The 144,179-nt window shown below is 42.5% G+C and overlaps 2 protein-coding genes across 2 annotated transcripts; both read right to left on the bottom strand.

The window, feature by feature from the left end:
- Positions 1-3,370: 3,370 nt before the first annotated feature.
- Positions 3,371-72,671, bottom strand: LOC137322639 (copper-transporting ATPase 2-like). The gene is given in 26 exon segments (XM_067985546.1): positions 3,371-3,515; positions 5,634-5,736; positions 10,172-10,289; positions 10,476-10,679; positions 11,399-11,541; positions 17,796-17,942; positions 18,440-18,647; positions 19,712-19,894; positions 21,614-21,808; positions 24,472-24,606; positions 33,000-33,154; positions 43,417-43,544; positions 53,324-53,415; positions 54,861-55,094; positions 58,816-58,990; positions 59,081-59,157; positions 60,817-60,978; positions 61,807-61,970; positions 68,320-68,604; positions 69,732-69,866; positions 69,869-70,330; positions 70,333-70,679; positions 70,681-70,775; positions 70,777-70,916; positions 70,919-70,934; positions 72,585-72,671. Coding segments are annotated over 26 exon segments (4,335 nt in total).
- Positions 72,672-85,583: 12,912 nt separating this feature from the next.
- LOC137322800 (copper-transporting ATPase 2-like) lies at positions 85,584-141,556 on the bottom strand. The gene is made up of 20 exons (XM_067985871.1): positions 140,434-141,556; positions 139,178-139,462; positions 134,272-134,435; positions 133,302-133,463; positions 130,686-130,762; positions 130,420-130,594; positions 127,735-127,968; positions 126,616-126,707; positions 109,733-109,860; positions 106,788-106,942; positions 103,397-103,531; positions 101,540-101,734; positions 100,573-100,755; positions 99,315-99,522; positions 98,678-98,824; positions 96,449-96,591; positions 95,504-95,707; positions 95,199-95,316; positions 88,374-88,476; positions 85,584-86,203 (listed from the first exon to the last, which is right to left on the bottom strand). Exons 1-20 carry the CDS (start codon positions 141,512-141,514, stop codon positions 85,930-85,932), a joined length of 4,263 nt encoding a protein of 1,420 aa, XP_067841972.1. The 5' UTR covers positions 141,515-141,556; the 3' UTR covers positions 85,584-85,929.
- Between the last annotated feature and the right edge of the window lie 2,623 nt (positions 141,557-144,179).

Genomic DNA, 144,179 nt, shown 5'->3' on the forward strand with positions numbered 1-144,179 from the left:
AAAGCAGGTAAAATGAGTAAGCGATGTCCCAGAGCCAAGCCAGCAGCCAAGGTCTCAGAAGCCACCCTAGAGACATTACTTGGCGCTGAGAAACAGGAGGGAGGTCCTATATCTACTGGACAGGAAGAAGAAACCTGGTTCTGTCACATTCTCTGGTGAACATTACACCCCTCACACTGCTCTGCGAAACCTACTCCACCACATTACTCCTCACACCCACATAAGGCTCAGTGTCAAGTTGCCTTCACTTTCTGTGCACTTCTTCACCCCACCATTTGTACACCCACCTCTCCCACTCACCCCAATCCTGATGCAATGTGATCAATCTGTCTGATAGTCACCCTCTGATGCATTTGCTTCATTGTCATCCTGACCCAAAGCAATGCATCCATCGGGTGACCATGTCACCCTCACTCACTCACACGTCTGTGCTTTCTCCCCTTGTAGGAGAAGAGAGCGCAAAAGGCAGGGAGAAGGCGAGGATTGGAGGGGAGCCTCCACGAATAGTGGCCCTCACAGAGGCGGAGGAGGAGGCCTTGGAGATAAGTCATACAGTGGAGTGCCTGGCCATCGGGGATGCCGAGACTGGCATCCCACAAACATCTGGTGACAGAACTTTAACATCCCTCATACACAACATGGATTGATGTTATCAATGACTGACCTGTTGCACACCTCAGTATTCTCATCGCAACATTACTTCTGCGATGATTCTTAATATTGCTGTATGCTCCCTTTCAGGGGTGTCACGGACTGAAGAAATGGACGAGAACGATTCCTCAGAGGAGCTCCCTGAGGGCGCATCATCACATCTCAGTGAGCCGTGCACCAGCACAGATACTCGCACCTCGGTGGGTCCTATTAGAGAGGTAGTTGGTTGTTACCTGGTGAGTCACTACACACTAGTGAGCACGAGCAGACACTGGAGGCAGGGGCAGCAGTGGAAAGTCCGTGTCGATGGGCGTACTCCTCTCCAAGCTCTGCTCAGCATGGCACGGATGCTGAACCCCGGGGGCCAACTTTGAAAAGTAGAATGACAGAGGTACGGATGCAACTTTGCGACATACTGGAAGACGTGCCACGCTCAGTCTCCACATTGACGCAGAGACTGGAGGAGTCCACTTCCAGCATTAGTGGACTGGCGGCGCAGATAAGTGCGGGAATATCTGCAATGGAGGGAATGGGAGCCTCCATTAAGCTTCAAGCACGGCTCACAAATGAGTCCGTTCAGCCCTGACAACGGCCGCGTGGACTCTGGGTGCCAACATCTCTGCCGCCTTAAACAGGCAGACAGATATTTTAGCTTAGAAAAGCATCACAGATCTGCTCCAAGTTGTTGTCCAGCAGAGTGGCAGTGGCCCAGGAGAGGGATGATGGCGAAAAGAGATATGGAAGTGGGGACAGCACTCAAAGCGCTCCCACTTCTCACCCGTTGCCCCCCCTCCTCAACCAGTACCCACAATGTTGCCTCCTTTCCAGATGGTCGAGTCTGCCCCTGCACAGGTGCAGGTGGAGCAGTCACGAGCTCCAAAACCCAGAGGTTGTAGGCCGAAAGCATCTAAGCAGTCCGGATATGAATCTGAGCAACTTGCCAGTACCTCTGCTGCAGGCACAGGGGATGCATCACGTAGAAGCGGTGGGAAGAGGAAGTCTATGGTTTTGTAATCACAAGGGTGACTGACTGACTGTCATTTATATTTGTTTTTTTATTAAATTCACATTAAAGTTTATAATTCTCTGCCATGTCATGCCCATTCTTGAGTCCCTTTTGTGAAAGCACTCTTTCATGTGCTTCAACATAAATGGTAAGACTTGATGCCACCCATTGGGTGTGTTTACAATGGGTGTAAGTGTAGTTGTAGGACTGTTTTGTGCAACCTGGGGTGGGGGGTGGTTGGTGGTGATGATGGTCATTACCGGTGGTCTGAGTACTTCATTATCGTCACTTTGCAGATCTCCCTATGAGAATCTATCAAATATGAGTGACTCCATGGACATCACGAGCAACCAGGTGAGATGTTGCTCTGCTGATGGTTCGTCCATCATCGTCCTCCTCCTCCTCCTCTTTGTCTTCTTCTTCACTGTTGATAGCAGGTGCGGCTGCTTCCTGACTGCATGGGACCTCATCCACCGGGAACCCTCTCTGTTGAGCGATGTTGTGCAGGGCGCAAAACACGATTATTATTCTACATACCCTCGTCAGTGCGTACTGAAGGGATCCCCCAGATCGATCCAGGCACCTGAAGCGCATCTTCAGCGTTCCTATGGCTTGTTCAGTGATAGTGGTGATGGTGATGTGACTGTCGTTGTACCACTGCTGTTCCTCGCTGGTGGGGTTTTTCATGTCAGCAGGAGGTATCCCTTGCCTCCAAGGAGCCAGCACTTAAGTCTGTTTTGTGCGGGGCAGAGGGCCGGGATGTTGGATTCACGCAGAATGAAGGAATCATGGCAGCTGCCAGGGAATTCGTCACACACCTGCAGAAACCTCTTCCGGTGGTCACAAACCAGCTGTGCATTGATGGAGTGATATCCCTTTCGGTTGATGAACATTCCTGCCTCATGTGGAGGTGCTCGATTGCTACGTGTGTGTAATTAATTGCGCCCTGTACCCGTGGGAAGCCAGCCAGAGAGTGGAAACCCACTGCCCTCTCAGTCTGGCTGATGTCGTCGATGGGGAAGTTGACGTAGTTGGATGCCTTGGCAAACAAATCATCTGTGACCTGTCGTATACACTTATGTGCACACGAGAATGATCCTGGTGATGTCGCTGGTGGCACCCTGGAAGGATCCGGAGGTGAAGAAATTGAGGGCAGTGGTGACTTTAACTGTGACGGGCAATGCGTAGCCACCAGGCCCATCCGGGAGCAGCTCTGCATGAAGGAGCCTGCAGATGTTTGCGACCATCTGGCGACTCAATCTGAGCCTTCGTCGGCATTGCTCCTCAGAGAGGTCCAGGAAGCTCAGCCTCTGTCTGTAGATCCTCTCACGAGGGTAGTGCCTCCTGTGACGTTGGCCCCTCTGATCTTCCCCTCTCTGCTCTTCTGCGGGTCCTTGTGGTGCACCTCTGTCTTGTGGAGCTGCAGCTCCCAGAACTGAACACCTTGCCTGCCGTGGATGGTGATGTGCCTCCTCCTCAGATGTATTGCTGAATAAAACCATTGCGCCCCCTATCCTCATGGTGTCAGTTTGAGGGGGTCCAAAATGTAGGTAAATATGTGTAAACACAAGAATTCTGAGTGTGAACAAAGAAATCCGAGTCTAAACACAAAGAACTCCCAGCCAAAGGTTTGCTACTGATATATTTATGGCATGAATAAGGCTTATTCATTCATTGGCTTGCATCTGTCCCTCATTTTATACCGTGTAGAATTCAATTACCTTGAATGGCACTGAGCCGAGGAGAATTTTGTCGCCTGCCATCCATTCCAATACGGATACTAATTTGCGATGGTGTAAATTGTTTCATGCGGCCCTGTGCTTGAGATTCAAGCTTTTCTATATCTGGCTTCTTGTAACTGAAATGGAGAACGGCAAGCAGATAGGATGTATGTAAATTAGATTTAGAATTCCGGATAGGCCAACATATAATTTTAATCACTAAGTAGGTGTGACAATTTCAATAGGGAAAATCAGTCTTCAAACACTGAGATTGCTCTCCGATTCTAAAGGAACACAAGTCACAGATCATAAATCACCTGATTCAAATGAATAGTGATAGGCACAGCACAACACCTTGGTTTTGTTTTCAATCGTATTATATTACACTATACCTGCCAACCTTTCTAATTCAAAAGTAGTGAAATGAAGGTAAGATCTGGAGATGTGAGGGGGCAGGCCAGACTAACAGTAAAAAAAAAGGGAAAAATGTTACTCTTTTCAATGATGATATCAAAACGCTACAGTTTTCTGGATTTTTACCCATAGCATTTATTACATCCACATTTAATAACTAGTAACTAAAAGGTGCAACTTCCACCTCTAACATTGCCCACCTTCTTCCCCGTTGATAACACAAAGCATGGAATGACTTCCATCAAACCCAATCCTTTCACAGAGCAGGGAACAGTCTGCATAAACCCAATCTCCCATCCCGATCTTCCAAGATAACCCGGGAAATTCCTGACTATTCATCCATCCCCAAATCTCCACTATTTAACTGCAGCCTATGCTCTCCACAAACAACATTTCCCACTCTATTGCAGCAAAAGAACCATCATATCCTGTCAGATATTTTATCATCTCAGTTTGCCTCCTTATAATAACAATAGCACCATTAACATAGAAAAACATCCCAAGGTGCTTTACAGACACGCAATCAGACAAAAATGAACAATGAGATTAAAAAAAGGCGATATCAGGAGGCATGACTAAAAGCTTGGTCAAAGAGGTGTGATTTGAGGAGGATCCTAAAAGATATGAGGGAGACGTAGAGGCGGAAAGGTTTAGGGAGGAAATTCCGAAGTTTAGCGCCTAGATAGCGGAAAAGAGATAGGGAAGGCCGAGGCCAGGAAGGGAGTAAAACACAAGGATGACAAGTTTAAATTGGAGGCATTGGGGGAACAGGAAGCAATGTTGGTCATCGAGCACAGGGGTGATGGGTAAGTGGGACTTGATGAGAGAAAGGATATGGGCAGCTGAGTTTTGGATGAGTTGGAGTTTATGGAGGTGGAGGATGGGAGGTCAGGCTGGCGAACATTAGAACAGTAACGTCTGGCGGCGAAAAAGGCATTGATAAGAGTTTCGGCAGCAGATTGGCTGAGGCGGGGGCACAGTTGGGCAATGTTATGGAGGTGGAAGTAGGCAGTCATTTTAATGGAGAGGATATGGGGTTGGAAGCTCAGCAGGGGTCCAAGAAGATGATGAGGTTGTGAACAGTCTGGTTCAATCTGAGACATTGGCTGGGGAGTGGGATGGATTAGATGTCGAGGGGACGGAGTTTGTGGGTGGGGGCCGAAGACCAGGGCTTCAGTCTTCCCAATGTTTAACTGGAGGTAATTGTGGCTCATCCAGGACTGGATGTCAGACAAGCAGTCTGACAACAAAGACGCAGTGGAAGGGTTGGTGGCATGGTGGAGGGGTAGATATGGGTGTCGTCAACATACATATGGGACCTGACCCCATGTCTTTGGATGGTGTTGCCAAGCAGCAGCAAGTAGATGAGGAATAGGAGGGTGCCAGAGTGCAGGGACAGGAGGGGAAGCCACTGCTAGAGATGCTCTGGCTATGATTGAATAGGTAATAGTGCCCAAGCGAGGGCAGTCTCATTGAGCTAGACAACGAAGGAGGCGGTGTGGTAGATCGTGTCAAAGACTGCAGAGAGGTCGAGAAGGACGAAGAGAGATGGTGCACCAGAGGATGTCATTTGTATTTTGATTAGGGCCATTTTAGTACTGTATCCTCCAATCCCATTTGTAACTACTTCTTATCGAAGGAGTTAATTCAAACAGCTTCACCCGTTCTGCTGTGAGTCAACATTGTTATCCACTATTTTTTCTTTCAAAATATAAAAACAAAATACATATTGGTATTTTAAATTGGTCAATTTGAATGGTCAACTTGTTTTTGAAATACTAGACTTAGATCCTACTATTCATGGATTCAACGTGTGAAAAATGTTATGTTCAGTTACTTACAGTCTCAGCAATAGTGATGAAACTACTACAGAAACAGAGGAAGCCGCCATTGCAGCAGAACCCATCCATGGCTGTAAAACTAGGCCAAATGGCAAAAACACCCCTAGAAAATTAGAAGCACATAGCATATTTAGAACATAAGAAAATTCAAGGACCATTAAAGAGGTTACTCCAAATTAGGATAGACAAATCACCTGAACCTGATAGTTTACATCTAAGAATCCTGAGGGAAAGTGCAAAACAATATTTTAATAGCAGAGGCTCTGACTGCAATTTTCGAAAATTCTTTGGAATGGAAAATATTGCCAGAGGACTGAATGATGGTAAAGTCAGACAAAGAAGACATGGATAAGCCAAGAAATTATAGGCCAGTTAGTCGTACTTCAGTTGTTGCTAAACTACTAGAATCTATAATAGATAATGAAACTACTAAGCACTTGGAGAAACACAACTTCAACAGAGACTTCAGCATGGACTTCTAAAAGGCAGGTTATGTTTTACCAACTTTATAGAATTCTTTAAAGAAATAACAGAGAAGATTGATAAAGGAAATGAAATGGACGTAGTTTAGATGGGTTTTCAAAAAGCATTTAATAATGTCACATGGCAAAGGTAATGAAAGGTACATGGAATTAAGTGGAATGTACCTTTCATTACCTTTGCTATGTGATAGAGACAGTTGATGTCAGAAAGCAAAGGGTAGGGTAGGGTTAAGACATTTTTCATATTGAAAATGTGAGTGGCATTCTACAAGTAGCTGTGTTTGGGGGCTGCCCTTATTTTTTGAATACATATAAAAGATCTAGACTTAGGAATTGATAGGTTGGGCAGATAGGTGGTAAATGCAGTTTAATGTAGAAAACCGTGAAGTAATATGTTTTGGAAGTAAGAATAATGTAGAAAAATATGAATACACTTTGGAAGTACAAAATGAAATACACCTTAAATGTTGAGAATTTAAATGGAATAGAGGAGCAGAGAAACCTTGATATTCAGATACACAGGTCATTAAAGGTGACACTGAAGTGGATAAGGCCATAAAAAGGCAAACAGAATCCTTGGTTTTGTACCTAGAAGCATACGATATAAAAACAAGGAACATAGAATGTACAGGACTGGAAAAAAACCATTACAGTCCAAAAGAATAACATTAAAGGGAATGGGGAACGAGCAGGACGGTGGGTTTAGACTGGGTGGTTCATCTGGAGAAGAACACTGGCACAGACTTAACGGGTCAAATGACCTACTTCTGTGCTGCATCATTCTACGACTCTAAGGACTAGAAAAGGCCATTTGAAATTTAAAGAGAAATATCAATGTTTTGGATCAAGCCTTATAGGCTGCTCATAACTTTATTTCTGGTTTAAATAGCTATCCAGTAACTCAAATTCCTCAGCCAAAGGCAAGCATGTATCTCTAAAAAAGCAGTATCTGTGCAGATTAAGAAAACTGTGATTCAACACTCAAAAAAGGAAATAGTTCCAGAGTTTCAAAAGCTGTATTGCATAGGAAACAATAGAAGTTTTCTCAAGAAAATGAAAAGTACAATTTTGTTACAATTTTACTTTCTTGCAGAATTATTGTATGATATTAGCAATATATTATTTACATATTTCCTCATGTTACTATCCCTCAAATTTACAGTCTGTGCAGGGTTTTCAAGAAGGAAGTCTTACTTTAACACTTCACATTGCAAATGCAATAGGATGTCTAGCTTATTTGCTACACAACGCACATAGTAAATAATATCATGCAGCATTTTAATGTAGTGATAAAGATATTTTATGACAATTAATGGGGTATGACACTATCTTATTCATTGGATTAGCACAGTATGTGAATAAAATGACTAATGTCTAGATGTGACTTTATTCCTTTTTCCTGGCTTTGGTTGCATTATAATTTTATAATACAGAGATACTTGCCTCCCTGTTGAAACTATCTTTAGAAGGCTTCCTCCCATGCACTTGAACTGCAAAGTAGTAGTGAAGCAATTTCTCGGTGCTTTTACGTCTGCTAGTGACACTGGGTCCCACAACTGGGGGTTTCATACAGCCAGCAAGACAAACAACACTGCTGGGATTCATTAATTGTAAACAATTTTACAACACCAAGTTATAGTCCAGCAATTTTATTTTAAATTCACAAGCTTTCGGAGGCTTCCTCCTTCCTCAGGTGAACGCTGTTGGAAATGAAATCCTCGAAATGAAATCGCATTTATACATCACAGAACAATGCTTGGTGATTACAGACAGTTTTTTCAACTGCCCGTTGCCAAGGCAATCAGTATGCAGACTGACAGGTGTTACCTGCAAGGTCTCCGAATATACAAATCACCAAAAAAAAACAAAAAAACAAAAAAAAACAGATAGAGAGGTAGAAACATAGAAAAGACAGCAACTGACCCGTTATATTAAAAACAGATAACATTCGTTCCTCCTCAGACGAGGAGGAACGCGATGGACACCTACAGACGCTGAAAGACGCCCTAGTAAGAACGGGATATGACGCTCGACTCATCGATCGACAGTTCCGACGGGCCACAGCGAAAAATCGCATAGACCTCCTCAGGAGACTAACACGGGACGCAACCAACAGAGTACCCTTTGTCGTCCAGTACTTCCCCGGAGCGGAGAAACTACGCAATGTTCTCCGCAGCCTTCAACATGTCATCAATGACGACGAACACCTCGCTATGGCCATCCCCACACCTCCACTACTCGCCTTTAAACAGCCACCCAACCTCAAACAGACCATCGTTCGCAGCAAATTACCTAGCCTTCAAGAGAACAACGTCCACGACACCACACAACCCTGCCACGGTAACCTCTGCAAGACATGCCAGATCATCGACACAGATACCACCATCACACGAGAGGACACCACCCACCAGGTGCATGGTTCAAACTCCTGTGACTCGGCCAACGTTGTCTACCTCATACGTTGCAGGAAAGGATGCCCCAGAGCATGGTACATTGGCGAGACCATGCAGACGCTGCGACAACGGATGAACGGACACCGCGCAACAATCACCAAACAGGAGGGTTCCCTCCCAGTCGGGGAACACTTCAGCAGTCAAGGACATTCAGCCACCGACCTTCGGGTAAGCGTACTCCAAGGCGGCCTTCGAGACACACGACAACGCAAAATCGTCGAGCAGAAATTGATAGCCAAGTTCCGCACCCATGAGGACGGCCTCAACCGGGATCTTGGGTTCATGTCACGCTACACGTTACCCCACCAGCGAACAAATGTTATCTGTTTTTAATATAACGGGTCAGTTGCTGTCTTTTCTATGTTTCTACCTCTCTATCTCTGTTTTTTTTTGTTTTTTTGTTTTTTTTTGGTGATTTGTATATTCGGAGACCTTGCAGGTAACACCTGTCTGTCTGCATACTGATTGCCTTGGCAACGGGCAGTTGAAAAAACTGTCTGTAATCACCAAGCATTGTTCTGTGATGTATAAATGCGATTTCATTTCGAGGATTTCATTTCCAACAACGTTCACCTGAGGAAGGAGGAAGCCTCCGAAAGCTTGTGAATTTAAAATAAAATTGCTGGACTATAACTTGGTGTTGTAAAATTGTTTACAATTGTCAACCCCAGTCCATCACCGGCATCTCCACATCAGGGATTCATTAAGACCAGGTTCCCAGAAGGCCCACAAAAACATCTTCCCTGAAGCCAGTCTTAGTGACTGCTGGCAGTTCTATATTTGACTTGCAACCAGCTGCACGAGACCCAAGCTCAGGAAATTCAACAGCACTGGCAGGGGTCTCACACAATATGAAAGAGTCTTTCTTGTAGAGGAGAGGGGTAAAGAGCATGCAGCGCCAGCATAAAGGTAAATATCGCCATGTAACATTGCAACATTCGCACCTTTTGCAACTTTTCATTCCGTTGGCCTGTTCAGGTCGAAGAATGTTGGCACGGAAACAGAATGGAGTCTAGATTCCATGCAATCTCTCTAAACTCATGGACCATAGTACGACATTAGTGCGTGCTAGTCCCAATTGAAGTGGAGTAACATAAGGACATATGACTAATAAGATAGGTGATTTGCAGCTTTGAGGACCCCCCCTGATGCGGCAATAATATTAACAAGTTATACTGTGACACAGGGAGGTAGCAAGAGAAAGTGCACTGAAAGACAAACACCTCTTAATGGGACTGCAGGAGGCCGCTGAAGAACGGGTAAGTTTTTCAGTTTTCACTTACCGTAATGTGGTAAGAGTGCTCCTCCTGGCTCCAGAGCAATACTGCGGGTCGCAGTTAGGAAAGGCCCGGAACGGCAAGGTGCATTTGATTGGCAGCTGCAGTTTGCCGGTATTATGGAGATGAGGCCCAATTTGGAACGAGCCTCAGGCCCCGTTTTCGATGCGTCGCTGATTTCGCACCTGCTCATGGCAAATCCCAATTCCTCCCCCTTCACATTTTAAACAGACTTTGAACTTACAGAACTTTACCCTTATTAATTGATTTTAAGGGAAAAAGACGGTGAAAATAAAGCACAGCAAATTTAAAAAGCTCCCACTCACCAGCAGCAATTGGGATTCCTACCAGGTTATAAATTAAAGCAAAGATAACATTTATTTGAATTCGACAAACGGTCTTTTTTGACAAGTCGATGCTTGCCACGACATCTAGTAGATCATTCTAGGGGCAAACAGAGAATGCATTACACCACAAAATATTTAAAAAATAAACAAGATATGTTTAAATAATAATTTCAAATGACTATTTTCATCCTTGCCATTCTTTATAAGAGAAATATAGATAATCTGAGAACACGAGAAAGAGCTTATTAAATATCTGAATGTTGCTTTATTAACATTGGCTTACTCTAATAAGCACAACATCTGCTGCTTCAATAGCCACGTCTGTGCCGGTTCCAATGGCAATTCCCACATCAGCTTTTGCCAGGGCTGGAGAATCATTGATACCATCTCCAACCATTGCTACAGTTTTTCCCTCATCCTGAAGCTCCTGCACTTTGGCTACTTTATGTGAGGGAAGAACTTCTGCAAACACCTTCTTGATGCCAACCTTAAAAAAAAATGGAAACACAAACATAAAAGAAGAGAGCATTTCTTGTAAATATTTGTACCAACAGTAAAATTGTTCCTTTTTAAATTTTTGAAGCCTGCATTTAAGAGCAGTAAATGGGACAGGTATCTTGCTAATTCGTATACATAAATTTCTAATGGATCTATGAAATTATCTTTTAAAGTTAGTACTTTTGAAAGATGAGGAACTTAAAACGTGAATGCTGATACCCCCATCTCCGAGGAGATGCCAGTGCATAGGGTGTTCTAAAGAATATATATACTTAATGGTCAGCTGGAATGCAGTAAGGAGATTGATGTACACATGGGCCCTGAAAGACCAGGATACTTATGCTGTAATTTCAGTGGGAGTCTTGGCTTGTGCCCTGGACTCCCAAAGATGACGTTGATATTTAAAAATGTTTTAAATGCGTCCCCTGTGGCAGAATTATAGACTCACATAAAACTGGTCCTACAATTGTACCACCAGGATAAAGGAGTAGGATTCAGTAGAGTAAATATGGCAGCTGGCTGTCTCCCAGAATCAGAACTAAACAAGTACCAAGGATGGTACTGACAGAGGCCAAGAAACAAGCTGGTTGCCTGTGCTCTCAGATGGGGAATAAAAGAGGGGGGGGTGGAAATGGGATTTTAAAAAGTAATAAACCAAATACAGTAGGTACTGTACATGGGGATCAATCAGATTTTATTGAAATCTACCTGGCTAGCAATTGCTCCTGCTGTTTTGCGGTTGTCACCCGTTATAAGCACCACATCCACTCCCATGTTGTTCAAGGTGTACACAGCCAGTGCAGCTTCAGGTTTGACTGTGTCTGCAATCACCATCAATCCACACAGTGTACCTTTGCAGAGCAAAACACATCATAAGAACATAAGAAAAAGGAGCAGGAGGAGGCCAAATGGCCCGTAGAGCCGGCTCCGCCATTCAATAAGATCATGGCTGATCGTCGACCTCGACTCCACTTTCCCGCCCGATCCCTAAATCTCTTGATTCCCTTAGTGTCCAAAAATCTATCGATCTCAATCTTGAATATACTCAATGACTGAGCATCCACAGGCTTCTGGGGTAGAGAATTCCAAAAATTCACAACCCTCTGAGTGTAGAAACATTTCCTCATCTCGGTCCTAAATGGCCGAGCTCTTATCCTGAGACTATGACCTCTAGTTCTAAACTCTCCAGCCAGGGGAAACAGCCTCTCCGCATATACCCTGTCAAACACTCTAAGAATTTTATATGTTTTAATGAGATCACCTCTCATTCTTCTAAACTCCAGAGAATATAGGCCCATTCTACTCAATCTTTCCTCATAGGACAACCCTCTCATCCGAGGAATCAATCTAGTGAACCTTTGTTGCACCGCCTCTAAGGCAAATTTATCCTTCCTTAGGTAAGGAGACCAAAACTATACACTGTACTCCATGTGTGGTCTCACCAGAGCCCAATATAATTGCAGCAAGACCTCTACTCTTGTACTCCAACCCACTTGCAATAAAGGCTAACATACCATTTGTCTTCCTAATTGCTTGTGGTACCTGCATGTTAACTTTCTGTGATTCGTGTACAAGGACACCCAAATCCCTCTGAATACCAACATTTCTTAGTCTCTCACCTTTTAAAAAATATTCTGCTTTTCTATTCTTCCTACCAAAGTGGATAATTTCACATTTACCCACATTATACTCCATCTACCACCTTCTCGCCCACTCACTTAACCTGTCTCTATCCCTTTGCAGCCTCTTTACATCCTCCTCACAGCTTACTTTCCCACCTAGCTTTTATAGTCAGCAAACTTGGATACATTACACTTGGTCCCCTCATCTAAATCATTGATATGGACTGTAAACAGATGAGGCCCAAGCACTGATCCTTGCGGCACCCCACTAGTTACAACCTGCCAACCCGAAAATGACCAGTTTATTCCTACTCTTTGTTTTCTGTCCATTAACCAATCCTCAATCCATGCTAATATATTACCCCCAATCCCATGGGCCTTAATCTTGTGTAACAACCTGTTGTGTGGCACCTTATCGAATGCCTTTTGAAAATCCAAATATACCACATTCATTGGTTCCCCCTTATCTACTAAGCTAGTTACACCCTCAATAATCACAAGTTTCTGAGAATGTCAGAAAGGACTTAAAAGCATATCAGGACACATTTGGGTATCTGACCCTGTTGCCTAAATACTTGAAAGTATTGCGAATGGAGATACGCCTCTCCCAGAAGGTTTATTATAACCTACAACAGGACAATAACAACATTAAGCATGACATTGACCAAATTAAAGTCACCACCTGGTGAAATGACCTCTGGAATTTGGGACTGAATATACAGATCCATCCTTGGATTAGATTAATTTCATATGTATTAGTCGTAGTGCAGTTTGTTGTAATGTGCTTCTTGATTTTCATTGCATGTAATAAATGTAAGCAGAGGATGAAGGGTTTGGCAAAGATAGTAAAACAGAGCCTGGGTGAGAATGTCCCCATTGTCTCTGTGGTTTCAACTAAGAACACATCTTAATGGTACCGGGAGTAGCACCCGCTGGGGTAAGGTGCATGTAAAAGGGAAGACAATTATAGTTTGATAGGATTATCAGATGCTCTGCCTCTCTTCCACCCGGACTGGTGGCCAACACGAAGGGAACCTGGTTAAGATGAGGTACAGCATCTAACGGGATATTGTAGGGAGAATTTGGATTAAGGGATATAATGGGGAGGGCACCAATTCACAGGTGTAAAATGGTCTGAAAGGTACCATTCAGTCTAGTTAGGCTGGAAACAAAATATAAAGCACCATGGGATATTTGATTATGTTAGCCTTTTCAAATTAACATGAATAGGTTTAGCTGACCAAGGACATTCGCAGCTTACTTGAGAGATGTTTAGAAGGAGTCTGTTCCTGAGAACAGATAAGAGTACAAAGGCGTATTGATGAAACATGTCTGTGTTCTATTGGGACTTCTCTAGTTCAAGGGCTAGTCATATTCATTGTGATAACTCTTATAGTTTATTGCTTACTTAAATGTTGCTGCGCTGCAGAACCAGTGAGCACCGTAATAATTGGTTATCATGAAATGATAAAAGGGGGGAATGAGAATCCCTACGTGGTCAGTTTTCGGTAAAATATTAAGATGCCTATGTGGCAAAGAAGCAGAATGCAAAATGGTTAGAAAGGGTTAATTAATTAGTAACTGAGATTGGTACAGGTGGCCTGGCCTCCTGCTGGGCCATATGTTTGCGTAGTCAGCAGGTTTGCATGGTCTTATCAATGTAGAGTCTTTGATGTGATTCAAGGACTGGTCTGAATGTCTCCATGTTTATGGCAGATCAATATAGGTAACGAGCTTAGCCAAAGTTGAAAGACATTCCAGGTTGGGAGATAAGGAACAGAAGGGACAGGGAAGAACATTCCAAGTTGGAAGGTGAAGAAGTATCCCCTTTGATGTCTAACAGCAACATGATCAGCACATGGACGATTTATGATTGGCCGGAAATAATGTAACCTCGCATGGCAACCTATGCCCGGCTTATGATTGGTGTTGACCCTCGTTAAGTATGTTCCAACCCTATTCATCTGTATAAAAACGTGTGGATTTCTGTATGTTTCTTGTTCTTGCTCTGCCAGCATAGAGGGACTCTATCAGGAGTCCAAATCAATGCTGCAGACTAAGAACCCTGCTATTAAAGTTGTGCTGAACTTTAAAATGTATTCGACTTCAGTTTTTACTGAACCAGACTGAGGGGAAAGAATCCGGATCGTCATTACTACGCCCTTAATAATAGATGCTAGCATTTTCCCTTCTACTGATGTCAGGCTAATGGGCCTATAGTTCCCCGTTTTCTCTCTCCCTCCTTCCTTGAATAGCGGGGTTACATTTGCTACCTTCCAATCCACGGTGACCATTCTAGAATCTAGGGAATTCTGGAAGATCAAAACCAATGCATACTAGGCTTGTCATCAAGATTGAAGCCCACAGAGTAAAGGAGGCAGTAGCAGCATGGATACAAAATTGGCTAAGTAACAGGAAGCAGAGAGTAGTGGTGAACAGTTGTTTTTCGGATGGGAGGGAGGTGTACAATGGTGCTCCCCAGGGATCGGCACTAGGATCACTGCTTTTCTTGATATATATTAATGACTGGACTTGGGTATACAGGGCACAATTTCCAAATTTGCAGATGACACAAAACTTGGAAGTGTAGTGAACAGTGAGGAGGATAGTGATAGACTTCAAGAGGATATAGACAGGCTGATGGCATGGGCAGACATGTGGCAGATGAATTTTAAAGCAGAAAAATGCAAAGTGATACATTTCAGTAGGAAGAATGAGGAGAGGCAATATAAACTAGAGGGCGCAATTCTAAAAGGGGTGTAGGAACAGAGAGATCTGGTGGTAAATGTGCACAAATCAGTGAAGATGGCGGGGCCGTTGAGAAAGCGGTTAAAAAAGCATACGTGATCCTGGGCTTTATAAATAGAGGCATAGAGTACAAACGTAAGGAAGTCATGATGAACCTTTATAAAACACTGGTTCGACCACAACTGGAGTATTGTGTCCAGTTCTGGACGCAACACTTTAGGAAAGATGTGCAAGCCCTAGAGAGGATGCAGAAAAGATTTACGAGAATGATTCGAGAGAAATGAGGGATTTAGTAACATGGATAGACTGGAGAAGCTGGGGTTGTTCTCCTTGGAACAGAGAAGATTGAGAGGAGATTTGTTGGAGGTATTCAAAATCATGAAGGGTCTAGAACCAAAGGTCAGAGATTTAAGGTGATTGGCAACAGAACCAAAGGTGACATGAGGAAAAACTTTTTTATGCAGCGAGTGGTTAGGATCTGGAATGCACTGCTGGGGGGTAGGGGTGGGGGGGGCGGGTGGAGGGCGGGTGGTGGAGGCAGATTTAATTGTGGCTTTCAAAAGGGAACTGGATAAGTACTTGAAAGGAAAAAATTTGCAAGGGTACGGGAAAAGGGTGGCGGAGTGGGACTAGCTGGATTGCTCTTGCATAGAGCCAGCACGGACTCAACGGGCTGAATGGCCTCCTTCCGTGCTATAACCTTTGAATGATTCTGTGCATCCACTACCTCTGCAGCTACCTCTTTTAAAACCCTAGGATGTAAGCCATCAGGTCCAGGGGATTTGTCGACTTTTATTCCCATTAATTTCTCTAGTACTTTTTCTTTACTAATCTTAATTACTTGAAGTTGCTCACTCTCATTAGACCCTTGGTTCCCCACTACTTCCAGTATGTTTTTTGTGTCTTCTACTGTGAAGACAGATACAAAATATTTATTTAACATCTCTGCCATTTTCCTATTCCCCATTATAATTTCTCCTGTCTCTGCCTCAAAGGGACCCACGTTTACTTTTGCTTAATCTCTTCCATTTTTACATACTTGTAAAAGCTCTTACAATTCAATTTTCTCCCTCTTTATCATTTAACAGAATATTAGGAAATATAACAGAATATAGCCCTCTCCTAAGGCAGAAATGTGCATGCATGATACTTGTATCAGCTGTGTTTTACATTCACACAAAGTAATTCATACTTGGCATAGATTCAGTATACTTGTCAATATTAATCATTATCATTGTCTAAATGTTTACTTATGTTAATTTTGAAGCAAAGCGGATATATATTTTATATAAGTTAATTGCAGTATGAGTTACTATTTAGAACAGCATGATTAACTATCAATAGTGTACTATCATAGTATATCGCCCCACCCCCCCGAAGTCCCTATAAAGTTCCAGCATTTACTGTTTATTTCAGATTTCCAATATTTTAACTTTTTTATCCCAAGTTCTAGCTTTTTTGTGTTTCTTCCTCATGGCTTTTCATGGTCTTACTTAGCTATTTTCACATCCTTTTATTCTTTTAATGAGATGATCTTTGCAATTTTCAGCTTTATCCAGCTCTTCAAAGTACCTTTTATTCTGACCATTTAACCCATTAACTGCTCTCTGCAACAGAGTCATCGTTCCTGGCACTTTTATCTGTTGTTCACTACTCCTCCCTTTCTTTTATTCAGTCCTATTAAGGGACTCACTTATCTTCACCCAAAACATTAACCTGACTTTTCCTTTTACAGATGCTGTGTGTTTTCATTCGTATCTGTTTTTATTTTGGGTATCCAGCACTTGCAGGTTTTTTTTTAGTAAAATAAGAGAAATCCAAGCATTACATAAATCACTATATTTAGAACAATTGGGGAAATACAGATTAATTCCAGGCACATATAGATCATGCAGGGTTAACTGCATAAGGCAAGAAAGCAGGACACGAAGGGGTTCACAAAACATTGAAAGTCCATGACCAGAGTCTGATGTATCTTTATGCTCATAGTTCTAGAAAAGTTCTCAATTTGCATTCCATCTTTAAAAAAAAAATTCAGAGCAGTATGTCCAAATAAACACTTGCAAAGAAAGACATTTTTTTTGGCCCCAAAAATGCTTAAAATCGAGCATGGCTGGGGGCTTTGTCCATTGGATCCCCGTTGGGACACTACCCCCGGACATCACTGGGGCTTTTGGGCTGGCCCCTGACCCCCTGCAAGTTTTGAAGAGGCTCGGGGGGGGGGGTGAAATTGGTCTTTGTTGGTAGCGCAAAATGAATTGGCAGGTCCGTTTTACACCCCATTGAAGTCAATGCAAAAGAAAATTGGCCAAGGTGTAAAACAGACTGTTGATTCTTTACCGCCTATTTTGCTTCCACCATCTCACTGATTTCAAGACTTAAAGGTTGACATCTCTCCAACAGATTACGTGATACAGGCATTTTTTTTGCATTACATGGGTTATGATCATGGTAAGAGTTTAGTTCACTCATGTGTGTTTATTGTTAGCAAAACTAGTGATCTGTTTATATTATGCACATTTCAGTTAAATCTTGTGGAATTAAGCAGAAAAAAATTGAATTAGATGATACAAGATTACGTGCAGTAAGTCCTTCCTACTGCTCCACTGAAGAGTTGGGGTTGCTGTCATTTACCTTGGATTACGACCAGTATTTACAATGGAGCACTGCCCTGGAGTAACGCCTAATCACATTATCACAATTCAGTGGAGGGACTTTAATTGCATGAACTTTACCATCAATGGCCACCAACACAGCCACCTGTCCTTTCATTTCATGATTAGTCATGGCCTCATCAACATCATTTCCAACATGTAAACCATTGCGTTTCATCCACTCACGGTTTCCAATTAATACAGAGTAAGCCTGAGAAGCCACTGCACCTATAAAGGGCAAAAGGTCTGCTGAATTAATTTATTAGTCATAAAATAATTTACTCATAATTATTTAAAAGCCATCTAGTTCAAGGGAGTGTCAACAAAGTGATACTAATGTCACAAGGAGTAACAAATTCAAGAATGCAGGGAAGACTTGAATTTTACACTTCTATTTCTCACTATTCCTATCCTTATCGACTTTTTGAGAGAGACTTCAGGACTTCAGCAACTTTGTGCATTTCAGTACCACTGTGGGTGATTTCATGTATCACACCATTTGTCGCCTTTTTGTGAGATAAATAATGGCAAAGATCTCTGTATTTATCATTAAGCAGTGCTTTCATTGATAAAAAAATTACTAAAGTTCAAAAAATTTGGAACCAACTCCTCACCATAATCAAATAAATTTAATTGGAGACATTATTATCCAATTGTTCATTCGTGTCACAAATCTAACTTTATTCAAATAGATTGCAGTGAAAATTTATAAGCAAAATATTTACCTTCTGGTTCAGTGGTCTGTGAGGGCACTATATTTTCAACGTGTGAGTCACTAATCTGCAACAAATCTGTGTTCTGTTCATGTTGTTTGTTGAGACTCGGTTCACTTTTCATCAGCATTGTTTCAATATTAGTAACTTTGCAGCTGATGCCACTGCCTGGCACAGACTGAAAATCGGTGCAGTATCCAAGAACATCTGTGCCAAGTTCCTGAAATAGACAGGAAAGCTTCACCTTAAGATAACTAACTCAACATAATACAGAATACTTAAACTTTCCTGAACTACTATGCCACTACCAATAAAACTTACATAGCACGTTTAAGGTAGAAAACCTCCCAGAGATGTTTCACAGGGCAGGAACAGATGGCAAGCAATAGCCGATGGTACAGGGGAGGTGACCAAAGGCATTGTTGAAGAGACAGGGTTTATAGTAGTAAACTGTGGGTAAAGAATAGTGAAAGTATGCTCTGAATGGTAAGAACCTTAACAAAGTGAAAGAATAGAGATGTAGGCTCAAAATATTATTTTGAGATGTAGTGCAGATCCATTGATCTTTAAAGATGAGCGCAGGTAGAAAGGGCTATACAAATGTAAATGTGATTCTGGGTTTAATACATATGGACATTGAATATAGGAGCAAGGAATTGATGTTGAATTTGTACAAGTTATTGTTTCAGTCACAATTGAAGTATTCCATGAATTGGGGCAACCCACTATAAGAAGATACTACAGTAGTGCCCACGAAGATTCATTAGTCTGATATCAGGAATGAGAGAATATAGTTATGAAAAAAGGCTTGAAAAATTGAAGTTCCTCACACATCACATAAGAGATGAGGATGGAGAAGTGGGGAGCTGGGGAGGTGGGGGATCAAAGGAGGCAATTGGTTGTCGAAAGGAAAGTCTGGGACTGTCCTTACCCTGCTGCAATAAATTGGAAGAAAACAGTTCAAAAGGTACAGGCATCTGGTCTGTACAAATAGACAATACTCAAAATAGTAACATTTATTTCACAACACAGTTCTTACAAAAGCACAAAAATACTTTAAAAATATTAGTCAATGATAGAATTAGTACAGATTACTATTCAGTGGTAATTTAAAATACAAGAATTTTAGCGTAAGTAGTAAAAATAGTATTTTATTGCCAAGATAAAAGATAATATTAAATATATTTGAATATAATGGTTATATCACTACATAATACATGTGATTTTAGTATGAAATATAGACTGGACTGAGAAACTGAGAGAAGTAGAATATCTGTGACTTACTTCTTTGCAATATTTGGCCACAGCATTTCCAAGAGGATGTTCACTACTGGCTTCTGCAGTACCAACAATTGCAAGCAGTTTCTTCAGTGGCAGTACAGCAACATCTACCAGTATTAGAACCCTCATCACCTTAGGAACACCATGTGTAATCGTTCCAGTCTTGTCAAACATCACTACTTTTATCTAGAGACACAGAAGTTCTTTTCACTACAGTGAAAGAATCAAAGCTGTCATCTAACTGTAGGTTATCATTTTCTAAATGTAATTTCCCATCAGTTGCCGGAGTGCGGGAAAGTTAAATCATTTAAGCAGATTTGATGATGAAATATGTAATTCCATTAACACAAATAGCCCACTAACCAACCACAACTAAATGCTGAATTCACTACTATGGTTGCTCAAAACACAAACAAACTGTATTTTTAAAAAAAATTTGTGCAGGAGTTCTGCAAATTGATCTTCTAACTAATTAATGAAGTAAAGTTATGTTGAATTAGGTGATCTGAGCTGGTCAGGCGATGGCAGTACTAGGAAATGCCTCAGTGTCTCTGGGATAGCGAGGCAGGAACAGATCAATCAGTTTCCACTTATGATCATGATCCAGTGAGACCTGCTTCAAAGTAAGCATGGAGAGCTTTTTGATATATATTAATGACAGGGTATAATTTCAAAGTTTGCAGATGACATGAAACTTGGAAATGTAGCAAACAATGTGGAGGATGGTAACAGACTTCAGGAGGACACAGACAGACTGGTGAAATGGGCAGACACGTGGCAGATGAAATTTAACGCAGAGAAGTGTGAAGTGATATATTTTGGTAGGAAGAATGAAGAGAGGCAATATAAACTAAATGGTACAATTTTAAAGGGAGTGCAGGAACAGACAGACTTGGGGGTGTATGTACACAAATCTTTGAAGGTGGCAGAACAAGTTGAAAAGGCTGTTAAAAAAGCATATGGCTTTAATAATAGAGGCATAAGAATACTAAAGCAAGGAAGTAATGCTAAACCTTTATAAAACACTGGTTAGGCCTCAGCTAGAGTATTATGTTCAATTCTGGGCACTACACTTTGAGAGAGAGTGCAGAAGAGATTTACTAGATTGGTACCAGGGATGAGGGACTTCAGTTATGTGGAGAGACTGGAGAAACTGGGGTTGTTCTCCTTAGAACAGAGGAGGTTAAGAGGAGATTTGATAGAGGTGTTCAAAATCATGAACAGTTTTGATAGAGTAAATAAGGAGAAACTGTTTCCAGTGGCAGATGGGTCCGTAACCAGAGGACACAGATTTAAGGTGATTGGCAAAAGCACAGAGGCAATATGAGGAAACATTTTTTTATGCAGTGAGTTATGATGATCTGGAATGCACTGCCTGAAAGGATGGTGGAAGCAGATTCAATAGTAACTTTCAACATGGAATTGGATAAATGCTTGACGGTGAACAATTTGCAGGGCTATGGGGAAATAGTAGAGGAGTGGGTCTAATTGGACAGCTCTTTAAAGAGCAGGCACGATGGGCCGATAGGCCACCTTCTATGCTGTACCATACTATGACTACTACTATGAGCGTCAGAGGAAAACAAAATTGGCTTGGTTTTGATGCCTCCTATAGTCAAATGGTCTGCGGACACACACTGCCCAGATTCACACATGATGAATAGACTCCTGGCTAAGAGTTGCCCCCACCCATGATTACTCGGAGGAAAATTATCATTGCGGTTGTTCTTTTTTTAAAGAAAGAAAACTTTAAAAAAAGATAATGCTGATAAATTTCATGATCTTTTGAATGGCTGTCCATCAAAATGCTAGTTCAGTGTAGCTAATTTCATCCGATCCTGCTGGTGAAAAATGTATCACTGCCCATGATGGTTTTTCTTACTGATTCTCTTTATAGCCACTAACCTTGTGTGCCATCTCCAGTGGTTCTCCACCCTTGATGAGGATACCATTTTGAGCACCAACTCCTGTACCCACCATCACAGCTGTGGGTGTTGCCAGTCCCAGGGAACAGGGGCATGCAATAGACAACACTGTAATGGAGGTCTGAAACGCGAATCTGACAATCAGCTTAGCTTTAGAAATATCTTTGCTGTAGCCCTAAGAAGAGAAGAGTCAAGAGTGTAACTTCATGAGTCGACATGAAAAATCAGCCAATTCTAAACACCTCGTGATAGCACAGTGGATCATAAAGTATTCCAGGCAACCAATATTATTGGGACATTATACTTTAACACAACATCACTTATGCAAAGGGAATATTAAACAGGTAATATTGCAGCTCTGCAGCTGAGTTTACTCAATTGACTATTGTTAGGCTCTGGCAGTTGTATAGAAGCATACTCATTTGGTAGAGACAAATTTTGTGTTTCACTCATTTTTTACTTCAAAAATGGACACCGAAGAGATCATATCAGTCTTTACATACTGGCCTTTTGATAGGCTGAGAAGAATGGTCGTTAAAGCCAATTATCCACAAACGAAACCCAGGTTTCTGAAAGTGGATCCTATCGCAAACATCAATGGTGGAAGCCAGGAGGAAAAAGGTAAGAAAGAAAGAAAGAACTTGCATGTATATAGCGTCTTTTACTATCTCAGGATGTCCCAATGTGCTTAATAGCCAATGTAATACTTTTGAAGTGCGGTCACTGTTGTAATGTAGGAAATGCGGCAGCCAATTTGCACACAGCAAGCGCCCACAAACAGCAATGAAATAAATGAACAGATCATTTGTTTTAGGTGTTGGTTGAGGGATAAATATTGGCCAGGACAACGGGAGAACTACCCTGCTCTTCTTCGAAAAGTGGCGTTGGATGTTTTATATCAACCTGAGAGGGCATATAGGGCCTCGGTATAATGTCTCATCTGAAAGATGGCACCTCCGACAGTATAGCATTCCCTCAGTACTGCACTTAAGTGTCAGCCTGGAATATGTAATCAAGTTGGATATGAATGTAAAAGGTATGATCAGTAAGTTCGCTGATGATACAAAAATTGGTCGGGTGGTAAATAGCGAGGAGGATAGCCTCAGTCTGCAGGATGATATAGATGGGTTGGTCAGATGGGCGGAACAGTGGCAAATGGTATTTAACCCGGAAAAGTGCGAGGTGATGCACTTTGGAGGAACTAACAAGGCAAGGGAATACACAACGTTTGGGAGGACCCTAGGCAAGACAGAGGGTCAGAGGGATCTTGGTGTGCAAGTTCACAGATCCCTGAAGGCGGCGGAACAGGTAGATAAGGTGGTAAAGAAGGCATATGGGATACTTGCCTTTATTAGCCGAGGCATAGAATATAAGAGCAAGGAGGTTATGATGGAGCTGTATAAAACACTGGTTAGGCCACAGCTGGAGTACTGTGTGCAGTTCTGGTCGCCACACTACAGGAAGGATGTGATCACTTTGGAGAGGGTGCAGAGGAGATTCACCAGGATGTTACCAGGGCTGGAGCGCTTCAGCTATGATGAGAGACTGGGAAGATTGGGTTTGTTTTCCTTGGAGCAGAGGAGGCTGAGGGGGGACATGATTGAGGTGTACAAAATTATGAGGGGCACAGATAGGATGGATACTAAGGAGCTTTTTCCCTTCGTTGAGGGTTCTATAACAAGGGGGCATAGATTCAAGGTAAAAGGCGGGAGGTTTAGAGGGGATTTGAGAAAGAACTTTTTCACCCAGAGGGTGGTTAGAGTCTGGAACTCACTGCCTGAAAGGGTTATGGAGGCAGGAACCCTCACAACATTCAAGAAGCATTTGGATGAGCACTTGAAATGCCATAGCATACAAGGCTACGGACCAAATGCTGGAATATGGGATTAGATTAGACAGGGCTTGATGGCAGGCGCGGACACGATGGGCCGAAGGGCCTCTATCCGTGCTGTATAACTCTATGACTCTATGACTCTAAGTCTGGAGTGGGGCAGGTAAAAAGTTTTCAAGTTAGTCTCTTTTAGAAAAAGTATACGGTGTAGAAAGGATAATTTGGGTTACATTAAATGTTAAACTAAATCTTAAAAAATCTATATTGTACAAGTGCTTAATTTACTTGTTTAATATTATAGTAATAAACTTACCCCATATATCCAAGTACCTTTATTACTGTAAGAACAGAATTTATTTCAGAATTGCAGGGCATGAATTGAAAACTTATAAAACAGGTCAGCACCAAGGAGACAGGAGTTCCCTTGGACCTGCCAGCAGGCCTAGGATTAAGTCACAACATGTGAATGGAAGTGGATAGTCACTCTTTCTCTCAGATGATTTCGGCCAGACTGCCAGTGAGAGGTGCCACTTAGAGACAAAAAGCTTCCCCACAGGGAGGAGGTAAAACTTCACTGAAAATCTGCTCACATTACTTTCTGGTAGCAAATGGCTGATTGCCAATCTGGCTGGATGCCTTCCAACCCTCTTCCCAGGGAAATGCTAAACTGTGCAGTGCAATTGAAGAGGAAGCAATTCTCTCTCCTTCCTTAAGTTAGTTGGGTGGTAAATACCTATATTTGTAAATTAAATTATTGAACAGTCTTGCTAAACAGAAATTGTTTTAAAAAAACTGTTTCCTGCCCCACACCTACCTGAAGCTAACTTCTTATTGGTTTCAATTGTAATTTTGGTTTTGCAAAAATAACCACTAACACAGACATTGTCTGGAAAATACACAAGTTAACAACATTTGCCTTGCAAAAGGACAACATAAAAAACACCACAAAGCCTCAGAGCCTAATACACCACACTGACAGATATTTCAAGCATTTCACCGCTACTTACTGACAAGTACTCTTTCATGATGTCAAAGTCTGCGAAACCAATGATGATCCAGACAATCAGTGTAACCACAGAAACACCAACAATAAACGGAACAAAATAGCCACTCAGTTTGTCCGCAAACTGTTGAATTGGAGCCTGTAAAAGTCAAAATGATTTCATTTAGATTTATAAAATGAAAAGCAAATTAAAAATTATATTACTACATTAAAAATTATATTAACCACAGATTTCTATGATTTTTTTCTTCGTTTTACCTTTCATTTCTCTCTCAACCCACTCGTCCAAATTAGTAATGGTGCATCAATTTACAGCACACTCGGATAGGGGATTTGAACAATTAATGCAGTACTGGAAACATTGAAATAATTTAAATGTATTTGCTGTAAACTGTAGCGTTGCTCCAATTTGCCTAAACTGCCCATTTCCTGTGTCAACATCTTAAGGAAATTCCTTAGTTAAAAAAGATAGCAGCCCTTGTGCCATTTTCATGCAGTGTTTTGTTTTTTGATAACCCAAACAGGTAGGAAGTGGCCTTTTGCATTTTCTGGGTTGTTTTACTTTCTTAGAAACCTATTATGATACTCCTGTACTATATAATATTTAAATATTAAAAATTAGTATGAATTTTGACCTACTATTTAAAACACATAGGTGAGTTATATTGGATAACCCCCGAATACGGATGCTGGGATCGTGGTGAGCGATTAACCTGCGCCCGGTTGTTGCGATGCAGGCAGCACGTAACATTCGCTATCTGCGCTGTTGATTGGCTGCACGCATCAGTAAGGGGCCCAGATATGGGGAGTGGCTAGCACGACTTAGAGGCAGCCTGCACCTCTTAAAGGGGTGGTGCACTGAAGCTGCAGGAAGTGCTGGAAGTCTGTTGGGAAGTAAATCTGCGCTGGAACCTAGCAAAGGATGGCTGCGCCTGCAAGAGAGGGTGCCCCGAGGTTCTCAGATGATGCACTAGAGGCCTTGGCGGAGGAGGTGGATAGAAGGAGGAGCATCCTATATCCACAGGGGGACAGGAAGCCCTCCAGACGAATGCTAAAGAGGAAGTGGGAGGAAGTAGTGGATGAGGTCAATGCTAGGAGCATAGCACCACGAACCAGGAAGAAGTTCAATGATTTGACACGAGTGGTCAAGGTGAGTGAGTTCAACTGTCAAGTGGCATATCCTACCAAGCCTCATCCACTGCTCCACACACTACACCCCCCATCACCCACCTACCAACAAACTCTTTCAATCAGTACGCAATTCTTCAAAGCAGAAGCATCATCTCACCCTCACACATTACCATTGTTTTATGCCGCAAACCCACAACTCACAGGTCATGTACACTGGCAGCTATTCAACCATGTCTCATCACCCAAACATCTTGCAGGACACTCACTGACACACTTACCTCTTTCTTGCAGGAGAAGGGAGCGCACGATAGTAGGCAGCAGGAGAGAACTGGGGGAGAACAGACATGTCTACACGTCCTCACCTCCATGGAGGAGACAGTGCTGTCCATCATTGGAACGGCCATCGCTGAGGCCGTGGCCACTGGCGGTGCTGGAGGTATCGATGATGAGGGGCTCTGCATACCTAATCCTCCTTCTCTCTTGCCACGTCTCCCTCATTCCACAATCTTTTCTGACCCACGTACTGCAGATGGTGTAAGCACGCATGTCTCACCTTTTCCTCTCTCCGCACCACAACTCAACCCGTGTCCCTTTGTCATTTCAGATACCTAAGAACTGGAACCTGCACAATCAGAGGAAGCAGAGGCAGACGACAGTGATGATGAAGACACACCATCACTCAATCTTACACTTGCAGCCACCAGCTCAAATACTGACACTGCGTGTAGTTTAGAGGCTAGAATAGAGGAGGGATCTGCATGTTGTGAGATACCGGGCACAAGTGCACAGGAACCGGGGTGGGGAGAACGGATACCGCAGATGCCAGCTCGCTGGAGGGTGAGGTCACACACTAGTTCTGCTGCCGATGATGACTTTGATGGGCCAGGCTACAGACGAAGGCTGATGGGCGTACACAACCAAATGATTGGTATACTGGAAAGCCTGCCAGAAAGCCTACGCACAATGTCAAGGGGCATGGAGGTGTCCAGCTCCAACTTGGCACAGGGCTTTGCGCAGAGCTTGAAGCCCATCCTTTCCCACTTGGGCGTCACCTCCATCAGCTCACCTGTGGAACCCACCATGATGCAGCGTCTGATAACCGATGTCACAGCTTCCATTGCAACACAAACAGCTGCCACCCAAGGTCTGACTCCTGCATTTGGAGCTCAGACTGCTGCTTTGGAGGCTCAGACTGCTGCTATTGTGTCTCTGGGTGCCACTGTTGAAAGGGACTTCCAGGGCGTCACAGCAGTCCAGCAATCCGTTCTCCAGCAGATCACCAAGATTGCTGAGGTGCCACCCGGGGAGAGGGGCAGTAACACCATGGAAGATGAACCTGCTTTCCTCTCTCAGGATGACAGCATTCATGTTCCGATCCCTGCCACTCCGCCAGTGCCCTTGCTGTTGCTTGTCAGCCAACCAGGCCAGACTGCTGCAGACCAGCCTGAGATGGCGCAGTCTGAAGCCGGGCCCTCCCAGCCCAGTGCTGCTTGAGGTTGTCCTCCAAGGCCATCTGCACTCTCCTCAATTGAAGGTCAGCAGCCTTCTACCACCCATGCTCCATCCACTGGGAATGCACCTCGTAGGAGCACGAGGAAAGGTAAAGGCACACGAACGACAGGCACTAAGGGAATGCACAAGGGTGAAAAGTATCAGTTTGTTTGAATCATTTCATGGGTAAATCTGTAAATGTGGTTTTGAACTTGTATTTGGTGTTGGTTTTCATTTCTGCGATGAGCTGATAGAGGACAAGCAATGTGTAATCATAAAGAGGATTATTTGATGGTCATGTGGGCGTAGAAAGGTAAGGAGTGTGGGACTGTTGGTGAATGGGGAGGTGTCGTTGAGGTTACTGGTATTGCTCATTAATAATCTGATCACGGAGAGCCCTGGCAGGCAGAGCCTAGCACCATGTTCCTGCCTCTTTCCTCCATCTCCTCCTCCTCCACTTCCTCCTCCATCTCTTCGTCTGCCTGTTGCTCAGGTTCTTGCCTGATAGGCGGTGGCAAGAGCTGCTCCCTCATAGTGACGAGAGTGTGCAGCATGCAGTATACAATGACAAATCGTGATACCCGCTCAGCTGAGTACTGCAGGGCTCCTCCAGCACGGTCCAGGCAGCAGAATTGTTGTTTGAGGACACATATGGTGTGCTCTATGATGTTCCATTTGGCAGCATGGCTCTCATTGTACGCCTGCTGTGCACGTGTATGTGCGTTGCAGAATGGAGTCAGTAGCTATTTCATGAGGAGATAACTATTGTCGTCCAATAGCCAGCCTTTGACTTGCCGTGCTGTTTGAAATATGGGTGGCACGTTGGACTGCCACAGAATGAAGGAATCATGACTGCTGCCAGGAGGGTGGGCATTGACCTGCATAGAATCACTGAAAAGTTACAGCATGGAAGGAGGCCATTTAGCCCATCGAGTCTGTGCCAGCTCTATGCAAGAGCAATCTAGCTAGTCCCACTTCCCTGCCCTATTCTTTTCCTTTCAAGTATTTATCCAGTTCCCTTTTGAAGGCCATGATTGAATCTGCCTCCACTACCCCCTCAGGCAGTGCATTCCAGATCCTAACCACTCGCTGTGTAAAAAAGTTTTTCCTCATGTCACTTTTGGTTCGTTTGCTAATCACCTTAAATCTATGTTTTAAAAAATTTGTTCATGGGATGTGGGCATCGCTGGCAAGGCCAGCATTATTGCCCATCCCTAATTGCCCTTGAGAAGGTGGTGGTGAGTCGCCTTCTTGAACCGCTGCAGTCCATGTGGTGAAGGTTCTCCCACAGTGCTGTTAATTAGGGAGTTCCAGGATTTTGACCCAGCGACGATGAAGGAATGGCAATATATTTCCAAATCAGGACGATGTGTGACTTGGAGGGGAACGTGCAGGTGGTGTTGTTCCCATGTGCCTGCTGCTCTTGTCCTTCTAGGTGGTAGTGGTCGCGGGTTTGGGAGGTGCTGTCGAAGACGCCTTGGCGAGTTGCTACAGTGCATCTTGTAGATGATACACACTGCAGCCATGGTGCGCTGGTGGTGAAGGGAGTGAATGTTTAGGGTGGTGGATGGGGTGCCAATCAAGCGGGCTGCTTTGTCTTGGATGGTGTCGAGCTTCTTGAGTGTTGTTGGAGCTGCACTCATCCAGGCAAGTGGAGAGTACTCCATCACACTCCTGACTTGTGCCTTGTAGATGGTGGAAAGGCTTTGGGGAGTCAGGAGGTGAGTCACTCGTCGCAGAATACCCAGCCTCTGACCTGCTCTTGTAGCCACAGTATTTATGTGGCTGGTCCAGTTAAGATTCTGGTCAATGGTGACCCTCAGGATGTTGATGGTGTGGGATTTGGTGATGGTAATGCTGCTAAATGTCAAGGGGAGGCGGTTAGACTTTCTCTTGTTGGAGATGGTCATTGCCTGGCACTTGTCTGGCGCAAATGTTACTTGCCACTTATCAGCCCAAGCCTGGATGTTGTCCAGGTCTTGCTGCATGCAGGCACGAACTGCTTCATTATTTGAGGGGTTGCGAATGGAACTGAACACTGTGCAATCATCAGCGAACATCCCCATTTCTGACCTTATGATGGAGGGTTAGGGTTCTTGGCCCTTCCGCCAAAGGGAACAGTTTCTCTCTATCTACTCTGTCTAAGCCCTTAATGATTTTGAATACCTCTATCAAATATCCTCTCAACCTTCTCTGTTCCAAGGAGAAAAACCCCAGCTTCTCCAATCTATCCATGTAACTAAATCCCTTATCCCTGGAACCATTCTATTAAAATCTCTTCTGCACCCTCTCTAAGGCCTTCACATCTTTCCTAAAGTACGGTGCCCAGAACGGGACACAATACTCCTGTTGTGGCTGAACCAGTGTTTTATAAAGGTTCATCATGACTTCCTTGCTTTTGTATTCTATGCCTCTATTTATAAAGCCCAGGTTCCTGTATGCTTTTTTAACCGCTTTCTCAACCTGCCCTGTCACTTTCAGCGATTTGTGTACATATACCCCCAGATCCCTCTGTTCCTGTATCCCTTTTAGAATTGTGCCATTAAGTTTATATTGCCTCGCCTCACTCTTCCTACCAAAATGTATCACCTCACATTTTTCTGCATTAAATTTCAACTGCCACGTGTCCGCCCTTGCCACCAGCTTGGCTATATCCTCTTGAAGTCTATCATTATCCTCCTCACTGTTCACTAGACTTCCAAGTTTTGTGTCATCTGCAGATTTGGAAATTGTGCCCTGTACACCCAAATCCGAATCATTAATATATATCAAGAAAAGCAGTGGTTCTAGTACCGACCCCTGGGGAACACCACTGTATACCTCCCTCCAGTCCGAAAAACAACCGTTCACCTCTACTCTCTGTTTCCTGTCACTTAGCCAATTCTGTATCCATGCTGCTACTGCCCCTTTTATTCCATGGGCTTCAATCTTGATGACAAGCCTATTAAGCAGCACTTTTTCAAACGCCTTTTGAAAGTCCATATACACATCAACTGCATTGCCCACATCTACCCTCTCTGTTACCTCATCAAAAAACTCTATCAAGTTAGCTAAACACGATTTACCTTTAACAAATTCGTGCTGGCTTTTCTGTAATCAATCTACACTCGTCCTAATGACTGCTAATTCTGTCCCAGATTATCATTTCTAAGTTTCCCCACCACCGAGGTTAAACTAACTGGCCTGTAGTTGCTGGGTTTATCTTTACACCCTTTTAGAACAAGGGTGTAACATTTGCAATTCTCTAGTCCTCTGGCACCAACCCCGTATCTAAGGATGTTTGGAAGATTACGGCCCGTCCCTCTGCAATTTCCACCGCATGATGCATTGCCTGCGGTCGCACACCAGCTGCACATTGAGGGAGTGGAATTCCTTTCTGTTCATGAATATGGACAAATTCTGATGTGGAGCACGCATGGCAATATGCAATGTGAGCAAACCCTCGTTCTCGCTTCCGCTGCTTGTCTCTGGCAAGAGGGAATGAGATGAACTTGTTTCATAGTGTGTAAAGAGCCTCAGTGACCTCCCTTATATAGCAGTGCACTGCAAATTGTGAGATGTTGCTTAAATCTCTGGCAGGAGCCTTAAAGGAGCCACAGCCATAAAAATTAAGCGCCATGGTTACCTTGACAGCCACAGGCAATGTTGTGCTTGCCCTGCCCTGCAGTTGTGACTGCAGCAGTTGACAAATTTCAGTCATGACCTCTTTAGTGAATCGCGGCCGTCTGATGCACTGGTCATCGCTGAAGTTGGGGTAAGAGAATTGGTCCCTGAAGACGCTCGTTCGATGCTAGAAACAACATCTACACCTTTGTCATCTGACACTAAAGTGACTGCTAGATTACCCTTTTACACTAATTGAATATTCTGTGCACAAACAAAATATACTTCTTGGACTGAGTGCATTGTGCCTTCTCCTCCTCCTCCTCCCTCTTCTGGCAGCTTGTCCTGCTCTGCATGGCCTCTCTGCATATTCCCAGTCATGTTCAATTCCCAGAGGAAGCCCTAGCAGGCCACCCATGTCTGGAAGCAATGTTGTTCAGCACACTATTTTAAATGCCACTTACAGTACTGCAACACCAGCCAAACCACTCCCTATAGAATGTTGAAACTTTATCCAAGTATAGGAAATGTCCAAAAACATGTACAATTGTACCAGCAGCCAGAATAACGAATCCAGTAACTAACCAGTAACTCCTGCACGCTCCCTTTAAATAGCGCTGGTGGGGGGGGGTCCTTCAAGCCACTTAAGTCCTGTTCAGCTGTCCGAGGTTAAGGCGAGCTTAAGAGCTGGAATGTGGAGGTCCAAAATGTCACCGGCCGCTTCAAATCAGCGTTGCACACTGATTCATGTCATAATCTCCCTAGTCTACATGCAGCCGGCATTCGTTAAGTGCACGTGCACAAACGCCCTTACCAAGATGGTGTCCTGCACACTTCACATCAGAAATGTGCGCGCGCATCTTGGATGCCATTTTTGGGGCTTAGGTGTCCGCATTGCGTCTACAAAACGAGCGCTACAGAGCCCAAATTAGCCCCCATCAAATCAGTTCTACCCACCTATATACGTCTGGATTCCAATAAATACATAATTATGATTTTATCACAATGATACTGAATTAGAATGGTGACATAAGTGTAATAGTAGCAGGTTTTTTGTGATAGAAAGAACATCTGCACCTTTGTCATCTGACAGTAAAGTGACTGATTGATTACCCTCATACACGAATTGAATATTCTGTGCACAAACAAAATATACTTCTTCAATTAAGATAAAAATAGATTATCTGCATGGGCCTAGAATTTGGATTGTGCCTGAATTGGGACGCAATCCATGTGCAACACATGCTGCGCATACCAAATGAGACCGACAGCAGGATCACGGCAAATTGGTCCGCTGGCCTGATTAGCGTAGTACCGGCGAGCTGCGGGTTCCAGTCGCAGCCCGAGGCAACTTTCGGGTCTCTGGGGGGTAGCAAGATTGGCCGGCTCAGACACCGGCCGAGAGCCTCTGGTGAGTCCGGGGGGAGGGGAGAGGCAATCGGAGGGGTGACGAGCAGTGGCCGGTAGGAGCCCACAGTTTTAATGAGGAGCCAGAAGGAGCACTACTCCTCCTCCTAGCTTTACATTACATTAAGACAAGTATTTTTTTTTAACAAACTTACCTGCTTGGTGGCAGCCTCCAGCAGTGCATTTAATGACTGCTGGTTAGGCCTCATCCAGACCAGGTGACCCTGAATGCAGCAGGCCCGATGCCCAAATTTCCATTTGGGGTCCAAAAACAGACATTAGACTCTTTATTAGCATATTCAAGGGGCCAAACGGCCGTTTTAGGTGGCTGCCAGGGGTACCTCTAGAATGTACGAATCAATATGGTGTTGGACATGTTTCCGACACTGTTCGGGCGTGGGAGGTTGGCCCCATAAATTGGATTTCTTTGCACTTGTTTTCTGTCAGGAAAATGAGCGCATCGAGGTCCAATTTTATGCTCCCTAACGATTGAAGGAATGACAAGGGTAATTTTCACCTTCACCACATGGATGGTAAACTGGTGGAGCAGATCACCCACCTGTTTTAGAACCCGCCTGTTTTAGAACTTGCCATTGGGAACGAAAATCGGACGGGTTCTATAATAAGTGGGCGATCCACTCCCAGAGTGAAAATTCTCCCCAATGATTCTATCAAGTTTGGTCACCCTTTGCCTCCATTTTGTGAAAATGATATTGCCAAACAGCAGGCATAAAAGTACTCATGAAAAGGTGCCTTGTTGTAAAATTACATTATAAATGTACAGTTCCATTACAAATTAATGGCACTCCATACCTATTAGGAGGCTACCAAAAACTATTGTTGATGTATGCACAAATCTAACTATTCTTTAATTGCACAATGCAAGGATGGCAGATCTACCTTTGATGTCTGTGCTTCTTCTACCAGCTTAACAATTTGTGACAATGTTGTGTCAGAACCAACATGGGTCGCTTGAATAAGCAGAGAACCCTGTGCATTAATAGAACCAGCTATCACCGTGCTTCCTGTTCTTTTTAGAACTGGCATAAGCTCTCCTGCAAAAACAAAATCAGAAAGTTATATATGTATAGTGTGAATCTGTATTCTTAATTCCATACTGCACAATCATACACTATACATATTTAAGAGCAGTATCAAGTCAAGATGATTATTATGAGCTGGGCAATTGTCAGTCCTTTCTAGTTCTGGTTGTCAAGGAACAAGAAATGTATTCAAGTGCTGGAGGCAGCTCAGAAGATCCATGATCCATAAGAGATACGAGGAAAGACTGGAGAAACTTGGGGGGGAATTTTAATCCCTAAGAACAGGTTGGGGGCGGGCGGGTAGTGCGACTGCAACCTGGCTCCAATGTGCCCACTTCCGAGTTTAACGCGGGCGAGTTTGAATGCGCGTGCGCGCAGCTGAAACCCGGAAGTCGCGTTCCCAATTACTGCCGGCGGGGGAGTACTTAGCGTGCCAATTAAGATTGTTGAAGTAATTCAGGTAGGTATTTTTTAATTGATTCTTAAACAGAAACAAATTTAACATCTCCTGCATGGGTTTCCCGGGGCTTCTGAATCTCGCCAGTGAAACGGAGGCAAGATTCAGCCGACGTTGATTTGGGCTTTTAAACCCGTGACTGACCCATCTCAATAACAGCTCAGGTATTGCAGCTGGTCTCAGTTCTCTCAGGCAAACGATTGGCTGAGAGCTGAGAGTTCTTGTGTTGAGGCTGAGAGTTCTTGTGTTGAGACATCTTTAGCAAAACTTTGGAGCCTCTCAAACTGACAAGATCAAGGTGTATTCCAGAGGACATCTAAGGAGGAGGAAAATGGCTATCCATGGTAGCCATGTTGTGATCTGCAGGTGCACGAGAGAGAGTTGAGCAAAAAGGATCTGGAGAACAGCAGAGAGGAGAGCAACAGAGGGGCTGAGGTCGCAGGAGGCACTACCCACGTGAGAGAGTATACAGGCAGAGGCTGAGCTTCCTGGACCTCTCTGAAGAGCAGTGCCTATGCATGCTCAGATTGAGCCGGCAGGTGGTCGATGACATCTGCAGCTTCCTTGAGGAAGAGCTGCTCCCTGGTGGCCATGCATTGCCCATCGCAGTAAAAGTCACCACTGCCCTCAATTTCTTTGCCTCTGGATCCTTCCAGGGCGTCACCGGTGACATCACCAGGGTGTGTCAATCATCTGCACACAAGTGTATAAGGCAGGTGACAGATGGGTTGTTTGCCAGGGCGTCTGATTACGTTAACTTCGCCCGTGACGACCAGAATGAGCAGGCAATGGGTTTTGCCTCTCTGGCTGGCTTTCCACGGGTGCAGGGCACAATTGATTCCCACATGTGGCAATCTGAGGACCACCACATGAGCCAGGAGTCTTCATAAACCGAAAGGGCTATCACTCCATCAATGCACAGCTGGTGTGCAACCACAAGGAACGATTTCTGCAGGTGTGTGCCAGATTCCCTGGCAGCTGTCATGATGTGTTCATTTTACGCCAATCCAACATTCCAGACCTCCTCCAAACAGGAGACAGACTTAAGGGCTGGCTCGTTGGAGACAGGGGAAACTCCCTGCAAACTTGGCTCATGACACCTGTGAAGAACGCCACCAATAAGGCACAAGAGCAATACAGCCAGAGCCATATGACCACCAGGTGTGTCAGTGAGCAAATCATAGGCATGTTGAAGATGCACTTCAGGTGCCTGGATAAGTCTGGAGGTGCCCTTCAGTACTCGCCAGCAAAGGTGTCCAGAATGATCGTGGTGTGCTGCATTCTGCACAACGTAGCGCAGCAGAGAGGTTTATAGATGGAGGAGGACAAAGGCGCCTGTCAATCATCCTCTGATGGTGACAACATTGAAGAAGTGGATGAGGACGAGGAGGAGGAATATTATGATGCGGCACTCATGTCTGCATGTTGCTGCCCGGGATGCCAGGGATGCCCTCATCTCTCACAGGTTCTTTTAATGGCTATCCATGGCAGCCATGTTGTACTGTGTTGGGATCTGCAGGTGCACAAGAGAGAGTTGAGCAAAAGGATCTGGAGAACAGCAAAGTGGAGAGCAACAGAGGGGCTGAGGTCGCAGGAGGCACTACCCACGTGAGAGAGTATACAGGCAGAGGCTGAGCTTCCTGGACCTCTCTGAAGAGCAGTGCCTATGCAGGCTCAGATGCAAAAGAGAGGCATTGAGATACTCAGGCTGGTTGTCACAACCACCACCACCAACAACCCCCTCCCCTGCCCCAACCCACTTTGCACAAAACAGTCCTTCAACCACGCAAACATCCATTTCACATCCGCCCATTGGGCACTGTCATGTATTGGCATTCATCACAAAACAGATGAAAGGCGACTTAACACTCGGGACGCAATAATGGCCAAGACATGGAGGTGGTGCCAATCAATACATTTAATGTGCCAATATGAGAAAAGGAAACTTAACAACATAACATTTCTTCAAACACCCTGTGCATACACTTGGTGAATTACAATTGCTTGAACTTATGCTTCCTACAGCTTCTACGTAGTGCATCCCTTGTGGCTTCAGCAGAGGTAGAGGCAGGCTGCTCAGATCCCTGCCTTGACTGTATTTTACCTTCGACCTCTGGGTTTTGGAGTCCGTGAGGGCCCCGCCGAAGAATGTTCCACCTGCACCTGTGCTGGGGCAGACTCGGCCTCGGGACAGGAGGCAGCATTTCGGGTACTGGTTGACGAGCAGGGGGCAATGGGTGAGACGTGGGAGCGCTTTGAGTGGAGTTCCCACTTCTGGGTCCCCTTTCGTCAACATCCCTCTCCTGGGCCAGTGCCACATCACTCGCACCACTCTGCTGGACAGCAGCTTGGTGAACATACGTGCTGCGTTGTAAGGCCTCATATATGGTATCTGTCATCCAGTTTAAGGCGGCAGACATGCTGGCTTCCAAAATATGCACGGCCATCGTCATGGCCTGCATAGACTTATTTGAGAGCTGTGCTTGAAGCTCCATGGAGGCGGCCATTCTCTCCATGGCAGACATTCGCGCAATTACCCACGACATCAACCCACTAATGTTGGAGTTGGACTCCTCCATCCTCTCTGCTATTGTGGAGAGTGTGTGTGGCACATTTTCCAGTACCTCACAAAGGTGCAGCTGTACCTCAATCATTTTCATTCTCGAGGATGGTCCTCGGTGTCCAGATGAGCAGAGCTTGGAGAGGAGTGCGCCCCCCGACGCGGACTCTCCACAGCTGTCCCTGCCACTAGTGTCTGCTCATGCTCACTTGTGAGTTGTGAATCACCAGGTGACAACCCAACTAACTGGCCAACAGGACCCACTGAAGTGCCAGTAACTGCACTGATGCATGGCTGTATGTCCTGTGATGGTGTATCCTCAGAAGGAATGAGGTCCTCTGAGGAATCGATGTCCTCCATTTCCGCAATTTCTTCTTCTACTTGTGAAGGCCCTGGAAGACAACAGAAAGCGATAATACAAGTGAGAACCAGGCCGAATATAGAAAATACAGAGGAGAAGTGAAAAAGGAAATAAGAGGCGCAAAGTGAGCTTATGAGAATAGACTGGCGGCTAACACAAAAGGGAGTTCAAAAGTCTTCTATAAGCATATAAAGAGTAAACGGGTAGTAAGAGGAGGGGTGGGGCCGAATAGGCTCCAAAATGGAGATCTATGCATGGAGACAGAGGGCATGGTACTAAATGAGTTCTTTGCATCTGTCTTTATCAAGGAAGAAGATGCTGCCAAAGTCACAGTAAAGGAGGAGGTGACTGAGCTAAAAATTGATAAAGAGGAGGTACTAGAAAGGCTGGCTGTACTTAAAGTAGATAAGTCACCCGGTCCAGATGGGATGCATCCGAGGTTGCTGAAGTACGGGTGGGAATTGCAGAGGTGCTGGCCATATTCTTCCAATCCTCCTTAGATATGGGGATAGTGTCAGAGGACTGGGGAATTGCAAAAGTTACACGGCAACTACAGGTCAGTCAGTTTAACCTCGGTGGCGAGGAAGCTTTTAGAAACAATAATCCGGGATAAAATTAATAGTCACTTGGACAAGTATGGATTAATAAAGGAAAGCCAGCACAGATTTGTTAAAGGCAAATTGTGTTTAACTAACTTAATTGAGTTCTTTGATGAGGCAACAGAGAGGGTTGATGAGGGCAATGCGGTTGATTTGCATATGAACTATCAAAAGGCGTTTGATAAAGTGCCACATTAAAGGCTTCTCTGCAAAATTGAAGCCCATGGAATAAAAGGGGCAGTGACAGCATGGATACGAAATTGGCTAAGCGACAGGAAACAGAGAGTAGTGGTGAACGGTTGTTTTTCGGACTGGAGGAAGGTGTACAGTGGTGTTCCCAGAGGTCGGTACTAGGACCACTGCTTTTCTTCATATATATTAATGACTTGGACTTGGGTGTACAGGGATAATTTCAAAATTTGCAGATGATACAAAACTTGGAAGTGTAGTAAACAGTGAGGAGGATAGTGATAGACTTCAAGAGGACACAGACAAGTTGGTGGAATGGGAGGACATGTGGCCGATGAAATTTAACGCAGAGAAGTGCACAGTGATACATTTTGGTAGGAAAAACGAGAAGAGGCAATATAAATTAAATGGTACAATTCTAAAGGGGGTGCAGGAACAGAGAGACTTGGGGATATACGTGCACAAATCTTTGAAGGTGGCAGGACAGGTTGAGAAAGCGGTTAAAAAAGCATACGGGATCCTGGGCTTTATAATAGAGGCATAAAGTACAAAAGCAAGGAAGTTACGTTGAACCTTTATAAAACACTGGTTCGGCCACAACTGGAGTATTATTTCCAATTCTGGGTACCGCAGGAAGAATGTGAAGGCCTTAGAGAGGGTGCAGAAAAGATTTACTAGAATGGCTCCAGCGATGAGGGACTTCAGTTATGTGGATAGACTGGAGAAGCTGCGGTTGTTCACCTTAGAGCAGAGAAGGACGAGAGGAGATTTGATAGAAGTGTTCAAAATCATGAAGGGTTTTGATAAAGTAAATAAAGAGAAACTGTTCCCATTGGCAGAAGGGTCAAGAACCAGAGGACCCAGATTTAAGGTGATTGGCAGAAGAACCAAAGGCGACATGAGGAAAAACTTTTTTATGCAGCGAGTAGTTATGATCTGGAATGCGCCGTCTGTAAGGGTGGTGGAAGCTGATTCAATCGTGGCTTTCAAAAAGGAACTGGATAAATTCTTGAAGGGAAAAAATTTGCAGGGCTACAGAGAAAGAGCGGGGGAATAGGACTAACTGAATTGCACTTACAAAGAGCCGGCACGGGCGCGATGGGCCGAATGGTTTCCTTCTGTGCTCTACCCATTCAATGATTCTATGAATTAGTCATGGCAAAGTAACAATCTTGCCAATCACCATGCTCAGGGTCCTCACAGTTCAGTCATTGATGAAATAAAGTCATCATGCGTGTTTAAGTTCTGTCACCAAGCATATGCAACTTTCTAGTCTCTCCATCTTCAATGCCCTTTATGTATTCTACAAATACATAAAGGGCAAAAGAGTAACTAGGGAGAGAGTAGGGCCTCTTAAGGATCAACAAGGTCATCTATGTGCGGAACCACAAGAGATGGGTGAGATCCTGAATGAATATTTCACATCGGTATTTACGGTTGAGAAAGGCATGGATGTTAGGGAACTTGGGGAAATAAATAGTGATGTCTTGAGGAGTGTACATATTACAGAGAGGGAGGTGCTGGAAGTCTTAACGCGCATCAAGGTAGATAAATCTCCGGGACCTGATGAAATGTATCCCAGGACGTTATGGGAGGTTAGGGAGGAAATTGCGGGTCACCTAGCAGAGATATTTGAATCATCCACCGCTACAGGTGAGGTGCCTGAAGATTGGAGGGTAGCAAATGTTGTGCCTTTGTTTAAGAAGGGCGGCAGGGAAAAGCCTGGGAACTACAGACCGGTGAGCCTGACATCTGTAGTGGGTAAGTTGTTAGAGGGTATTCTGAGAGACAGGATCTACAGGCATTTGGAGAGGCAGGGACTGATTAGGAACAGTCAGCATGGTTTTGTGAGAGGAAAATCATATCTCACGAATTTGATTGAGTTTTTTGAAGGGGTAACCAAGAAGATAGATGAGGGCTGTGCAGTGGACGTGGTCTACATGGACTTCAGCAAAGCCTTTGACAAGGTACCGCATGGTAGGTTGTTGCATAAGGTTAAATCTCATGGGATCCAAGGTGAGGTAGCCAATTGGATACAAAATTGGATTGACGACAGAAGACAGAGGGTGGTTGTAGAGGGTTGTTTTTCAAACTGGATGCCTGTGTCCAGCGGTGTGCCTCAGGGATCGGTGCTGGTTCCGCTGTTATTTGTTATTTATATTAATGATTTGGATGAGAATTTAGGAGGCATGGTTAGTAAGTTTGCAGATGACACCAAGATTGGTGGCATTGTGGACAGTGAAGAAGGTCATCTAGGATTGCAACGGGATCTTGATAAATTGGGCCAGTGGGCCGATGAATGGCAGATGGAGTTTAATTTAGATAAATGTGAGGTGATGCATTTTGGTAGATCGAATCGGGCCAGGACCTACTCCGTTAATGGTAGGGCTTTGGGGAGAGTTATAGAACAAAGAGATCTAGGAGTACAGGTTCATAGCTCCTTGAAGGTGGAGTCACAGGTGGATAGGGTGGTGAAGAAGGCATTCGGCATGCTTGGTTTCATTGGTCAGAACATTGAATACAGGAGTTGGGATGTCTTGTTGAAGTTGTACAGGGCATTGGTGAGGCCACACTTGGAGTACTGTGTACAGTTCTGGTCACCCTATTATAGAAAGGATATTATTTAAACTAGAAAGAGTGCAGAAAAGATTTACTAGGATGCTACCGGGACTTGATGGTTTGACTTATAGGGAGAGGTTAGACAGACTGGGACTTTTTTCCCTGGAGAGTAGGAGGTTATGGGGTGATCTTATAGAAGTCTATAAAATAATGAGGGGCATAGATAAGGTAGATAGTCAAAATCTTTCCCCAAAGGTAGGGGAGTCTATAACGAGGGGGCATAGATTTAAGGTGAGAGGGGAGAGATACAAAAGGGTCCAGAGGGGCAATTTTTTCACTCAAAGGGTGGTGAGTGTCTGGAACGAGCTGCCAGAGGCAGTAGTAGAGGCGGGTACAATTTTGTCTTTTAAAAAGCATTTGGACAGTTACATGGGTAAGATGGGTATAGAGGGATATGGGCCAAGTGCAGGCAATTGGGACTAGCTTGGTGGTATAAACTGGGCGACATGGACATGTTGCGCCGTAGGGCCTGTTTCCATGTTGTAACTTCTATGATTCTATGATTCTATGATTCTATGAAAGCAATGCAGATGTCCCACTCATCTCCATGGCCTCCTCCTCTGCATCTGTCAACTGGACTATTTGTGGAGGGCCACCTACAGTGCTTGCCCTCTTGCATTTTGCGCTTTCTTCTCTTACAAAGGGCGAAAGGACAGACCTGACTGAAAGTCACATATTCACCTGATGGATGGAGCGCATTGGGTGAAGGTGACTATCGGACAGATGCATCACATTGCATGAGGCCTGGGGTAAGTGGCAGTGGTGGGTCCATAAATGGGGAGGTGAGGAAGTGCATAGAAAGTAAAAGATGGGTGCTGCTGAAACTTAAGTGGGTGTGAAGAGTGATGTGATGGAGTAGACTTTTCAAGACAGAGTGAGAGGGGGGTGGGGGTGTTTTTTTTAATTTGTTCACGGGATGTGGGCGTCGCTGGCAAGGCCGGCATTTATTGCCCATCCCTAATTGCCCTCGAGAAGGTGGTGGTGAGCCGCCTTCTTGAACCGCTGCAGTCCGTGTGGTGACGGTTCTCCCACAGTGCTGTTAGGAAGGGAGTTCCAGGATTTTGACCCAGCGACAATGAAGGAACGGCGATATATTTCCAAGTCGGGATGGTGTGTGACTTGGAGGGGAACGTGCAGGTGGTGTTGTTCCCATGCGCCTGCTGCCCTTGTCCTTCTAGGTGGTAGAGGTCGCGGGTTTGGGAGGTGCTGTCGAAGAAGCCTTGGTGAGTTGCTGCAGTGCATCCTGTGGATGGTACACACTGCAGCCACAGTGCGCCGGTGGTGAAGGGAGTGAATGTTTAGGGTGGTGGATGGGGTGCCAATCAAGCGGGCTGCTTTATCGTGTATGGTGTCGAGCTTCTTGAGTGTTGTTGGAGCTGCACTCATCCAGGCAAGTGGAGAGTATTCCATCACACTCCTGACTTGTGCCTTGTAGATGGTGGAAAGGCTTTGGGGAGTCAGGAGGTGAGTCACTCGCCGCAGAATACCCAGCCTCTGACCTGCTCTCGTAGCCACAGTATTTATATGGCTGGTCCAGTTAAGTTTCTGGTCAATGGTGACCCCCAGGATGTTGATGGTGGGGGATTCGGCGATGGTAATGCCGTTGAATGTCAAGGGGAGATGGTTAGACTCTCTCTTGTTGGAGATGGTCATTGCCTGGTACTTATCTGGCGCGAATGTTACTTGCCACTTATCAGCCCAAGCCTGGATGTTGTCCAGGTCTTGCTGCATGCAGGCTCGGACTGGTTCATTATCTGAGGGGTTGCGAATGGAACTGAACACTGTGCAGTCATCAGCGAACATCCCCATTTCTGACCTTATGATGGAGGGAAGGTCATTGATGAAGCAGCTGAAGATGGTTGGGCCTAGGACACAGGATGTTGGTGAATCAGCAACTGTACTCACCTTTCCTAATCTGGTTAGATATTAAAGTGCTTCCTGCACCGCAGCCAAGACCTGGGCACCATGATCCTGCTGCTCACCTCTTCTGCCACCTCCAGCCATATCTTCTTGGTGGCAGAACCAGGTTTCTTACTCCCATTGCTTGGGTAAATTAGCTCCCTCCTTGTTCTCACTGCACCCAGCAATATTTGAAATGAACCATCCGTGAACCTGGGTGCTGCCTTTGCTCGTTTGGAATCTCTGGCTTCAATTCCTCCTTTCTCCTCCAAAATCCATTTTTGCATTGTCCCTTTAAATAGTGGACTTCAGATCTCGTCATGGGGGTGCGCATTACCTCCAAGCTGCGCAGCGGACACGCAAAACCCGGAAGCAAAGATAATTGCCTTCAATTGAATTGCGATCACAGATTCCGACACGCTAACTTCACTTCCGGGTTTCCCACACAAAAATCTACCCACCCGCTCTCTTCCCAGGTTCAAGTAAAAATCATGCTCCTGGTCTTTCCATCTTAGAAAAGAGGTATCTGAGAGGTGATCTTATAGAAGTATGTGAAATTGTTAACGTTAACCTGGAAGATTACCTTAAATTAAACTGCAGGAGTAGAATAAGGGGACACAGGTTCAAACTAGTAAAAGGTAAATTCTAGATATCAGGTAATTGGAACAGGAAATTATGAAGCGGTCTTCATTTGCAAGAATAGAAAAAGAGGATTTGGAAATGTTATTACCGATCATTTACTGAAAGTTTCCAGTCATTTTGAAGCTATTACTCTCAAAGCTATTGAAACACCAAGCTATTTCTGCAGGCCATTTTACTGAACAAATCTGTCGATTGACATGTATCCAAAATAAATATCAGCTAAATGTTCAAAATAGTTGAGTAGGTTGGATATTGTACTAATGTTCTAAGTACTAAATCTCACTGATAATGAGACTTAAGACTCCAGAGTGTTTATTCTGCTAAAATGATAAGTACTGCTCCATAATCACAGAGATTTATGAATGAAAAGTATGTAATAAATGTAGAATATATACAGTCTACTCGTGATAATTTCCCCCTCCCTTCCCCAAATTTTAATTATTGAAAAATTCTAATTAAGCAATTGCACTAAAATGGCACAGTAGCACTTCTAAGTGAAATTCCAATTCAAATTCTCTAGGCATTCAAATTAACCAACTTCAAAATAATAGGAGTAGACTTATCATAATCAAGTATTCCCACTGTGAAGATGGCTCTTGGAACATTGAAAGACTGGACAGGTTACTTTTCATTTAAAATGTTCAATGTCATGGTGCAATTTTCATCCGAATATAGGAACAGGAGTAGGCCATTCAGCCCTTGAGCCTGCTCCACCATATAGATCATGGCTGATTACCTTAGCTCCATATCCCTTGATACCCTTACGTAACAAAAATCTATCAATCTCAGTCTTGAAGCTCCAATTGTCTCAGCAATCCTTATTTAATCAGCTTTCCCGTGTTATGTTTTTATTTCTTGACATATAATGATTTGGCATCTTTAAAAGCAGCACATTGGAAGAAGCACGGTAAATCTACTACACTTTAAACAAAGAGAATCAAAACATACCTGTAATCAGAGATTCATCTGCCATGGAACAGCCTTCTACTACTTTTCCATCCACAGGGAACTTGCCACCAGGAACCACCTTTATAATGTCGCCCCTTTGGACAAGGTCCACAGCTACCTGCTCCTCACTGAAGAAAACAAAATCATAGATAATATATTTATTTGTGTATTTCTGATTGCAAAAAATTCAGAAAGCTGCATTTTCTGTTATGAATATCATCATTCTCCAAATCTACTAAAAAATGTTAGCAATGTAAAGGTCTCAGACAGACAGAATAGATACATTATTACTGATAAAATCTCGTGATGGTTTCAGAAGTCATTAAAGCATCAGAGATGTTTCCTAGATTCCGACAACTGAGGCATGTAAGATTTATTGAATCATCTTCATGTGAGAATACATTGAATACAGGTTAATAAAAGCATTAAATATCTTTTACTGCACTTCTTCTTTAGCTTGTTTTTGTTCAACACAACACCACAAAATTTGACAGCATCCAGAACTCCTCAAACTATCAGCTTTACGCACAGGAGCAAGAGAAAACCAAAGGCACAATCACCACAGGTTATACACCTCTTAGAGGCTGGATACAGTGGTGCTGACAGCTATTTAGGTGCAAGGTATGAGGAAAAAGAAAATAATTAAGCCCTGATTTTAACCTAATCCGCCTGGCGGGAACGGGGCAGGTTTGGGTCGGATGCCCATTTTACATTCTGCCCGCTTTTATTCTCCATTGAGAATCAGGCGTCCATCCCTAACACACCCCATTCCTGCCAGGCGGGTTAGGCTAAAATGGGAGCTATACATCTAAATACTCCTAAAATTCCCCTTTAGTGATATCATGACATTCTGATTTTGTTCTGAGTGTCTTGTGCTAAATCTGCTGTTCTAGTAAAGTACAAATGCATTATTTTCCAGCTTCACAATAGTGGTAGATCTACTAATAGTTTAGCTGTCAATCAAATACATGCTGAAATCACACAAGTCACTTAAAACCAACCACTTATCTTGCAAACAAGTCAATTGTCTTCATTGGTGCAGACGCTTGAAAATAGGGAAGAGGATGACAACATAACACAAACCGGATCAAGGCAGATCATCTCGTACAGCAAGTCCTCAAAGAGCGTGAGGCTCGTATTAAAAAGCAAGTGGTGTGGTGGATTCACACATCACCTCTGGCATTTGGGTTCAAATCAGGCTCAGAATGATGGGATAAGTTACTCTAACATCTGTAAAAAACCAATGGAGGAACAGTTTTTTTTAGGAATCTTGACTTCTTTCCCAGTGGGCATGATTTCATAGCACACACAATTTACAATTCAGTAAGTGTGAAGTGGCAACAAGAACTGTTTTTGTGGAAAATTCAAAAAACTTATATTGGTACAATAGGACTTGCTCTTGGAGTAGAGGTACATTGTTAGGGAAAGTAGAGGGAGTGTTATTCTGCATTGGCAGTACCTGACCTTAATAATGATGTGGAGATGCCGGTGATGGACTGGGGTTAACAATTGTAAACAATTTTACAACACCAAGTTATAGTCCAACGATTTTATTTTTAATCCCACAAGCTTTCGGGGGCTTTCCCCTTCCTCAGGCGGTGTGGAAGTGATAGACCTTAATAATAACATTAGACCTTAATAATAACATTGAAAAAAATTCCATTCTTCAGCACATTTTTTAAAAAAGTCTTAAATCAAAGTATGATCCTTGTCACTTTTTATCTAAACCTTCTCTGATTCATCAACATCCTTTTCAAGACAGGTTACCCAAATGTGGGCCTCATCAATGGTCTGTACAAAGTTACAATAACTCATTAAACTTACAGCCAATTACTCTCAAGTTGCATCCCACTACTTGATTAGCTTAGTTGACAATAAGTACACATTGACTGGATATTTACAATGAATTCTAAATAATTGCAACCAAATACTTTTCAATTTCAGTCTTGGCTGATGGACATCCCTTAATGATGTATACATTTTGATGTTGCTTGCTCTGATGTGAACAAACATCATTGTATTCTGAACAAGTAACAAGTAGGGCTATAGAAAAATTTTAATATTAGAAATAGAGAAGGGTTTTGAATGTGAGGTAGGCTCAGTGGCAGCATTTTTGCCTCTGAATCAGTTCAAGTTCCACTTCAGGACATGAGCACATAATCTAGGCTAACCCGTCATTGCAGTACTGACAGACTGCTACATTGTCAGAGGTGTTGTCTTTCGGATGAAATGTTGAGCCCATCTGCCCGTTCAAGTGGTTGTAAAAGATCCCATGGCACTATTAAAAGACCAGCAAAGGAATTCTTCAGCTTCCTGTCTAATATTTATCCCTCAACCAGTTTTTCTGGCCATTTATCTCATTGCTCTTTGCTAGACCTCGTTGTGTGCAAATTGGCTGCAGCATTTGCCTATAAAACAACATTTCAAAAGTAATTCATGGACTCTGAACGACTTTGAGAAGTCCTGAGGACATGAAAGGCACTATATAAATACAAATTATTTCTACTAGAAATAGTTGCTGGAGGTGGGTTATCCTCCTTGGAAGTATTCACACATGTGGGACAGCAGGTGGCAGAACCAGGGCGGGGGACAAGAAAGGGTCAGTTGCACTAAGACTGATAATTGAAGTAAGGTTGTCATTTTAAAGACATAGGGCCTGGAATACTGACAATGTTGTTGCACCACTGGACGTGAGGCAGGACAGGACTTCTGCCTGTCACGAGGTCATGGAACTGACCTTCCGATAAATGTGGGCAATAAGGATAACAGTCAGATCAAAGAAATGAGCAACAAGCTTCAGGTAACCAGACCTGCATGATCCCCCAATGGAGATATGAAGCAGGAGGGTCAGGGGGCCGGAGAAATGTCAACCGCTGTGGTACAAGGTGGCTATGGCAGTGATTGCCATCTCCTTGAACCCCAGGAGCTCACTGTAGCGCAGGAAGAATTTTAATGATCTCACCAGAGCAGCCAAGGTAAGTGTGGTACTCTTTTATTCATTACCCTCAAATGCCAGAGCAGTCAGAGGTGAATGTGGGATCTGAAGCTCTACAGAAGTCAGCTCCAGCTGTGCAGCCTGCAGACTTACACTTCTGGGCTCCTGCTCTAAAAAGTGCTGGAGGAGCATCACACTCACATGGAAGCACTAAGGACCACCTTGAAAGGCCCAAGACAGATGGCAGGGGTCATGGCAGAGTCCAATGCCAATATCTGAGAAAGGTTCAACACAATGTAGTGCTACATGTCCTGAGTGGTGGCACAATGAACATCTGCATCCGTTCACCTGACACCTCGAGACCAGTCAGTGCATCCAAAATGGACACTTTAATCATTTGAAGGGACTGTTTGAAGACAATATTGGAAACTGCCTTCTGAGAACTTTGGGATGCCACATCTCAAGGCCTGCAGGATCTAACTGATACGATCAGGTCTGCCATCCTGACGATCAGTGGGCACTCAGATTCATGACCCAGTAAAAGTAGAACGACTAGAATTAACTTTCATGTTACCATCCTATTTCCTCATGACCGCTCATGTGACTTTTCCAGCACTCCCCCCTCAGATGCCTGCTCATGTAGGTGGCATGATACAGGACCAGGCTGCCCACAAACCTGCAGTTGGAATGCAGCCTGCTGAAGAATCCTGCTGGGACTCAGAGATGAGGGCCACCTCAGTCCTAAGAGATGAACAATAACACAAAACAGCTAAGCACCACTTTGCCGCTGATCGCAGCACCAGGATAGGTTTAAGAACAGTGCCGAGAGGCACCAAAGGTAGGGGTGGTGGTAAAACAAAGCACCTATTGTAAATATAAAGATGCACAGTAAAATCATTTTGTGATATGAAGTCCAGTGTTCTATGGAATGTCTGTTCTTTGTTTTTTGTGTTTGAGAGGATGTTTGAAGCCAGTTCTTTTAATGGGACACACAGTTCCTTCTATTCCTGTGTAATGAACCACTGCCTCCTTAAGCGAGTCTCTTTTGATATAATCTCAAAGGAGTGGTGCGGTTTGTAGACAAGTGGAAGGGTACGTTTGTCTTCTCCTTTGGTGTAGCCTTATCCTCTGTGCCTCTTATCATTTCCTCTTCCTCCTGCTCCTGTTCAGCCTTCATCATAAAGGCATATATCGGAATGGTTCCATGGCCAAAGGGTGGAATGAGAGGAATTTCCCGGCCTGAAACTACTGAAAGGCAATTTGCAGAAACCTCTCTTAGCAGCACAGCTTAAAAAAAAGATTTTTTCCTCATTGCTTCAAAGCTGATACTTTAGATAGAGGCTGTAAACTCAACCACTTTCCTCTTTTGACAAGTCATGCAGATATCTTACCCCTCTTTCTTTCTAAGTCAGGTGGTATTCTGGTGTAAATGGAAGAATTTCTGGGACAGCAGCATTTACCCTCAGTACTCTGTTATTTCCATACATGCACTACTGTATGGGCACGCACACCTTCTGCCAACACCTGGTTCCACTGGAATTTAGTGTTTATTTTAAAATGGAAGTAGCTGTGATGTTTCTGGCGTACACTCCAAATTCCACCCCCTACACTAAGACTACACCACTTTTGCCTCATTCCCCAAAATCATAGCAATTCAGGCCCATATATTTTACTAGTTACTGCAGTGAAATGACATGAATTGTCCTGCGCAGATACAAACAGAAAATATTTCCATTACACACTCAATGCACTGCATTCCTTAATAACCTGGTGAAAATGATATGAAGGTCCATCATTTCTTTCTTGAGACTAGCCAGGATCCACAGAATTCACATTGATATTCTGAAATTTGTCATTTGAAATGTTTTGTGTTCTTGAATCCAAAACACCTTTACCACAAACCAAGGACCAAGGCAAGGCACTAAAGCTACACACAGCTGGAGGATGGAATCAATCATAGGCGTAACCATAGCAGACCAATTTACAAAAAGCCACTGTTTCGGCTGTGTTTGCGTAAAACAAGCTGTTGTATACCAACATACTAGCCCCATATTCTCTGTGTAAATGCAGTTTTTAAACACTAAAAATGATTGACACATGAATCAACAGTACGGACATGCTGTATGTTGTGAATATAACCAGTTGATTTATAATAAAACATTCAATTTCATTAACTACTCTACCAGTGTGCTAATAAAACTGTAAGTTATGGCTTCATTTAGGGAGGAAGATAGGTTAATCGGGAGAATTGGTTTCCACTGAAGTGTTCTAATTAAACTGCTTTTACTGTAATGGATGAAAAGTTAATGATGTTGAAAGATTAGGTGTGAAAAGTATACAGGAAGGGAAAGCAGACATTTAGCCTCAGAAAATTATGACTTGAAAATGTCAGGTATCTTCTCAGCATGATTTCTATCATTTCATTCTGTTTCCCCTCCTTGGGCTCAATTTTTCGACATCTGAGCCGGCGGGTTTGTGGCGGGGGGGCTCCGAAAATCGGGGATTCCCAGGGCAGGTCCGGAGCCCGGCTCCAACCCGCCCACTTTCAGGTTCCCCAGTGACGCTCTCAGGTGCGCGTGCAGCCCCTGCATGCAGTCCTCTGCGCAATTAAAGCCGGCGGGATCCCACTTAAGGCAATTAATTACATAGTACAGGTCGTTAGCAGACCTGATTTGTAGGATATTTTAGGGGGGGTGGGATTTTCATCTCAACTGAGCGTGTTTTCCCTACTGGGGCAAACATTCCCAGTTGAAATGGACGCGTTGCAGCCACCAGCCTGTGGCAGCTGTAAAGGTCCATTTGACAGGTATGGGGGGGGGAAGACACTCACTCATTGCAGGAGGCCACTCTGTCACTATGGACAAAGCTTGGCCTCCATAACCCTCCTCCTAACAATTAAATTCACAAACTTGGAACCTCAACCCCGGTGTGCAGACACATTTACCTACCTTGCGGACCCCCTCAAACGTACATTTTCCGGATGGGGGCCGCCATAGCTGCAGTCATGACCTCCTCGGAGGACGAACAGCATCACCAGCCTCACTGGCCACGCCGTCCACCTCTGACACGTGGAGCCCTACAACACAGTGCTGTGACACATCCACCTGCATAGGAGGGAGGGCAACCGTAGAGAGAGATGCGTCGCAGAAGGCACTATCCTCGCCACAGGGTCTACAAACCAAGGCTCAGCTTCCTGGACCTCTCTGAGCAGCAGTGCACACGGAGGCTCAGAGTCACTCGACATGTAGTCGTGGACATCTGCAGCCTCCTTCATGCCGAGCTGCTCCCGGCTGGCCCGAGCACCATCTTCTTACCTGTCGCTGTCAAAGTCACCACTGCCCTCAACAACTTCACCTCCGCATCCTTCCAGGTTGCCACTGGGGGCATCGCCGACATCTCTCAGTCGTCTGCACAAAAGAGCCCTGCAAATACACCTACACCCACTCTGCAGTGACGCAATGGGTGGCATCAGGTGTGGGTATTCATGGTGATCCTCAGGAAAGGGCATTATTGCACAAACCAGACAAGATTCGCGAAGACGTGGCAGTAGTGGTGCCAATATAATATGTAATGTGAGTTGATCAGAAATCAAATATAAGTAAAAACAATGACAAACCCTCAAACACTCTTGTGCATCCCCTTCATGCTTCCTACTACACATATGTGATGCATGCCCTGCGGCTGCAGCACAGGTAGTGGCAGGTTGGGTGAGGCTGACCGTGAAAGAGATGCATGAGAGGGTGAGTATGAGATGGAGCCATGAGACTGTATGAGGATTGGGTTGAGTGGTAGTGGCGGGATGAGTACTGGCGAGGTGAGTAAGTGCAGGTAAGATGAGGATGAGCTTTTAGTGGGTGTGAGGAGTGATGTGATAGAGTAGTGTTGGCAGTGCAGAAGGAGATGTGGGGTGGGGGCGGTGATGTGGCAGATGGAGTGTAGGGGAATGAGTAAGTGTACTCACTTCAGCTGACCTACTTAGGTCATTGAAGCATCTCTTGCACTGTATGCAGATGTGTGATATGTTGGTGGTGCTGCTGACCTCCTCGAGCCAGGCCTTCGTGGTGGCAGTGGCAGGCCACTACCTCTCGTCCGCCGGGAAGATGATCTCTGTCCTCCTCCTCCTCACCCCATCCAGTAGGACCTGGAGTGAGGCATCATTAAACCTGGGAGCAGCCTTCCCCCTGGGCTGCTCCATGCTGTAATTTTGGCTCCTTTCTACAGCATCAGTCAGTGGAGGACTGCCCCTTTAAATAGGGCTCCTCCTGCTGACAGCCTATGATGCGGTTCGCCCGCTGCGCAGTTTTCCAGCGCGAAACCCGGAAGCCAAGTTAAGTGCCTTCAATTAGGCTGCAATCGCGTGCGGAGCACCCCGAATTCACTGGCCGTGTTACCCACGCACCCAGTCTATCCCCCGCTGCCAACCCGCCTCCCTCCTAATATCGAGCCGCTTGTCTTTTGTATGTGTGTGAGGAATGGGTGGAATAAATGGATCTTTGTTCTATGGAACAAGACATCTTGGACCATCACCGTTTGGTGCAGTTGCACTAGTTTAGCTTCGTGAACAGTGCTCAGATTAACAAGAGGTGCTAGTTGGTTGCGTTATTGTTTTTGATACATCAGATTCTACTGAATCCCTGAATTCTCTGCATTCAAATTAACAATATCAGGTAGGTACAGGGTATCAAGTGTGGGCTGCAATTGAATAACCTGACAATGCTTACCGTCTGAGCTCACACATGAATAATAATGGGTGAGGTTGTAGATACCTAAATTCACTTAGAGGATTGTGAATCTTTGGAATTCTCTACCCCAAAGGGCTGTGGATGGTGAATCGTTGAGTATACTCAAGGGGAATCAAAGGATATGGGGATCGGGCAGGAAAGTGAGTTGAGGTTGAAGATCAGCCGTGATCTGATTGAATGGCGGAGCATGCTCGAGGGGCCGTATGGTCTACTCCTGTTCCTATTTCTTATGTTCTAACATTGTCCATGGAACTGTACTCAGCAAGGAGTCAGCACCTTCAGGACAGGGAGAAGGAAATAAAATTGGAGAAGACTGATGAGAAAAGAGGGTATACGCAATTCAAATTATTTACCTAAATATTATTTCAAAATATTATTCACCTGTTTCAATATTGCTCAAAAATTCATTTTTCTTCCGATCCTCAATCTCCAGTCATATTTTAAGAACTTTTTTCTGTAATTAAAAGAATCTCCATTTTAGGTAGGGAGGTGTTATGATGTGTGCGGCCTTTTTCCTTTCATTTGAACTTTGGTACATGTGATGCATCTTTTTATTAACGGTCTTCCTCTAATTTACTGTACATATCATTGAAGATACTATGAACTGCCTGCTATTTAATCTATTTAATGGAGCCAGTAGTGTAATAGTTGATGGCTATTGTCACCTTAATGGCACTTGCCAACACAACAGTCCGAATATATATTTTGTATTTGTGAGCATGTTTTATTCAGAAATGATTTGCTGAATCTAAACAGCCTTGGGTATCTACAGTGGGTTAAAGAAAAGATGTGGGCCTTCTTACTTTAAATTCCCTTCTCCCATTCCTAACCCATGGAGCTGTTTCTGTATGATTGATTTCAGTTACAAGATGCTTTGGGTACGTTTTTATACTCAAGCAATATGAAGGCCAACTTTCAAGATTCACAGAATACCATCCAAAGTTAACAGTGGAAATTGCAACTAAAAATTGCAACTGCATCAGATATCCAGATGTTCCAATTTCAAAGATGAGATTAATATGGCTCTTAAAAACTTTAGCAGTCAACATAACTGCAATTCTTTCAAGCAGAGTAAACAAACTGAACTAGACGATGGCAATTCCACACTGGTAGAGGCATCGCTGGTGCTGAATCTATCCAAAACATCAGTGCCAGAATAGAAAACCTATGCCATCATGAGTGGTATCCACAGTCCAGTGACCTCCAATGTCAATAAACGTAACCTCATGAGGGCACCACGAAAAAAAATCTATACAGTGTCTGTTCCCAGGCTGCTAAGAACTTTAATACATAAAACATACAAACAAGAGATAACTGAGAGATACCAGTACCTTATCTCTTTTGTTTCTCTTCTGGATCAACTTTGATAGGATCAATTCTCACTTAAGAGCAGCCTGTGTCCTTCTACAATACTGTTGCATGATATATTTTTATTTCATTTCTCTGGTGTGGCTACCTTCTCTAGGAGAATGAGTCAACACTTTGGTCAAATACAAAATACGGTCCCATAATTTTAATCCATGGATGTTTAAAGTCAGTTCCTTACTTACCTATCAATATGACAAACTTAATTGGATCATCCATGAATACAACCTTTATGGTGACAAATCAAGTCAGAAAGTTGGTTTACACAATGTGAATTGATAAAATTAAAGTAGACATTAGATGCAACAGAATACATTTAGTAGTTTGAAATGTTCTACAGTATAACAATTTCAATTAAGATGAATTTTCATTTTGGAAAATAGGTATTTACTTTAACAAGCATTAGAAATTCTAGTTAGAAATGCCTGAAGGTTACAAGTCTGGAGGAAGAGTCCAACTATGGAGTATGATGGTGCACTGTGGATTGGTAGCTCTCTGATGTCAATCATATTACTGGGGAAGATGTTAAACGGAGACAAGCCTCTTCCTTGTCTTGTTGTAAGGGGACGAGGGGGATCTTGTATATAATTGCAGTACCCGGTCATTATGTACTATTCTTGTGCAGTTCCTAGAGTCCACTTACAAAATGAGGTTGGCAGAGGACTTAGAGCAAGTTGTCTATCTGTATAAGGAAATGTTGGTGATGGGTAGAGGCCCCAGAGATGAGTAAAAGTGAAAAACAACAAAACAAAATTAAAATAAGAATATAAACATACTGGGTTGTAGCAGTCACCTAAAGTAAAGTTTCATTCAAAATATTTACTAGAGCTCATTACAACAGGTTCAATTAAATTTGACAAATTACCCCATGATTGAGTTGTCTGGTCCCAGTGTTACCACTGTAGCCTCTGTAGCCTGAAGGGATAACAGCTTAGTCAGTGCTTCTGAAGTCTTACTCTACAACAAAAAGGATTGCAGAAATAATTAGGAACTGTGATGTTACCATTAAAAAAATTCCCCTCCCCTTGCAATGTCTTCTCCTCTTGCCCCTCCCCTTGCATTCTCTTTACTTACCCCTTGTATTCTCTCCCCATTTACTTTCCTCTTGTATCCTCTCCCCATTTGCTTTCCCCTTGTATTCTCTTCCCATTTCCTTCCCCGCATTCCCTTCCCTTCTGTATCTACTTGTCCACATCCCCAGGCCTACCCGAGTCTGGCAGCTAACGCACTAGAAAGTCCAAACTCCTTCTCTCCGTGGGCTCCCAGGGCTTTTGGCCCAGATTACTGCCTCTCTACAATGGAGATGGAACTCCTGTTCTCGTGAAAGTTCCCAACTCCAGTGTACAGAGGCTGCAATCCTGGCCAGTAATGCTGGAGCTCATTACAACAGGGGATCAAGCAACTTTTCGATGAGACTGAAGTGTTTAAGGAAGTGGAGATGGCTGGAGATGCTTTGGCCCTGAACAAGAAATCTTTGTCCTGTCCCCACATCCTGGCCTTTAGTTTCCCCGTTCAGCACAGGGATTGCACTATGTCTATGTTACAGTACCTGCATTTCTTTTTGTATGCATGTAGCCAGTAGCAATCTGTGTGTGACTGTTTTCTATGCAAGCCTTATTTTTTTATTCTGTTTTTGTTGATATTTTACTGAATTTTTAAATGTCCTTTTAATGATTGTTTAATTTGTCTCTTCAAAGTAGAGGAGTCAGATCGGGCGGGGGGAGGGGGTGGGGGTGGGGGTGGAGGATGCTGCAGAAGAGGCCCAGTCGACTCATTTGTCCCAGCAAACACTGACATGATGATTGGGTCCCCAAAATGTTGTCCGTCAGTGTGAAACACTGGCAGTTGGCATATGTGCTAGTGGGTAAAGGCATCCCCTGTAATAGCCATAGAGGCCAGAGTATCTCAGATTCTCCCACTGTCTGCGATGAATTAACTGATCTAAGTTAAGCCAACAGTTGGGGTGTTATAACTGGACTCATGCTTCTGAATTTGGGAAAGGAAAGATCAGCCAAGGTTCCAACTCCCTATAACGATTTGATAACGCATGCTGGAGAGTGCAGACACAGGGAAAGAGAACAGAGTTGGCTTGGCTGTGATGGCCTCCACTATCCAATACCTTACTAATGCTTACTGCCTAGATTGTCCTGAAGAATAGCCATTTTGACACCCTAAAGAGCAACTACGAGTAACAGTGAAACTATGTCCTCTGTGAGCGTTAGCACTTTCAGGAGAGGAAAAGAGAAAAATTGGGAACTAAAATAACTGAACAAGTAATAGCAGTGAAGATTCAGTCTAAGTTTTACATATTCAGTAAAAAATTGTAGAACATTTTCACAGTGCAAAATTGAAGCCTCCGATGGAAAATGACTGTAACTGAAACTATGTAAGTGAATTATTACCTTCGCTACATGTTCCAGCCATCTCCCCAAAGCAATGAAGACAAACAGCATTGGTGGAGTATCGAAGAACGTTACTGGACTTTGTTCTGCCTTTTCAGCGATGGCCACAATCAGTATCACACAGGAGTACAAATATGCAATGGTAGTAGCCAGAACGATGAGTACATCCATATTGGCAGTTTTGTGCTTAAGAGATTTGTAGGCTTGAATGTAAAAGTACCAACCTCCGATAAACTTAAAAAAATATTAATTAGTTGCTCTACTGCAATGAAATATGTGCAATACTGTACAGTGAATAATCCACTTTCTACAATATTTGATTCTCATATATCAGAAGTAATCACTTGCCAGGAATTTAATTCACACTGAAATATTAGAAATTTCTGCTGCACAATTTACTTCATATATATATATAAAAAATTCTTACACAAGCACTCAAGAATAAAGCTGCTGTTGGGCCTTCCCTTGAAGTATTTCTTTATAGCAAGTAGATTTATTTGCTAGAATGATATCTTTTTTAATGCACTATTTAATTGTAGGTTTCAATAAGTTGTAAATGGGCCCGATATTAGTGTAATTACCCATCCAATTAGACCCATTCCCATGCTCTTTCCCCATTGCCCACTAAATTTTTTCCCTTCAAGTATTTATCCACGTCTATCTTGAAACCTACTATTGAAACTGCTTCCACCACCCTTTCAGGTAGTGCATTCCAGATAATTACAACTCGCTGCGTAAAAAAATGTTTCCTCATGTCGCCTCTGACTCTTTTGCCGATCATCTTAAATCTGTGTCCTCTGGTTATTGACCCTTCTACTACTGGAAATAGTTTCTCCTTATTTACTCTATCAAAACAATTCACGATTTTGAACAGTTCTATCAAATCTCCCCTTAACCTTCTCAATTCTAAAGAGAACAACCCCAGCTTCTCCAGTCTCTCCGCATAACTGAGGTCCCTCATTCCCGGTACCATTCTAGTAAATCTCTTCTGCACCCTCTCTAAGGTCTTGACATCCTTCCTAAAGTGAGGTGCCCAGAATTGAACACAATACTCTAGCTGCAGCATAACCAGTGTTTTATAAAGGTTTAGCAAAATTTCCTTGCCTTTGTACTCTATGCCTCTATTAATAAAGCCAAGGAACCCATATGTTTTTTTAACATCCTTCTCAATTTGTCCTGCCACCTTCAAAGATTTGTGTACATACACCTTCAGGTCTCTCTGTTCCTGCACCCTCTTTAAAATTGTACCATTTAATTTATATTGCCTCTCCTTATTCTTCCTACAAAATGCAGAACTTCACACTTCACTGCATTAAATTTCATCTGCCATGTGTCTGCCATTTCACCAGTCTATGTCCTCCTGAAGTCTGTTACCAACCTCCACATTATTTACTACATTTCCGAGTTTCGTGTCATCTGCAAACTTTGAAATTATACCCTCTATACCCAAATCCAGGTCATTAATATATATCAAAAAGAGCAGTGGTCCTAATAACCCTGGGGAACACCACTGTATATTTCCTTCCAGTCTGAAAAACAACCGTTCACCACTACTCTCTGCTTTCTGTCCCTTAGCCAATTTTGTATCCACGCTGCCACTGTCCCTTTAATCCTATGGACTTTAATTTTGCTAACAAGTCTATTTTGTGGTACTTTATCAAATGCCTTTTGAAAGTCCATATACACAACTTCAACCGCTCTACCATCATTAACTCTTTCCGTTGTTTCATCAAAGGACTCAATCAAGTTAGTCAAACATGATTTTCCTTTAACAAATCCATGCTGACTTTCATTTATTAGTCCTTTTCCAAGTGCCAATTAATTTTGTCCCCAATTATTATCTCTAAAAGTTTCCCCACCATGACATTAGGCTGACTGGCCTATAATTGCTGGGTTTATCACTCTCCCCTTTTTAGAACAGGGGTGTAACATTTGCAATCCTCCAGTCCTCTGACACTGCCCCCATGACTAAGGAGGCTTGGAAGATTGTGGCCAGAGCCTCCACAATTTCCACCCTTACTTCCCTCAGTAACCTAGGATGCATTCCATCTGGACCAGGTGACTTTTCTACTTTGAGCACTGCCAATCTTTTAAGTACCTCCTCCTTATCTATTTTTATCCTATCCAATATCGCTACAACATCCTCCTTTATTGCTACAATGGCAGCATCCTCTTCTCTAGTGAAGTATTCATTTGCTGCCTCAGCCATGCCCTCTGCCTCCACAAGATCTCCTTTTTGTCCCTAGTCGGTCTCACTCTTCCTTTGACCACCCTTTTACTATTTGTATGTTTGTAAAAGACTTTTGGGTCCCCTTTTATGTTAGCAGCTAATCTATTCTCATACTCTCGCTTTGCCCCTCTTATTCCCTTTTTTAGATCTCCTCTGTACTTTCTGTATTCAGCCTGGTTCTCCTCGGTATTATGTACCTTACATTGTTCATAAGCCTCCTTTTTCTGTTTCATTTTAATCTCTTTATCTTTAGTCATCCAGGGAGCTCCAGCTTTGGATGCCCTTCCTTTCCCCCTCATGGGAATGTGTCTACTCTGTACCCGAACCATCTCCTCCTTGAAGGCCTCCCACTGTTCAATTACTATTTTGCCTACCAATTTTTGATTCCAATCCACCTGGGCAAGATCCTTTCTTAACTCACTGAAATTTGCCCTCCTCCAGTTAAGTATTTTCACATTTGATTATTCCTTGTTCTTTTCCATAACTATTGTAACCCTGATGATATTATGATCACTGTTCCCCAAATGTTCCCCCACTGAATCATGCTCCATTTGCCCCACTTCATTCCCCAGAATTAGATCCTTGTAAGGAGTCTTACAACACCAAATTATAGTCCAACAGCTTTATTTGAAATCACAAGCTTTCGGAGCTTTCCTCCTTCACTCACCTGACGAAGGAGGAAAGCTCCGAAAGCTTGTGATTTCAAATAAAGCTGTTAGACTATAACCTGGTGTTGTAAGACTCCTTACATTTGTCCACCCCAGTCCATCACCGGCATCTCCACATCAGAATTAGATCCAGCACTGCTTCCTTCCTCGTTGGGCTGGAAACACACTGTTCAAAAAAGGTCTCGTTTACACATTTCAGGAATTCCTCCCCCTCTTTGCCCTTTACAGTTACTGTCCCAGTTTATATTGGGATAATTGAAGTCCCTCATGATCACTACTCTTTAGTTCTTGCATCTTTCTGCAATTTGCTTGCTGATTAACATTTTAATCTCTATATCTTTAAAAATAGACCTGGGCAATACCTGGTCAAGAACAGGGTTGAAAGTTTTCACATTAAGCACAGAGGATTATAAAACACATATGGTTCCTGTGCAACTGGGATTACAGAAAAGTCACCTGTAGAATGCAGTTGGCCACAGCTGAATAGTGTAAAATGTAATATTAAATTGATATCTTAGTGCTTGGGAGGTCAATAGAAATTTTGCAAAGATTTATCTTCTTTGAAGGTTTACCTATCATTACACACCTTCGTAAAGAGATTACATTAAGTGAGACGGATGACGGTGAACATGGGCTGTTGTTTTCATTTGCTGTATTATATCCTGGTGTGATAAGATGTTTGTTTATCCTTGCAAAGCCACAATCTCAGCAATGGCATCGGAACAAAACACATATAACAGAGAAGGAGGCTGAAAACATCCCATACCCCGACAAAAAAGCAGAGCCCAAGCCAAGTTGTGTTATTTTCCTACATTTCTACTAGTGGAGTCATAGTACAGGGAGCTGGAATTAAAAAATAAGCTACAAAAGGGGGTGGGGTGCTGTTGTTATCAATCGAATGAAAAGGTTTATTTTAAGAACCCAATTTTTTAAAATTACCCAGCCTGCACTACAATATGTTCATTTAAATTCAATTTAACTATGCTGCACACCAGAACTACAGCAGGATTACTAGATGTTATTTTTGCATTTTCAAAGTTTTTTGTTTCACACTCACCTGAACAGGAGTACACAGAACAAAGAAAGCCAGATTAAGAATTGATAAACCTGGAATAATGTTTTGTTCAAGAGGCATGGAGCCATGGTGCTTGTTATGCATCACTATCATGTATATCATCAGACCCATGACAGGGATGCCAAAAACAAGGCTGAACAAGAAGGACTTCTTCCACCTAAAATGGAGAAAAAAATATAAACATAATTATCATTCATAGTAAGCCAATGTCTTCTATTTCTTTTAAGAAAATCATTGATAGGCTTACTGTTTTATTTCCTCCTTATGGTCCAGATTATGTACTGCTGTATCTCTTTTGACTAAAGAAGCACCAAATCCAAGTCCCTGTTACAGAAATGAAATTCAGTAAATAATATACAGTGAAGTGCAGTCAGTGGCACAGAACTGAGAAGGTTTATCTATCATTACACACCTTCCTTAAGAGATTAAATTAAGTAAGATCTGTGACAGTGGTAACTGTACATGATCTGTTGTTTTCATTTGTTGTACTACACCCTGGTGTGATAAGTTTGCCCTTGCAATTCCTCACAAGGAATATTCCATTATGAAAGAAACTACTCGTAGTTTTAGGATGCCATGGATAAACAAAGAGGAGAGAAACCAATTAAAATTGAAGAGGGAATATAAACACTGTATGAATAATAATGATGAAAAAACTAAAGGAGAATATGAGAAAATAAGAAAAGAGGATAAGAGTTGGATAAGGAAAGCTAAGACGGATATGAGGATTTTTTAAAAAAACATCAAAAGGAACTGTAAAGTATTGTACAAGTATATCAGTAAAAAGAGAATTATAAAAAGTGAGGTGCAATGCATGGGAGGAGAGGATTGTCAACTAGTAGATGATGATCAAAAAATAGTAGAGATTTTTAATAATTACTTAAGCATATGTGTTTACTAAAGAGAAGGATATCAGAGAGGAGGTGAATCCTGAAGTGGTTGAGAGTGAGATGATCGATATTATGATGAATAAAAGGACATTTTTAAATAAGTTAGTCACACAAAAGGAAGAGAAATAACCAGGTGAGGGAGGGAGAGGGAGTGTGTGTGTGTGAGAGAGAGAGAGAGAAATAAATAAAGAAAGAAAGAACCTACATATGGAGGAGGTCTGAAATGGAAACAGAAAAACAGTAAAGTCTGCCAATCCAAAAAAAAGAGAACAAATTACTATCCTGGATGCAAATTCCTCTACAAGAACCATACTCTAAGGGACTGTACTCTAAATGTGAACCAGTCTCTCCTCTCCCTGAATGCCGACAGACCCACCTCATATCACCAGCGCACCCTGCTGTAAAGGCAATGGAAGACTGCAGAGTGTCCAGATCAGATACTTCCTGGAGCTTGTGCTGAGTCTCATTAGAAAGTGGTGAAGCCAAAGATGGAACAGTCAGTGGGAATGGGAGGGGGAGTTAAAGCACTAAGACACAGAGAGATCAGAGGTACATTTGTGGACAGAACAGATGTGTTTGGCAAAGTGACCACCTAATATGCCTTTCATCTCCTCAGTGTAGAGATCACACCATAAGCAGCGAATACAATGTACTAGATTGGAGGAAGTACACGTAAATTGCTTCCTCACAAGGAAGGAATGTTTGGCACTTGCACAATGATGTGGGAGAAAGTGAATGAACAGGTGCTGCATCTGCTGTGGTTGTACAGAAAGGTGCCAAAGGAAGGGCAGCAGAAAGTGGAGCTGGTAGAAGAGTGAAGAAGGATATCCTGAAGGGCGTGGTCCCTCCAGAAAGTGAAGAGGGGACAATGTGCTTGCTATTGGGATCACGTTGTACGTGGTAGAAAAGGCAAAAGTTTATATAGTAAATGCAGAGCTTAAGGTGGGGGGATGATCAAGTCAACCAAAATAAAACTTCAATGAGCTGTACAGATTCAAAATGGAAATCAATAGTATTGACCAGAATCATTATGGGTAATCACGTGATTACTTTCAGCCATTCAGAGCGGGACACGTTACAGGATCGGACATACCTCAATCATTCTGATGACGTCACGTGGGCCCAGTAATTCTGGATCCAGTTTAATGTGTGCTTTGCTGGTGGCGAGGGCTACTGATACATACAAAATACCATCAACTCTTGTCAACTTTGATTCAATATTGTGAACGCAAGATGCACAAGTCATTCCTGTAATCTAAAAAAACAAAGTTATGTTGCAAGTAAAAGGAATATCCTTGAATGAGAAAGACAATACTAACATTATTAATTAAATATTCAGGACTAAATATAACTGGAAAAGCAAAGGAACCAAATCATTAAGATAATTTCCCTAACAGATGGAAATCATGCTGAAGCCTGAATTTTCATCACAATCGCCAACTATCTGGCAAGTTTATAAAAAATCGATACAAGAAAAAACACCGTAAAGTGAGCTCACTCAGACAGCACGTGCGGTGGTTTATTTTCACAACAGTTTTACTCAGAGATAATCCCAGGCCAATAAATCCCAGTTATATTAATGTTTGTAGATGGAGTTTCATTCCTGTAAAGAGTTTGGGCTCTCTCACACTTCCCTCAGAAGGATTACACTGCCATACCCCAGCATTCCAGTCAATCCATTAAAATTAATTCTAAAAAATTATTGTGAATTTTAAATGGTTTAGTTTTCTTTTATAATAGGGTCATCAGTCTTATCTGTTAAACATCATAAATGTTTCAGTAACAAAGTGATTGACTCCCTTCAATATGACTCCCTTCAATACTACAAGACAATAAAATCCTGTACCTATTCACTAATTTCAGAACTGTCCGATTTTCATTTCCATTAATTTCAAAGATGATCGGGTGGTTTCTATAACGAGGGCCAATCCCCACGGCTTGTATTACGCCCAGGAGGTAAGTTGAAAATCTACTCCATAATTTCACAACGTAACAGCTTTAATTAACTATTGCTCATAATAGTTCAAAATAATCACTGAACTCAGTAACGTTAGTGATATTACATAACATGAAACATACTTACAATAAGTTCCAACTTCACAGCTGAGCAAACATTGTCTTCTATAACTGTAGCTCCAAATCCCAAATCTTTGATTAAACCTGCAATGTCGGCGGGCTGGATGATGTCTGGATTATATTTGACCTCTGCTTTTCCCGCCATTAGGGCAACCAGAACTGAATGTATACCTAAAAGATATGTTATGTTTGAAATATTATTTTATATTTAGTAGAAAAACAGATGGGAAATAAAAACAAAATAAAAATCTGGTATGATGTTTAAATTTATAAAAGCAATATAGGAGAATAGAAAAAGCTTGCATAGTGTGTGAAATAAAGTCCTCTCATTGTTAGGACTTATATTTCAATCCAGCTCAAGATCACAGGGCTAGAAGTTTCCTCTCTAATAGCTGGTTCTAAGTGAATGGGGTAGATCTCGACTTTGTGCGACAGTGTAAAACAGGTGATAGTGAATCGGCAGCCCGTTTTACATCTCTCCCAATTTTTATTTCCATTGACTTCAATGGAAAAGTGGATGTAGGTCCATAGCAAGACGACCTGTAACATAAATTAACACTAAATTGGCAAATCGCACTCAATGAGGTTACAAGAATTTCAGAAGGCTTTCGATAAAGTCCCACACAGGAGGTTGGTGAACAAAGTTAGAGCACGTGGAATTGGGGGTAATATACTGGCATGGGTTGAGAATTGGTTAACAGACAGAAGAAAACAGAGAGTAGGAATAAACGGGTCTTTTTCAGGTGGCAGACTGTGACTAGTGGGGTCGGTGCTTGGGCCCCAGCTATTCACAATCTATATCAATGATTTGGATGAGGGGACCAAATGTAATATTTCCAAGTTTGCTGATGACACAAAACTAGGTGTAGCGTTGTTAGTAAAGGAGGAAAACAATGCAATAGGGAGGAAGGATATTGGCTCGGAAAATCACAATGTGGAATCTGTATGGGTGGAGCTAAGAAACACCAAGGGGCAGAAAACGTTGGTGGGGGTTGTCTATAAGCCCCCAAACAGTAGTGGAGATGTAGGGGAGGGAATTAAACAGGAAATTAGAGACACATGCAAGAAGGGTACAACTATAATCATGGGTGACTTTAATCTACATATAGATTGGTCAAACCAAATTAGCAATAATACTGTGGGGGAGGAATTCCTGGAGTGTGTATGTGATGGCTTTCTAGACCAATACACTGAGGAACCAACTAGAGAACAGGTGATCCTAGTCTGGGTATTGTGCAATGAGAAAGGATTAATTAACAATCTTGTTGTGCGGGGTCCCTTAGGGAAGAGCGACCATAACATGATAGAATTCCTCATTAAGATGGAGAGTGAAGTAGTTGAATCCGAAACTAGGGTCCTGAATCTAAATAAAGGAAATTACGAAAGTATGAGGTGCGAGTTGGCTATGATAGATTGGGGAACTTTACTAAAAGGATGTCGGTGGATAGGCAATGGCTAATATTTAAAGGACGTGTGCAGGAATTACAACAATTATTCATTCCTGTCTGGTGCAAAAATAAAACGGGAAAGGTGGCTCAACTGTGGCTTACACAAGAGATTAGGGATAGTATTAGATCCAAAGAGGAGACATATAAAATTGCCAGAAAAAGCAGCAAGCCTGAGGATTGGAAGCAGTTCAGAATTCAGCAAAGGAGGACAAAGAGATTGATTAAGAGGGGAAAAATAGAGGATGACAGTAAACTAGCAGGGAACATAAAAACTGACTGTAAAAGCGTCTATAAATGTGTCAAGAGAAAAAGATTAATGAAGACAAATGTAGGTCCCTTACAGTCAGAAATGGGGGAAATTATAATGGGGAACAAAGAAGTGGCAGAACAATTAAACACATACTTTGGTTTTGTCTTCACAAAGGAGGACACAAATAACCTCCCATAAATGTTAGGGAACCAAGGGTCCAGTGAGAGGGAGGAACTGAAAGAAACCAGTATTAGTAAAAAAATAGTGCTGGGGAAATTAATGGGGCTAAAGGCTGACAAATCCCCAGGACCTGATAATCTACATCCCAGAGTACTAAAGGAAGTGGCCCTGGAAATAGTGGATGGATTGGTGATCATCTTCCAAAATTCTATAGACTCTGGAACAGTTCCTACAGATTGGAGGGTGGCAAATGTAACCCCACTATTTAAAAAAGGAGGGAGAAAAAAAACAGGGAATTAAAGGCCAGCTAGCCTAACATCAGTAGTGGGGAAAATGCTGGAGTCTATTATAAAAGATGTGATAACAGAACACTTGGAGGGTATTAATGGGATTGGACAAAGTCACATGGGTTTATGAAAGGGAAATCATGCTTAACAAATCTACTGGAGTTTTTTGAGGATGTAACTAGTAGAATAGATAGGGGAGAACCCGTGGATGTGGTGTATTTGGATTTTCAGAAGGCTTTTGATAAGGTCCCACACAAGAGGTTAGTGTGCAAAATTAAAGCACATGGGATTGGGGGGAATATACTGGCATGGATTGAGAATTGGTTGACAGACAGGAAACAGAAAGTAGGAATAAACGGGTACCGCAGGGATCAGTGCTTGGGCCCCAGCTATTCACAATATATATCAATGATTTGGATGAGGGAACTAGATATAACATTTCCAAGTTTGCAGACGACACAAAGCTGGGGTGGAATGTGAGCTATGAGAAGGATGCAAAGAGGCTCCAATGTGATTTAGACAAGTTGGGTGAGTGGGCAAGAACATGGCAGATACATTATAACGTCGATAAATGTGAGGTAATCAACTTTGGTTGTAAAAACAGAAAGGCAGATTATTATCTGAATGGCGATAGAATGGGAAAAGGGGAGGTGCAACGAGACCTGGGTGTCCTTGTACACCAGTCGCTGAAAGTGAGCATTCAGGTGCAGCAAGCAGTTAGGAAGGCGAATGGTATGTTGGCCTTCATTGCAAGAGGATTTGAGTACAGGAGCAGGGATGTCTTATTGTGTGCAGATTCGGTCTCCTTATCTGAGGAAGGATGTCCTTGCCATGGAGGGAGTGCATTGATTCCTGGGATGGCAGGACTGACGTATGAGGAGAGATTGGGTCGACTAGGCCTACATTCACTAGAGTTTAGAAGAATGAGAGGTGATCTCATCGAAACATATAAAATTCTAACAGGACTAGACAGACTTAATGCAGGGAGGATGTTCCCGATGGCTGGGGAGTCCAGAACCAGGGGTCACAGTCTCAGGATACGGGGTATGCCATTTAGAACTGAGATGAGGAGAAATTTCTTCACTCAGAGGGTGGTGAACCTGTGGAATTCTCTACCACAGGAGACAGTGGAGACCAAGTCATTAGATGTGTTCAAGAAGGAGATAGATATCTTTCTTAAAGCTAAAGGGATCAAGGGATATGGGGAAAAAGCTGGAACAGGATACTGAGTTAGACGATCAGCCATGATGATTTTGAATGGCAAAGCAGGCCCGAAGGGCCGAATGGCCTCCTCTTGCTCCTATGTTTCTATGTTTCTGAACTCGCTCATGGGATGTGGGCGTCGCTAGCAAGGTCAACATTTATTGCCCATCCTTCATTGCCCTTGAGAAGGTGGTGGTGAGCCGCGTTCTTGAACCGCTGCAGTCCGTGTGGTGAAGGTTCCCCCACAGTGCTGTTAGGTAGGGAGTTCCAGGATTTTGACCCAGCGACGATGAAGGAACGGCGATATATTTCCAAGTCAGGATGGTGTGTGACTTGGAGGGGAACATGCAGGTGGTGGTGTTCCCATGTGCCTGCTGCTCTTGTCCTTCTAGGTGATAGAGGTCACGGGTTTGGAAGGTGCTGTCGAAGAAGCCTTGGTGAGTTCCTGCGGTGCATCTTGTAAATGGTACACACTGCAGCCTCGGTGCGCGGTGGTGAAGGGAGTGAATGTTTAAGGTGGTGGATGGAATGCCAAACAAGAGGGCTGCTTTGTCCTGGATGGTGTTGAGCTTCTCCAGTGTTGTTGGAGCTCCACTCATCCAGGCAAGTGAGAGTATTTAATCACACTCCTGACTTGTGCCTTGTAGATGGTGGAAAGACTTTGGGGAGTCAGAAGGTGAGTCACTTCCCTTAAAATTCTCAACCTCTGACTTGCTCTTGTAGCCACTGTATTTATGTGGCTGGTCCAGTTAAGTTTCTGGTCAATGGTGACCCCCCCAGGATGTTGATGGTGGGGGATTTGGCGATGGTAATGCCGTTGAATGTCAAGGGGAGGTGGTTAGACTCTCTCATGTTGGAGATGGTCATTGCCTGGCACTTGTCTGGCACGAATGTTACTTGCCACTTATCAGCCCAAGCCTGGATGTTGTCCAGGTCTTGCTGCATGCGGGCACGACTGCTTCATTATCTGAGGGGCTGTGAATGGAACTGAACACTGTGCAATCATCAGCGAACATTCCCACTTCTGATCTTATGATGGAGGGAAGGTCATTGATGAAGCAGCTGAAGATGGTTGGGCCTAGGACACTGCCCTGAGGAACTCCTGCAGCGATGTCCTGGGGCTGAGATGATTGGCCTCCAACAACCACTACCATCTTCCTTTGTGCTGGGTATGACTCCAGCCACTGGAGAGTTTTCCCCCTGATTTCCATTTGACTTCAATTTTACTAGGGCTCCTTAATGCCACACTCGATCAAATGCTGCCTTGATGTCAAGGGCAGTCACTCTCACCTCACCTCTGGAATACAGCTCTTCTGTCCATGTTTGGACCAAGGCTGTAATGAGGTCTGAAGACGAGTGGCCTGGCGGAACCCAAACTGAGCATCGGTGAGCAGGTTATTGGGGTGAGTAAGTGCCACTTGTTAGCACTGTCGACTACACCTTCTATCACTTTGCTGATGAATGAGAGTAGACTGCTGGAGCGGTAATTGGCCGGATTGGGTTTGTCCTGCTTTGTGTAGACAGGACATACCTAGGCAATTTTACTCTTTGTCGGGTAGATGCCAGTGTTGTAGCTGTACTTGAACAGCTTGCTAGAGGCACAGCTAGTTCTGGAGCACAAGTCTTCAGCACTACAGCTGGGATGTTGTCAGGGCCCATAGCCTTTGCTTTATCCAGTGCACTCAGCCATTTCTTGATATCACGTGGAGTGATTCGAATTGGCTGAAGACTGGCTTCTGTAACGGTGGGTGTCTCAGGAGGAGGCCGAGATGGATCATCCACTCGGCACTTCTGGCTGAAGATGGCTGCAAACACTTCAGCCTTGTCTTTTGCACTCACGTGCTGGGCTCCGCCATCATTAAGGATGGGGATGTTCACAGAGCCTCCTCCTCCTGTTAGTTGTTTAATTGTCCACCACCATTCAAAACTGGATGTGGCAGCACTGCAGAGCTTTGATCTGATCTGTTGGTTGTGGGATTGCTTAACTCTGTCTTTAGCATATTGCTTCCGCTGTTTATCATGCATGTAATCCTGTGTTGTAACTTCACCAGGTTGGCACCTCATTTTTAGGTACGCCTGGTGCTGCTCCTGGCATGCTCTTCTACACTCTTCATTGAACCAGGTTGATCTCCTGGCTTGATGGTAATGGTAGAGTGAGAAATATGCCGGGCCATGAGGTTACAGATTGTGGTGGAATACAATTCTGCTGCTGCTGATGGTCCACAGCATCTCATGGATACCCAGTTTTGAGCTGCTAGATCTGTTCTGAATCTATCCCATTTAGCACGGTGGTAGTGCCACACAACATGAGGGACGGTGTCCTCGGTATGAAGATGGGACTTCATCTTCACAAGGACTGTGTGGTGATCACTCCTACCAAAACTGTCATAGACAGATGCATCTGTGACAGGTAGATCGGTGAAGACGAGGTCAAGTAGATTTTTCCCTCGTGTTGGTTCTCTCACCACCTGCTGCAGGTCCAGTCTGGACTCGGCCAGCTCCGTCAGTAGTGGTGCTACCGAGCCACTCTTGTTGATGGACATTAAAGTCCCCCACCCAGAGTACATTCTGTGCCCTGGCTACCCTCGGTGCTTCCTCCAAGTGGTGCTCAACATGGAGGAGTACTGATTCATCAGCTGCGTGAGGGCAGTAGGTAGTAATCAGCAGGAAGATTCCTTGCCCATGTTTGACCTGAAGCCATGAGACTTCATGGGGTCCGGAGTCAATGTTGAGGACTCCCAGGGCCATTCCCTCCTGAATGTATACCACTGTGCCGCCACCACTGGTGGGTCTGTCCTGACGATGGGACAGGACATACCCAGGGATGGTTAACGTCTCATCCAGAAGACAGCATACCTGACAATGCAGCACTCCCTCAGCACAGCACTTAAGTATCAGCCTAGATTATGCACTCACACCATCGACTGAATAATGACTCAGAAGTGAGAGTGCTACCATCTGTGCCAAACGCACCCTATAGCGAGTACAAAGAACAATGCGAAAGTTGTAACATAAATTCTGAGCTTTTTAAAAGAAATCTAGCATATTATTTTTCTTCAGCTGCAAAAAACCCCCAAAACTTGTATAACTATTTTAGGCTGACTGGTATGCATCGCTAAAGGATATGTGTGCAGCATAAAAACATTACTCACCTTCTTCTCTTTGAAGATTTCTTTCAATATTGGCAACACAAGAGGCACAAGTCATACCTGTAACCTGTAGGAAACAGTTTTCTGTTGCTGAGTGTACTTCATTGTTTTGGTCACCTGAGTTAGACTTGGGTGGTAGAAACTCAAGGATATAATCACTGGAAGGGAATACTGAGTTGTCCTTCATTTTATTCTTCCTTTCAGCAGACAGTTCTTTTTTGGTCGGGGCGGAATGACTTGAGGGCTCAGTGGAAATGACTGAAGAGGAGTCATTCATGCCACCAACATCTACATTCCAGGGGAAAATAAATACCCGAGATCAAATAATGACATTACTTTTCTTTCCCTAGAAAGCCTTTTGTGACACGAAACAATTTATAATAATTTTCAGGAACAAGAAAAGGCCACATTTCCTTGGTGGACTAACTCTGGGGGGAATTTTACCTCTGCATTCGTGGGTGTGTGTGGGGGGGGGGGGGGTGGACAGAGCAGTCAAGCAGTTAAAATGGAGCTTTTCCACTTTCCGCTCGGTTCTCGCCGATTTCCGATTTTAACACCATTGGTTTTGGTGGTGGATCAGGCGCCCCTCGGACTCACAGGTGAGCCTTGTCCATAAATGCTAATCAAGATCCTCTGACGTCAATAGGACCCCGGTGGTATTTTAACTGGGGGACGCTAACAGGCTGAAGCAGGTCCGCCGCCAGTCGGAAGGACAGAGAGGCCCTCCAGGTAAGTGAAAAACTTCCTTCTGTGGGGCCAAGGGAAACAGCAATGATCCTCCGGGCCCCACATGGAGAATCGTGACCTCCCCTGCCCTGAACTTCCCCCTTTCCCTCCCGAAACCCGCTTCCCGCCACTTACCTGGCCGCCCGTCCCTCGGCTGCGAGCAGCCGCTCTGCGCCTTCCTCCTGCTCTGAGCGGGAAGTGGATTCGCAGCATTTAAATCAGGCCTGGGAGTTATAAATACCCCCGGGCCTGGGGGTTATAAATACCCCCGGGCCTGGGAGTTATAATTACCCCCGGGCCTGGGAGTTATAAATACCCCCGGGCCTGGGAGTTATAATTACCCCCGGGCCTGGGAGTTATAATTACCCCCGGGCCTGGGAGTTATAATTACCCCCGGGCCTGGGAGTTATAATTACCCCCGGGCCTGGGAGTTATAAATACCCCCGGGCCTGGGGGTTATAATTACCCCCGGGCCTCGAACTTAAGCCGGTGAGTTCGTTTCGCGTTCGCCTCACCCCCACCCGAAAGCGGCTCCGACCGCCTTAATTTCACCACATATCCCTCAATCCCGTTTCTTTCCAGAAATATTTTTTATAAAGTTTGTTCTTTTTATATGTTTCATTAAAACATCACCCGTTGAGATTATTGTTCAAAATGTGGAAAACACCAGGTGTGGTTAGTTACCTGACCAGGCAGAGAGGCTATAAATCCCATCTCATCTATGACAGCTCTTAATTCCTCTGAGTTTGTAAGTGCTGGATCGAAGTGGATCGTTCCCTTCTCTTTGGCCAGTGATACTTTGATCAGTTTGACACCTTTCCTTTCTCTATAGACTGTACACAAGAATTACATGTCATTCCTCCGATATTAATGACTGCTATGTTGGTTTCAGTTTGTGAGTGCTCCTCAGTATTACAGTTTAGTTGATGTAGTAACGGTGTAACTGGAATTGATAATAAAAATCTCATTTCCATCCCATTTGGAAGACAGACTTTAAAATTCCCTGGTGGTAGAGCCTCAATCATTAATTTTAATGAAGCTGGATTAGTCAAGCTAGGATCATACTTCACAATCGCTTTCTTGTTCTCCAAAGATACTGCAATGCTCTGCACACCTGGGACCTCGCCATTATTTCCTTCAATATTAGCAATGCAAGAGGTGCAATGCATTCCCTCTACGCAGAAAACCACCGTCAAGAGGTTGTAGGTAACTCTTGGCATTTTGTTGTTGAACATCAACGTATTATTTCTTTTGCTATTCTATGAGTCAATAGATTTGATCCCACCAGTTTCAGTGAAGCTGGTCTGCTCTTGACAGTGGCCTGAAAACCCACGTCATTAATTTGGTTTCGCAGCTCTTGTGGCTCAATAACACAAGGTTGGTATACAATAATTGCTTCCTGGTTGTTAAGGGAGACCTTAATTCGCTGTACACCTTGCACATTGCCAATTTTGCCTTCAATTGTGCTAACGCATGATTGGCACGTCATGCCTTCCACTTTCACCTTCACCGTAGCTTCAATAGGTAAAGTAATTTTCTTCTCAAGTGAAGTTGCATTTTGATTAGTGAGAGATGCTTCAAAACCCATGTCATCAATCGCCTCACATATCTGCTGAGTGCTGATTATTGTAGGTATTTACCATAGCATTACTACGTTCGTAAGACACTTTAATGCAAATAACACCTTTCCCTTTAGAAATCTGGCCCTCTGTTGACTGCACACATGATTGGCAATAATATCATGCCCATAATATTGATATATCCAGTGTTGATATTAACTGCTGGAGGGAATAAATCACTCAGGCTGGCTTCAAATCCAACATTATCAATAACATACTGCAAGGATGCAGGGTCTTGTTCTGCAGGTCTGTATTGTGTTTCTCTAAAGGCACCTGGAAAAAAAAAATGATTGCAGGTTATTTTAAAGAATCTTTAAAAATTATTCACATAAGCCCTGATTTTAACTCTGAGGAGGAATCGAGGGTGAGGGGGCCGAAGCGGGTGGTGAACCTTCCGGCTCCGGGAGCATCAGTCGCCAGAAGATTTTAACTCCAGAGCCTCATTAGCAATTCCTGACACTGACTCCCGCCCAAAGCCATCGGGAATGATGTAACCGCCAGTGGGCGAGAGTCAAAATTCGTAGGAGATCAGGCCGCCGTCAGAGATCCACGGAAATGGTTCCCGGCAAGGTAAGTGCGGTGTGGGAGTGGGGGGGAGATTAGGAAAGTCTGGGATGGGGGAGGGAAGGAAGCACTTATGTATTCCGTAGCCAGGATCCTGGCTGCCACTAACTTTCGCTGGCAGATTTGAGACCATGCAACCCTTAATTGGGCCCGCGGTTAAAATAGTGTTCGTGCCCCAATAACATCATGGGGACGTGATTTTGCCATTAAAATTAGGCTCCGTTCCTCTGGGGCAGGTGGCTTTTCTATGCCTGAATTCAGGCCAGTTAAAATATTAGGGAGCCCGCCACCTTAATTCCGCCAGTCACACCGTTCCCTCCGGGGGGCACGTTAAAATATCCCCTTAAAAATTGTGATTGATAAAACTGACTAAAAAATGATTCTGTTATGAGAATTGTACCAGTACTATACCTTCAAAAAAATCTTAGAAGTATGGGTTGACCGTTTTAGATCTAAATGTACATGAAGGTTTATGCTAGAATTACTGATAATTTACAGGTAATAACCCACTGTAATTTTACAGTATTACTTTTTTAAGATTTTCTCAATCCTAGCATCCACTTGCTCTTATAGAACATTATAGTTTGTTCTGTCACATCACACGTTCTGTGATTCATTGAGGATAATTATCACCTTCACCGCTTAGGCATAAACTGGTGGAGTGGACCATTGATTTCAATGATAATGAAAATCGTGCGGGTTCTATGACAGGTGGGCGATCCACTCTTCCACTTTACCGCCCTAACGTTGTAGGTAAAAATGACCTCTGTTATCTCTCTTCATGAAGAGAAGTTTACCTGAGCTTATTCCCCACTCCTTTATTCACTACTGTCTGGAATCATCCACCTACCTTGTTTGTCCCATTATCAAAGATTGTTATCTGATTAAACTAATGTCAGAATTCTTTACTTGCTGAATCAGAATACACTCCATTTTTTGGCAACAACAAAATGGTCAATCTGCTGAAAGCTGCACAGGGTGGTCAACTATTCTGCATCCAGAAATTACTTAAACGATGAAGAACAAATAAAATATCAGAATGGATTTTAAACTTATCATAGGTGCAGCTAGAGTAGTGGTTATTCAAAACAGAAAAAAAGGACTGATCAGTGTACATGGAGTACAAAGAGGAAGGTTAACTTATTGAGCTATTTTACCCTTTTTTATTCTGGATATTTTGGCTTCTTTGTTTTCGACTACTTATCGAAGTGCCCACACGCTCCCTACATCCTCGAGTGTCTTCACTTGTCCTAACATTTAGGCAACATATCATAGCATGCTCAATAAACAGAGAACACTGTTTTAGATCACTTCAATTACCGGTTCTATCCTGTATCCCCACTGGATTCTCATCTTCACAAGCAGCAAATTTACCTTATTTAAGGTTTTAACAGAGAAGCAAGTTTTTAAAATAGTAAATGACCAAGCAAATAATAGCAGAAACATAACATTTTTATTTACAGTAATTCATACAAAATGGTAGCTCCTCATATAGAAGAAATGATAAATAGTTTGCAAATTTTGTGCTAAAACTGAGACTATAATTATTTTGTTCCATATTTGTTTTATTAATCCTTTCCTCACTGTGGATGTTGCACCGTTTATCTTATTCTGTTAAGAGCATGGATCCGAAATTGGCTAAGTGACAGGAAACAGAGAGTCCTGGTGAAAAGTTGTTTTTCGGACTGGAGGAAAGTATACAGTGGCGTTGCCCAGGGCTCGGTACTGGGACCAATTGGAGCTGCTTTTTTTTATATATATTAATGACTTGGACTTGGGTGTACAGGGCACAATTTCAAAATTTGCAGATGTAGTAAACAGTGTAGTAAACAGTGAGGAGGATGGTGATAGACTTCAAGAGGATGTAGACAGGCTGGTGGAATGGGCGGACACGTGGCAGATGAAATTTAACGCAGAGAAGTGCGAAGTGATACATTTTGGCAGGAGGAACGAGGAGAGGCAATATAAACTAAATGGTACAATTGTAAAGGGGGTGCAGGAACAAATCTTTGATGGTGGCAGGACAGGCTGAGAAAGCAGTTTAAAAAAGCAAACGGGATCCTGGGCTTTATAAATAGAGGCATAGAGTACAAAAACAAGGAAGTTATGTTGAACCTTTATGAAACACTGGTTCAGCCTCCGCTGGAGTATTGTGTCCAATTCTGGGCACCGCACTTTAGGAAGGATGTGAAGGCCTTAGAGAGGGTGCAGAAAAGATTTACTGGAATGGTTCCAGGGATGAGGGACTTCAGTTACGTGGATAGACTGGAGAAGCTGGGATTGTTCTCCTTAGAGCAGAGAAGGTTGAGAGGAGATTTGATACAAGTGTTCAAAATCATGAAGGATTTAGATAAAGTAAATAAAGAGAAACTGTTCCCATTGGTGGAAGGGCCAAGAACCAGAGGGCACAGATTTAAGGTGCTTGGCAAAAGAACCAAAGGCAACATGAGGAAAAGCCTTTTTATGCAGTGAAGGATATGATCTGGAATGCGCTGCCTGAAAGGGTGGTGGAAGCAGATTCAGCCGTGGCTTTCAAAAAGGAATTGGATAAATACTTGAAGGGGAAGAGTTTGCAGGACTACGGGGAAAGAGAGAGGGAATGGGACTAACTGGATTGCTCTTACAAAGAGCTGACATGGGCCGAATGGTCTCCTGTGCTGTAACCATTCAATGATTCCATGATTCTAAGAGGCTTATAGACCATAAGACCATAAGAGATAGGAGCAGGAGTAGGCCATTCGGCCCCTCGAGCCTGCTCCGCCATTCAATGAGATCATGGCTGATCTGATTTTTACCTTAACTCCACTTTCCTGCCTTTTCCCCATATCCTTTGACTCCCTTGCTGATCAAAAATTTGTCTAACTCTGCCTTGAATGTATTCAATGACTCAGCCTCCACAGCTTTTTGGGGTAAAGAATTCCAAAGATTCACAACCCTCTGGGAGAAGAAATTCCTCCTCATTTCCGTCTTAAACGGGCGACCCCTTATTCTGAGACTATGCCCTCTAGTTTTAGATTGCCCCATGAGGGGTAACATCCTCTCAGCATCTACCCTATCGAGTCCCCTCAGAATCTTGTATGTTTCAATAAGGTCTCCTCTCATTCTTCTAAACTCCAATGAATATACACCCAACCTGTTCAATCTTTCCTCATAAGACAACCCTTCCATACCTGGAATCAACCTAGTGAACCTTCTCTGAACTGCCTCCAATGCAAATATGTCCTTCCTTAAATAAGGGCACCAGAACTGTACACAGTACTCCAGGTGTGGTCTCACCAGCACCCTGTACAGTTGTAGCATGACTTCCCTGCTTTTATACTCCATCCCCCTAGAAATAAAGGCCAATATTCCGTTTGCCTTTCGGATTACCTGCTGCACCTGTATGTTGACTTTTTGTGTTTCATGTACGAGGACACCCAGATCCCTCTGAACCGCAGCATTTTGTAGTATTTCTCCATTCAAATAATATTTTGCTTTTTTATTTTTCCTCCCAAAGTGGATGACTTCACATTTTCCCACATTATATTCCTTCTGCCAAATTTTTGCCCATTCACTTAACCTGTCGGTATCCCTTTGCAGACACTTTGTGTCCTCATCGCAACTTGCTTTTGCACCTATCTTTGTATCATCAGCAAATTTGGCCACAAGACACTCTGTTCCTTCATCCAAGTCATTGATATATATTGTAAATAGTTGAGGCCCCAGCACTGAGCCCTGCGGCACCCCACTAGTTACAGATTGCCATTTTGAAAATGACCCTTTTATCCCGACTCTTTGTTTTCTGTTAGTTAGCCAATCCTCTATCCATCCAGTATATTACCCCCAACACCATGAGCCCTTATCTTGTGCAGTAATCTTTTATGTGGCACCTTATCGAATGCCTTTTGGAAATCCAAATATACTGCATCCATTGGTTCCCCTTTATCCACCCTGCTCGTTACTTCCTCAAAGAACTCTAATAAATTTGTCAGACACGATTTCCCCTTCATAAAACCATGTTGCCTCTCCTTGATTGTATTATGAGTCTCCAAATGTCCTGCTACTACTTCCTTAATAATGGATTCTAGCATTTTCCCAATGACAGATGTTAGGCAAACTGGTCTATAATCACCTGCTTTCTGTCTCACTCCCTTCTTGAATGGGGGTGTTACATTTGCGGTTTTCCAATCCGTTGGGACCTTTCCAGAATCTAGTGAATTCTGGAAGATTACAACCAATGCATCCACTATCTCTGTAGCCACTTCCTTTAAGACCCTCGGATGCAAGCCATCAGGTCCAGGGGACTTGTCAGCCTTTAGACCCATTAATTTACCTAGTACTTTTTCTCTAGTGATAGTGATTGTTTTTAGTTCCTCCCTCCCCTTTGCCCCTTGATTTTCTACTATTATTGGTATATTATTAGTGTCTTCTACTATGAAGACAGATACAAAATATCTGTTCAATTCCTCTGCCATTTCCTTGTTTTCCATTATTATTTCCCCAGTCTCATCCTCTAAGGGACCAATGTTTACTTTAGCTACCCTCTTCCTTTTTATATACTTGTAGAAGCTTTTACTGTCAGTTTTTATATTTCTTCATAAATCTTCATAAAGGTTTCAGTCATAAATCTCTTTAAAGCCTTCACATCAAACTTGTTGGTTTAAAAAATGTAGGCTAATAAGTACCCCAGAAAACAGTAACCAAAGCCAAACATTAACTTACATAACTGTCCATTAAATTCAAAAAGCTGCGAATCAGTTAGATAGCTGAACAAATCACACAGCACGTTTGTATTTGAATTGAGTGGCTTGGTTCTTCCTTCAAGCAAACTGCTTGACAGCCTAAATGCCATAACATTGTAATGAGTTAAGTGTGAGTGGAGCTGTACCATGATAGAATTAAAGAAGCCAATATTAAGCTAAATCTTGGACAAAAATGCTTCAGTTTTGTCATAAAGAACTCACACTGTAAACATGGTGTTCCAACATAAATTATTAAGAATGCTGATATAGTGTTATAGAGTGCTAATTTCAAAATTAGTCCCGTAAAAACATAAACAAAAAGCAAGAAAAGCTACTTAACCTATCAAGGTAGATATTTCTGTAGATCTGCATGGTCATACACTCTAATTAATTTTATATATGTCCATAAACTATGACACTTTTCATAAGCAAACATTTGTCCAACTCCTTTTTAAAAGTATCTTTTGAGCTGCACTAACTATTTTTGAAAGGTGTCTACTAATCTAATATGTGTGTGTATGTGATTCTTTTAATCTCTGATTTTATGAGATTCACTAATTTTGTACTCACATTTTACGATTATAATTTAAGTCTAATGACATGTTATGCTAACTTGTTCTGCCTGTATTGTCTGTGGCTGATTGATCACTGAAAACATATATGTACCAAGGAGACTTTAGTTTCCTTTGTTCCAGCAAATAAAGAAAGAACTTGCATTTATACAGTGGCTGTCACAATCTTAGGATGTCCCAAAGTACTTCCCAGCCAACAAATTGCTTTTTTTGAAGTGTAGTTACAGTTGTTTGACAGGTACTATAAGTGTGACAGCTAATTTGTGCACAGCACGACCCCACAAACAAATAATCAAATAAATGACCATATAATCTGTTTTGGTGATACTGATTGAGGGATAGATGTTGGTCAGGTCACTGGAAAAACTCCCCAGCTCTTTGAATAGTGCCATGTGATATTTTATGTCCACCTGAGCAAGCAGACAGGGACTCAATTTAATGTCTCATCCAAAAAGCAGCATCTCTGACAATGCACCATTTCCTCAGCAGTGCACTGAAGTGTCAGCCTTGATTACATCTCAAGTCCTGAAGTGGGACTTGAACCCATGACCTTCTGACTCAGTGCTACCAGTGTGCCAGAAGCCCTCTTAAAGTTGACACTAGCAGCACAAGAATAGGTACATTGTGGTTTTCCCAATTACCAGTATAATTGCATTCCAGTATAATATTTCCTTAGCGTTGACAGCTTCGGTCCTGCTAAGCTGTGATATATAAGAAAATTAAGGAGCTAAAGAGGAACAGTACAAAGGGGTGTACTTTCAGCCTAGAAGTACAGAAAAAATTAAAATAAATTGCTTTGTTTTTCCTACACACTCCCATCTCATAGTCCAATCCACACTAGAAAGCTGAATAATTATATGAATGGCCTCTCAAACCCTTGCAAGATCTGCTCTATGCAATAATGATGCATAATGTGCTTATGGCCCACTGCCACTACACCCATATTATAAAATCAATCCTATAATTTCTTCCATTACCTCTACAAAATGCGTATTTGGTGAATAGTGAATATTATAAACTGGAATTAATAAAATGCATGGAACGACAGAGAGTACGGTAGTGTAGTGGTTATGTCACTGGTGTAGTAATCCGGAGGCTGGGACTGATAATCCAGTAGAACGCAAGTTCAAATTTGAATTCAGTTTTTAAAAAATCAGGAAATAAAAAACTGGTATCAGTAAAAGTGACAATGAAGCTGTCAGATTGTTGTAAAAACCCAACTGGTTCAGTAATGTCCTTTAGGGAAAAAAACATGCTGTCCTTAAACGGTCTGGCCTACATGTGACTCCAGTTTCACACCAACCTGCTTGACTCTTATCTGCCCTCTCAAGTGGCCTAGCAAGTCAGTCAGTTGTATCAAACTGCTACATTGCAGTGGTTCAAGAAAAAACCCCACCACCACCTTCTCAGGGCAACTAGGATTGGGCAATAAATGCCAGCCTTGCCAGCAACAGCCACATATCAGGAATGAAAAAAAAAAATTCACAGCTGGTTACTTTTTAACTTTAACTTTTTTAACCAAAGCAACTAACTACCACAGTTCTCAAATGGTTAAGCTAGATTGGAAATCAGAATTGTAATTCCTTGATATCATTGTATTTTGTTGTGCATGTAATTAGGATAATTAGGATGTACTGTTTCTCAGATAACGACTGATCCCCTGGAGTTTGTGCCTTCAACTTGCATACAAAAGCTGAACTGTAATTTCCCTAGTGATTTGTCATTCACATCTACTAAAGGTGTCTAAAATTAGTAACAATATGCATCCACATGTTCCCTTTTACAGAAAGTAATTCAGCTGCAATGCATTTTTTTTCAAGCATCGTGTACAGTTACATTACCTAATGTCAGGACTGCTGGTTTATGGTGACTTCAATAAGTCAAATTCCAATTTTATTACTTGGCATCAGCGGATTTTCAGTAGTGTTTTAGGGATTGCTTTCCGTGATTCTGTTCATTTGTAACATGGACGACTGATAAAGCTAAATTCTGTTTTGTTATGAGATTACAAGGTTTTAAACTGTGTTTTCTATTGACTTCAATGGAAATAAAAATCGGGAGAGATGTAATTTGGGCTGCCGACTTGCTATCACCTGTTTTACATAATGGCACAAAAATGAAGATCTACCCCAGCGAATTCCCAATCTCAGCTATGTTGTCAGGGGCGGGGGAAAGTACAGATGCCACATCTTCCTTACAGGAAATCTAGCCGAAGAGCAGCATTGGCATGTGTCACATGGCCACTTTCTGGGTCAGGTGCTTGACAACTCTAACAGGTTTAGCATGATTTAACATGATTCACAAGCATAACATGAGCATCAAACTTACATCACAATTTTGTCTCAAAACCATTTATGTTACCAGCAAAATACCGGCTTACTTTAAATAGTGTAGCAATCGCTTGAGATACTTCCACTTTAATGTCCAAAGCGTATGACTAATCAATCACTGATAACAAAATGTGGCTGTTGTAAATGTTGGCACTTGAAGCAACTGCTTTCTTTAAATATTCATTAATATTGTGGTTCATAGATCACTAGAAAGGACAAACACTCCCTTGTACTTCTCATTACATAGCCTCGACTGTCTCACCCACTTCGTCCCACATTTTTGGGGTGGGGGGGTGGAGGGAGGAAGAAGAGAGAAACTGTTCAAATCAAAGCAAGGGATGACATTAATAGAGAAGAAAAATGTTCCAAAACCAAACTCTCTCAGGTCAGGTGCAATGTTTATCAGATACAGGCCTAAATTTTCCAAATATGCACTACCAGCGGGAGGCCTTGCCTACCTCCAGAGCATGTCGGAAAATTACGGGTAACGCGACGTTGATTAACTGATATGGGCTGCCGGTGGGTGAATTTCCCTGTGCTAGTGCATACTCACAAAATTATCCACACAGTGTAAAAGAAGATAGCTGCTAGAGAGTAGGGAAAGCGAGACTCAAAAAAGAGAGGTGGAAGGACAGAAAGAAAATGGGAGGCAGAAAACAGGAAAGAAATTCTGCTGGGATAAAAAAAAAGCAAAAAACAGCAACAAAAATATTATTTTCATTAAGAAAATACTGGAACAGGTGAGTTGTTAAGTTTACAGTAGCAGCTCAATGGCTCAAAATGTGGACTATCGAAGATGTCACTGCCTTGACATTTTGCTGCAGAATCATAGAAGTTTACAGCACGGAAGGAGGCCATTCAGCCCATCGAGTCCACGCTGGCTCTATGCATGAAAAATCCAGCTAGTCCCACTGCCCTGCTCTATCCCCATAGCCCTGCACGTTTTTTTCATTTCAAGTATCTATCCAGTTCCCTTTTGAAAGCTATGATTGAATCTGCCTCCACCACTCCCTCAGGCTGTGCATTCCAGATCCTAACCACTCGCTGTGTAAAAAACTTTTTCCTCATATCACCCTTGGTTCTTTTGTCAATCACCTTAAATCTATGCCCTCTGGTCCTTGACCCTTCCGCCAATGGGAACAGTTTCTCTCCATTCACTCTGTTCAGACCCTTCATGATTTTGAATACCTCTATCTAATCATGTGGCGAACAATGAAATACTGTAACTTTCAAAAGGGAATTGGATAAATACTTGAAGGGGAGAAAATTTCAGGGCTATGAGGAAAGAGCAGTGGAGTGGGACTAATTGAATAGCTCTATCAAAGAGCTGATGGGTCGAATGGCCTCCTTCTGTGCTGTTAGATTCTATGATTCTATTGTTATTTGTTTGGACTGAGGAGGCAAAGTTGAAGCCTAAACATGCAGCATTCTTTAATACTTTAATTTCATGTTATAAAATACGAGTTGCTGCTTTCACAAGACCTTAAAGTTAATTGGATGCTGCAAAGGGTGCAGTACTCAGATTTAAAATTAATGACATTTGAATGGGTGAAATTTCTTTTTTGAATTTCAAGAGAAATAAAATGTTTAAAGGTTATTAGAAGTTCATCAATACAGTGTTGAAGAGTTCAGTGAATGTACAAACTTTTCTGATACACAAAGTTAAAGTATTTTTAACTAGCTCAGTCCCTCAAACATTTCAAAGGGGAGTACCAAACAAAGTTATTCTCACTGCAAACCAGTTTGTCAGCACTTGTTCGCTTCCCCATTACTTTTCAGAAGACATATGGTGAGTCAGAGGTTTTATAAGAATAGGGGTGTTATACCAAGTACTATTACCAGGGACTCTGACCTGTCAGCCCTGGGACATGGAAGCACTAGGAAGGAAGCCCAGGGTCTGGCATTATTAATGCCAGGTTTCATGAAGTGCATACTCTGCATATAATAGATAGATAGGTAGATAAAGATATAAAAATAGATTTTGTTTGCAGTGAGTGCCAATGACAGTATTGTGGGAACTGCCTTACATTTCAATGCATTTCAACAATTATCATTTCAACTATTTACATCAATCCAGGTAATTCACACCACAGAGCTCTGTCATACTCTTAGCCAAAGGACTTAGTGAAAGTAAGAAAGAACTTGCATTTATATGGCACCTCTCATGACCTTGGGATGCCCCAAAGTGCTTTATAGCCAATGAAGTACTTTTAAAGTATAGTCACTGTTGTGATAAAACTATTTTTAAAAAAGTGATGAATGGAAAAAGCGTTCATTTTTACTTTTCCCACTGCAACTTTCTTTCTACCTCTCCCAAAGGTATTTCCACAGGTACCAACGATTTTCCAACACCCCAAATAAGTGGCCATTCGACCTGCGCTCCGTGTGTGTGTAGTTCCCCACTGGGTGTGCAAATTCATGGAATTACCACTGGCAATGTTTGGTGGGTATATAAAATCCAGTGCACAAGTCACATCTTCATCCAGGATCTTAGGCCCTTAAATTTGAGGACACTCAGTCACCCAACAGGAAAGTCATGGGTTCGGCTTTTACATTGTTACATCTACGGTTTAATGGTTTAAAAAAAAAGACATTAAAATTTCTTATCTATTAATGGTGACAATTCAGTGAGACACAGTAGAGAATAAACATAAAGCCCAGAATACCAGTGAACATATATCTAAAATGTCTTGGTGGCTAAAAAAATGACTTACTGTGTCACACTTAAAATCACTGCTTCATGTTATTGATGTAGGGATTCTCTGATCAAAAAATGGCTTATTGGCACACTGCTGTGAATGGGTGATTAGCTATCTTCAATATTAAAATAGTCATCCAGAATAAAACAAAATAAAAGGCATTAATGTTTTATTTGATTCCACTATATTTACATTTCATAGCAACATTTAGTACGTACAATTAGATAAAAAGCAACATTAAACAGACATTGTTTGGACAGAGTAAACTTCATTCCATGTGTAATACAAAAGCTGCCAATATTTTGAGCTTAAGAAAGGAGCTAGTCTTTGTGACAGTAATAAGAACAGCATGTTGTTTTTAAATACCATTCCTACTTACTACAAAATTCACTATGTAAGTTGCACTTTCAGTTACATAATATGCCCTCTAAATAAAGTACATGGGTATGACTTGGACACCATTATGACCCTTTTTCTAACTAAAATAGAAACTGTGGGAAGATTGGGATTCATTTCATACACAGTTGAGATTTATCATTCAGCTAATTTTCTTCATCATGCAAATTTTCAAAAGCTGTTGTAACATAATATTTCAGAAGCTTTATTTTTTCGACCTGAAGATTCTTGCATCTAATTCATTAAGTCAGCTTTAAACATTATTATAGAGTAACAAACAAAACAAAAGTTTCTCATTAATCCTTCTCTAGAAAAAGTGTGGACTTAGTCTAACTCAAATATTTACACAACATCAACATAGCATAACAATCCTAAAGAAAATGAATTGTTTTAAAAATCTGTATCATTAGCCAGACAATAACAATGATCTTTGGAGATAAACTGCTTACATTGTTCTTGATGCATTTTTAAAAAATCATCTATTGATTCTTAAAAAGGAATTTCTTGATTATAAAAATTGAACACAAGGTCAAAATTGCACAGCAAAAATACGGTATGTATAAAATTGGATTTTTTTTTAACAAAACAATTTATGCTCCATCAATAGCTTACACCTAGAAAATCTATATTTGCTACTGATATATTTTAAGGCCTATAAAGTACTATATTATTTCAAGGCTTTTTCATACATTGACTGTTGCATCTGTACCTCATTTTACATACTGTGTAGAATTCAATTATCTTGACTGGCAAACGTGACTATAATACTGCACCTATCTGCATGTTGGAAAGAAAAAATATCAAGAATGTAATAATATTAATAATGATGATAAAAAAAAATAGAACATGTCACTATTACCACAATTGATTCCTGGGATAAGAGTGTTGTCCTATGAGAAGAAATTGAGTAAAATAGGCCTATATTCTCCAGAGTTTGGAAGAATGAGAGGTGATCTCATTGAAACATATAAGATTCTGAGGGGGTAGATACTAAGGTTGTTTCCCCTGGCTGTAGAGTCTAGAACAAGGGCGCTTCAACTCAGGTTAAGGGGTCGGCCATTTAAGACTGAGATGAGGAGGAATTTCTTCACTCAAAGGGTTGTGAATCGCTAGAATTCTCTACCCCAAAGGGCTGTGGATGTTGAGTCAGTGAGCATATTCAAGGCTGAGATATATAGATTTTTGGACTCTAGGGGAATCAAGGGATATGGGGATCGGGCGGGAAAGTGGAGTTGAGGTCGAAGATCAGCCATGATCTTATTGAATGGTAGAGCAGGCTCGAGGGGCCGTATGGCCTACTCCTGATCCTAATTTTTATGTCCTTATGTTAAAACATGCAGTTGAACACACATCATGTGGTAAGGCTCCAACTGTGTTGGTTTCCTGCTCAGCATAATTTTGGAACGTCATCTATCCTGAAGCCCAAATTTGAATAGTTTTGAGGAATTTTGTATATGTGGCAACACAAAAGCTGTGCTTTAACTTTACTGTTATCACTTGTAACAGCCAGTGATTATCTGCATTCTATTGGCCTGCTTCAGACTCTGATGCAAAATGCACTCGAGTCTGTTGTTAAAAATTCATAATGGAATCAGAAATATCTCCAATGTCACATTCAGAAGTACTTTACTCCTTTTATTCTAAATTATCCTTTAGTGATTCATTCTGTGGCATTTTTAAAGTCAGGAATGCTGATGAAAAGAGAGGAAATGGCCATTATTTTCCAATCCTCCTTAGATACAGGGGTGATGCCAAAGGACTGGAGAATTGCAAATGCCACACCCTTGTTCAAAAAGGGTGTAAGGATAAATCCAGCAACTACAGGTCAGTCAGTTTAACCTCTTTGGTGATAGAAATGATAATCCGGGACAAAATTAATAGTCACTTGGACAAGTGTGGATTAATAAAGGAAAGCCAGCACGGATTTGTTAAAGGCAAATTGTGTTTAACTAACTTGAGTTTTTTGATGAGGTAACAGAGAGGTTTGATGAGGGCAATGCAGTTGATGTGTATGTGGACTTTCAAAAGGACTATGATAAAGTGCCACATAATAGGTTTGTCAGCAAAATTGAAGCCCATGGAATAAAAGGGGCAGTGGCGGCATGGATACGAAATTGGCTAAGTGACAGGAAACAGATAGTAGTGATGGTTGTTTTTCGGACTGGAGGAAGGTGTACAGTGGTGTTCCCCAGGGGTTGGTACTAGGACCACTGCTTTTCTTGATATATATTAATGACTTGGACTTGGGTGTACAGGGCACAATTTCAAAATTTGCAGATAACACAAAACTTGGAAGTGTAGTGAACAGTGAGGAGGATAGTGATAGACTTCAAGGAGGACATAGACAGGCTGGTGGAATGGGCGGACATATGACAGATGAAATTTGATGCAGAGAAGTGTGAAGTGATACATTCTGATAGGCAGAATGAGGAGAGGCAATATAAACTAAAGGGTATAATTCAAAAGGGGGTGCAGGAACAGAGACACCTGTGGGTATATGTACATAAGTCGTTGAAGGAGGCAGGGCAGGTTGAGAAAGGGGTTAAAAAAGCATATGGGATCCTGAGCTTTATAAATTGAGGCATAGAGTACAAAAACAAGGAGGTTATGATGAACTTTTATAAAACACTGGTTCGGACACAACCGGAGTAGAGTGTCCAATTCTGGGCACGCACTTTAGGAAGGATGTGAAAGCCTTAGAGAGGGTGCAGAAAAGATTTACTAGAATGGTTCCAGGGATGAGGGACTTCAGTTACGTGGATAGAATGGAGATGCTGGGGTTGTTCTCCTTACAGCAGAGAAGATTGAGAGGAGATTTGATAGAGCTGTTCAAAATCTTGTGGGGTCTAAACAGAATAGATAGAGAGATACTGTTCCCATTGGCGGAAGGGTCAAGAACTGGAGGACACAGATTTAAGGTGATTGGCAAAAAAACCAAAGGCGACATGAGGAAAAACTTTTTTACGCAGTGAGTGGTTATGATCCGGAATGCACTGCCTGAAAGCATGGAGGAGGCATATTCAATCATGGCTTTCAAAAAGGAATTGGATAAATACTTCAAGGGAAAAAAATTGCAGGGCTACGAGGTAAGAGCAAGGGAACAGGACTAACTGGATTGCTCTTATAAAGGGCCAGCATGGGCTCGATGGGCCGAATGGCCTCCTTCAGTGCTGTACTCATTCTGTGATTCTATGATCGTCAGCCATAGAGCTAACCAGTAGGAGGCACATACCCACAAAAAGCAGACTGAGTCTGTTTTTTTTAATCCTTATCTATGAGCTTGACTGAGATCTGAACGTGACACAGCAGTTTTGAGTGTTAATTATTAAGGAAGAATTGCATGGTTTGTCTGATTTTTACAACAGGACAATTTTTTTCTATCTGGCAACTTCAAAAAGATGGTGTGATAGAAAGACAGACATTGATACTAAGAATTTGTTGATTCAAAAAGCAAAATAGAAATGAAGCCTTCAAGATTTCAATGTATAACCCATATCATTTTCCATGAAGTAACATTTTGCAGGAATTCATTGTTCATAATTTATCACCGATTATTGTGTACAACAGGATTAAAGAAATGTACAGAATCATTGTTTATTCTCTCATTCTTAAAGTCTGAGTAAAATATCAAAAATGTTAAGTTTTATTGAGATTTTGTGCAGGATGCCCTCCACTCACTTCAAAAGAGTAAAGCAGCTAGCATTACATTACTAAAGTACAAAATGTGTATTTTCAAGCCTTTTCACGAACCTAAACCTCAGAAACTGCTGTTTGAGGAAAGATTGTGTACTTTTGGTTCAAATCAAGTGAATATTAATGAAGCAGCTTAATCTTCACCGATACCGAGTACATCAAATAATACATCTGCCTTGGACAACATCCAGTTTCGTTTCTGTTGGCCATTTAATGAGCTTCAAGTTGGACGGGCACTATTTGGTCACAATTTTAAAAAAATATTTTCTCAAATCATGATCTTCATCAGAACCTTAGATAATATGCTCTTCATTTTTCTCTCCAACCAGCAGAGACCATTTATCGTGCTGCTCATGTAGAGATACACTCTGATTTGATCGTTTGTCAGAAGCCAGTGAGTTAAGAGATAATTGACTGATATGTTTGATTCGGTCCCAGGCACTGATCCTTGAAGAATTTTGTCGTCTGTCATCCATTCCAATACGGATACTAATTTGCGATGGTGTAAATTGTTTCATACGGCCCTGCGCTTGAGATTCAAGCTTTTCTGTATCTGGCTTCTTGTAACTGAAATGGAGAATGGCAAGACTCAGAATTCCGGATAGGCCAACAAACCATTTTAATCACCAAGTAGGTGTGACAATTTCAATGGAGAAAATCACTTAAACATTGAGATTGCTCGCCGATTCTAAAGGAATGCAAGCCATAGATCATAAATCACCTGTTTCAAATTAATATTGATAGGCATAGCACAACACCTTGGTTTTGTTTTCAATCATATATTACATCTCTAACTGCCAACCTTTCTAGTTCAAAAGTAGTGAAATGAGTGCAAGATCTGGAGATGTGAGGGGGCAGACCAGACTAACAATAAAAAAAAGGGAAACATGTTACTCTTTTCAATGATGCAAAAACCGAGTTAATGGGATATCAAAACCTTATGGAATTCATGGTTTTACCCATAGCATTTATTATATCCACATTTTACGAGTGACTAAAAGGTGCAACTTCCACCTCTAACATTGCCCATCTTCGCCCCTGTTGATAACACAAAACATGGAATGAGTTCCATCAAATCCAATCCTTTCACCGAGCAGGGAATGGTCTGCATTAACCCTACCTTCCATTCCCGATCTTCCAAGGAGACCTGGAAAATCCCAGACTATTCATCCACCCCCACATCTCCACTATTCAACTGCAGCCTGTGCTTTCCACAAACAACATTTCCCACTCTATAGTAGAAAAACAACCATCATATCCTGTAAGGTATTTTATCATCTCAGTTTGCCTCCCTATAACAACAATGACACCTTTAACATAGAAAAACATTCCAAGACGCTTTACAGAAATGCAATCAGTAACAAATGGACAATGAGACAAAGAAGGAGATATCAGGAGGCATGATTAAAAGCTTGGTCAGAGAGGTGGGGTTTAAGGAGGATCTTAAAGGACAAGAGGGAGAGGGAGAGGTTTAGGGAGGAAATTCCAAAGCTCAGGGCCTAGGTAGCGGAAGGCATGGCCACCAGTGGTGGGATAAAGGGGGCATAAGGCCAGAGTTGGAGGAATGCAGAGTTCTTAAACAGTTATAGGGCTGGAGAATGTTAGAGAGATAGGAAAGGCCGAGGTCATGAAGGGAGTAAAACACAAGGATGACAATTTTAAATTGGAGGCATTGGGGGAACAGGAGGCAGTGTTGGTCATCGAGCACAGGCATGATGAGTGAGTGGGACTTGATGAGAGATAGGATACAGGCAGCTGAGTTTTGGATGAGTTGGTGTTTATGGAGGGTGGAGGATGGGAGGCCAGGCAGGCGAACATTGGAGTAGTCATGTCTGGTGGGCTGAGGCAGAGGCGGAGATGGGCAGAGTTAAGCAGGTGGAAGTAGGCGGTCATTTTAATGGAGAGGATACAGGGCTGGAAGCTCAGCACGCGGTCCAACAGCATGCTGAGGGTGTGAACAGTCTGGTTCAACCTGAGACATTGGACATTGGCCAGGGAGAGGGATGGATTAGGTGTCAAGGGGACGGAGTTTGGGGTGGGGGCTGAAGACGATGGCTTCAGTCTTCCCAATGTTTAACTGGAGGAAATTGTGGCTGATCCAGGACTGGATGTCAGACAAGCAGTCTGACAACACAGAGGCAGTGGAAGGGTCGGAGAAATGGTGGAGGGGTAGATCTGGATGTCGTCAACATACATATGAAACCTGACCCCATGTCTTTGGATGATATTGCCAAAGAGCAACACGTAGGTGAGGAAGAGGAGGGGGCCAAGGATAGATCCTAGGGGGATTCCAGAGGTGACAGTGCGGGGGCAGGAAGGGAAGCCATTGCTGGATAAAACCAAGCGAGGGCGGTCACATTGAGCTGGACACTGGAGGAGGATGGTGTGGTCAATCGTGCTAAAGACTGCAGAGAGGTCGAGAAGGATGAGGAGAGATGGTCCACCACAGTCACAGAGGATGTCATTTGTAGCTTTGACTAGGGCCATTTTAGCACTGTATCCTCCAATCCCATTTGTAACGACTTCTTATCAAAGGAGTTAATTCAAACAGCTTCACCTGTTCTGCTGTGAGTCAACATTGTCATCCACTACTTTTTTATTCAAAAAGTAAACAAAAATACATGTTGGTATTTTAAATTGGTCAATTTGAATTGTCAACTCGTTTTTGAAGTACCAGTCATTAGATCCTACTATTCACGGATTCAACATGTGAAAAATGTTATGTTCAGTTACTTACAGTCTCAGCAATAGTGATGAAACTACTACAGAAACAGAGGAAGCCGCCATTGCAGCAGAACCCATCCATGGCTGTAAAACTAGGCCAAATGGCAAAAACACCCCTAGAAAATTAGAAGCACATAGCATATTTAGAACATAAGAAAATTCAAGGACCATTAAAGAGGTTACTCCAAATTAGGATAGACAAATCACCTGAACCTGATAGTTTACATCTAAGAATCCTGAGGGAAAGTGCAAAACAATATTTTAATAGCAGAGGCTCTGACTGCAATTTTCGAAAATTCTTTGGAATGGAAAATATTGCCAGAGGACTGGATGATGGTAAATGTCAGACATAGAAGACATGGATAAGCCAAGAAATTATAGGCCAGTTAGTCTTACTTCAGTTATTGCTAAACTACTAGAATCTATAATAGATGATGAAACTACTAAGCACTTAGAGAAACACAACTTCAACAGAGACTTCTAAAAGGCAGGTCATGTTTTACCAATTTTATAGAATTCTTTAAAGAAATAACAGAGAAGATCGACAAAGGAAATGAAATGGATGTAGTTTAGATGGATTTGCAAAAAGCATTTAGTAATGTCACATGGCAAAGGTAATGCTCCATGGAATTAAGTGGAATGTGGCCACATGGATAGAGACAGTTGATATCAGAAAGCAAAGGGTAGGGTTAAGACATTTTTCATACTGAAAACGTGAGTGGCATTCCACAAGCAGCTGTGTTCGGGGGCTGCCTTTATTTATTACACACACATATATATATATATATATATATATATATAAATAAATGATCTAGACTTAGGAATTGATAGGTGGTATATGCAGTTTAATGTAGAAAACTATTAAGTAATACATTTTGGAAGTCAGAATAATGTAGAAAAATATGAAATAATACACTTTGGAAGTACAAAATGAAATATACCTTAAATGTTCAGAATTTAAATGGCATAGAGGAGCAGAGAAACCTTGGTATGCAGATACACAGGTGATAGATGGTGACAGTGAAGTAGATAAGGTCATAAAAAGGCAAATAGAATCCTTGTACGTAGAAGCATACGATATAAAGACAAGGAACATAGAATGTATAGGACTGGAAAAAACCATTACAGTCCAAAACTCAAAGGAAACAATTCTAGAGTTTCAAGAGCTGTATTGTATAGGAAACCATAGAAGTAAAGAACATTACCTCATTATTTTCTCAAGAAAATGAAAAGCACAATTTTGTTTCAATTTTACTTTGTTGCAGAATTATTTTAAGGGTTGTATGATATTAGCAATATAGGGGGAACAATTGGATAAGGGTCCATTCTGGGCGACTACCACCCCGCGCCCAACGGACCCTACAAATAGGCAGCACATGAACTGCGTGCTGCCTGCTACGTACCCTGAAATCTCCGTAGAGCAAGCGCAGCCCTCGCTGCTGAGAGGCTGCATGGAGAATGAGGAAGTTGGAAATGGGGTGTGGACAGCGCATGTATCAGCTGCCTGCACTACTTAAAGGTGCAGGCACATTTCCAATGGCAGATACACAGCCAAGGAGGAGAAGGGAGAATGGCATCACGAGTACCTGCACCAGCAAGAGAGCGGGCACCAAGATTCTCTGGAGGCCCTCGTGGAAGGTGTGGCCCAGAGGAGGGCAGCCATGTACCAGCAGGGTGGCTGGAGACTGTCTAGACTACAGCTGCATAGGCACTGGCAGGCTGTGGCACAGGAGGTGAATGAGAGGAGCATTGCACCACACACGCGGGTGCAGTGCCGCAAGAAATTTAATGATTTGATACGAGTGGTCAAGGTGAGTGAATGCAAGTGCCAAGTGGCACATCTACCAACTGCACCAATACTCCATGCACGACACCTTCCGTCACCCACCCACCAACAAACACTGCTATCCATACGCAATGCTGCATCTCACCCGCACATAATACCAAACTTGCAGGCCACACACCCACCACTCAAGTCACACAAACTGGCAGCTATTCAACCATGACAGGCACATCACCCACACATCTTGCAGGACACTCACTGACACACTGTCCTCTGTCTTGCAGGAGAAGGTGGCGTATAACACCCGCCAGCAGGAGGGACCTGAGGCTGGACGGGCACGCCTACACGTCCACACCCCCCTCTATGCTGCGGATCATTGGGCGGGCCGTTGCTGCAGCTGTTACAACGTGCCGCGCTGGAGGTCCCAGTCAAGGGGGGTCTCTGCATATCTAATGATCCTTCTCCTTTTCCACATCTCCCTCCTCCCATAATCTTTTCTGACTCACGTGCTGCACATGCTGCCAGCACACACCTCTTACCTGCTCCTCTCCCCAATTCACAACTCAACCTGTTTCCCTTTGTCATTGCAGATACCCAAGAACACTTGGCGGCACCGTCCGAGGAGGAGGAGGAGGAGGAGGAGGGGGACACTGAAGCCACACAGTCACTCGATCTGACACTTGCTTCCACCAGCTCAGAGACTGACACTGCGCGTCCTTTAGAGGTTAGGTTAGAAGAGGGATCTGCACGTGGTGAGACACCGAGCACGAGTGCGCAGGAGCCGGGACAGAGGGAACGGATATCACAGGAGCCAACTCGCCGGAGGGCGAGGTCGCTCACTAGTTCTGCTGCAGAGGAGTCAGATGAGGACTTCGATGGGCCAGGCTACAGAAGACAGCTGATGGGCGTACATCAACAAATGCTTGGGGCACTGGAAAGCCTGCCAGAAAGCCTGCACATAATGAGAAGGGGCATGGAGGAATCCAGCTCCAAATTGGCGCAGGGCTTTGCGCAGAGCTTGGAGCCCATCCTTTCCAACATAGAACGGGTGGTCACCTCCATCAGCGCACCTGTGGAACCCACCATGATGCAGCATCTGATGACTGATGTCACAGCATCCACTGTAGCACAAACATCTGCCATCCAAGATCTGACTGCTGCTATCATGGCTCTGGGGACCACTATGGAACGGGGCTTCCAGGGCATCACAGCACTCCAGCAATCTGTTCTCCAACTGATCATCAGGATTGCTGAGGCGCCGCCCTGGGAGAGTGGCAGTGGCGCCATGGCAGTTGGACCTGCTGTCCTCTCTCAGGACAACAGCATTCCTGCTGCCATCCCTGCCACTCCGCCAGTGCCCCTGTTGTTGCCTCTCGGCCAGCCAGGCCAGACTGCTGCAGCCCATGCTGAGATGGTGCAGTCTGAAGCCAGGCCCTCCAGGCCCAGAGCTGCTCAAGGTCATCCTCCAAGGTCAACTGGACGTTCCTCCATTGAAAGCCAGCAGCCTTCCACCACCTATGCTCCAGCCACTGGGGAAGCACCTCGTAGGAGCACTAGGATAGGTAAAGGCACACGGACAACAGGTACTAAGGGAATGCACAAGGGTGAATAGTTCTGTTATGTTTGCATATTTTCATTTATTAATCCATAAATGAGAGTTTGATTTGGCATTTGGTGGTAGTTTTTATTCTTGCAATGAGCTGAGAGGGACACCAATGTGTAATCTGATGGAGGACGATTTGATTGTCTTGTGGGAGGAGAAAGGTGGGGAATGCAGGACTGTTCGTGAGTTGGGGGATATAGTTCCAATTATTGATAGCTGGATCAGGTGAGCACGCACAGCCCTTGCAGACAAGGCGTGTGGTTCCTGTAGCAACCTTGCGTCTTCCTCCACCTCCTCTTCTGGCTCCACCCCCTCTCCTGCTCCTCCTTAGCCTCTTCCTCCTCCACCTCTGGCTCAGGATCTTCTGCAGTCATTGGTGGAAAAGGCTGGTCCCTCATGATGACGAGGTTGTGCAGCATGCAGCAGACCACCAGAAATCTGCCCACCCACTCAGGGGAGTACTGCAGGGCTCCATGAGATCGGTCTAGGCAGCGGAAGCATTGTTGGAGGAGGCCTATGGTGTGCTCCATGATGTTGGTAGCATGGCTCTCATTATAGGCCTGCTGTGCACATGTGCGTGGTTTCCTGACCGGTGTCACGAGCCACGTCCTGAGGGAATAGCCCTTGTCGCCCAGTAACCAGCCTTTGACTTGCCGAGTCGGATGAAAGATAGCTAGCACGTTGGACTGCCGCATGACGAAGGCATCATGACTGCTCCCAGGGTAGCGGGCATCGACCTCCAAGATGCGACGCATGTGGTCGCACACCAGTTGCACGTTGAGGGAGTGGAAGCCCTTTCGGTTGACGAAGAGAGCCGAGTTGATGTGCAGGGCAGGCAGGGCAATGCGTGTGCAGTCCATGGCACCCTGCACCATGGGGAAGCCAGCAATTTGGGCGAACCCCCATGCTTGCTCGTTCTGATTGTCTCTGTTGAGAGGGAAGGTGATGAAGCTGTTCCTCGTGGTACAATGCATCTGTGACCTCCCTTATGCAGCAGTTCACTGCATACTACGAGGTGTTGCACATGTCGCCAGCAGAAGCCTGAAATGCTCCTGAGCCGTAGAAATTCAGCGCCACAGTGACCTTCACAGCCACAGGCAATGCTGTTCTCGTCCTGCTCTGAGGCTGCAGTTGTGGCCGCACCAGTTGACTGATCTCAGTGACGGCTTCCTTGGTGAGCCTCAGGCGTCGGATGCAATCCTCCTCGGTCATGTTGAGGTAAGAGAATTGATCCCTGTAGGCCCTCATTGGGTAGGGCCTCCTGCTCAGTGCCCTGCGCCGCCTCGTCCTCCATCTCCTCGCAGCTTGACCTGCTGGGCGTGACCTCTCTGCATGCTCCCAGTCATGCTCAATGCCCAACGGGAGCCCTAGCAGACCGCCCATGATTGGCAGGAATGTTGTTCCACCAGGGTTGTAACTTTCTGACCTGTAAGGCAATACCTGCCAAAGAACTCTCAAAAGTAGTGTAGGAGCTCTCAATAATAGGGAGCTTTAAAAAACACTTACTACTCCTCCAGCAGTGAGAAGCAATAATCTAGCAACTAACCTGCAACACCTGCATAGCCCTTTAAATAGCACTGGTGGGGGGTCCTTCAGGCACTGTAAGAAACGTTTAGATGGTCGGGGATAAGACTGTGCGTTAAGGTCCAAAATTGTGTGTATCACTTTAAATCAGCTTTACACATTGATTGCAGCCATTTTCTCCCTACTTTACATGCTTCCAGCATTCAGGATTAGCGCATGCGCTAACTCCTATACCAAGATGGCGTCAGGCGCACGTCATGCAGGAAAAGTGCGTGCGCATCCAAGACGCCATCTTGGATGTTGGAGGGGCCATGTACACCGAAACAACGGGCGCTACACGGCCTAATTTAGCGCCCATGTCATTTACATATTTCTTCATGTTACTATCCCTCAAATTTACGATCTGTGTGGGGTTTTCAGGAAGGAATCCTTACTTTAACACTTCACATTGCAAAATGCAACAGGATTTCTAGCTTGTTTGTTACACAAGGCACATAGTAAATAATATCATGCAGCATTTTAAGTGGTGATCAAGATATTTTTTAAATTAATGGGTTATGACACTATCTTATTCATTGGATTAGCACAGTATGTGAATAAAATGACTAATGCCTTCCATCCTTGTTCCTGGCTTTGGATATGTTATAATTTTATAATGCACAGAGATAGTTGCCTCCCTGTTGAAACTACCTTTAAAAGCTTCCTCCCACTCACAGGAGCTGCACAGCAGTAGTTAAGCAATTTCTAGGTGAATAGCATAGATGCATTTAAGGGGAAGCTAGATAAGAGCATGAGGGAGAAAAGAATAGAAGGTTATGCTGATAGGGTGGGAGGAGGCTCATATGGAGCATAAACACTGGCATGGACCAGTTAGGCTGAATGGCCTGTTTCTGTGCTGGAAATTCTATGTAAAAGTGGGTTTCATGCAGCCAGCAAGACAAACAACACTGCTGGGATTTGTTAAGACCAATTTCCCAGAAGGCCTACGAAAAACATCTTCCCTGAAGCCGGTCTTAGTGACTGCTGGCAGTTCTACATTTGACTTGCAACCAGCTGCACGAGACCAAAGCTCGGGAAATTCAACAGCACTGGCAGGGGTCTCACACAATATTAAACAGCCTTTATTGTAGAGGAGAGGGGTAAAGAGCATGCAGCACCAGCATAAAGGTAAATATCGCCATGTAATATTACGACTTTCGCACTTTGTAACTTTTCAATCCACTGGCTTGTTAAGGTCGACGAAAGTGGCATTAAACGGAATGGAGTCTAGATTCCATGCAATCTCTCTAAACTCATGGACCCATAGTACGACATTGGTGTGTGCCAGTCCCAATTGAAGTAACATATGGACATGTGACTGATAAGATAGGTGATTCGCAGCTGATGCGGCAATAATATTAATAAGTTATTGTGACACAGGGAGGTGACAAGAGAAAGTGTGTTGTAAGACAAACGCCTCCTCTTAAAAGGACTGCTGGAAGCCGCTGAAGAACGGGGAAGTTTTTCAGTTTTCACTTACCGTAATGTGGTAAGAGTGCTCCTGCTACAGCAATACTGTGGGTCGCAGTCGATCTGCACTCGCCCCCCTTTCATTCGCTTGTCCTCCTTCCCAGGAGTTACCTGTGGGCCTGCTCAGCATCCGAGCTGGACAATTTTTGAAAAGCCCGGACCGGCAAGGTGCATTGAGACGTCTGACTGGCATCGGCAGTTCGCCGGTATTATGGAGATGAGGCCCAATTTGGAGTAAGTTTCAGGCGATGTTTTCAATGCGTCGCCGATTTTGCGTCCGCTCCTGGCAATAACCCAATTCCTCCCCCTTTACATTTTAAACTGACTTTCAACTTACAGAACTTTACATTTATTAATTGATTTTAAGGGATAAAGAGAGTGTAAATAAAGCACAGAAAATGTAAAAAGCTCCCACTCACCAGCAGCAATTGGGATTCCTACCAGGTTATAAATTAAAGCAAAGATAAAATTTATTCGAATTCGACAAACGGTCTTTTTTGACAAGTCGATGCTTGCCACGACATCTAGTAGATCATTCTAGGGGCAAACAGAGAATGCACAAAATATAAAAAGAATAAACAGAAGATATGTTTAAATAATAATTTTGTATTTCAAATGACTATTTTCATCCTTGCCATTCTTTATAATAGAAATATAGATAATCTGAGAACAAGAGAAAGAGCTTATTAAATATCTGAATGTTGCTTTATTAACATTGGCTTACTCTAATAAGCACAACATCTGCTGCTTCAATAGCCACGTCTGTGCCGGTTCCAATGGCAATTCCCACATCAGCTTTTGCCAGGGCTGGAGAATCATTGATACCATCTCCAACCATTGCTACAGTTTTTCCCTCATTCTGAAGCTCCTGCACTTTGGCTACTTTATGTGAGGGAAGAACTTCTGCGAATACCTTCTTGATCCCAACCTTAAAAAAAATGGAAACACGTAAATAAAAGAAGAGAGCATTTCTTGTAAATATTTGTACCAAATGTAAAATCGTTCCCTTTTTAATTTTTGAAGCCTACATTTAACAGCAGTAAATGGGATGGATAGCTTGCTAATTCATGTACATAAATTTCTAGTGGGTCCATAAAATTCTTTAAAAATAGTACTTTTGAAAATGAGATACTTATAACATGAACGCTGATACCCTCAATTCACTGGAGATGCCAGTGCATAAGGTGTATATAAAGAATATATATATTTAATGGTCAGCTGGAATGCAAAAAGGAGATTGATATACAGATGGGCCCTGAAAAACGAGGATACTGATGGTGTAATTTCAATGGGAGTCTGGGATTGTGCCCTGGATCCCTAAAGATGACTTTGAGTATTAAATGTTTTTTAAATGCGCAGAATTTAACGTGGCAGAATTATAACATAAAACTGGTCCTACAATTCTACCCCCAAGATAAAGGAGTTGAATTCAGTAGAGTAAATATGGCAGCTGGCTGTCTCCCAGAATCAGAACTAAACAAGAACCAAGGGTGACATTGACAGAGGCCAAGAAACAAGCTAGCTGCCTGCCCTCTCAGATGGGGAATAATGTGTAGTACAGATAGAAGGGGAAAAAAAGCGGGGGGGGGGGGAATGGGATTTTAAAAAGTAATAAACCAAATACAGTAGGTACTGTACATGGGGATCAATCAATTTTATTATAATCTACCTGGCTAGCAATTGCTCCTGCTGTTTTGCGGTTGTCACCCGTTATTAGCACCACATCCACTCCCATGTTGTTCAAGGTGTACACAGCCAGTGCAGCTTCAGGTTTGACTGTATCTGCAATCGCTATCATTCCACACAGTGTACCTTTGCAGAGCAAAACATATCATTTAACAGAATATAGCCATCTCCTAAGATAGAAATGTGCATGCATGATACTTATATCAGCTGTGTTTTACATTCACACAAAGTAATTCATACTTGGCATAGATTCAGTATACTGGTCAATATTGATCATTATAATTGTCTATATATTTATTTATTTTGGAGCAGAGTGGATATATATATTTTGTGTAAATTAATTGCAATATGAGTTACTATTTAGAACAGAGTATTATTAATTATCGATAGTGTACTATCATATGGCAGCGTCCCCCTCCCCCGCTCCACAAAGTCCCTATAAGGTTCCAGCATTTTATGTGTATTTCAGATTTCCAGTATTTTAACTTTTTTCCCCCATTTCTAGCTTTTTGTGTTTCTTTCCCATGGTCTTACTTAGCAATTTTCACACCCTTTTATTCTTTAATGAGATGATCTTTGCAGATCCTAAAGCAATTTTCAGTTCTATGCAACTCTTCAAAGTACCTTTTAATCTGACTATTTAACCCATTAACTGCTCTCTGCAACAGAGTCAGTGGCCACAATATTTATGGGGAGACGGGGGGGGGGTGGCGACAGATCGGGGGAGGGAAACAGGCTTGCTTGGTGGGCAGGGTGGGAAGCACTCCTGCTCTTCCAGGCCCACAAGCAGTGCTGGAAAGGCATTAGCTGCTGGATCCATTCTTGCCTCCCTCCAGTTACTAGGTTTCCCGAGCCCTGGAAAACCCGGCCTGCAGGCATTAAATCTAAATTACAGACCCACCTCTGGCAAACAGGCTAATCGTCCGCCCCCCCCCCCCCCAATCCACCTCCGTTTAAACTGGAAATAGGAGGCTGGTTGAGATTGGGTTTCTGATTTTTGAAATTTTAACCCCCCTCCCCGCCCCTCTCGTCCTCGTCCTGCGGGGTTAAAATTCCCCCCAGTGTTCCTGGGACTTTACTTTTACCTGTTGTTTACTGCCCCTCCCTTTCTTTTATTCAGTCCTATTAAGGGACTCACTTATCTTCATCTAAAACATTAACCTGACTTTTCCTTTTACAGATGCTGTGCATTTCCATTAGTACCTGTTTTTATTTTGAGTTTCCAGCATCTGCAGTTTTTTTTAAATAAAATAAGAGAAATCCAAGCATTACATAAATAGTTCCATGCACTTAAAAACCTTTAATGAAATCACTGCATTTAGAACAATTGGGGAAATACTGATTAATTCCAGGCACATATAGATCATACAGGGTTATCCGTTTAAGGCAAGGAAGCAGGACACGACGTGGTTGCAGTTCACACAACAGTCTATAACCGGTGTCTGATGCTCTTAGATCTACAAAATGCCCTACTTGCATTCCATGTTTAAAATGAATTTCAGGGAAGCATGTCCAAATGAATCGCATTATCCTGCAAGGAAAGATATTCTTTTCCCTCCAAAAATGCTTAAAATCCAAGCCTGCCCCTGGATATCGCAGGGTCTCTTGGGCTGGCCCCCAACTCCTCGCTAGTTTTGAAGAGGCTGAGGCACAAAACAGTCGATAGCAAAGCGACAATCTGTTTTACACCCCACTCATTTTCTTTTCCATTGAAGTCAGTCGGCCAAGGTATAAAACAGACTGCTGATTCGTTACCGCCCATTTTGCGCTACCGCCAAATACCAATTTCACCCCCACTATCTCACTGATTTCAATACTTAAAAGGTTGACGTCTCTGCCAACAGATTCTGTGAATGGCCCAACACATATATTTTATTTGCATTACATGGGTTATAGTCAGAACCCACACATTAAGAGTTCAGTTTACTATGAGTGTCTGTTGTTAGCAAAACTAGTGATCTGTTTATATTTTGTACATTTCAATTACATCTTGTGGAATTCAGCAGAAAAAATGTAAATAATATTGAATAATTGAATTAGATGATACAAGATTAAGTGCAAGTAAATTCTTCCAACTGCTCCACTGGAGAGTTGGGGTTGTTGTCATTTACCTTGGATTACGACCAGTATTTACAATGGAGCACTGCTCTGGAGTAACGCCTAATCACATTATCACAATTCAGTGGAGGGACTTTAATTGCATGAACTTTACCATCAATGGCCACCAACACTGCCGTCTGTCCTTTCATTTCATGATTAGTCATGGCCTCATCAACATCATTTCCAACATGTAAACCATTGCGTTTCATCCACTCACGGTTTCCAATTAATACAGAGTAAGCCCGAGAAGCCACTGCACCTAAAAAGGGCAAAAGGTCTGTTGAATTAATTTATTAGTTACAAAATAATTTACTCATAATTATCTAAAAGCCATCTAGTTCAATGGAGTGTTAAGAAGGCGACACTAATAGCACAAGGAGTAACAAATTCAAGAATACAGGGAAGACTTCGAATATTCTGCTTCCATTTCTCACTATTCCTATCGTTATCGACTTTTTGAGAGAGACTTCAGCAACTTTGTGCATTTTAGTGCCACTGTGGGTGATTTCATGTATCACACCATTTGTCGTCTTTTTGTGAGATAAATAATGGCAAAGATCTCTGTATTTATCATTAAGCAGTGCTTTCATTGATAAAAAAATTACTGAAGTTCAAAAAATTTGGAACCAACTCCTCACCATAATCAAATAAATTTAATTGGAGACATTATTATCCAATTGTTCATTCGTGTCACAAATCTGACTTTATTCAAATAGATAGCAGTGAAAATTTATAAGCAAAATATTTACCTTCTGGTTCAGTGGTCTGTGAGGGCACTATATTTTCATTGTGTGAGTCACTAATCTGCAACAAATCTGTGTTCTGTTCACATTGTTTGTTGAGACTCGGTTCACTTTTCATCAGCATTGTTTCAATATTAGTAACTTTGCAGCTGATACCACAGCCTGGCACAGACTGAAAATCGGTGCAGTATCCAAGAACATCTGTGCCAAGTTCCTGAAATAGGCAAGAAAGCTTCTACTTAAGATAACTAACACAACATAATACAGAATACTTAAACTTTCCAGAAATACTATGCCACTACCAATAACACTTATATAGCACGTTTAACGTAGAAAACATCCCAAAGACGCTTTACAGAGCAGGAACAGATGTCAAGCAATAGCCGGTAATTCAGGGAGGTGACCAAAGGCATTGTTGAAGAGACAGGGTTTATAGCAGTAAACTGTGGGTAAAGAATAGTGAAAGTATGCTCTGAATGGTAAGAACCTTAACAGAATGAAAGAATAGAGAGGTGTAGGCGTGCAGATCCTTCGATCTTTAAGCATGAGCGCAGGTAGAAAGGGCTGCACAAATGTAAATGGGATTCTGGGTTTAATACATAGGGACATTGAATATGAAAGCAAGGAAATGATGTTAAATTTGTACAAGGTATTGTTTCAGCCATAATTGAAGTATTCTATGCAATTCGGGGCAACCCATTGTAGGACGATATTATAGTAGTACCCTACAGCGAAGATTCATTAGAATGTCATCAGGAATGAGAGATTATAGTTACGAAAAAAGGCTTAAAAAATTGAAGTTCCTCACACATCACACAAGAGATGAGGATGGAGAAGTGGGGAGGTGGGGGATCAGAGGAGGCAATTGATTGTCGAAAGGAGAGTCTGGGACTGTCCTTACCCTGCTGCAATAAATTGGAAGAAAACAGTTCAAAAAGTACAGGCATCTGGTCTGTACGAATAGACAATACTCAAAATAATAACAGTTATTTCACAACACAGTTCTTACAAAAGCACAAAAATATTTTTAAAATATTAGTCAATGATAGAATTAGTACAAATTACTATTCAGTGGTAAAGCTATTACAATTTAAAAATACAAGAATTTTAGCGTAAGTAGTAAAAATAGTATTTTATTGCCAAGATAAAAGATAATATTAAATATATTTGAATATAATGGTTATATCACTACATAATACATGTGATGTTAGTATGAAATATAGACTGGACTGAGAAACAGAGAAGTAGAATATCTGTGACTTACTTCTTTGCAATATTTGGCCACAGCATTTCCAAGAGGATGTTCACTACTGGCTTCTGCAGTACCAACAATTGCAAGCAGTTTCTTCAGTGGCAGTACAGCTACGTCTACCAGTATTAGAACCCTCATCACCTTAGGAACACCATGTGTAATCGTTCCAGTCTTGTCAAACATCACTACTTTTATCTAGAGACACAGAAGTTCTTTTCACTACAGTGAAAGAATCAAAGCTGTCATCTAACTGTAGGTTATCATTTTTTAAATGTAATTTCCCATCAGTTGCCGGAGTGTGGGAAAGTTAAATCATTTAAGCAGATTTGATGATGAAATATGTAATTCCATTTTGTAAACACAAATAGCCCACTAACCAACCACAACCAAATGCTGAATTCACTACTATGGTTGCTCAAAACACAAACTATTTTTAAAAAAGTTTTGAGCAGGAGTTCTGCAAATTAATCTTCTAAATAATTAATGAAATAAAGTTATGTTAAATTAGGTGATCTAAGCTGGTCAGGTGATGGCAGTACTAGGAAATGCCTCAGTGAACACAGGGTAGGGAGGCAGGAACAGATCAATCAGTTTCCACTCATGATCATGTTCCGATGAGACTTGCTTCAAAGTAAGCACGGAGTGGATCAGAGGAAAACAAATTTGGCTTGGTTTTGATGCCTCCTATAGTCAAATGGCCTGCGGACACGCCTAGATTCACACTTGATGAATGGACTTCTGGCTGAGAGCTGACCCCACCCATTATTACTCGGAGGAAAATTATCATTGCCGTTGTTCTTTTTTTAAAAGAAAGAAAACTTTTAAAAAAGCAGATAATGCTGATAAGCTTCATGATCTTTTGAATGGCTGTCCATCAAAATGCTAGTTCAGTGTAACTAATTTCATCCGATTCTGCTGGTGAAAAATGTATCACTGCCCATGATGGTTTTTCTTACTGATTCTCTTTATAGCCACTAACCTTGTGTGCCATCTCCAGTGGTTCACCACCCTTGATGAGGATACCATTTTGAGCACCAACTCCTGTACCCACCATCACAGCTGTGGGTGTTGCCAGTCCCAGGGAACAGGGGCATGCAATAGACAACACTGTAATGGAGGTCTGAAACGCGAATCTGACAATCAGCTTAGCTTTAGAAATATCTTTGCTGTAGCCCTAAGAAGAGAAAAGTCAAGAGTGTAAGTAACTTCATGAGTCGACATGAAAAACCAGCCAATTCTAAACACCTTGTGATAGCACAGTGGATCATAAAGTATTCCAGGCAACCAATATTATTGGGACATTATACTTTAACACAACATCACTTATGCAAAGGGAATATTAAACAGGTAACATTACAGCTCTGCGGCTGAGTTTACTCAACTGACTACTGTTAGGCTCTGGCAGTTGTACAGAGCATACTCATTTGGTAGAGGCAATTTTGTGTTTCACTCATTTTTTACTTCAAAAATGAACACTGAAGAGATCTTATCAGTCTTTACATACTGGCCTTTTGATAGGGTGAAAAAAATGGTCGTTAAAACCAATTTCCCACCAATGAAACCCAGGTTTCCGAAGGTGGATCCCATCCCAAAAATTGACGGTGGAAGCCAAGAGGAAGAAGGTAAGAAAGAAAGAACTTGCATGCATATAGCGACTACCTCAGGATGTCCTAATCTGCTTAATAGCCAATGTAATACTTTTGAAGTGCAGTCACTGTAGGAAATGTGGCAGCCAATTTGCACACAGCAAGCTCCCGCAAACAGCAATGAAATAGATGGCCAGATCATTTGTTTTAGGTGTTGGTTGAGGGATAAATATTGGCCAGGACACCGAGCGAACTACCCTGCTCTTCTTCAGAAAGTGCCATGGGATCTTTTACATCATCCTGAGGGGGTAGATGGGGCTTCGGTGTAATGTCTCATCTGAAAGACGGCACCTCCGGCAGTACAGCACTGCGCTCAGGTGTCAGTCTGGAATATGTAGTCAAGTCTGGAGTGGGGTAGGGAAAAAGTTTTCAAGTTAGTCTTTCTTAGAAAAAAAGGCATCAAAAGGATAGATTGGGTTTCATTAGGTAAAAAATGTTAAACTAAACCTTAAAAAATCTATATTGTACAAGTGGTCAATGTACTTGTTTAATATTATAGTATTAAACTTACCCCATATATCCAAATAACTTTATTACTATAATTTCAGAATTTATTTCAGAATTGCAGGGCATGAATTGAAAACTTATAAAACAGGTCAGCACCAAGGAGACCTGCCAGCAGCCCTAGGATTAAGTCACAACATGTGAATGGAAGTGGATAGTCACTCTTTCTCTCAGATGATTTCAGCCAGACTGCCAGTGAGAGGTGCCACTTCGAGACAAAAAGCTTCCCCACAGGGAGGAGGTAAAACTTCACTGCAAATCTGCTCTCATTACTTTCTGGTAGCAAATGGCTGATTGCCAATCTGGCTGGATGCCTTCCAACCCTCTTCCCAGGGAAATGCGAAACTGTGCAGTGCAATTTAAGAGGAAGCAATTCTCTCCCCCTCTTCCTCCTCCTTAAGTTAGATGGGTGGTAAATACCTATATTTTTAAATTAAATTATTGAACAGTCTTGCTAAATAGAAACCGTTAAAAAAAAAACTGTTTCTTGCCCAACACCTAACTGAAGCTAACTTCTTATTGGTTTCAATTGTAATTTTGGTTTTGCAAAACGCACCTCTAAAACAGACATTGTCTGGAAAATACACAAGTTAACAACATTTGCCTTGCAAAAGGACAACATAAGATACTCCACAAAGCCTCAGAGCCTAATACACCACACTGACAGATATTTCACCGCTACTTACTGACAAGTACTCTTTCATGATGTCAAAGTTTGCAAAACCAATGATGATCCAGACAATCAGTGTAACCACAGAAATACCAACAATAAACGGAACAAAATAGCCACTCAGTTTGTCCGCAAACTGTTGAATTGGAGCCTGTAAAAGTCAAAATGTATTTTATTTAGATTTATAAAATGAAAAGTAAATTAAAAATTATATTACCACAGATTTCATGAAAACCAATCTTTTTTTCTTTGTTTTACCTTTCATTTTTCTCTCTTCACCCTCCCCTCCAAATTAGTAATGGCACAGCAATTTACAGCACACTAGGATAGAGCTTTTGAATAATTGCAGTATTGGAAACATCAAAATAAAATGTTATAAACTCTAGTGTTGCTCTAATTTGCCTAAACTGCCCATATCCCGTGTCATAATTTTAAGGAAATTCCTTAGTTAAAAAAGGTAGCAGCCTTTGTGCCATTTTCATGCATTATTTTGTTTTTCGATAACCCAAACAGGTAGGAAGTGGCCTTTTAAATTTTCTGGGTTGTTTTACTTTCTTAGAAACCTACTATGATACTCCTAAACTACTTAATATTTAAAAGAGTTGAAAATTAGCATGAATGATGACCTACTATTTAAAGCACATAAAATCAGTTCTGTTCACCTATATACATCTGGATTCCAATAAATACATAATTATGATTTCATTACAATGGTACTAGAACATGAGAACATAAGAAATAGGAGCAGGAGTAGGCCATATGGCCCTCGAGCCTGCTTCGCCATTCAGTAAGATCATGGCTGTTCTTCAACCTCAACTCCACTTTCCTCAATGACTGAGCATCCACAGCCCTTTGGGGTAGAGAATTCCAAACATTCATGAACCTCTGATTGAAGAAATTCCTCCTCATCTCAGTCCTAAATATCCGACCCCTTATCCTGAGACCATGTCCCCTAGTTCTAGACTCTCCAGCCAGGGGAAACATCCTCTCAGCATCTACCCTGTCAAGCCCTCTTAGAATCTTACATGTTTCAATGAGATCATCTCTCATTCTTCTAAACTCCAGAGGTTATAGGCCCATTCTACTCAATTTCTCCTCATTGATCAGCCCTCTCATCCCAGGAATCAGTCTAGTGAACCTTCGTATATCCCTTTTTAGGTAAGGAAACTGCACACAGTACTTCAGGTGTGGTCTCACCAAAGTCCTGTACAATTGCAACAAGACTTCATTACGCTTGTACTCCAACCACCTTGCAATAAAGGCCTACATCATTTGCCTTCCTAATTGCTTGCTGTACCTGCATGTTAACTTTCCGTGATTCATGTACAAGGACACCCAAATCCCTCTGAACACCAACATTTAATAGTTTCTCACCATTTAAAAAATATTCAGTTTTTCTATTTTTCCTACCAAAGTGAATAACCTCACATTTCCCCACATTATACTCCATCTGCCATCTTCTTGTCCGCTTATTTAACCTGTCGCTATCCCTTTGCACCCTCTTTGCATCCTCCTCACAGCTTACTTTTCCACCTAGCTTTATATAGTCAGCAAACTTGGATGCATTACACTCGGTCCCTTCATCTAAGTCATTAATATAGATTGTAAATAGCTGGGGCCCAAGCAATAATCCTTGTGGCAACCCACTAGTTACAACCTGCCAACCCAAAAATGATCTGTTTATTCCTACTCTTTGTTTTCTGTCCGTTAACCAATCCTCAATCCATGCTAATATATTATCCCAACTCCATGAGCCCTTATCTTGTGTGACAACCTCTTATGTGGCACCTTATCGAATGCCTTTTGAAAATCCAAATATATTACATCCAATGGTTCCCCCTTATCTACCCTGCCATTTACACCCTCAAAAAACTAATAGATTTGACAAACACGATTTCCCTTTCATAAAACCGTGATGACTCTGCCTAAACATATTATGTAAGGAATCTTACAACACCAGGTTATAGTCCAACAAATTTATTTTAAAATAAATTTGTTGGACTATAACCTGGTGTTGTAAGATTCCTTACATTTGTCCACCCCAGTCCATCACCGGCATCTCCACATCATAAACATATTATGATTTTCTAAGTGTCCTGTTACTATGTCCTTAATAATAGATTCTAGCATTTTCCCCACTACTGATGTCAGGCGAAGTTCCCTGTTTTTTCTTTCCCTCCTTCCTTGAATACTGAATTAGAATGGTTATATAATTATTATAGCAGCAGATTTTTTTTTTATAAGGACATCTGCACCTTTGTTATCTGACAGTAAAGTAACTGATAGATTACCCTTTCATGCTAATTGAATATTCTGTTCACAAACAAAACTAAATATTAATACTTCTTAAATTAAGAAAAAAAATGGATTATATGCATGGGCCTAGAATTTGGATCGTGCCTGAATTGGGACGCAATCTGTGTGCAGCACATGCTGCACATGCCAAATGAGACCGACAGTAGGACCACGGCAAATTGGTCCCCCGGTCTGATTAGTGTAGTACCGGCGAGCTGCAGGTTCCAGTTGCAGCCTCAGAGGCAACTTGTGGGTCTTGGGGGGATAGCAAGATTGGCTGGCTCAGAAGCTGGCCAAGGGACTGTGGTAAGTCTGGGGAGAGGTAACGAGCGGTAACAATCCGCAGTTTTAATGTGGAGCCAGAAGGAGCCCTACTCCTCCTCCTGGCTGTACATTACATTAAGGTAAGTATTTTTTAAACAAACTTACCTATCTGGTGGCAATCATGCAGCGGTCCCTTTAATGACTGCTGGTTAGGCTGCATGTAGTCCAAGTGACCCTGAATGCAGCAGGCCTGACAACTGCTTCATTCAGGACAAACCAATTTCCAGTTTGGGTCCCAAAACAGGCATTACGCCCCTTATTAACATATTCAAAGAGCCTAACACCTGTTTTAGGCGGCCGCCAGGGACGCCTCGAGAACACCCAAACCAAATGGTGTCGGACATGATTCAGACGCTGCTCGGGCATGGGAGATTGGCCCCCTAAATTGGACTTCTTTGCACTTGTTTTCTGTCAAGAAAATGAGCGCTGCAAGGTCTAATTTCATGCCCACTAATGCTTGAAGGCACAACAAGGGTAATTTTCTCTTTCACTACATGGAAATGAAAATCGTGTGGGTTCCATAATGGGTGGGCGATCCGCTCCCAAGGTATAATTTATCCAATGATTCTATCAAGTTTGGTCACCCTTTGCCTCCATTTTGTGAAAATTATATTGCCAAACAGCAGTCACAAAAGTACTCATGAAAAGGTGCCTTGTTCTAAAATTACATTATAATTGTACAGTTCCATTACAAATTAATGGCACTCCAAACATATTAGGAGGCTACCCAAATCCATGTACAAATATAACTATTCTTTAATTGCACAATGCAAGGATGGCAGATCTACCTTTGATATCTGTGCTTCTTCTACCAGCTTAACAATTTGTGACAATGTTGTGTCTGAACCAACATGGGTAGCTTGAATAAGCAGAGAACCCTGTGCATTAATAGAACCAGCTATCACCGTGCTTCCTGTTCTTTTTAGAACTGGCATAGGCTCTCCTGTAAAAACAAAATCAGAAAGTTATATATGTATAGTGTGAATCTGTAGTCTTAATTCCATACTCCACAATCATACACAATACATATTTAAGAGCAATATCAAGACAAGATGATTATAATAAGCTGGGCAATTGTCAGTCCTTTCCAGTTCTCGTTGTCAAGAAACAAGAAAGAAAGACATTCAAATGCTGGTGGCAGCTCAGAGAAGATCCATGATCCATAAGAGGCATGAGGAAAGACTAGAGCCACATGGTCTTTCTATCTTAGAAAAGCAGCATCTGAGAGGTGATCTTATAGAAGTATATGAAATTGTTACGGGTATAGAAAACGTTAACTTGAATATTACCTTAAATTAAACTGCAGTAGAATAACGGTACTCAGGTTCAAACTAGTAAAAGGTAAATTCTAGATATCAGGAAATCCTTCTTCACACAAATGAAGATCAATATGTGGAATAAACTTCCAGATAGAGTAGTAGAGGCAAAACCCCCAGAATCATAAAGAGACAACTGTATGCTACAATGGGGAGACATTAGGATTTCTCTGGATGGATGAATTAAGATGGGTCAAACCGCCTTCATTGGTAATTATCTTGTGACCTTAATGAGGCCTTCATCTACCATAGAGTCATAGAGTTATACAGCACGGATAGAGGCCCTTCGGCCCATCGTGTCCGCGCCGGCCATCAGCCCTGTCTACTCTAATCCCATATTCCAGCATTTGGTCCGTAGCCTTGTATGCTATGGCATTTCAAGTGCTCATCCAAATGCTTCTTGAATGTTGTGAGGGTTCCTGCCTCCACAACCCTTTCAGGCAGTGAGTTCCAGACTCCAACCACCCTCTGGGTGAAAAAGTTCTTTCTCAAATCCCCTCTAAACCTCCCGCCTTTTACCTTGAATCTATGTCCCCTTGTTATAGAACCTTCAACGAAGGGAAAAAGCTCCTTAGTATCCATCCTATCTGTGCCCCTCATAATTTTGTACACCTCAATCATGTCCCCCCTCAGCCTCCTCTGCTCCAAGGAAAACAAACCCAATCTTCCCAGTCTCTCTTCATAGCTGAAGCGCTCCAGCCCTGGTAACATCCTGGTGAATCTCCTCTGCACCCTCTCCAAAGCGATCACATCCTTCCTGTAGTGTGGCGACCAGAACTGCACACAGTACTCCAGCTGTGGCCTAACCAGTGTTTTATACAGCTCCATCATAACCTCCTTGCTCTTATATTCTATGCCTCGGCTAATAAAGGCAAGTATCCCATATGCCTTCTTTACCACCTTATCTACCTGTTCCGCCGCCTTCAGGGATCTGTGAACTTGCACACCAAGATCCCTCTGACCCTCTGTCTTGCCTAGGGTCCTCCCATTCATTGTGTATTCCCTTGCCTTGTTAGTCCCTCCAAAGTGCATCACCTCGCACTTTTCCGGGTTAAATTCCATTTGCCACTGTTCCGCCCATCTGACCAACCCATCTATATCGTCCTGCAGACTGAGGCTATCCTCCTCGCTATTTACCACCCTACCAATTTTTGTATCATCAGCGAACTTACTGATCATACCTTTTACATTCATATCCAAGTCATTAATGTAGACCACAAACAGCAAGGGACCCAGCACCTATCCAACTCAAAGATCTCATATTGTTCTTGCTCTGTTTGTCTATCCCTTTAAGAAGATGGGTTAAAAAATGACAGATGAATTTTAAAGGGAATAAATGTAAGGTAATGTGCATTGGAACAGGAAATGATGAAGTGGTCTTCGTTAGCAAGAATAGGAAAAGAGGATTTGGAAATGTTATTCCCGACCATTTACTGAAAGTTTCCCGTTGTTTTGAAGCTAATACTAGCAAAGCTATTGAAATACCAAGCTATATCTGGAGGCCAGTTTACTGAACAAATGTGTAGATTGATATGTATCCAAAATAAACATCAGCTCTATTAATGTTCAAAATAGTTGAGTAGATTGGATAATGTACTAGGTTTCCTACATTACAACAGTGACTAAGCTTCAAAAGTACTTAATTGGCTGTAAAGCACTTTGGGACGTCCTGAGGTCGTGAAAGGCACTATATAAATCCAAGTCTTTCTTTCTTTTGGTTCTAAGTACTAAATCTCACTGTTACTGGGACTTAAAGCTCTAGAGTGTTTATTATGCTAAAATGATAAGTACTACTCCATAATCATCACAGAGATTTAAGAATGAAAAGTATAGTATATAATAAATGTAATATTCCCACTATAGAGAATATATATATTCTACTCTTGATAACTGAGTGTCATTTTTTGCCCCACCAAAATTTTAATTATTGAAAAATTCAAGCAATTGCATTAAAATGGCACAGAAGCACTTCTAAGTGAAATTCCAATTCAAATGATGTAGGAATTCAAATTAAGCAACTTCAAAATAATAGCAGTAGACCATCATAATGCAATATTGCCACTGTGAAGATGGTTCTTGGAACATTGAGACTCGACAGGTTACATTTCATTCAAAATATTCAGTATCATGGTGCAATTTTCATATGAATATAGGAACAGGAGTAGGCCATTCAGCCCTGGAGCCTGCTCTGCCATTTACCCTCCTTAGCTCAATAATCCTTGAAAACCTTACCTAACAAAAATCTAGCAATCTCAGTCTTGGAAGCTCCAATTCTCCCAGCAATCTTTCTTTAATCAGTTTTCCTGTGTTATGTTTTTATTTCTTGACATACAATGATTTTCCAACTTTAAAAGCAACACCATTGGAAGAAGCACGGTAAATCTACTACACTTTAAACAAAAAGAATCAAAACATACCTGTAATCAGAGATTCATCTGCCATGGAACAGCCTTCTACTACTTTTCCATCCACAGGGAACTTGCCACCAGGAACCACCTTTATAATGTCGCCCCTTTGGACAAGGTCCACAGCTACCTGCTCCTCACTGAAAGAAACAAAATCACAGATAATATATTTGTTTGTGTATTACAGATCACAAAAAATTCAGAAAGCTGCATTTTGTTATGAATATCGTCATCTTCCAAATCTACTAATAAATGCTGGCAATGTAAAGGTCTCAGACAGACAGAATAGATACATTATTACTGATAAAATCTCCTGCAGGTTTCAGAAGTCATTAAAGCATCAGAGATGTTTCCTAGATTCCAACAACTGAGGCATGTAAGATTTATTGAATCATCTTCATGTGAGAATACATTGGAAACCAGGTTAATTAGAGATTAAAGATCCTATTAACCTCATTCCTGCCAGGTGGGTTAGGCTAAAATGAGAGCTATACATGTAAACATTCCTAAAATTCCCTTTTAGTGACATCATGACATTCCGATTTTGCTCTTAATGGGCTCCGAGGTGTCTTGTGCTAAATCTGCTATTCTAGTAAAGTACAAATGCATTATTTTCCAGCTTCACAATAGTGGTAGATCCACTAATAGTTTAGCTGTCAATTAAATACATGCTGAAATCACACAACTCACTTAAAACCAACTACTTATCCTATTAACAAGTCAACTGACCTCATTGGTGCAGATGCTTGAAATAGGGAAGAGGATGAGAACATAACACAAACCGGATCAAGGCAGATCATCTCATAAAGCAAGTCCTCAAAGAGCGTGAGGCTCGTATTAAAAAGCAAGTGGTGTGGTGGATTCACACATCACCTCTGGCATTTGGGATCAAATCAGGCTCAGAATGATGGGAAAAGTTACTTTAACGTCTGTAAAGAACCAATGGAGGAACAGTTTTTTTTTGGAATCTTAACTTCTTTCCCAGTGGGCATGATTTCATAGCACACACAATTTACAATTCAGTAAGTGTGAAGTGGCAACAAGAACAGTTTTTTTGGAGAAGTTGAAAAATTGATGTTGGTGCAATAGGACTTGCTCTTAGGAGTAGAGATACATTGTTGGGGAAAGTAGACAGTATGTTATTCTGCATTGGCAGTACCTGACCTGAATAATAACATTAGTGCCTGCATTGAAAAAAAATTCCATTCTTCAGCACATTTTTCTTTTAAAGAAGCCCTGAATCAAAGTATCATCCTTGTCACTTTTTATCAAAACCTTCTCTGATTCATCAATGTCCTTTTCAAGACGGATTACCCAAATCTGGATTGAAATGTGGGTCTCATCAATGTTTTTTTTTAATTCATTCATGGGATGTGGGCGTCGCTGGCGAGGCCAGCATTTATTGCCCATCCCTCATTGCCCTTGAGAAGGTGGTAGTGAGCCGCCTTCTTGAACCGCTGCAGTCCGTGTGGTGAAGGTACTCCCACAGTGCTGTTAGGTAGGGAGTTCCAGGATTTTGACCCAGCGACGATGAAGGAACGGTGGTATATTTCCATGTCAGGATGATGTGTGACTTGGAGGGGAACGTGCAGGTGGTGGTGTTCCCATGCGCCTGCTGCCTTTGTCCTTCTAGGTGGTGGAGGTTGTGGGTTTGGGAGGTGCTGTCAAAGAAGGCTTGCCGAGTTGCTGCAGTGCATCTTGTAGATGGTATACTCTGTAGCCACGGTGTGCCAGTGGTGGAGGGAGTGAATGTTTAAGATGCAGGATGGGGTGCCAATCAAGCAGGCTGCTATGTCCTGGATGGTGTCGAGCTTCCTGAGTGCTGTTGAGCTGTTTCATCCAGGCAAGTGGAGAGTATTCCATCACACTCCTGACTTGTGCCTTGTAGATGGTGGAAAGGCTTTGGGGAGTCAGGAGGTGAGTTGCTCATCGCAGAATATCCAACCTCTGACCTGCTCTTGTAGCCACAGCATTTATGATCCAGTTAAGTTTCTGGTCAATGGTGACCCCTAGGATGTTGATGGTGGGGGATTCGGTGACGGAAATGCCGTTGAATGCCATGGGGAGGTGGTTAGACTCTCTCTTGTTGCAGATGGTCATTGCCTGGCACTCATGTGACGCGAATGTTACTTGCCACTTATCAGCCCAAGCCTAGATGTTGTCCAGGTCTTGCTGCATGCGGGCACGGACTGCTTCATTATCTGAGGGGTTGCGAATGGAACTGAACACTATGCAGTCGTCAGTGAACACCCCTACTTCTGACCTTATGATGGAGGGAAAGTCATTGATGAAGCAGCTGAAGATGGTTGGGCCTAGGACACTGCCCCGAGGAACTTCTGCAGCGACGTCCTGGGACTGAAATGATTGGCCTCCAACAACCACTACCATCTTACTTTGTGCTAGATAGGACTCCAGCCACTGGAGAGTTTTCCCCGATTCCCCTTGACTTCAATTTTAATAGGGTTCCTTGATGCCACACTCTGTCAAATGCTGCCTTGATGTCAAGGGCAATTGCCTATACAACGTTAAAATAACTCATTAAACTTATAGCCAATTACTCTGAAGTTATAATCCAATACTTGATTAGCTTAGTTGGTAATAGGAATGATGACTGGATATTTTCAATGAATTCTAAATAATTGTACCCAAATACTTTTCCATTTCAGTCACTGATGGACATCCCTTCATGATATACACATTTTATGTTCATTGCTCCGATGTGCACAAACATCCTTGTATTCCGAACAAGAAACAAGTGGGGCTTTGGAAAAATCTTAATATTAGAGTTCCAGAGAAAAGGGCTTTAAATGTTAGTTAGGCTCAGGAACAGCATTCTCGCCTCCGAATCAGTTCAAGTCCTATTCCAGGACATGAGCACATAATCTAGGCTGACACTTCATTGGAGTACTGATGGACTGCTGCACTGTCAGAGGTGTTGTCTTTTGGATGAAATGTTAAACCGAGGCCCCATCTGGTGGATGTAAAAGATCCCATGGCACTTTTCAAAGAAGAGCAAAGGAATTCTTTGGTGTCCTGGCTAACATTTATCCCTCAACCAGTTTATCTGGCCATTTATCTAATGCTCTTTGCTAGACCTTCTGCTCAATTTTAAAACGGAGCCGGAAAGAGGGCGGGGGGGGGTCAAATTGAGGTCGGGAAACCCATTAGTACGGGTTTCCCGGACGTCCTTACAATTTTGTACTAAGGGCGTCTTTTTTTTGGTGGGTTTCCCATCCAACTGACCAGTTGATTGACAGGCTGGTCTCAGTCGGACGGGAGACCAGCCAGGGAGAGGACGTCTTCAGGTAAGTCTTTGTTTGCATGGATTGGTGGGGGGGGACACGGAGAGGCACAGGTGGGCAAGGGGGTCGTGAGTCACGGGGAATGGGATCGGGGGTCAGTCACAGGGGGGGCAGGATCGGGGGTCATCGCGGGGGTCCGCGATCGTTGAGGGGAAGGATCGGTGTCGGAGGATTGGGGTCAGAACATCAGGGTTGGGGGATCGGCGTCAGAGGGGGAGGATCAAGGTCCAGGGTCGAAGGGGGATGATCGGGGTCGGGGGTCTGCTCTCAGAGGTTGGGGGTCCGTGATCGGGGAGGGGGGGGTAAGGTCAGTGCCAGTAGGCCTGTTGGGCCTGAGGGAAGCACTCCTGCTGCTCCGGGCCCACAAGCTATGCCCACTTACCTGTTAGTCTCGAGCCTTCTCGCCCTTTCACGAGATGTAAAACAGAAGGCCCGAGAATCCCAGCCCCCCCGGGTTTGAAATTCGGAATTAGTGAAAAATGGAGGCCTGAAGCCTCCTTGAAAGGTTTTAAGGCCTGACCCGCTTCCTGGGAGCGGGTTGGCCGCCCGCCCCTGTGAAAACCGGAAATGGGTGGATTGGAGGCGGGTCTGAAATGGTGGCAATTTTCAATGCCACCCCCCTGCCCCCAACCCACCCGTTTTTTACTTTTAAAATCGAGCCCCTTGTGTGCAAATTGACTCTGCATTTGCCTATAAAACAACAGTGACTACACTTCGAAAGTAATTCATTGGCTCTGAAGGACTTCGGGATGTCCTGAGGACAAGAAAGGCACGATATAAATACAAATTCTTTCTTTCTTTCTTTCTTTCTTTCTTTCTTTCTTTCTTTCTTTCTAATAGGCATATTTGTTGGAGGTGGATTATCCTCCTGGAAAGAATTCACACCTGTGGGAAAGCAGGTAGCAGAACCAGGGCGGGGGACAAGAAAGGATCAGCTCGACTAAAACTGATAAGAACATAAGAACATAAGAAATTGGAGCAGGAGTAGGCCAATCGGCCCCTCGAGCCTGCTCCGCCATTCAATAAGATCATGGCTGATCTGATCCCAACCACAAATCTAAAGAACACAAGAAGTCGGAGCAGGACCCGGCCACATAGCCCCTGGGCCCTCTCCGCCACCCACAGGGCATTGACCGATCCGAACTCAGCTTCATGTCCAATTTCCTGCCCGCTCCCCATAACCCCTAATTCCCTTTACTTCTAGGAAACTGTCTATTTCTGTTTTAAATTTATCTAATGATGTAGCTTCCACAGCTTCCTGGGGCAGCAAATTCCACAGACCTACCACCCTCTGAGTGAAGAAGTTTCTCCTCATCTCAGTTTTGAAAGAGCAGCCCCTTATTCTAAGATTATGCCCCCTAGTTCTAGTTTCACCCATCTTTGGGAACATCCTTACTGCATCCACCCGATCAAGACCCTTCACAATCTTATATGTTTCAATAAGATCGCCTCTCATTCTTCTGAACTCCAATGAGTAGAGTCCCAATCTACTCAACCTCTCCTCATATGTCCGCCCCCTCATCCCCGGGATTAACCGAGTGAACCTTCTTTGTACTGCCTCGAGAGCAAGTATGTCTTTTCTTAAGTATGGAGACCAAAACTGTATGCAGTATTCCAGGTGCGGTCTCACCAATACCTTATATAACTGCAGCAATACCTCCTTGTTTTTATATTCTATCCCCCTAGCAATAAAAGCCAACATTCCGTTGGCTTTCTTGATCACCTGCTGCACCTGCATACCAACTTTTTGATTTTCTTGCACTAGGACCCCCAGATCCCTTTGTACTGCAGTACTTTCCAGTCTCTCGCCATGAAGAAAATAACTTGCTCTCTGATTTTTCCTGCCAAAGTGCATAACCTCACATTTTCCAATATTATATTGCATCTGCCAAATCTCCGCCCACTCACCCAGCCTGTCTATATCCCCTTGCAGGTTTTTTATGTCCTCCTCACTCTCTACTTTCCCTCCCATCTTTGTATCATCTGCAAATTTTGATATGTTGCACTCGGTCCCCTCCTCCAAATCGTTAATATAGATTGTAAAGAGTTGGGGACCCAGCACCGACCCCTGTGGAACACCACTGGTTACTGGTTGCCAGTCCGAAAATGAACCATTTATCCCAACTCTCTGCTTCGTTCGATAACCAATCCTCCACCCATGCCAGAATATTACCCCCAATCCCGTGATTTTTTATCTTAAGTAATAATCTTTTATGTGGCACCTTGTCGAATGCCTTCTGGAAGTCTAAATACACTATGTCCACTGGTTCCCCTTTATCCACCCTATACGTTATATCCTCGAAGAACTCAAGCAAATTTGTCAGACATGACTTCCCCTTCATAAAGCCATGCTGACTTTGTCCTATTAAATTATGCTTATCTAAATGTTCCGTTACTGTCTCCTTAATAATAGACTCCAAAATTTTACCCACCACAGATGTTAAGCTAACTGGCCTATAATTTCCAGCCTTCTGCCTACTACCCTTTTTAAATAACGGTGTTACATTAGCAGTTTTCCAATCTGCCGGGACCTCTCCTGAGTCCAGGGAATTTTGGAAAACTATCACCAAAGCATCCACAATCCCTACTGCCACTTCCCTCAAGACCCTAGGATGGAAGCCATCAGGTCCAGGGGATTTATCCGCCTTGAGTCCCATTATTTTACTGAGTACCATCTCCTGAGTGATTTTAATCGTATTTAGCTCCTCCCCCCCGAGAGTCCCCTGTTTGTCCAGTGTTGGGATATTCTTAGTGTCCTCTACTGTAAAGACTGAAACAAAATATTTGTTCAGCATTTTTGCCATCTCCATGTTTCCCACCATTAATTTCCCGGTCTCATCCTCTAAGGGACCTATGTTTGCCTTAGCCACCCTTTTTCTTTTTATATAACTATAGAAACTCTTGCTATCTGTTTTTATATTTTTTGCTAATTTCTTTTCATAATCTAACTTCCCTTTCTTAATCAATCCTTTAGTTACTTTTTGCTGTCTTTTGAAGAATTCCCAATCTTCTATCCTCCCACTAAGTTTGGCTACCTTATATGTCCTTGTTTTTAGTCGGATACTATCCTTGATTTCTTTACTTAGCCACGGATGGCTGTCATTTCTTTTACACCCTTTTTTCCTCAGTGGAATATATTTATTTTGAAAGTTGTAAAATAACTCCCTAAATGAACACCACTGCTCATGTACCGTCTTACCCTTTAATCTATTTTCCCAGTCCACTTTAATCAATTCCGCTCTCATACCATCATAGTCTCCTTTATTCAAGCTCAGTACGCTTGTTTGAGAATCAACCTTCTCACCCTCTAATTGGATATGGAATTCAACCATGTTGTGGTCGCTCGTTCCAAGGGGATCCTTAACTAGGACATTATTAATTAATCCTGACTCATTACACAGGACCAGGTCCAAGGTTGCCTGCCCCCTTGTAGGATCAGTTACATACTGCTCAAGAAATCCATCCCTGATGCACTCAATGAACTCGTCCTCAAGGCTGCTCTGCCCAATTTGATTTGTCCAGTTAATATGATAATTAAAATCCCCCATAATTATGGCTGTTCCCTTATTACATGCCCCGACTATCTCCTGATTAATACTTCTTCCAGCAGAGTTGCAACTATTAGGAGGCCTATATACTACGCCCACTAATGTTTTTTTTCCCTTATTATTCCTTATCTCCACCCAAACTGTTTCATTATCTTGATGCTTTGTCCCAATATCATTTCTCTGTATTACAGTGATTCCTTCCTTTATTAACATAGCCACCCCACCTCCCCTTCCTTCCTGCCTGTCCTTCCTGATTGTTAAATACCCTGGCATATTTAATTCCCAGTCGTTGTCACCCTGCAGCCATGTTTCTGTAATGGCCACAAGATCATACCCATACGTAGTTATTTGTGCCGTTAACTCATCCATTTTATTACGAATGCTACGTGCATTCAGATAAAGAACTTTCAAATCTGTTTTGTGACGCTTAGTTCCTGCTTTTTCCTTTTTTAACACTTTACCTATTACTCCATACCTTCTGTCCCTTCCTGTTACGCTTTCCTCTCTCTCCCTGCTCAGGTTCCCAACCCCCTGCCACTTTAGTTTAAACCCTCCCCAACAGCACTAGCAAACACTCCTCCTAGGACAGCGGTCCCGGCCCTGCCCAGGTGCAGACCATCCGGTTTGTACTGGTCCCACCTCCCCCAGAACCGTTTCCAGTGTCCCAGGAATTTGAATCCCTCCCCCTTGCACCATTCCTCTAGCCACGTATTCATTTGAAATATCCTCCTATTTCTACTCTGACTAGCACGTGGCACTGGCAGCAATCCTGAGATTACTACCTTTGAGGTCCTATTTTTTAATTTACCTCCTAACTCCCTATATTCTGCTTTTAGGACCTCATCCCCTTTTTTACCTATATCGTTGGTGCCTATGTGCACCACGACAGCTGGCTGTTCGCCCTCCCCCTCCAAAATGTTCTGTAGCCGCTCCGAGACATCCTTGATCCTTGCACCAGGGAGGCAACACACCATCCTGGAGTCTCGGTTGCGGCCGCAGAAACGCCTGTCTATTCCCCTTACAATTGAGTCCCCTATCACTATAGCTCTGCCACTCTTTTTCCTCCCAGCCTGTGCAGCAGAGCTACCCGTGGTGCCAGGAAGTTGGCTGCTGCTGCCTTCCCCTGATAAGTCATCCCCCCCAACAGCATCCAAAGTGGCATATCTGTTTGAGAGGGGGATGGCCACAGGGGACCCCTGCACTACCTGCCTGCATCTCTTACTCTTCCTGGTGGTCACCCATTCACTTCCTGCCTGTATACCCTTTACCTGCGGTGTGACCAACTCGCTAAACGTGCTATCCATGAGTTTCTCTGCATCGCGGATGCTCCACAGTGAGTCCACCCGCAGCTCCAGCTCCGAGATACGATCGGTCAGTAGCTGCAGGTGGACACACTTCCCGCACACATGGTCGGCAGGGACACTGGTAGTGTCCATGACTTCCCACATCTTGCAGGAGGAGCATATCACGGGTGCGAGGTCTGCTGCCATGACTTGCCTTAGCTTAGTTACCCCTTTTAAATTACGTTGAAATTAGAAAATGTTAACTATACTAGGGACCTAGGTTCACTAAAAAAAAACACTATCTGCTATAAAACCTGCAGATCTTCCCTTTCTTATTACTGATAATTGAAGTAAAGCTGCCATTTTAAAGACATAGGGCTTGGAATACTGACGATGTCGTTGCACTACTGGATGTGAGGTAGGACAGGACTTCTGCCTGCCATGAGGTCATAAAACTGACCTTGCAATAACTGTGGGGTCAGCTAATTTAAATACACAGAGGCATGCAGGCTATATAAAACTGGGCAAGTGGCTGGAGTTAAATCTCAAATAGGCATTAAATGGCTAGCTGAAGTGGGGGGGTGGGGGGCGGAAGAAAATAGTTGGAAGGAGGGCAGAGATCCGGCAGAGGCAGAATATAAAACCTGCTGCTTAAAGGGGAAATAGCAGTGCTGGAAGAAGCAGGCCACCTGGCCAGTAAGGATGGCAGTCAGATCAAAGAAATGAGCAACAAGCTTCAAGTAACCGGACCTGCATGTTCTCCTAATGGAGATACGGGGCAGGAGGGACACACTGTTTGGTCTTGGGGGCCAAAGAAAAGTCAAACTCTGTGGAAACATGTGGCTGTGGCAGTGATTGCACCTCTTTGAACCCCAGGAGCTCACTGTCGTGCAGGAAGAATTTTAATGATCTCACCAGAGCAGCCAAGGTAAGTGATCTGCTTCCTCGGTCTTGCAGACTCTTTATATGTGTGGTACTCCTTTATTCATCACCCTCAAGTGCCAGAGGAGTCAGAGGTGAATGTGGGATCTGAAGCTCGACAGACGTCACCTCCAGCTGTGAACCCTGCAGATGCATACCTCTGGGCTCCTGCTCTAAAAAGGGTGCTGCAAGAGCATGACACTCACATGGAAGCACTGAGGACCATCTCAAAGAAGCTGAGACAGATGGCAGGGGTCACGGTGGAGTCCAATGCTAATATCTGAGAAAGTTTCAACACAATGTAGTGCTACACATTTTGAGTGGTGGCACAATGACCATCTGCATCCATTCACCCGACACCTCGAGACCTGTCAGTGCATCCAAAGTGGACACTTTGATCACTGGCCTTCAGGCCTTGGGGCACTGTTTGAAGACAACGTTGGAAACTGCCTTCTGAGAGCTTTAGGGTGCCCACTCTAAGGGTCTGCAGGGTCTAACTGATACCATCAGATCTGCCATCCCAACGATCAGTGGGCACTCAGATCCAGGACCCAGTAAAAGTAAAATGGTTAGAATCAACTTTCATGTTGCTATCATCTTTCCTCATGACAGCTTATGTGACTTTTCCAGCCAGCCCTCCCCCCCCCCCCCCCCCACTCAGTTGCCAGCTCATGTAGGTGGCACGATAAAGGATCAGGCAGCCCACAAGCCTGCAGTAGGAATGCAGCCTGCTGAGGAATCCAGTTGGGACTCAGGGATGAAGGCCACCTCCGTCCGAGAGGCTCATGATAATACAACGCAGCGAAGCATCACTTGGCCCCTGCTCTCAGCACCAGGATAGATTTAAGAACAGTGCCGAGAGGCACCAAAGATAGGGATAGTGGTAAAACAAAGCTCCTCTTATAAATATAAAGATGCACAGTAAAACCATTTTGTGATATGAAGTCCAGTGTTCTATGGAATGTCTGTTCTTTGTTTTTTGTGTTTGAGAAGATGTTTGAAGCCAGTTCTTTTAATGGGACACACAGTTCCTTCTATTCCTGTGTAATGAACCATTGCCTCCTTAAGCGAGTCTCTTTTGATATAATCTCGAGGGAGTGGTGCGGTCTGTAGACAAGTGGAAGGGTACGTTTGTCTTCTCCTTTGGTGTAGCCTTATCCTGTGTGCCTCTTATAATTTCCTCTTCCTCTTGCTCCTGTTCAGCCTTCATCATAAAGACATATATGGGAATGGTTCCATGGCCAAAGGATGGAATGAGAGGAATTTCCCTGCCTGAAACTACTGATAGGCAATTTGCAGAAACTCTCTTAGCAGCACAGCTTAAAAAAAAGATTTTTTCTAATTGCTTCAGTCAAAGCTGATACTTTAGATAGAGGCTGTAAACTCAACCACTTTCCTCTTTTGACAAGTCATGCAGGGTTAAAATAAGTCAGGTGGTATTCTGGAGTTAATAAAGGAATTTTTGGGACAGCAGCATTTGCCCTCAGTACCCTGTTATTTCCATACATGCACTACTGTATGGGCACGCACACCTTCTGCCAACACCTGGTTCCACTGGAATTTAGCATGTATTTTAAAATGGAAGTAGCTGTGACGTTTCTGATGTACACTCCAAATTCCAGCCCCTACATTAAGACTACACCACTTTTGACCCCCTCCCCCACACAAAAAAAATCATAGCAATTCAGGCCCATATATTTTACTAATTACTGCAGTAAAATGACATGAATTGCCCTGCGCAGATATGAACAGAAAACATTTCCATTACATACTCAATGCACTGTATTTCTTAATAATCTGGTGAAAATCATATGAAGGTCCATCATTTCTTTCCGGTCTTCTTGAGAATAGCCAGGATTCACAGAGTTCACATTGATATTCTGAAATTTGTCATTTGAAACGTTTTGTGTTCTTGAATCCAAAACACCTTTACCACAAACCAAGGACCAAGGCAAGACACTAAAGCTACACACAGCAGGAGGAAGGAATCAATCATAGGCGTAACCATAGTAGACCAATTTATAAAAGAAAAAAGCCAGCCTGTTTGTGTACTTCTCCAACTCAGCAACTTCCATCACTCCAGTAAGCCAGTGTTTCGGCTGTGATAGCGTAAAACGAGCTGTTGTATACCAACTTACCAACATACTTGCCCGATATTCTCTGTGTTAATCCAGTTTTTAAGCAGTAAAAAATATGATTGACACATGAATCAGCAGTACGTTGTGAATATAACCAGTTGATTTATGATAAAACATTCAGTTTCATTACCTAGTCTACATGTGTGCTAATAAAACTGTTAGTTATGGCTTCATTTAGAGAGGAATTGGTTTCCACTGAGGTGTTCTAATTAAACAGCATTTACTGTAATTGATGAAAAGTTAATGATGTTTAAAGATGAACATTATGTGTGAAAAGTGTACAGGGTGCGAAATCAGACATTTGGGGATAATTTTAACCCCCCCAGGATGGGTGGGGAGGGGACGGATGGGGGATTAAAAAGTAAAAAATAGGAAACCCAACCCCAACCTGCCTCCAACTTACAGTTTTAACGGAGGCGGGTTGGGGGGCGGGCGACTAACTGGCTCTCCGGAGGTGGTTCCCTCATTTAAATATACTGCGGGCCTTTGATTTTATCTGTGTTTCAGGTTTAACGCTGGCCGGCTGGGTTTCCCAGGCCTCTGGAAACCTAGTAGCTGGAGGCAAGAATGGCTAGAACGAACAGGTGGAGCAGGAGTGCTTCCCCCGGCCCACCAAGCAAACCTGCTTCATCCCCACGATCGGACCCCCCCCCGAACTCTCTGACCCCCTGCCGATCTCTCGCGAGCCCTCACCCCCCCCCCCCGATGTCCGACCCATGATCTCTCCGGGGGCCCCCCACAATATCCGACCCACGATTTCTCCAGGGTCCCCCCCATGTCCGACCCACGATCTCTCCCTCCCTTCCTTCTCTCCGCTCACCGACTGCGGCCTGATGCTGCAGGCCTACCTGCCCAACAGCTAGCCAGCCTTTCAATCTGGCTGGCCACAGCCAGGAAAAGGATTCCAAAAATGAAAATGAGGTCCTGAGGTTTTCCGGCCACTAAACCTCCACACCTCGCTCTCTCCCCACAAGTATTGGGGCCTTAGCCTCAGAAAATGATAGGTATCTTCTCAGCATGATTTAGTATCAGAGTATGTACAGCACAGGAGGAGGCCATTCGGCCCATCGTGCCTGTGCCGGCTCTTTGAAAGAGCTATCCAATTAGCCCCATTCCCCTGCTCTTTCCCCATAGCCCAGTAAGTTTTTTCCCTTCAAATATTCATCCAATTCCCTTTTGAAAGTTACTGTTGAATCTGCTTATACCACCCTTTCAGGCAGTGCATTACAACTCGCTACGTAAAAAAAAATGTTTCCTCATGTCGCCCCTGGCTCTTTTACCAATCAACTTAAATCTTTGACCTCTGGTTACTGACCCTTCTTCCACTAGAAACAGCTTCTCCTTATTTACTCTATCAAAACGGTTCATGATTTTGAACACCTCTATTAAATCTCCCCTTAACCTTCTCTGTTCTAAGGAAAACAGCTTCTCCAATCTCTCCACATAACTGAAGTCCTTCATCCCTGGAACCATTAAAGTAAATCTCTTCTGCAACCTCTCTAAGGCCTTGACATCCTTCCTAACATATGGTGCTCAAAATTGAACACAATACTCCAGATGACAGCTAACCAGTGTTTTATAATGGTTTAGCATAACTTCCTTGCTTTTGTACTCTATGCCTCTATTATTAAAGCCAAGGATCCCATATGCTTTTTTAACAGCCTTCTCAACCTGTCCTGTCAACTTCAAAGATTTGTGTATGTGCACTACCAGGTCTCTGTTCCTGCACCCCCTTTAAAATTGTACCATTTAGTTTATATTGCCTCTCTTCATTCTTCCCAGCAAACTGTACCACTTCACACTTCCCTGTGTTAAATTTTACCTGCCATGTGTCTGCCCATTTCACCAGTCTGTCTTTGTCCCCCTGAAGTCTGTTACTATCCTTCACATTTTTTACTACATTTGAGTTTCGTGTCATTTGCAAACTTTGAAATTATGCCCTGTATACCCAAATCCAGGTCATTAATATGTAGCAAAAAGAGCAGTGGTCCTAATACTGACCCCTGGGGAAACCACTGTATACTTCCCTCCAGTCTGAAAAACAACCGTTCAAAGCTACTCTCTGCTTTCTGTCCCATTGCAAATTTTGTATCCATGCTGCCACTGTTCCTTTAATCCCATGGGCTTCAATTTTGTTAACAAGTCTATTATGTGCTACTTTATCAAATGTCTTTTGAAACGCCATATACACAATATCAACCGCACTACCCTCATCAACCCTCTCCATTACTTCATCAAAGAACTCAATCAAGTCAGTTAAACACAATTTTCCTTTAACAAATCCATGCTGACATTCATTTATTAGCCCATACTTTTCAAGTGCCAATTAATTTTATCCCGGATTATTGTCTCTAAAAGTTTCCCCACCACCATGTTAAGCTGACTGGCCTATAATTGCTGGGTTTATCTCTCTTCCCCTTTTTTGAACAGGGGTGTGACATTAGCAATCCTCCAGTTCTCTGGCATCATGCCCATAGCTAAGGAGGATTGGAAATTGTGGCCAGAGCCTCTGCAATTTCCACCCTTACTTCCCTCAGATAGGATGCAATTTCCACCCTTATTTACCTCAGATAGGATGCATCCCATCTCGACCGGGTGACTTTTCTACTTTGAGTACAGCCAATCTTTTAATTACCTCCTCTTTATCTATTTTTATCCTATCCAATATCGCTACTACCTCCTCCTTTACTGTTATAAGGGCAGCATCTTCTTCTTTAGTGAAGACGTATGCGAAGTATTCATTTAGTACCTCAGCCATGCCCTCTGCCTCCACAAGAAGATCTTTTTTGTCCCTAATCGGTCCCACCCTTCCTTTAACTACCCTTTTACTATTTATATGATAAGGCTTTTAGCTTCTCTTTTAGCCACTAATCTATTCTCATACTCTGTCTCTGTCCCTCTTTTTCCCTTTTTTAGATCTCCTCTGTACTTTCTATATTCAGCCTGGTTCTCTATTGTATTATGAACCTTATATTTGACATCACCCTCCTTTTTCTATTTCATTTTCATCTCTATATCTTTAGTCATCCAGGGAGCTCTAGCTTTGGATGCCCTTCCCCCCCAGTAGGAATGTGTCTACTCTGTCTCCAAACCAACTCCTCCTTGAAGGCCTCATTTCATTCTGTTTCCCCTCCTTGTCCTTTGTGTGTGTGAGGAGGGGTTGGAATATATGGATCTTTGTTCCATGGAACATAACATCTTGGACTATCGCTGTTTGGTGCAGTTGCACTAGTTTACCTTCGTGAATAGCACTCAGGTTAACAAGAGGTGCTAGCTGGTTGTGTTATTGTTTTTGATGCATCAGATTCTACTGAATCCCTGAATTCTCTGCATTCAAATTAACAACGTCAGGTAGGTACAGGGTATCAAGTGAGGGCTGCAATTGTTATGTACCGCGCAGTCGAATAACCTGCCAATGCTTACCATCTGAGCTCACACATGAATAATAATGGGTGAGATAGTGGATACCTAACATTGTCCATGGAACTGTACTCAGCAAGGAGTCAGCACCTTTAGGACAGGGGGAAGGAAAGAAAATTGGAGAAGACTGATAAGAGAAAAGATGGTATACTCAATTCAAATTATTTACCTAAATGTTGTTTCAAAATATTATTCACCTCTTTCAATATTGCTCAAAAATTAATTTTTCTTCCGAACTCAGTCTCCAGTCATATTTTAAGAACTTTTTTCTGTAATTAAAAGAATCTCCATTTTAGGCAGGGAGGTGTTATGATGTGTGCGGCCTTTTTCCTTTCATTTGAACTTTGGTACATGTGATGCATCTTTTTATTAACGATCTTCCTCTAATTTACTGTACATATCATTGAAGATACCATCAACTGCCTGTCATTTAATCTATTTAATGAAGCCAGTAGTGTAATAGTTGATGGCTATTGTCACCGTAACGGCAATTGCCAACATAACAGTCCGAATATGTATTTTGTATTTGTGAACATGTTTTATTCAGAAGTTATTTGCTGAATCTAAATAGCCTTAGGTATCTACAGTAATTTAAAGAAAAATGTGGGCCTCCTTACTTTAAATTCCCTTCTCCCATTCCTAACCCATGGAGCTGTTTCTGTATGATTGATTTCAGTTACAAAATGCTTTGGGTACATTTTCATACTCCACAGGCAATATGAAGGCCAACTTTCATGATTCACAAAATATCATCCAAAGTTAACAGTGGAAATTGCAACTGCATCAGATATCCAGATGTTCCAATTTCAAAGATGAGATTAATATGGCTCTTAAAAACTTTAGCAGTCAACATAACTGCAATTCTTTCAAGCAGAATAAACAAACTGAACTAGATGATGGCAATTCCACACTGGTAGAGTCATCGCTGGTGTTGAAACTATCCAAAACATCAATGCCAAAATAGAAAGCCTAGGCCATTATGAGTGCTATCCACAGTCCAGTGTCCTCCAACGCCAGTAAATGTAACCTCATGAGGGCACAAGAAGAAATCTATACAGCGTCTGTTCCTAGGCTGCTAAGAACTTTAGTACATAAAACATACAAACAAAAGATGACTGAGGGAACAACACCACTTGCACGTCACACACCATCCGACTTGGAAATATATCGCCGTTCCTTCATCGTTGCTGGGTCAAAATCCTGTAACTCCCTACCCAACAGCACTGTGGGAGAACCTTCACCACACAGACTGCAGCGGTTCAAGAAGGCGGCTCATCACCACCTTCTCAAGGGCAATTAGGGATGGGCAATAAATGCTGGCCTTTCCAGCGACGCCCAAATCCCATGAACGAATATAAAAAAAATACCAGTACCTTTTCTCTTTTTTTTCTCTCCTGGATCAACTTTGATAGGAAAAATTCTCATTTAAGAGCAGCTTCTGTCCTTCTACAATACTGTTGCATGATATATTTTTATTTCATTTCTCTGGTGTGGCTACCTTCTCCAGGAGAATGAGTCAACACTTTGGTCAAATACAAAATACGGTCCCATAATTTTAATCCATGGATGTTTAAAGTCAGTTCCTTACTTACCTATCAATATGACAAACTTAATTAGATCATCCATGAATATGGCCTTTATGGTGACAAATCAAGTCAGAAAGTTGGTTTACACAGTGTGAATTGATAAAATTGAAGTAGACATTAGATGCAACAGAATACATTTCGTAGTTTGGAATGTTCTACAGTATAACAATTTCAATTAAAATCAATTTTAATTTTGGAAAATAGGTATTTACTTTAACAAGCATTAGAAACTCTAGTTAGAAATGCCCTGAAGGGTTACAAGTCTGGAGGAAGAGTCCAACTATGGAGTACGATGGTGCACTGTGGATTGGTAACTCTCTGATGTTGAGCATATTACTGGGGAAGGTTTTAAATGGAGACAAGCCTTTTGTTTTGTTGTAAGGGGGTGAGGGGGATCTAGTATATAATTGCAGTACAGGTCAACATACTGAAGGTCAATGTACAATTCTTGTGCAGTTCCTAGAGTCCACTTACAAAATGAGGTTGGCAGAGGCCTTAAAGCAAATTGTCTATCTGTATAAGGAAATGGTAGGTGATGGGGGGAGGCACTAGAGATGAGTAAAAGTGAAAAACAACAAAACAAAGTTAAAATAAGAATATAAACATACTGGGTTGTAGCAATTATCTAAATTAAAGTTTCATTCAAAATATTTACTAGAGCTCATTACAACAGGTTTAATTAAATTTGACAAATTACCCCATAATTGAGTTGTCTGGTCCCAGTGTTACCACTGAAGCCTCTGTAGCCTGAAGGGATAACAGCTTAGTCAGTGCTTCTGAAGTCTTACTCTACAACAAAAAGGATTGCAGAAACAATTAGGAAATGTGATGTTACCATTACCCCTTGCAATGTCTTCTCCCCTTGCCTTCTCTCCCCCTTTACTTTCCCCTTGTATTCTCTCCCCATTTCCTTCCCCACATTTCTTGCCCTTCTGTACCTACTTGATACAGGCCTACCCAAATCCGGCCGCAAACACACTAGACAGTCCACACTCCTCCTCTCCGTGCGCTCCGAGGGTTTTTGGCCCAGATTACCCCCTCTCTACACTGGAGATGGAACTCCTGTTCTTGTGAAAGTTCCCAACTCCAGTATACAGAGGCTACAATCCAGGCCAGTAATGCTGGTAGTGCACAAAGTACATGAGCAGAATCGCAGGGTGATGGCAGGGGTGGGGGGGCACGGAGGATGCTGCAGAAGAGGCCCAGTTGACTCGTTTGTCCCAGCAAACACTGACATGGTGATTGGGTCTCCAAAACGTTGACCGTCAGTATGAAACACTGGCAGTTGGCATATGTGCTAGTGGGTAAAGGCATCCCCTGTAATAGCCATAGAGGCCAGGGTATCTCAGGTTCTCCCACTATCTGTGATGCATTAACTGATCTAAGTTAAGCCAACAGTTGGGGTGCTATAACTGGACTCATGCTTCTGAATTTGGGAGAGGAAAGATCAGCCAAGGTTCCAACTCCCTATTAACCCATGCTGGAGAGTGCAGACACGTGAACAGGGAATGAGAACAGAGTTGGCTTGGCTGTGATGGCTTCCACAGTCCAATACCTTACTAATGCTTACTGTCTAGATTGGCCTGAAGACTAGCCATTTTGACATCCCAAAGAGCAACTACTAGCAACGGTGAAACTATATCCTCTGTAAGTGTTAGCTCCTTCAGGAAAGGAAAATAGAAAAATTGGGAACAGGTGATAGCAGTGAAGATTCAGTCTAAGTTTTACATATTCAGTAAAAATTATAGAACATTTTCACAGTTCTATAATGAAGCATCTGATGGAAAAATGATAAACTATGTAAGTGAATTATTACCTTCGCTACATGTTCCAGCCATCTCCCCAAAGCAATGAAGACAAACAGCATTGGTGGAGTATCGAAGAATGTTACTGGACTTTGTTCTGCCTTTTCAGCGATGGCCACAATCAGTATCACACAGGAGTACAAATATGCAATGGTAGTCGCCAGAACGATGAGTACATCCATATTGGCAGTTTTGTGCTTAAGAGATTTGTAGGCTTGAATGTAAAAGTACCAACCTCCGATAAACTTAAAAAATATATTAATTAGTCACTCTACTTCAATAAAATATGTGCAATACAGTACAGGCTATTCCTGTAAAGTGAATAATCCACTTTCTACAACATTTTATTCTCATATGTCAGAAGTCGTCACTTGTCAGGAATTCAATTCACACTGAAATATTAGAATTTTCTGCTGCACAATTTACTTTTTTATATATATAAAAAAATTCTCACACAAGCACTCAAGGATAAAGCTGCTATTGGGCCTTCCCTTGAAGTATTTCTTTTCAGCAAATAGATTTATTTCTAGAATGACATCTTTTTAAGGCACTATTTAATTTGAAGTTTTGATAAATTCTAAAAGGACCCAATATTAGTGTAATTAATTTTAATCACCAGAAAATGGGGAACCATTGCAAATCGGGAATGCTGACCTTCACACCAGATTTTCTGATCCATCGTCCCATCGAGTAAGGCTCAGTCTCACATGAGCAAAATGTTCCCTATAGGTTACTGTGATTACTAAGTTTACGAGACACGCTGATTTACAAACTTTGATTTGTTAATCACTGGGAATGTGCAAATCTTGATGCCCACTGATCCTATATAGGAATTGCAGGATTTATTTTATAATAACTACAGAAAATAAGCCATTTTCTTGTTCTTTCTCAGGTCCAGGAAAAATATTTCACTTTTGAAGACACCGTATTGATGTTAATTGTATCTGTGATTTATGTCAATTAGTGTTAATTGTATTCAGGTGGTGGTTATCAATTGGGGACTCTCTTGTATCCATTTATAGGAGGGTGTGTAATGTTGATCTCTGTGAATAAAGGCTTGGAAGCAACTGAAGACCAGGCTCCAGTATTCTATCCTTCACCACCAGGCCAGAAATAAACCTTTTCATTAGATTGATAACAAATAGCACCTCACCCCCTTTTGTAGCCTATTTTTAATTCCAGCTCCCTGTACTATAACTCCACTAGTAGAAATGTAGGAAAATAGCATAACTTGACTTGGGCTCTGCTTTTCTGTTGAGGTGTGGGATGTTTTCGGCCTCCTTTTCTCTTAAATGTATTTTGTTCTGATGCCATTGCTGAGATTGGGTACTCCAGGCTATCCAGTTATAACAATTGACACTTGTATAAACACTGTAATCTTCAAAGACCGTTTAAGGTGTATTTAATTTCTCCATTTTTTTTCTAAGTTGAACCATATCTGCCACTTGTTAGCCTATCTGTGCCCTCCTGCACAATTCTTGTCACAATTTACCATACTCCACAATTTCGTGTCATCAACAAATTTCAATAATGTTTCATCAATTCCTATGTCCAGATCATTTATGAATTAAGTAAAAAAGACAGTCTATACTAGACCTCAGTGGAACACCAATCATCACATCGTTCCAGTCTGAGAAATTTCCTTTTACTCCTACCTCTGCCCTCCTTCCATCTCTCTATCAATGTGGTCCCAATCACCTTAATTCCTGTGCCATTATCTTCATCATAGTCTCTTATGTAGTACTTTATCAAATGCAAGTTGCACTCCACAGATGAAATTTTCATGGTAAAGCATAAAATGCTTATTTTTTTTACATTCAATCCTGTTCTTAACCATAAATTTATCCAGATAGAAGTAGATATCCAGAGAACTGGAGGAAACAAATAAGATTCATATGATTCTAGACATTAAAATAAGAGCAGTCACTACGCAGAATAGGCCCCTGGCATAAGTACTTAATGGTGTGCTGATTAACACCTTTAAAAAAATAGACCTGGGTAATATCTGGTCAAGAACAGAATGTTTCAACATAAGGAACAGAGGATTATATAACAAGTATGGTTCCTGTGCAGCTGGGATCACAGAAAAGTCATCTGTAGAATGCAGTTGGTCACAGTTGAATAATGTAAACTGTAATATTAAATTGATATCTTAGAACTTAGGAGGTCAATAGAAATTTTGCAAAGATTTATCTTCTTTGTGTATCATTACACAACTTCGTAAAGAGATTACATTAAGTGAGATGGATGACAGTGGACATGGGCTGTTGTTTTCATTTGCTGCATTACTTCCTGGTGTGATAAGATGTTAGTTTATCCTTACAATGTCGCACGGTGAGTACCCAATCTCAGCAATGGCATCAGAACAAAATACATTTAAGAGAAAAGGAGGCCGAAAACATCCCACACCTCAACAGAAAAGCAGAGCCCAAGTCAAGTTATGCTATTTTCCTACATTTCTACTAGTGGAGTTATAGTACAGGGAGCTGGAATTAAAAATAGGCTACAAAAGGGGGTGAGGTGCTATTTGTTATCAATCTAATGAAAAGGTTTATTTTAAATAACCCAGCCTGCACTACAATATGTCAATTTGAATTCAATTTAACTATACTGTACACCAGAACTACAGCAAGATCACTAGATGTTATTTTTGCATTTTATTTTTGCATTTTCAATGTTTTTTGTTTCACACTCACCTGAACAGGAGTACACAGAACAAAGAAAGCCAGATTAAGAATTGATAAACCTGGAATAATGTTTTGTTCAAGAGGCATGGAGCCATGGTGGTTGTTATGCATCACTATCATGTATATCATCAGACCCATGACAGGGATGCCAAAAACAAGGCTGAACAAGAAGGACTTCTTCCACCTAAAACGGAGAAAAAAAATGTAAACATAATTATCATTCATAGTAAGCCAATGTTTTCTATTTCTCTTAAGAAAATCATTGATAGGCTTACTGTTTTATTTCCTCCTTATGGTCCAGATTATGTACTGCTGTATCTCTTTTGACTAAAGAAGCACCAAATCCAAGTCCCTGTTACAGAAATGAAATTCAGTAAATAATATACAGTGAAGTGCAGTCAGTGGCACAGAACTGAGAAGGTTTACCTATCATTACACACCTTCCTTAAGAGATTAAATTAAGTAAGATCTGTGACAGTGATAACTGTACACGATCTGTTGTTTTCATTTGTTGTACTACACCCTGGTGTGATAAGATGTTAGTTTACCCTTGCAATTCCTCACAAGGAATAAGAATATTCAATTATAAAAGAAACTACTCGTAGTTTTAGGATGCCATGGATAAACAAAGAGATGAGAAACCAAATAATATTGAAGAGGGAATATAAACATTGTACGAATAATAATAATGAAAAAACTGATGAAGAATATGAGAAAATAGGAAAAGAGGTTAAGAGTGGGATAAGGAAAGCTAAGAGGGATATGAGGAAAATAATTGAAACAACATCAAAAGGAACAGAAAAGTATCATACAAATACATCAATAAAAAAGAACTGTGAAAAGTGAGATGGGATGCATGAGAGGAGAGGATTGTCAACTAGTAGATGATGATCAAAAAATGGTAGAGGTATTTAATAATTACTTAAGCATATGTGTTTACTAAAGAGAAGAATATCAGAGATGAGGTGAATCCTGAAGTGGCTGAGAGTGAGATGACCGATATTATCATGGATAAAAGGAAAATTTTAAATAAGTTAACCACACAAAAGGAAGCCAAATAACCAGGGTAGGGGTGGGGGAGAGACAGAAAGAGAAAAAAAGGAAGCAAGAAAGAAAGGAAGAAAGAAAGAATCTGCATATGGAGGAGGTCTGAAATGGAAACAGAAAAATGCTGAAACATGCAGTAAAGTCCGCCAATCCCAAAAAGAGAACAAGTTATTACACTGGATGCAGATTCCCCTAACAGAACCATGGTCTAAGGGTATGCACTCTACAGGTCAACCAGTTTCCCCTCTCCCTGAATACCAATAGACCCACCTCATATCACCAGCACACCTGCTGTAAAGGCAATGGAAGACTGCAGAGTGTCCAGATCAGATACTTCCTGGAGCTTGTGCTAAGTCTCAATGGAATAGAGGTCCAAGCCAAAGATGGAATAGTCAGAGTGGGAATGGGAGGGGGAGTTAAAGCACTAAGACACAGAGAGATCAGAGATACACTTGTGGACAGAACAGATGCATTTAGCAATATGATCACCTAATATGCCTTTCATCCTCCAGTGTAGAGATCACACCATGAGCAGTGAATACAATGTACTAGATTGGAGGAAGTACACGTAAATTGCTGCCTCACAAGGAAGGAATGTTTGGCACTTGCACAATGATGTGGGAGAAAGTGAATGAACAGGTGCTGCATCTGCTGTGGTTGTACAGAAAGGTGCCAAAGGAAGGGCAGCAGAAAGTGGAGCTGGTAGAAGAGTGAAGAAGGATATCCTGGAGGGCGTGGTGCCTCCAGAAAGTGAAGAGGGGACAATGTACTTGTTATTGGGATCACGTTGTAGGTGGTAGAAAAGGCAAAAGTTTATATAGTAAATGCAGAGCTTAAGGGGGGATGGCGGGGGCAAGTGGGACCTTGTCATCATTATGAAAAGAAGGGGAGGGGTGAGATCAGAGGCTGTTCTAACTATGGGCTCATTGCAGCTCAGTTCATTCCCAGATCACTGTACAAGTCAAACAAAATAAAACAATGGGCCGGAAATTGCTCGTAAAATAACGGTGAGTCAAACAGCACTTATTGTTATTAATGGGCAAATCGAAGAGCAAGTTCCGGCGAGCACACATGCGCAGTCAAATGCGGAAATCCGGAATTTGCTCTTCCTGATTCCCCGCTGATCTGACAGTTTCATGTTAAAGAGATATCACAGGCAGGAATCAATGGACCAGCACGATCTGGCTCTCCTGCCCAGCTGGAAACTAACCAATCTCGCCAGAAAAAAGGGACACTGAGTTATATCAGGTCTAAACTAACTTTTAATGGCACGGTAAGTATGAATGACCGCCAAACAAATTCTCTGGCACTGAAAATTAACTTTAAAGATGTGGAGTCTCATTACTCCCGATTTTAATAGATTTTGGACATTTAAAAAAAAAAAAAATTTTTTACATTTTCTTTCTGTCTCTTTTATCTCAGTCCTTTAATCTTACCCTCTCTTTCACTTTATCTACATTTACTAATCTTATCTGACACTTCCTGGTTCTTACTCTGTTTGTGAATGAGCTTCACTTCCTGGTTCTCACAGTGTGGCTTGCTTCAAGCTGATGGGTGGAGGGGACATAGAGATCCTTTCCTCCTCTCAGCCCTCAGAGAAGCCCGGGAAAGACCGTTGCACTTCTTGCAGCCCTCAATTAGAGCAAGTTGGCACCCAGAAGCCCACGAAAAGTTTGTGGGCGAGTTAATTACATCCAAGTGACGGGCGATGGGCATTCCGGCCCAATACAATGAGCTGCACAGATTCAAAATGGAAATCAGTAGTATTGACTCGAGTCGTTATGGGTAATCACATGATTACTTTCAGCCATTCAGAGTGGGACATATTACAGGATTGGACATACCTCAATCATTCTGATGACGTCACGTGGGCCCAGTAATTCTGGATCCAGTTTAATGTGTGCTTTGCTGGTGGCGAGGGCTACTGATACATACAAAATACCATCAACTCTTGTCAACTTTGATTCAATATTGTGAACGCAAGAGGCACAAGTCATTCCTGTAATCTAAAGAAACCAAGTTATGTTGCAAGTAAAAGGAACATCCTTGAATGAGAAAGACAATACTAACATTATTAATTAAATGTTCAGGACTAAATAAACTGGAAAAGCAAAGGAACCAAATCATTAAGATAATTTGCTTAACAGCTGGAAATCATGCTGAAGATTGAATTTTCATCACAATCGCCAACTATCTGGCAAGTTTACAAAAAAATCTATACAAGAAAAAACACCAGAAAAGTGAGCTCACTCAGACAGCACGTGCGATGGTTTGTTTTCACAACAGTTTTATTCAGAGACAATCCCACTTATATTAATGTTTGAAGGTGGAGTTTCATTCCTGAAGACAGAGTTTGAGCTCTCTCACAGTTCCCTCAAAAGGAATATACTGCCACGTCCCGGCATTCCAGTCAATCCATTAAAATTACTTCCAAAAAATTGTGAAATTTAAATGGCTTATTTTTAAAACATTTTCTTTTATAATGTGGTCAACAGTCTTATCTGTTAAACATCATAAATGTTTCAGGAACAAAGTGATTGACTCCCTTCAATACTACAAGATAATAAAATCCTGTACCTATTCACTAAGTTCAGAACCGTCCGATTTTCATTTCCATTAATTTCAATGATGTTCGGGTGGTTTCTATAATGAGGGCTGATCCCCAAGGCTCGTTTTACGCCCAGGAGGCAAGTTGAAAATTTACTCTTGAATTTCACCACGTAACAGCTTTAAGTGACTATTGCTCATAATAGTTTAAAATAATCACTGAACTCAGTAACATTTGTGATATTACATAACATGAAACATACTTACAATAAGTTCCAACTTTCCAGCTGAGCAAACATTGTCTTCTATAACTGTAGCTCCAAAACCCAAATCTTTGATTAAACCTGCAATGTCAGTGGGCTGGATGATGTCTGAATTATATTTGACCTCTGCTTTTCCTGCCATTAGGGCTACCAGAACTGAATGTATACCTAAAGGATACAAGTTACATTTGAAATATTGTTTCATATTTCATAGAAAAACAGATGGAAAATAAAAACAAAAATCTGGTAAGCTGTTTATAAAAGTGCTGCATGACAATAGAAAAAGTTTATATTGTGTGTGATATAAGGTCATCTCATTGTTAGGACTTAGATTCCAATCCAGCTCAAGATCACTGGGCTAAAAGTTTCCTCTCTAATAGCTGGTTCTAAGTGAATTGGGTAGATCTTGATTTTGTGCGACAGTGTAAAACGGGTGATAGCGAATCGGCAGCCCGTTTTACATCTCTCCCAATTTTTATTGGTGGGTGGTTGGATGTAGATCTACTGCAAGAAATGGCCTGTAACATAAATTAACACTAAATTGACAAATCGCACTGAAGGAGGTTACAAGAATAACTGGTGTAGGAAATGGAAAAATTCACAAGTGTAGTAGTGGGTGTCCTTCTAAGTTTGGTATCATGGTATGATGTCACAGCAATATAGGGGAGTTTTACTTTGAACCTGCCCATTCTACTAGGCAGGTTCAAAGTACTGGCCTTGGAATGCTTGACACTGGCACTGGGTGAAACATAAAAAAATGTTCCATTCCTTAGCTCTGACACTTGATGGAAACACTGCAGTTTCCCACCACTTGCACTGTTCTAACACTGGACACTGGCACCACCTGTCAGGCCTCGCTATCCAGCACTGAGATGTTGTCAGAGAGAACCTCAGGCCAAATGGTGAAGAGGGGCCAGTGCAAGCACTTTCAGAGCAAGAGCACTTCTGTTTACAGGCCTCACCAAGAGAAAAAATATTTCTGCAGGCAGCGCGCTCTTTCTCCCACAGTGCCCCACCAGAGATGTATATACCTCAATGCAAGGAGTATAGTGAATAAGGCAGGTGAGCTGAGGGCACAGATAGACACGTGGCAGTACGCCATCTTAGCTATTAAAGAAACATGGCTTAAAGAGGGGCAGGAATGGCAGCTCAACATTCCTGGTTACAGGGTTTTCAGACGAGATAGAGAAGGGGATAAAAAAGGAGGGGCCGGGTGGCAATTTTGGTTAACGAAACAATTACAGCTGTGAGGAGGGATGATATGTTAGAAAGATCATCAAATGGAGCCATATGGGTTGAACTAAGGAACAAAAAAAGGGGCAGTCACACTACTGGGAGTGTACTATAGACCCCAGTCAGAGGGCGATAGAAGAGCAAATATGTAGGCAAGTTTCTGAGAAGTGCAAAAACTGTAGGGCAGTAATAGTAGGGGATTTCAACTACCCTAATACTAACTGGGACACAAACAGTGTGAAGGGTATAGAGGGCACAAAATTCTTAAATTGCATTCAGGAGAACTTTTTTAGCTAGTATGTAGCAAGCCCAACAAGATAGGGGGCAGTTCTGGATTTAGTTTAAGGAAATGAGGCTGGGCAGGTGGAAGGAATATCAGTGGGAGAGCATTTTGGTGGTAGTGATCATAATTCAGTTATGGAAAAGGACAAAAATATAGAATGGGAGTTAAAGTTCTCAAATGGGGAAAGGCCAATTTTACTAAGCTAAGAAGTGATTTAGCAAAAGTGGACTGGAAACAGCTACTTGAAGGTAAATCAATGTCAGAGCAGTGGGAGGCATTCAAGGGGAAGATTCAAGGGATGCAGAGTAAACATGTTCCCACAAAGAAAAAGGGTGGGGCTACCAAATCTAGAGCCCCCTAGATGTCAAGGAGCATACAAGGTAAGATAAGGCAGAAAAGGAAAGCTTATGACAGACACCGAGAACTCAATACTACAGAAAGCCTAGAGGAGTATAAAAAGTGCAGGGGTGAAATTAAAAAGGAAATTAGGAAAGCAAAGAGAGGGCATGAAAAAATATTGGCACATAAAATCAAGGAAAACCCAAAGATGTTTTATAAATACATTAAGAGCAAGAGGATAACTAAGGAAAGAGTAGGGCCTATTAGAGACCAAAAAGGTAACCTGTGTGTGTAGGCGGAGGATGTTGGTATGGTTCTTAATGAATACTTTGCGTCTGTCTTCACAAAAGAGAGGGATGATGTAGAGATTGCATTATGAAGGAGGAATGTGAAATATTGGATGGGATCAACTTAGTGAGAGAGGAAGTATTAAGGGGATTAGCATCTTTGAAAGTAGATAAATCACCAGGGCCAGATGAAATGTATCCCAGGCTGTTAAAAGAAGCAAGGGAGGAAATAGCGGAGGCTCTGACCATCATTTTCCAATCCTCACTGGATACAGGCATGGTGTTGGAGGATTGGAGGACTGCTAACGTTGTACTATTGTTTAAAAAGGGAGTGAGGGATAGACCGAATAATTACAGGCCAGTCAGTCTAAGCTCGGTGGTGGGCAAATTATTGGAATCAATTCTGAGGGACAGGATAAACCGTCATTTAGAAAGGCACAGAATAATTAAGGACAGTCAGCATGGATTTGTTAAGGGAAGGTCGTGTTTGACTAACTTGATTGAATTTTTTGAGGAGGTAACAAGGAGGGTCAATGAGGGTAGTGCATTTAAAGTAGTCTATATAGATTTTAGCAAGGCTTTTCACAAGGTCCCACATGGCAGACTGGTCAAAAAAGTACAAGCCCATGGGATCCAAGGGAGAGTGGCAAGTTGGATCCAAAATTGACTCAGTGGCAGGAAGCAAAAGATGTTTTTGTGACTGAGAGGCTGTTTCCAGTGGGGTTCTGTAGGGCTCAGTACTGGGTCCCTTGCTTTTTGTGATATATATTAATGATTTGGACTTAAATGTAGTGGGAAGATTAAGAAGTTTGCAGATGATACAAAAATTGGCCGTGTGGTTGATAGTGAGGAGGAAAGCTGTAGACTGCAGGAAGATATCAATGGAGTGATTAGGTGGGCAGAACGGTGGCAAATGGAATTCAATCTGGAGAAATGTGAGGTAATGCATTTGGGGAGGGCAAACAAGGCAAGGGAGTACACAATAAATGGGAGGATACTGAAAGGTGTAGAGGAAGTGAGGGACCTTGGAGTGCATGTCCACAGATCCCTGAAGGTAGCAGGACAGGTAGATAGGGTGGTTAAGAAGGCATATGGAATACTTTCCTTTATTAGCTGAGGCATAGAATATAAGAGCAGGGAGGATATGCTGGAACTGCATAAAACACTAGTTAGGCCACAGCTTGAGTACTGTGTACAGTTCTGGTCACCACATTACAGAAAGGATGTAATTGCACTAGAGAGTACAGAGGAGATTTGTGAGGATGTTGCCAGCACTGGAGAATTTTAGCTATGAGGAAAGATTGGATAGGCTGGGGTTATTCTCTTTGGAACAGAGGAGGCTGAGCAGTGATTTAATTGAGGTGTACAAAATTATGAGGGGCCTAGATAGAGTGGATAGGAAGAACTTATTTCCCTTAGCAGAGAGGTCAATAACCAGAGGGCATAGATTTAAAGTGATTGTTAGAAGGATTAGAGGGGAGCTGAGGTAAATTTTTTTGACCCAGACAGTAGGAGGGGTCTGGAACTCACTGCCTGAAAGGGTGTTAGAGGCAGAAACCATCAACTCATTGAAAAAGTACCTGGATGTGCACCTGAAGTGCCGTGACCTACAAGGCTACGGACCAAGTGCTGGAAAGTGGCATTAGGCTGGGTGGCTCATTTTCAGCCAGCGTGGACACGATGGGCCGAATGGCCTCCTTCTGTGCCGTAAATTTTCTATGATTCTATGTGCCCCAATTAAGGAGAAGGCACGGAAAGCTTAGGCCCAAATGTCACTAAATTTGAAGGAGAAGCTGGGGAGAGGAAATAACATAGGCATTTAAGAAAATCTGAAGTACATAATATGGGGGATCATCCTCCGTGATCACATTCAAAATCCAGCAGAATTGCAATGGAGAATGTCGGTAAATGCTTGTGGTGAGGCCTACTGCCACCTCATCACCCCAACCAGGAATCACCAATTCTTCCTCGCCGACCACCAGCAAATGTCAGTTTGCAGGGGGGGGAAGCAGGACCCAGACCTGATGGATTTTTCTTCTTTCTGCTTCAATTATCACTTCTTCCGGGGCTGCCATGTGGAGGATGGTGGTGGGACCCAGGAAGCGGACTTCCTTTCCTTCCAGTTGGTTCCAGAGACATATCTGATGACCATCTCGGTCTCCATCTTTCACGTACTCAGAATGTCCCAAAGCACTTCACAGCCAACAAATTGCTTTTTTTGGAAGTGTAGTCATTGTTCTTTTGCAGGTAAATGCAGCAGCCAATTTGCACACGATCCCAGCAAACATCAATCGGATAAAGGACCAGATAATCTTTTTTGGTGGAGGGATAAACATTGATCAGGACACTGGGTGAACTCCCTTGCTATTCTTTGGATAGTGTCATAGGATATTATATGTCCACCTGAACTTGCAGACAGGGCCTCAATTTAACGTCTCATCTAAAAGACGGCATACCGGACAATGCTGCACTCCCTCAGTACTGCACTTAAGTATCAGCCTAGATTATGCACTCACGTCCTGGAGTGGAGCTTGACCCAGTATCTTCTGACTCAGAAGTGAGAGTGCTACCAACTGTGCCAAATACACCCTATGGCAAGTACAAAGTACAATGCAAAAGGTGTAACATAAATTCTGAGATTTAAAAAACAATCTAGCATATTATTTTATCTTCTGCTGCAAAAAAACAACAAAAATTTGCCGAACTATTTTAGGCTGACTGGTATGCATCACTAAAGAATATTTGTGCAGCATTAAAATGTTACTTACCTTCTTCTCTTTGAAGATTCCTTTCAATATTGGCAACACAAGAGGTACAAGTCATACCAGTAACCTGGAGGAAACACTTTTCTGTTGTTGAGCGTACTTCATTGTTTTGGACATCTGAGTTGGACTTGGGTGGTAGAAACTCAAGGATATAATCACTGGAAGGGAATATTGAGTTGTTCTTCATTTTATTCTTCCTTTCAGCAGACAGTTCTTTTTTGGTCGGTGTGGAATGACTTGAGGGATCAGTGGAAATGACTGAAGAGGAGTCATTCATGCTACCAACATCTACATTCCAGGGGAAAATAAATTACATCAATTTTCTTTCCCTAGAAAGCCTTTTATGACACGAAACAATTTATAAGACTTTTCAGGAACAAGATTAACTTTGGGGGAATTTTATTTCTGCCTTCTGGCGGGAACGGAGCGATTCCATTTTCCGCTCCTTTCTTGCCGATTTCCGATTTTAACACCACTAGTTTTGGTGGTGGATCAGGCGCCCATCAGACTCACACGTGAGCCATGTCCATAAATGCCAATAAGACCCTAGTGGTATTTTAACTGGGGGACGCCAACAAGGCTTTCCCAACAGGCTGAGGCAGATCAGCCGCCAGTGGGAAGAACAAAGAGGTCCTCCAGGTAAGTGAAAAACTTTCTTCTGTGGGGCCAAGAGAAACAGCAATGCTCCTCTGGGCCCCACATAGAAAATCATGACCTCCCCTGCCCTGAACTTCCCCCTTTCCCTCCCGTGAGATCCTCCCAAAACCCCCTTCCCACCACTTACCTGGCCGCCTGTTCCTCGTCTGCCAGCAGCCGCTCTGTGCCCTCCTCCTGCTCTGAGCGGGAAGTCGATTCGCAGCATTTAAATCAGGCCTGGAAGTTATAAATACCCCGGGCCTGGGAGTTATAAATACCCCCGGGCCTGGAACTTAAGCCAGTGAGTTTGTTTCGCGTTCGCCTCACCCCCACCCGAAATCGACTCCGTTTTAAAATCGACCGCCTTAATTTCACCACGTATCCCTCAATCCCTCCTCTTTCCAGAAATCCATCTAATCATTTTTGTTCTTTTTATATAGAATCATAGAAGTTTACAACATGGAAACAGGCCCTTCGGCCCAACATGTCCATGTCGCCCAGTTTATACCACTAAGCTAGTCCCAATTGCCTGCACTTGGCTATGTTTCACTAAAACATTACCCAATGAGATTATTGTTCAAAATGTGGAGGAGGAAAACACAAGGTGTAGTTAGTTAGCCTACCAGACAGAGAGGCTATAAATCCCATCTCATCTATGGCAGCTCTTAATTCCTCTGAGTTTGTAAGTGCTGGATCGAAGTGGATCGTTCCCTTCTCTTTGGCCAGTGATACTTTGATCAATTTGACACCTTTCCTTTGGGAGATCATGCTCTGTATAGACTGTACACAGGAATTACATGTCATTCCTCCGATATTAATGACTGCTGTGCTGGTTATGGTTTGTGAGTGCTCTTCAGTATTACAGTTTGGCTGATGTAGTAACGGTGTAACTGGAATTGATAATGAAGTCTCATTTCTCATTTCCATCCCATTTGGAAGACAGACTTTAAAATTCCCTGGTGGTAGAGCCTCAATCATTAATTTTAATGAAGCCGGATTAGTCAAGCTAGGATCATACTTCACAATCGCTTTCTTGTTCTCCAAAGATACTGCGATGCTCTGCACACCTGGGACCTCTCTGATATTTCCTTCAATATTAGCAACGCAAGAGGTGCAATGCATTCCCTCTACGCAGAAAACCACCGTCAAGAGGTTGCTGGCAACACTTGGCATTTTGTTGTTGGACATCAAGGTTTTATTTCTTTTTCTACGCTGTGAATCAATAGATTTGGTCCCACCCAGTTTCAGTGAAGCTGGTCTACTCTTGACAGTAGCCTGAAAACCCGCGTCATTAATTTGGTTTCGCAGCTCTTGTAGTTCAATAACACGAGGTTGGTATACAATAATTGCTTCCTGGTTGTTAAGGGAGACCTTAATTCGCTGTACACCTTGCAATTTGCCAATTTTGCCTTCAATTGTGCTAACGCATGATTGGCACGTCATGCCTTCCACCTTCATCTTCACCATAGCTTCAATAGGTAAAGTAACTTTCTTCTCAAGTGAAGGTGCATTTTGATTAGTGAGAGATGCTTCAAAACCCATGTCATCAATCGCCTCACAGATCTGCTGAATGCTGATTATTGTAGGTATATACTTTACCATAGCATTACTATGTTCATAAGACACCTTAATGCAAATAACACCTTTCCCTTTAGAAATCTGGCCCTCTATTGACTGCACACATGATTGGCAAGTCATGCCCATAATATTGATATATCCAGTGCTGGTATTAACTGCTGGAGGGAATAATTCACTCAGGCTGGCTTCAAATCCAACGTTATCAATTGCATACCGCAAGGACTCGAGGTTTTGTTCTGCAGGTCTGTAGACAAGAGTAGCATTGTGTTTCTCTAAAGGCACCTGAAAAAAAAATGATTGCAGGTTATTTTAAAGAATCTTTAAAAATTATTCACATAAGCCCCGATTTTAACTCAGAGGAGGAATCAAGGGTGCAGGGGCCAAAGCGAGATTTTAACTCCAGAGCCTCATTAACAATTCCCGACACTGACTCCTGCCTGAAACCAGTGGGAATGACGTCGCCGCCTGTGAGTGGGAGTCAAAATTTGTGGGAGGTCAGGCCGCCGTCAGAAATGGTTCCCGGCCAAGGTAAGTAAAAGAGGGAGCCGGGGTGGGGTGGAGGGAGAGGGAAAGAAGCATTTCTGTTTCTCCTGGCCCATAACGAACCTCCAAGAAATAAAAAAAAGTTAAAATTACCTGAGCATTTCGTAGCCAGGATCCTGGCTGCCACTACCTTTCGCTGGCAGGTTTGAGACCACGTAACCCCTAGTTGGGCCCATGTTTAAAATAGTGTGCGCGTCCCAATAACATCAGGTCATGGGGTGACCTCTTTAGAGCCAAATGTACATAAAGTTTATACTAGAATTACAGATAATTTACAGGTAATAATCCACTGTTATTATGCAACATTACTTTCTTAATATTTTCTCAATCCTAGCACCCACTTGCTTTTACAGAACATTATAGTTTGTTCTGTCACATCACACATTCTGTGACACATTGGGGATAATTATCACCTTCACCGCTTGGGCATAAACTGGCGGAGTGGACCGTTGATTTCAACAGAAATGATAATCGGGCAGATTCTATAATTGGTGGACAATCCACTCTTCCACTTTACCACCCAAGTGGTGTAGGTAAAAATGACATCCACTATCTCTCTTAATAAAGAAAAGTTTACCCGAGATTACACCCCACTCCTCTTTTCTCACAGCTGTCTGGAATCGTCTACCTACCTTGTTTGTCCCATTACCAAAGATTGTTATCTGATTAATATCAGTATTCTTTACTTTGCGAATCTGGAATACACTCCTTTTTATGGCAACAAGAAAATGGTCAATCTACTGACAGCTGCACAGGGTGGTCAACTATTCTGCATCCAGAAATTACTTAAAGATAAAGAACAAATAAAATATCAGAATGGATTTTAAACTCATCATAGGTGCAGCTGGAGTAGTGGTTATTGAAAACAGCAAAAAAGGACTGCGCAGGTGTGACACTGATCAGTGTACATAGAGCACAAAAAGGAAAGTTAACTTTTTGAGCTATTTTACCCTTTTTACTCAGGATATTTTGGTCTCTTCGTTTTTGATTACTCTTCTAAGTGCCCCCTTGCTCCCTACATCCTCAAGAGTATTTTTACTTGTTCTGATATTTAGGCAGCATATCATAGCATGCTTAGGATAATAAACAGAGAACACTGTTTTAGATCACTTCAACTATTGGCTTCATCCTGTACCTGCACAGGATCCTCATCTTCATAAGCAGCACAAAGTTACCTTAGGCTTTAAATGCCAAGAAAGTTTATTAAATGGCAAATGACCAAGCAATTGATAGCAGAAACATAACATTTTTATTTACAGTAATTGATTAAAAAATACTAGCTCCTCATATAGTAGAGTTTGCAAATTTTGTGCTAAAACTGTGACTATAATTACTTTGTTCCATATTTGTTTTATTATTCTTTTCCTCACCAACTATGGAAGTTGCCTGGCTTATCTTATTCTCTTGAGAGGTTTCAGTCATAAATCTCTTTAAATGCTTCATATCAAGCTTGTTGGTTTAAAAAATATAGGCTCATAAGTACCTCAGAAATCAGTAACCAAAGCCAAACATTTATCTACATAACTGTCCATTAAATTCAAAAAGCTGCTATTCAGATATATGCCTGAACAAATCACATAGCACATTTATATTTGAATTGAGTGTCTTGGTTCCTCCTTCAAGCAAACTGCCTGACTGCCTAAATACTACAACATTTTAATGAGTTAAGCAGGACATGATTTGTGTGAATGGAGCTGTACCATGAAAGAATTAAAGAAGCCAGTATTAAGCTAAATCTTGGACAAAAATGCTTCACTTTTGTCACAAAGAGGTCACACTGTGAACATGGTTGACAGATGTTCCAACATAAATTATTAAACGAGTGCTAATATAGTGCTACAGAATGCTAATTTCAAAATGAATCCCATAAAAACATAGGCATAAAACAAGAAAAGCTACTTAGCCTATCAAGGCGGATATTTCAGTAGATCTGCATGGTCATACACTAATTAATGCCTTTGATTCTTTTCATAAGCAAACATTTGTCCAATTTCTTTTTAATAGTATTGAGCTAGCACTAACTATTTTTGAAAGGCATCTACTAGTGTGTGTGTGTGTGTGTGTGTGTGTGTGTGAGTGCATAAGATTCTTTTAATCTCTGATTTTATGAGATTCATTAATTTTGTACTCACATTCGATGATTATCATTTAAGTCAAATGATAACTTGTCTGCCTCTACAGTCTGTAGCTGATTGATCACTGAAAACATGTATGCACCAAGGAGACTTTGGTTTCCTTTGAGCTAGCA

This window comes from Heptranchias perlo, chromosome 6 (assembly GCF_035084215.1).
Source record: "Heptranchias perlo isolate sHepPer1 chromosome 6, sHepPer1.hap1, whole genome shotgun sequence".
Taxonomy (NCBI): Eukaryota; Metazoa; Chordata; class Chondrichthyes; order Hexanchiformes; family Hexanchidae; genus Heptranchias; species Heptranchias perlo.

Excerpts from the sequence above, each read along its gene's own strand:
- LOC137322800 (XM_067985871.1), bottom strand. The coding sequence starts at position 141,514 with ATGGGCATGACTTGCCAATCATGTGTGCAGTCAATAGAGGGCCAGATT. Across the intron at positions 99,523-100,572 it reads TGGCCAAATATTGCAAAGAA|GAACTTGGCACAGATGTTCT; the intron begins GTAAGTCACAGA and ends TGCCTATTTCAG. Across the intron at positions 98,825-99,314 it reads ACAGACCACTGAACCAGAAG|GTGCAGTGGCTTCTCGGGCT; the intron begins GTAAATATTTTG and ends TGCCCTTTTTAG.